The sequence below is a fragment of the Symphodus melops genome, assembly GCF_947650265.1.
Source record: "Symphodus melops genome assembly, chromosome: 2".
Lineage (NCBI taxonomy): Eukaryota > Metazoa > Chordata > Actinopteri > Labriformes > Labridae > Symphodus > Symphodus melops.
The window spans coordinates 10819511-10963689 of NC_136692.1; the positions used below are offsets into that span (position 1 = coordinate 10819511).

Here is a 144179-nt window from a genome sequence, read left to right on the forward strand (position 1 = left end):
ACGGCCTGGTGTAAACACGCTGAGAAAGTTGGCCAGCCATCCTCCAGTCCAAACCCTGTTTATTTTACTCTCTCCTCTTTGGAGAGTGGGTCAATTTCTCTGAGGAAGAATGTCACCTTAACTTAGACCCCAGATATCTGGACGGAATGTGACTGTGTTACATGTGGAGCTGCCCGTGTTTATCTTGGCACTAACTAAATCTTCTCACATGCAGATTTTAGGGTCCAATCATTGAGCCGCTCAGCTCTCCCTCAGAGCACATGCTGTGGCTGCAAATGGCCTTTTTCATTCATCTACCACCATATGAAGCTTTTCACTAAGCGAAGTCAGCTGAGGACATTCTGCTGCTGCTTCTGCTCAACTTTTTGGAGAGTTTCTTTAATGTATTTTGGGGTTTTGGTAGAGACTCACTCACATTGTGTATTCAGATCTTTGCAGATGCTCCAGAGTCATGCCCTCTTTCACCTGCTGCCCCAGCGTTCTCAGCCCCCACAAGGCAGTCCAAGAAGCTGAGTCGACAAAACCGGCCCCTGGCTGTCTACAATCCACAAGCCCTTGACATTCAGAATGGTAAGGCAAATGCACATCTGTATACTCGAGCTCCTCTGTAACATATGGTTGAAATAGATTTTTAAAAACATCTCTCTCACTCATTGACACATCTACTGTAAGTCGCTTTCCTGGTCATAATTTTCATCCAATAAGATTCTCCACGCAATATGTCTCCCTCTAGTTCAGGACCGACAAGTTAGCATTCAGTTATTTATTGTACTTTCTTCTGTTTGAATGTTCCCCCTTTAACAGTTTTGGCTACTCTAAAGCTAATTCTCCTCCTGCTCTCTGCATTTAAAAGACACGAGTAAGAATTCTGCTCACCTTAACATGGAAACTGTAAAAGTTAAGGCTCGTAGCGTTGTGTTATTTTGTCCCTTTCATGTTGTAAGACCTCCGTAGTGTCTCACTGTAGTCACAGTGCTGGAAAAGAAAAACACTGCTGCGTCTTCAATGGCTCATTCTCATGGCTGTATTGTAAAAGGGGATACAGCATTTGAGGCAGAATCCCGTTCATTCCTATGAAAGCTGTTCAAGGACGCATGAGGCAAAACATGTCTGACTTCCAGAAGACGAACAAATTATAAAGACAATGTTAAAGAGTCTCTGGGCCAAATGGCATCAAGTGATGCTGCAGTTACACGTTTAGCTTCTTACTTGTGGAACATGATGCAACAGAACTTGTTATTGATTCTCCCCAATTTAGGACTCTATCCACTGTCTTGTTTCTAAAATAAAGGCATAAAAAGAAAAGTGAAACACAACTGTTTGCTTAAATTACATGATCACTACAGTAAGACTTGTGATGCTACCAGTCTGAGAAAATGATGGAAAATCCTCCAGAATGATCCTACACTTGTATAAACATTCTTATGGAGTTTAAATCTGAACAACTGACGGCATTCATTCACTTTTTGCTTTCTGCATTGTACCTAATAAATTGTTAACGAAGTGTATTCCCCACTGATGACTGCTGATCTGTGAATGTGTTCACTCACTCATGCGTATGGTTGACTGTTGCCTAGTTACCACTAAGAACCATAGCGGTGTGTTAAGTTGACATACTTAACTCAGTCGCCTCGTCTCTCTCAGTAATAATACGTGCACATTTACATTTGTGTCTGTGTTTGCTTTTAGATGCATAATGTGGAGCTCATTTCCTCTGGAAACTGGTCAGCTGAACTTCTGACTCCAACTCCTTTTCTGATCTTTGGCCAGCCAAATCGCTTCCCCTCCACAACACAAAATAAATCTAAATCAGCTTACCAGATTGCCTCTCTTAACCTCCCTCACACCAGCTTTTACCCTGGGGGTATTTTAATATCAGGGATGAAAGCAATAATCCTTTTCTAACCTTTGTTTAAGTCCTACATAATGGTTTCAAAGTACATTGTCTTAGTATGCGGTGGGTTTAAGGATGATCCAATACAAAAGTGTGTCAGCATGATGCCAGTCCTTTTGTGACACTGCATGTGTCAAATCTTCCTGCAGACACGTCAGGCTGAACTTTGTTGCAGGTTCAGGTGATAATTCACTGCAGGTTCATCGTTAAGAGTGATACTGTGAACAGGTTAATAAAATAAATTAACTTAGACTATTATTAAATGCGCGATTGAGTTTAATAGATTGAGTTTAATATTATAGAAGCATTTGATGAATAACAACAAAGTAGGCAGAGGCTTTTTTTCAGTGAATATTTGTGGTGTTTGTGTACAATTAAAGCCAGTTATGATTTGGTTCTAGTCCCAGCACAAATACAAGTCTGTCTTCATTCAATCCCCACAATACCCACATAGTCTGTGCGCGCTGTGCGCCCTCAACGTCGTGGAGTTGCTCCTTCAGACGGCGCGCCCCCTACTCTACTGAGTCTGGTTCTGGAGTGTTTGCAGGGCCGTGAGCAGCTGTAGACACGGGTTTACAAGATCAGAGGAGAGCTACACAATCACACAGGGATACAGAGGAAAAACGTGCAATCAACATGTTGCTGCTCATTCTGTGGCCATTGGGACGTTTATGTCGATAAAGTGATGAAATATATGATCAGAAGTCTGAGTGGTGGAGCAGAGCGGCGTGAGGCTGCTCACCACCTGCAGAGATGAAGCTGTGGGTGCTGTGACGAGTGGAAGCGAATGGCGCCGTAGTGTGCTGCACTGACAAAAAGTGACACGCACAGACTATGTGGAGATTGGGGGTTAGATGTGTTTGATGGAATAATAAAAAAAAGGAGAAATTATTCCAATAAAGTTTAATTTAACATTTGCTTCTGTTCCACTACTATCTCCCTAAAGTATGATCCTTACTTGACGGTAAAACTGAAATAAAAGAGTTTCCCTTGCGTGTCCTAGATTTCTGTCTGTAAGTGAAACAATGTCTTATTATGAACAAAACAAACTTGGTTGTAAGTTTGGCCTGTTTTGACGGCAGTTTGATTTTAAAGTCCTCTGTCTATACCGCATCGCCTTATGTTTTGATGATTTATTCAGCTATTTCATCAAGCGAGCTATCATCAGTAAGCAGGAGCAAGCTGAATCTTTACAGTCGGATATAATCATTGTGAAGAGTTTGTGAAATGAAAGAAACAATGTTTCTTTTTTCTTTTCTTTTTTTCTCTCATCTAAGTGTCAGCAGTTGCAGACGGTTCCAGCCTAGCCACAGACGAGACTTCCATGGGCAGCAACGAGTCCGTATCGTCCCAGTCATCATCGGCCTCGGCCTCAGAGACATCTACAGAAAGGAGTGATCATGCACCCGTTAAATCCGGCCTCAGCTCGGGCAACACCAGGTCAGTGCTTCTCTGTGCTGAAAATCTAATCAGTTACCGTAAATTCCGGACTATAAGCCGCTACTTTTTTCTCACACTTCGAGCACTGCGGCTTCTACTCCGGTGCGGCTAATGCATGGATTTTTTATGGGGGACAATGAGCTTCTGCCGCAAAAACATTTGACTTCGTCACGTCGGATCTTAATATCAGTCATTTTGCGCTTCATGCACGCACCCTCATGATGGAAAACACACGGAGAAATACATATGATGCAGCTTTCAAGTTAAAGGCGATCGACCTGGCTGTCAAAGAAGCTAACAGAGCTGCTGCACGTTAAGATGACACTGACAGCGACAACAGAGACTGAGGAAGTGAGTAATGAAGTCATTCTGAGGCAGTGAATGGATGGACTTTTTCTTGTGAAATATATTACGGTCATCTTTTTCATCAGCCGTGTTACAGACACCGTCGGCTAGGCTTCGTATTGTAACAGTTCATGTTGTAAAGTCAGTAGTTGATAATGTGTTCATAATTCCGATTATGTGGAGAGTCAGTGAATGCACCAGCGAGAACGTGTTGAGTGGCTGTATGAGAGAACGCTGGGGGAGAGTATTTGCGGATGTTACCGGTAGACTACGTCTGTGTAAATAGCTCTTGTTATAGCGTGGACACCTGCGGCTTATAATCAAGTGCGGCTTATATATGTACAAATACATTTATTTACTTATTTTTAGCCGGTGCGGCTTATATCCAGGTGCGCTCAATAGTACGGAATTTACGGTAATATGTGACACTCAAAGCGCAGGTACTGGTCACGAAGCAAGTCCATTTAAAGTTTAGAAAGTAAAAGACAAGACGAGATTAAAAATGAAGATTTCAGGTCTTTTCTCTAACATGAGTTTACAACATTCACAGGTATGCTGTCCGACCAATCACTATTGTTTCCTTTTAGCAGGTTGTCAATAACTGATATCTGCTTTCATCGTTTACCTGATTACAGAATGAGTCTCGGTATCGTTTTTACTTCATTCACTCTTCATATGAATTGCTAAACATGTCCGACATTTGGGCAGCAAGGAAAAAGTTTGGAACTGCAAAGTAACCACTGTGACAAGACAAGAGCATTTTCACTGCACAAGACTTCCTCATAGAGCACAAGAATATTACCCAGAGTCAAGATCTTTTCCATGACTGTTATTAGATATAGGAACCTTTGTGATTTATTTTATTGTTTCGTAGTAATAGTTGTGTACTTTTCATTTTGTTTATTCTACCCTTGTTTGTGACACAATGTTTGTTTTAAGGCTATCTATCAGCCTCACTTACCCTGACTGAAAATCCAATACTCAAGTATCAGTTACATTACTGCCAGTAATGTCTCATATTGCAGCAGAATAAAATGAATCCTTCAGCACTCTCCATTAAGAGTCTGCAAATATTGGTTCTTAAATCTCGCTTTCTCTTTCCCAGGAGATGATTAGATTAGAAATGTAGCTCGCCTTCATAGAGGGCTGACTTGTTGGATACATTTTTTACTCATTGTGACTGATAAGAGAGTATTTACCAAGCGGTAGCCATGACGTCATAGTCCTCGACAGATAAGAAATTTGGTACATTTTAATGCATAGATATACATATCAGGGGAGGCTTTTCAAGCTGTAATACATTCCAGTCTGTATCTTGTTCCAGTAAGGAGCTTCAATGTCGGGATGCTTTGCTTCCCTTTCTGTCTCTTTCAGTCTTCACCCTCTCTTCAAAGTCCTTGGTCGTTTTTTATGTTGTTTCCAGCCCATGCCTCGTCTTGAATGCTGATGTGTGAGGGATGAATTATTGGGTTATATTGCAGATGTTAGACACTCTGCTGTGTCATGTCTCCAGATTCACCTTGAAATAGACTTTCTCCTCATTCACTGTCCCCTTCTCTCTTCTCTGTCAGCTGAAAAGAGCCGTAAAATCAAAACAAATCCACTTCACTACTTGACAGGGGACACTGTGATTCCTCTCCCGCTTTGACCCCTGTGGGTGTGCGCCCACCTGTGTTTGTAGGCATGTTTGTGTCAACCATTTTCTCCAAGTTCCAGGATTGGACAGACAATGCTCTATATTTCTTATGTAACTACCACCGTTCTCCCCCCCCCCCCACTTTGGCTACTTTTTTTTTTTTTTTTTGCCTGCTTTCCCACATATGTGGAATCATGTTGGAGGACGGAAGGAGCAAGCAGGAGGGGGCCATAAATCTCAGCTCTTATTTGTTTGGGAGACAGGTGGCCGAGCGTTGGCTGTGTAAATCGTATTGACATTGGGGAGATATTCATCTTGTTTACCTTTATAGCCGCAGCCGCTGTCCCTTTATGAAGACTTGTGCCATATGTCACAGGGTGTCGCCCTGGCTTTGTTCACTCATAAATCTTAGCATGTGAGATTGGTGGAGACCTGTTAGCACAGCACCTTTGGCCTCGGATTCTGCTTCAGTCCTCGCCAAAAAAAAACAAAAAAGAGGGATGGCGATTGCTGCATTACTTTCAGAAAAGTGCACGGTGGTGAGCCTGAAGTGCACCTGGAAGTGGAAAAACTGCATATTTTAGTCTGTTTCCTCCAGAAAAGCTGCAGCTAAATCTGCCTGGTCATACACAAATGCATCCTGACTCGCACAGTGTCAAGCAATAAGTCTTTGCGGGCTGTGGCATGATTTATCATCTCCGTCATTTTCGATGCCTTGCCTCATTTCTCCTCTTCTCCCAAAATACAGCTTCTCCCCGCGGTTCTGTTGCCCGGAGTCCTTCCCAATGAGGTTACATGTTTCGGCCACTTGTCCCCTCCTCTCCCCCTGCTCGTCCTCCATCTCTCCATGCCTCTCACTCGCGGACAGCTGTGGCTCATAAAATGGTGGATCAGAGTTTATTTCCTGCCCACCCAAACTTGAGGTGGCTGAGCGGGCAGCTTGGCACTTGGTTTAATCCCACTTTTCTCCCAGAAAACACTGAAAAATCTCACGACTGGCCTTCTTTTCTTCAGAGGACAGACAGTTGATACTATAGCTCCAATCGTCTGCGTCTTAGCTCCTCGGCAGGATCTACAAGGCCTGGATGATGCACGGGGAAATTCCTGCAGTAATGAGAAGCAGCAGTCGACTTCTGTTGATGGATTTCTCCCTGCTACTAACCTGGCAGCGTGAGATAATGTGATGATTGTGATAGCTCAAATAATAAACCAAAGCCTCCTGTTGCAGTTCCCTTTTGATATTTAATTTCGCATCATGTTTTGTCTGTAAAAGTTCCACTTTAAATGACTATTCAGGACAACTTTATAGATAAAAACAACATCTGGAGACGGATTTTCAAAAACGCTGCATTTTTACGAGTCCCCATTTACTGTATTTAATCATGTTTAGAGGAGAAGCTTAGCTAGGCCTGTGATGGGTAAAAACAACGGGATGAGTAATTCAAGCTTGATGCTATTTTTGTCCAAGAGAAATGGCAAACGATTTCCCTCGGTTTGGCTTAGCTATAATTGTGAAAGCAATTTTGGGATGAATCAATTTACCTCTGGTACATTTAGCAAGTTTCTAGGGCAGCCATGTGGCTTCTACTGACTCTTCCTATCAGTATTTTCAAGTGTCATTTCAGTGTTTTTATTTTAAAGATAAGTTTTCTCAAATTTATTTGCATGAACAATGATTTTGTTTTTTATTGCTGTGGGTAGTGGGAGGGGGGGGGGGGGGGGGGATTTGGAATGGTTCACCTGCAGTTGGCTATGGTGTTGTGGCTCCTCTGCTCTCCCTTATCTTGGCTGTGACCCAGGCAGACAGTGGTTGTGTCTTGGACCAGGTTAATGAGTGGATTTGCTGCACTGCAGTGCACTGTCCCCCCATGCTGATGTGGAGCAGCTGAGCACCACAGTGGACCAACACTGCTGCAGAGCTATAAATCACCAACAGTCAGGCCAGGCCCCGAACGGAACAACCACGGCTGGGGATGGGACAAGCAAACTGAGACGAGGGCTGGGGAACAAACAGAGGGAGGAAATGATACAGCGTGGGGAATAAAAGCCTGAACATGTTACGGTGAATTCACCTCCATCTACGTATGTCCATATAAGGATCCATACCATGTTCCCGCCTTAAGGCTGCCTTGCGCTTTCTCTTTCATTGGTGCCAACATAACCACTATTCACAACATCCTCTCAACCTCCAGCCCCTCCCCAGCTGCTCCCTCTAATTGCCTTTATTAACGTCTCTATGGGAGCGGCAGCTAGGAGCAATTTGCTCATTATGTACTGTATTAGCACTGGCCCTGGAGCAGGCATGGAACACAGAGGGATGCCTGGCTTAGACTCCTCTCCAATCTACCTTTACCAGGACCCCTGCTTCCATCCCCTAGGTTGCCCATACACTCATTGGTCCTGACACCAACCAGAGTGATACACAGCTACCTCTATTACTGATGAAGCCTCTGGTAAAGGAGTGAAGAGTTATGGTTGTCTTTACAAATATAGATGTATTATACATTACTTTGGGTATTAAACATACATACAAGGGGTGACAAATTAAAGAAAAATCATCATAAAGTGGGTCACCCTAAGCCTCCAGAAGAGATTAATTGCACATTGGCGTCAATTCTACACTGATCTGGAACAAGACCGCTATTAAATCAAAAGATTTTTGCTCATTTAGTGTACTGTGTGGGATGGCGGGGGTTGGTGCTGTCAAATGTGTTGGACCAAAACACACATAGGTGACTCAAGACCATAACATACGTTTCGGCGGTGTCATACTCCTCAAAGTCTTCAATGACCCCGTGCACTGGGTTACCTGAGGCTCAGTTGTTCCCGTCACTTTTTTTTTTTCTCCAGTAGTTCTACACCTGTCTTTCCATAGTTAGACACATTAATGATAATAATGAAGATTAGTGTTTGTCTTTGATCAGTCAGGATAGTTGAACATGTTTTAATTTGACATTCTCTTTACAGTCAGACTTATATTTTACGAATTAATTGGGAGGTTGGAATCACAATTTTATTTTTGGCTGTCCTCTGAACAGAGAAGCAAACAACGGGCAGCATATGAATATTCCTCCAGAATTCATCCTTTATGTTTCATTCATGACTGTTTGCATCCGTCAGTCTGCATCCTCTCCCTATAAAATGAGAATTTGTTAAAAAAAATCTGCCTTGTTTGATTTAGACAAGTTGACAGGTTAGACGAAGAGAATGTGTTAACATTAATATGATAACACTTGTATAAATACTGTTACTATTTGGCTTCAGTATTGGAGCACAAACACCCTCCAAACTATGATACATAAAGGTCAAATAAATGCCTTTTTATGACTTTGAAATTCAGACCTTGAGATAAATAAGTTAAAGTAGCTCTTGATGCTTACCTCTCAGGTTAATACAGGCTACTGTTGAAGAGTCAGTTCTTTTCAAGAGGCTTTCTAGCAGATGGAGTGGAGGGATTATTTGATTTATGGAGCCTGTTGTCCTTGTTATGGGGATAAAAACTGCAGTCTGCACACACTAACAATTCAAAGTCCTTTCTTCTATTACTGCTTTATGATAGGGAGAAAGATAGAATTTTTGTTTACATTCCATAATGTAACTTTAGTGAAGAAGTGCTGCATTTGAATATACACTCAGTATAGTTGAAGACATAAAGATATTTTATTCTATTTTCCTTTATGTAATTTAGATTAGAATACAAATCACTGTTAAAAAGTGACATAACGCATTGGATTAGGCAAGATGTAAAGTCTTGCGTGCTCTCTAAAGTTTTCTAACAATTTCAGGCGGGCCGCCTATTAATCTCAACTCGTCCAGTCTGGCTCCAGAAGCCCGAAATCATTATTCTCCACAATTAACAAACTTCTCATCCGTCTGGGCAACGGTTCCCAATCCTTCACAGCAAAACAAATGCACCTCCTACTTGTCATTCTTCCAAATTAAAAAAGACGCCATCTACAACAACCTGTCCCTTCCTTCTTCCACCTGCCTCACTTAACTTGTAAGGCCCGGTCTCCCCTGCAGTGCTCTTAGACCATGTGATGGGAATGAAAACCTCCACTGGACCCTATCCCATCCAGTCTTGTACAGGCCGGCCTCCCTTCCCACCCTAACCCCACTCCTTATCTCAACAGTTAACTCCTCTCTTTCCACTGGTGCTGTTCCACTATCGCTTAAACTGCTGCTGCTTACCCCCATTTTGAACAAACATGGACTAAATCCCGACAGATCTACCTCCAACTTCTCAGTTCTTTCAAAACTAGTGGAACGTGCTGTCGCTTCTCAACGCAAAATCCACCGCTCTCTGCTAATGACCTTGATGAATCATTCCAATCTGGGTTCCATTCCCACCACAGAACCCTCAACATTCTCTCTCATCCTAGTGGATCCTAAAGCGCAGCATTTGAACACCATCAACCATTCCATCCTTCTCACCGGCCTTGAAACCACTTTCAACATCAGCAGCACTGCTCTCTCCTGGCTCAGTTCACACCTCTCTGACAGATCCCAGTTCACTGCAAATCCCCCACCGCTCCTCTGCTCGTCTTCTTACATACTCCCGCCCCCAAGACCACACCCCCCCCCCCCCCACCCCCCAATCCTTCATAACCTCCATTGGCTCCCCATCCCACAGCGTATCCACTTCAAACTCCTCATCCTCACCTACAGAGCCCTACATAACCTGGCTCCACCTGTTTGAACTCCTCCACCAGCACACTCCCATCCACACTTTTAAATCTCCTGGCTCCCCCTCGCCTTGTCATTTTTATTTTGTTGTTAAATGTTGTCACTCCTTGGTAAAGTTTCTTTGAGTATCAAGAAAAGCACTATATAAGACTAATTTATTATTATTATTATTAGCATTACTAAGTGAAACTGACCTGTTGCTACGGCTCCACCACTTCATGATGGGGTTAACAGTATTTAAAAAAAAGCCACCACTCATCATGATTTTTATGTTTTTGTCTAAAAGTGTCATTGGGGGAAAAACACAATGCTAAAGTATTCTGGGCAAATAAATCCAGTCCAAATCCAGTCCCAGCACCTTGAGATCTTGGTGGACTAACGTGTGTGTGTGTGTGTGTGTGTGTGTGTGTGTGTGTGTGTGATCTTCAGGTCACATGCAGCAGAAGCCTCCTTGTCCTCAGCTGGGGCTCCGGGAGAAAGTCAACCTGCTGCCACCACAGCTGCTTGTGACAAAGAAAAGCTGGAGGAGAGGTAAGAAAAGGGTCCCTCTCTTTGGATTCCTTTCCCTGTTTTTTTATTTCCCTTCTTTCTTTCCTTCTGTTTTCAGACCCATCTATTGGTCAAATGTCGTGCTTTTAGGTGCTTCCACTTATTTGCTCTTTTACTCATTTCTTTGCTTGTCTTATCTTGCCTCTTCACTCAACAGAATTCCCTCGCTCATTTAACAAGTACTCACAGTCCTGCACAAAAAATATTTCTCCTGATGTTTTTTTTTTTTTTGGGGGGGGGGGGGGGGGGGGGGGGTTGTTCACCTTTGAGGGATCTTAATGCAGCAACCTTCTCGCCCTTTTTCAAAGATACACACACAAGTACCGAATGTCACACTGAGACTAAATGATGATGATTTCAGAGCTTTCAGATGTTAGCGAGGAAATTCTAAACAGCTTGGTTATTCTATAGGCCATCCAATTTGTATATACACAATCCTCATTTTTTCCGAATGCAGTATTTGCTGAAGCGCGCTCTCTCGAAATTCTGAATTCAGGAACTCGGCTGAATATTGTTGTATTGACAACTCTGTGGCCACAAACTTTTTTTTTTTTTTTTTTTCATTCAGTTTGTATATCTTCTTTCTCCTCTCTCATCCTACATTGTTGCTGCTCTGCAGAAAGAATATGAAATATTTATCAGGGCATCGTGTGTTGAAGGCACAACTTCTATATGGTTATGTTTCTGGCATTCGAGATAACGCTTTTTGCAATTGTGAGCAAAACAACCTTTCTGTGGAAACAGTTTTTGTGTTTTTTTGGGGGGAACTCGATGGCATAAATACTTCCTTTTCCTCACCTTTGCAGAGCGATGAATACGGTTTCTTTGATAGCACTCTTTTACATCACGCTGATTTAAAATACAGCTTCTGAGCTCACAAATATGAATTTAAAAAGCTGAAGCACGGTGCAGTGGGATTTCTATTCTACCTCTGTTTGTGTGAAAAGCTACTTTAGAGTCCCCCCCGACACTTTTTAATTATCTCACCATAGATGGTTGTGTGCGGAGCAGGACCCGATGTGTGCCTGCCTTTTCGGCTGCACAAAACCTGCTACAAACAGCGCTGCATTTCTTTGTGAGTGCATGCACACGGGAGCATTTGGGCGTGTTTTCAACCGCTCGCTGCTCTGTCTAGACAGAAGATAGTGCAGGACAGGAGGATGTAGTGGCCCCGGCTCGTCTCTTGGTACTTTTTGCTTATTCTTCAGCCTGGCCCATTTCTGCTGTTTCAGGCTAGTGAGTGAATGAACAAGCAGGCCCCGGGCCCAGATTGAACTGTGCGGTAATCCTCCCCAAAGCTCCGCCAGCTCACTGATTGCCTTCATTTTTCAGTGTCACCAGCAGGAAAGCCAAGGCAGTGTACCCATGTGAGGCTGAGCACGACTCTGAGCTCTCCTTCCAGGTCGGTGCAATATTCAACGCCGGTAAGTGTTATCGCCTACACCAGTCGCTCACTCAGAACCAACCCTGGCATATTGGATTTGGAGGAAAACCGAACACCCAATCTGATCTTCAATCGAACAGAGAGATGAGACGAGCAGAGGGAGAATGGGGAAGCGTGGGGAGAGCGTGGTGGAGGGAAGGCAGGCACAGATTTGCTCTTCAGTGAGTCTGGAAGAGGCTCCACTGAGCTTTAATCACTCTCAGAGGAAATGAGGATTTTGTAGTTCCTATTTTTTGTCCAAAACCTTCTTTTGTGAGACACACAGTAGAGAGATACCGTAGTCCTTCCTGGGAATCAGTGGTCATGCCCGTGATAGGATCCATAGATGCATTGTGGATTGTTGGTTGTCATGGCCAGTTTTTTTTTTCTTTGGCCTCTATTTAAAAGGCGAGATAACAAATCGGTTTTTTTATCCATTTTGAAAGCCAGCGGTCTGTTCGGTTTAAGTTAATGCTGTCCCATTAAACATGAAGTGATCAAGAGTTGTGATCTATCCTGTATGACAAAACCAAACAGCTGCCATTGTTGTGGCTCAAATACTTTCTATTTCTTCTTTCTGTACGCATAATGTTTCTTGCTTTGATTTGTGTACATGGAAGCTCGTAAATATGAACTCATCAATCACAATGAAATCAAACAAACACTAACTAGATTGAAGAATCACATATTCAAAAACTAAATGAGCTCAAACAGTAGATCCCTCTCTTTATTCTCAAACTTCACTGTGAGCAGAACTAAGTTTGGTTGGGTGTTGTGTAAGTCTGCTTTCGCTCCTTCAGCTCTTAATCAGGCTTTAAATGAACTGACTGACACTTTACACAGGGAGATTCTCATTTACTAAACATGGACACTAGCTCGAGGACACTTGACAATAATCACTCTTCAGTTATTTTAAATGTATTTGTGATTTTTCTTCTTTTTTTTTTCATTCTCAGCCATGTGCATAACAAAAGGTCAAAAGGTCTGATTGCAGCAGCGTTACATACGGTTAATGTTATGAAAACAAATCACTTGTACAAGTGAAAGATCAACTTTGCATCGCTCTGAATTTTTCTTGAGGCTAAAATCGGAACTTCGTTGACTGTATAGCGTGAAGGTTTCGTTCACAGTCCTGATTTAAAAGTGTTGTTTTTATTCTGCAACACACATTTTATGTTGTATTCTCTGTTATGCATTTACTAAACTAACACACGTCTCTAGTTACATGTCCACAAAGTAAAAAGATGAAGACATTTCAAGTGTCATTAAGAGTACTCGCAGCGTGCTTATTATGAAAAGTTCTTTATGTTTATAGTTCAACAAAAGATTGTCTTTTCGGGGACTAATGAATCAAGATTAATGGAGAAATGAAGAAAAAAAAAATTATTTGGCAATAAACGGTCTAAAAATGTTTTTTTAACCACACAGCAGCTGGGGATTAAAATGAGAGTTTTGTTATTGGACTCATACATATGTATGTGTTGTTTCTCTAAAAATTATTATATGAATTAAAACACAGTTCTTATTCTCATGTATTTCTGTCTCATCCTTCTGGGAAGGAAATGGTGAGAAATAAAAAAAAAAAGAAAACAAGTAGACATTAAAATAGACTTAAGTGCTTTAAGTTGGATGTTAAAGCCATGTTACATCCTCTTCACTGAATATTAGTGATGGGTTTAATCTTTTCCTTTCACTCTTTCAAATCTTTGGCACGAGGAAGATCTCATTGACTGCGTTCAACCTTCCCGGACTTAAAGGGCCCCCTCCCCTCCTGTCTGTGCTCTCTCAAAAGGCCCGTCCCTCACACACATGCATGGTAGAGAACGAGCAGAGAGAGAGCAAAACCTGATTGGTCCATAAAAATCGAAACCGAATACAGACGTTGGTCAAAGTTTTGCTACAGTTGGCAGATTTCTTTTGTTTCTTTTCAGAGCACATTAATTATTCATTTCTGCCTGGATTTAAAGACAATTTCCACCAAAATCTTAAAAAGTATATCTGGAGAAAATTACCAAGGTTTTTCTTTCTTTCTTTTACAAAACTTTAAATGGTGCATTGAATCAGACCCCTGTGTGAACTGCTCATGGTCTTACACTGACCTGCATGCACAAAAGAAGAACAACAAAACATCCCATGCAGCACGGTGTGAAGAGAGATGAATTCATAACAGGATGAACTGATGACACCAAGAACAACAGTGCAAACCTTTACAGTTATGGAGGTCACTTCAGGGTTCACTCTACTTTTTTTTCAGTACTACTATGGTGGTTCTATTGCTAACTGAGTAGATTCTCACCTCATATGTTTGGGATGATTGACCAGTGTCAAAGTCTGTTCACTGACCAATCAGATCTCTTGATGATGGTGAGCTAGTCATGAGAGGAAAGGAGGGAGAGAAACTGACAAACAAACCTTATTAACTGTCATTATCTTTCATTTGAAACATGATGTAATATTATGAATGACTTACAGTTTCCTTACAGCACTGAACTGTTTTCTTTTTTGTAAGCATCCTGACTGATTCCAGTTATCTTTTCATATTCAATTTAAATGAATGTAAGGTGACAAACAGGTTGTTATATTCAGTTCTAATGTGCACTTAGTGATATTATAAGCCTTCATTTGCACTTTCATTGTCACCTTTTTTTCTCAGTTCTTCCTGCATTCCTTGCTGCTGCAGCTGTGTTTTTATTTTGGATTTTGTGTTAAACTTCATATTTTTCAAAATCCCAGTTTGCACTGAGTTTGTGTAATATGACGATCTGCTGAGAGCAGATTTGTCCATGATGGAGAAAGCCTGGATATGTTGAGAACAGTTGGCGTGACATCAAAGTCCATGCATTCTGCCCTGACTCTACAGACTGAGGTCACATTGATCTGACCTGTATAAAACGTGGATTCACATATGAAAGTGGCCAGATGTGATCTGAAAAGATCAGATTCTGAGTGCCTTGTGCTGTTCACTGTCTTAAAATAATTAGATCTAAGTCACAGTGGCAAAAACAAATCTGATTCAAGCCTGCAGTAGTTTTTGAATCTCAGATGCAAGGATAATTATTCAATTTGTAGACAAAAGAAGAATTATGGGAGAATGCTTTGGAAGTTAAAAAAATGGTATGTGCCAAGACATATCTAGGGAAATTAATTCTGAAATGAAATCCAAACACTTGCTTTTTAGTATACCTGCCTTATTTCTTTTGTTTTTCAGACCTGTGCTTTGTTAAAACATGCTCTTTCTCTGCATCCTCTATCTGCCCCTCCACCCCTCACACTCCCTGTGGTGCTGTTCCCCCCTTCTGACGCTGTGTCCTCTCCTGCAGTGACCCCGTCCAGAGAGCCCGGCTGGCTTGAGGGCGAGCTGGAGGGAAAGAGGGGCCTCATCCCTGAAAACTATGTCGAGATGCTGTAGCTCCGAAACAGAAATATCTACGGACAACTTATCACATCTACCAGCAGCGATGGCAATCACAGTCAAGCCTTGTTTCTCAAATCCATGTATTCTCTCAAGCAAGTGACAAAATGTTATCATCTGTGGATTCTTGATTCTCAAGTTTATGCAGTTTTTGGGTTTGGCAAGTCAATTATTTGATGCTCGTTTTAGTTTGGTCAAGAATCCACATGATAATCGGCATTGTAATGAAAAAATGGTTTTGCACTTATAATATTCTGCTGTATACAAAGATGCTGGTGCCTCCAAACATCCATTTCACTGTGTTAGCAGCTCCAGAGGTTGAGCGTCCCTCTGTTAATCAGCCTGACTCTCCTCCCCCAGTTATACATGGTATCCATGAGCTCCCAAGTCAAAGAAGATCCTCAGAAAGTGTAGGGATCAAGGGATGTCAGAACTCGAGCTTGGTTAAAGATGTTTCGTGACAAATCCAGAAGTTTTACGCCCTCTTTGACAATGATGCACAGTTGGTTTCAGCTTTAGAGAGATTAGAGATACTGTACCTACCGTGCCTTAAACCACCAGCAAATGTATGTATGGGTATGTAGGGAAGTGGAGTGTTACTGCTTTAGCTTTTAAAATGTTGCATTTGTTTCTGTTATTTTAAGAATATTTGAATATTCAAAATGAGGCACATGCTATTGTAATTATATTTTATTTAATTGGCACATTGATTGCATGACTTTTATTCATTTTAAATATACTCCTTACAATTTTAGTTTTTTGGTGCACTCCCTCCTTGAAACACAGGAAACGCCTCTTTGATGCCAAATGAAGCTCTCGTGTTAAACACTAGCGTCAGACAAGAGACAGCAGAGGTAAATAAAAAAAATTCTAATAATCCAAACAAGTGTTTATGTTCCTGTGCAATGATCTCTTTTGTTTAAGCGTTTTTCTTTGAAGTTGCTCAATTTGTTCTGAGCAGGGTAATGACACACTCCCACACTGCTGAAATTTGAGTTTCATTTCAATGTTTTTTGTAATAACTGATTTTAAACCAAAGCTGTACCATCAAAGAGACCATGAATGCAGTATTTTCAAGTATTTCAGTTTCACTTTGGTTCATTGTAAATAGACATATTATCCAAAGAGTGATGAGTACCAAGTATGTTCTTCCAAGTCTCCAGTGACCGACAGATTTGAAGTTTTCATTTGAGTTGGTTTAAGTCTGTGCACGTCATTTTACAATTCATTACTCAGCTGTTCAGTCCATGTTTTCATGATATTTGTAAAGGCCCTTGACTATTTTAATATGTATACCTTTGGGTATCCTCTTCATCAACGTCATACAAATAAAGGTGTGTTTTTGTTCTTCACTTCAAGTTTCCTGCCTTCAATAAATGTGATCTATAAAATTCAATATTGAAAATAAATGTTTTGTTTTATGATGGAAAAAAAAAGGTTTCATATATTTTCAGTGAACATATTGGGGAAGAAGATTGGCTTATCAAATGAACACTGACATTTTAATCTCATGAACTAAATAAAATTGAGGAAAGCAATCCACTTTTATGGACACATTTTGTCAGTGCGGATGTATAAATAAATAAATGGGGAATATTTGTCTAGTCATGTTAGAGATGTTCTAATACAAGTTTTTATGTTTCCCAATACTGTTACAAACCAACACTGAGACTCCAGTTTTCACCTTATTGGGTACTTCTCTCATACTAGAGCAAATATAAATGATACAGTTTTATTATTAAACAGCTGTAGGCTAAATGAATAGATCTGTGAGGGGATAATATAATTGCCATCGGTATATGTCTTGGCTCTTCAACCCCCTACTCAGAACCCAAGAACAAGCTAAGCTAACGGTAGCAGCTTCTCAGCATGTGGCCTCTCCTTAAGTTTATGGCTATACTTTAGCAAACTATCAAAGTCAATAAGGCATTCATGTTAATGCTTAGCCAATTTTACTTGAAAAACACAGACATAGTGGGGGGTCGACAGTCACGACCTTCACGTTGCCAGCTTTGCTACTTTGAGGAAAATCCAACAGGAAAGTCTGCAGAAATGCTGACTCATGAAAAGTGCATGATTTGATGTTGTACAGTCCGCATCAGAGGCTTTCCATACCGGATTTGAGAGTGGGACAGTACTCGCATGCTTACTGGGGAATGCATAGCTTAATCTGTGAGTCAGAGGACCATGTCCAGTGTCCAATGTAAGGCCTCATGAGGCCTATATTGACCTGCAATGACCCAACTGAACAAAATCAACAGCGACACAAATTTCTAAAAGTGGTTTATAATCGTACACATTTAAACACGCTGATCCACCTACACCTCTCACCAATTAGCAAAGAGAGACTTACTCTTGTTAATTCTTCGACTACATCTGTGCAATTAACACAACAAATAGCCCCAAGACCCATCTGGCCTCATGTGTAATTACAACCACTCCAACAGAACCTAAACATCTCCAATAGGCAGGCCAATGGACTGTTGAGACGTGTGAACACACGTATGCCTTGAAAATACCTGATTTTGGAGCTTTTATTTCAAGTGTGCCACACGTCTTCTTCTGCACACATAGTGATTACATAATGAAATGAGGCAGAGCTAATGAGACGGGCAAAATATTCCCCCTCAATCAACCCCGCAGGGCTATTCATCATTTTCATCTTCCCTCTGCCTGAATACTGCTGAATCATAAAGACATCCAGCCTGCCTGCCTCTCACTCTCCTTTGGACTGTCTGTCAGAAAGCGTGCCATATGGCTCTATCTGCCATCCTTTCCCTTCTGCATACCTTTTCTGTGTCTCAGGTGCATCCATCTCTCACTGTCTCCCTCTTCCTTGCCCTCCTTTCCCTTTCTTTTCTGCTCATTTTCTATTGCTTCACTAGAACTTTATGTTGATTGTTTATCTTTCCTACTTGATTTAGAAATTAGATAAAATAATTCAGGTAGACCAGAGTCACATTTTAGATACTATAGCTGCCTTAATATGACTTCAGATTCCAGGGTCTCTGCATGCATTATGTATTGACTATTACAATGGATAAGGGTGAACTAGTGTAACTGTCGATTTAAACTCAATATACTGTAGGTGTGATAGGTGGAGAAACGTCCAAATGGGCATTTACATTTTTCATTTGTGAGAGCCCTGGCAGTGTGCCAACTGTCCTCTACCTCCCCATGACGCAGTGTCCTTCAGCCCCAAAACATAGTCCCAAAGCGTGACTTAACTCAGATCAAAGCCTGCACCATTTTACCTCAAATTATGAGGAAATGACACAGCTCAGTGCCGAAGAAATATGTCTACATTCCCAAATTTGCGAACTTAAAACATTCCTGTGTCTTTATCTGGTTCGTTCTGAAGCGAAGCATCAAAAATAAAATCATAACAGAACTTGATGTGTTATTGGGGGTGAAATCTGAGTGGGAAATTGGAGAAAAGTGAATTTCAAACATAGAGGAGAGAGTGTGGAGGGGGAAAAGCTTCAGCTCAGAGAGTGGGCCACAGAAGCTGCCATGTGCGCGGGCGCAGCCGTGAAATCAGCCTGATCCAATAGATTCTGTTTATCTGGCACGACTACAAGTGAAAGCAATTGGAAATCTGGGGGAGATTTGGAGAAGGCTGTGGATTCAGAGAGAGAAAAAAATGAGCAAAAAAAGTAATACTGTCTGCTCTACAGTCTGGCAAAGCAAACGAATTTTCAGAGCAGCTTTTAACAAGGTTAATGGTGATTTTTCTCCACAGGCGCTTTTTTTACTGTAAAAGTCTCATCTTTGCACGGTTTATCTCTGTCTTTTTTACTCTCGTCTCTTTCTGTTTGTCTTTGTTTCCTTCATCTCCTCTCCCCTTGACGGCTCTACCTACTGCTGCTCCACATCATTTCTGTCTTTCCACGCTACCTCTGTGTTTTTTGGCTCATTATCCTCCCCAGCCACCAAATGCAGCTGTTTTGAATTCACGCAGATCAAACAGTCCAATTTTTAGAGCATGGTTCCTAGCTTGAAATTTTTTTTCACACACTCACATACAGCACTTACATTCAGTACATACACAGACTTTACATCATGTTACCGGTTTAACAGTTTTATTAGAATCTTGCAATAGTTTTGCAAACACAAGTATGGCAATATCTGCATCAAGATACAGTAGTAACGGGTTTCAAAGATGTTTCGTAGGTTTATGTTAAAGGATGTCAACTGTTCGTTTGCTGGATAGTTGTTGAGAAATATTGTACAAAGCATCTGAGTAAAAAGTCATTTTTGGAATTGGAAAAAAAAGCATTTGTGTATATTTATATAATAAGAAGAAATGCACTGCCATGGCTGTGGAGATATGGCTTAGTCTACACCCGATTCATTACCGTGAACAGAAAATGGCAATGACGTGACTCCACATATAGTGACGTAATGGTGTACTGTGAACAGCAGTAGAGCACATTCTGAGTCATTCATGCCTGAAGGGAGCCCATTTAAAGTGGGACAGCTTTGAAGATAACATTGCTATCTTTCCAAAATCATATTTTAGGAGTTTTCATCAGGTGGTTATGACCAAAAAGTATAGTTCACTTTGTCTAACATTGTAGTTATCACATACCTTTTTTCAGGGGCAACATCAAAAGACTGACTAACCCTTTCATGTCTGTAATGGAAATATAAAGTTACAGCCGGGGTATAGTTAGCTTAGCTTGGCTTTAAGGCTAATAGCGGGCGTAACTGCTAGCCTGGTTCCATCCAAATGAAAAAATGTGTGTACCGTTATGGCTTATACCAATAAGCATATTTAATCTTATGTTCTTACAAAAGCAGAGATAAAACTGGCAAGTTGGGGTTTTATGATGTGTATAATGTGCTTAACAATTTCTTGGTCTTGTACTGTGACTAGTGATGATAAGAAAATGGACTGACAACCCCAACAAAACTCCTACCTCAAACTTTGGTGGTTTTTATGGGTTTATTTAACAGATTCAGCTTTCAAGGTGCTTCTATTTGTTTAACCTTTTGAACACAACAGTGGTCACTTGTTCTGATCTTTAAGTTTAGCTAGGCTAGGCTAAGCTAAACTAAACAATATGTCTCCTGGCTGTAGCTTTGAATTGACCAAACAGAAATGACAGCAGTATCAAATCCCATTTTCCTCTCGCCAAGGACTGCACTGACAAAAGTCAAAGCACATTTTTTTCTGGAGTGCAAATTGGCGAGTGGCTTGACAATGCTGTTTATTACATTTTTATTATGATCAGGACTTTAAAATGTATACACTTATACTTTGTAAATAACCAGTCTTCTGTGATTGATAATTATTTTTGGCAGTTAGTGCAATATATCCAGTTTATAACTGGTAAAAAAATGTTTTTTCTGTGATTTCGTTTCGTTTTCTGTGCATAAGCTTTCCAAAACAAAAAAAAACTTGTAGGTATCCCAGTTTCAATAGTTTGTGAAATTTATAGTGGTGCTCATCAACAAAACCCCCATGGGGTAGGATATCATATCAACAGCAACAACTCATAGGATCCATCACTTGATACATTTTGTAACAAAATAAGAAATACTTTTTTGATTATTATCATTTTTTAGTTTGAGCCACTTGAACAATGATGCAAAAACAATTAAATAAAAAAAGGTGCAAAATAAAAGAACTTTACTTAATAAGAAGATAATAATTGTACTCTTTCTAACATTCAGGTAGCAAGTTCAATAAGTCTCTCACAATGTATGATACATTCAGTTCACTATTTGGCCCTTTCTGGCACCCTTACTGTAAATTCTTTCTCTGTGAAACAACACACAGAACATGGCGAGTGGGAAACACATTTTTCCAAATTTCCAACAAGATGGTTAAAAGTAGAAATGTTTTATACTATACTCAACATAAGGACTTGCTGTATTATTTACAATATATACTGTAAAATTGTAAATCAGGTGAGATAAAAAGGCACAAGTTTCCCTTTTTTAAATACAATGTAAACATCTCATCAAAAAGCATGCATTAACATTTCATTTTACAAAAAGGATATCATTTTTAACAAAGTACTTAAATATTGTTTTCCAGCAAAATATAATTCTCTCAAAAATACTTTCCCATTCATCCTATGAACCTTTTAGACATTTTTTATTCCTTAAAAAGGACAAAAAGGGGAGGAAAAGAAAACAGTGAGAGATTAGCTTTAGGGTCCTTCAAAAGTTGGAGGCATGTCTGATAAGGGACGGTATGAAAATTAGTCAGCATTTATATTTTACATCTCATAATATTTCAAAATATCATATTCATAGCAAACTTAAATTAAGTAAAGAAACAACTAATCTTCTTTTAATTCTACTTTACTTTTTTTAACATTGATTTGTTAAGTCTAGAAAAGCCTCTGAATAAATGCATCAGGCCCAGATGTCATCTGTCCTGACAGCTATTTATGTTTTTACCCTTGAAAGGATAAAAAATATATAATTCATGGAAGAAATGAGGTTCAAAAGCCCTCTTATTCTCCTCCATCAAATATAGACAACCTTACTATATTTTAAAAATAAAAAAAAATCACATGGCATTTCTGACCCTTCTGAATAATTTTCATACAATCCCTTAACACTGTTGCGATCATGCCACTCTCACATCTAGTTGTATGCCAATCATTGCACAATTAACACCACAGAAGAGACCTCATTATTAGCACAGCATCATCATTTCACTGCACTGTAGCCACAAATACAGTTCACCAGCACCCTGCTGAGCTAGTGATGTCATGTTGTCTAACTTTAGGCTGGGTGACCATGCAGAAACTCTTTTCCCGCATCATCACAGTTGCTTATCAAAACAGACAATTCCCCGCTAGCTGCACTAATGCCTCATTTCACATTGTATCTCCTCTGTGAAAATCTAAATGTGGAAATAGGATACAGCTAATCCTATAACATGAATGCATAAAACCCACACTGAAAGAGCAGATCAATGCACTCGCCAGGAAAAAACAGACACACACACACACACACTTATGCTCCATTCACACATGTAAATACACGCTCACAGGGCAGAAAAAAAAATAATAATCACATGCCTCCATTGTTTTTCTTCCCCAGCGGCTCTATCACTTTTCAGTAGCATCATAGTAGCGTTACCCAACCACTTGGGAAACCATTGGGGTGTGAGATAACTTAATGGTCCAAATGACTGGGCCTACTTTTTTTCTTAAGAAAAGTAGAACTTAGCCCAAAGAAATTAGGAGAGGTGAACAAAGCAACAGTTCTCCATCAAGCATTCATCAACATGTACCCCAAAACATCATCTGTACAACAGCTGAAGAGAATGTGTGTAAGAAGTTGTTAATACCTGTACACATTTGCCTGGTTTTGATACATTAGCCGTTTGCTGTAAGCACTGCGGAGTAATGCTCAATTCGGGATTATATCAACTTTACAGAGTATGTGTGTTTAAACTGTGCGTCCGTATACACAACGTATCGTAAGGACGGTCTACAAGTCACTGTACATGTTATGTTTTGCCTGTTTGTTTTTTTTGTAGAAATGAAGCACCTTAAGTAAAATGACTGTCTTGTCAAAAACTAAACCTTTGCAACACACTTTTATAAAATTCTTTTTTATTATTTCTGGGAAGAGTAGATAAGTGTTGGTGCACAAAGGGCTGGTTTCGCTTCATTGTGAGTAAAAACAGACATTTGGACAGCTGCTCTGGAGATAACACAAAACACAATTACTATGGATGCACCTCAGTCAAATCCATTACCAGCTGACTCTAGTGAAATTGTTTCCATAAAAATATGATGTTTTCCAATCCTGCAGCACCCCAGACCATTTTGCACAAAGGTTACCCATCAATGTTGTGTTAATTCTACACCACAATGTCTAAAATAGTGACTTTATGACATGGGAGCTTCACGTGCAAGCTTTCTTTACACAAGAGAGACATTTTTTTAATGTCAAAACAGCTCAAGCTTTGGACTTTTGCATATTAGTTTTGATTGTTTAACTACATAATTGAATTAAAAAAGTCAGCATGTAAATGTTAATGATAGCTATAATGACGCTGATTGAAATTCAAACTTGGACTTGTTAGCTTTATGCACATTCTCAGCTTATGATGACACTTGTATAGCCCTTTAAATATATATTCAAATAGACCTCCTGCCTTAGGTCTTGTATTTCTGTGCCTGCTCTTTATATTCTTTGCCCTGTAGTCTTGTAGTATGTTGCTACACTGCAAAGCTAATTCTAAGTACTGGCATAATGTTATATATTTTTAGAGTGCTATTATTACGAAAAACTGCATAAGCCACAGTTAATATTTTCAAAGACTTTTTTTTCTCTAGATTAGAAAGGGAATCGGATTTTAGTGCATGTGGAGTGCATCTGTGCGTTTGTGGACAGCATGTGTGTCAATTTCCCACTATGTTTGAGTTTCCCTCGATGTTGGATCGTGTGTGTGTGTGTGTGTGTGTTTGTGTTTGTGTGTGTGTGTGTGTGAGAGAATGTGTGTGTTTGCAGTGAATGTATCTAGCGCATCCTAAGAAATGTATGGCTTTATCTCCATAGAAAATACTGTTATCATCTTTGGGGGCATGGGCAAGGGGTCTCAGGGAGGGTTACTTCGGGACGCTTTGTCACATTTGTCTTAAGTCCTTCCTCAGCCATGTCGTGCTCTTTTTTCAACCATCGTTTACAGCTTTGACCTGCTCTTAGTGTCTGCAGGGTGAAATCCATCACTCCTTTTTTACTTTTGTCACCACGCAGCTTAACTCCCATCCTAGACGACAGTGCTGGCTTACTGGGCGACAGGGTGCAGGCCGACTGTTCAGGCCTCCTCGCACATTTCTTCCTCTAGTCTTGAAAACTTTTTTTTTCTTCTTCTCTTCCAGTTCTTAATGCCCTTTCTGTCCAAAGGGTTATGTAAGTCACTTCTTGTGGAAGTAGATTGTGTGAGTGAGGCCTGACTCCACCTTTGGTATCTGGTCACTGATGATCTCCACCAACATTTCAGGGAACTCTACCTTCAGGGCCTGGGACTCACGAAAGGTGTAGAAACAGAAGTCCAACAGGTTCCCCACCAGCTGCACAACACAGAGACACAACATTACGAAAAACATACTGTAGTCACAGCCTACGATAAGACATAAGATATGAGATCAAATATTACTGATTTTAAAAGTACAATTTATTCTTTAATTTGATTTATTTATGAATTTTATTTTTCCCACACTACATAATAAAAGTCATTGCCAACTCAAATTAGACAAGAAAGAAAAAATACTTTGAGGCCAAAACGTCCTGGGAGAGAGCCTCCAGACCCCCCTGTTCCCCTTTAAAAAATCTTTGTAGCCTCTTCAATATGGGAAAACCTTTGCCGTGTAAGTTGGTTGCCATGCTGTTGGGGCACATTCCACACCAGCTATATTCATCTCATCACTAGGAGGCAGTACTGATTTTTTTTCAGCACAGCCCTACTTCAAACAAGGGTCATCCTTTTAGCAATGACCCCACTCCCTCAGTCGTGAGGGTTATTGGATTTTGGCAATTTATCGTTCTGGCCTGTCGCTTACTGACTGTCACTTCTTGCAGCTTTAACTACACTGTGGTCAAGCTACATACTGGTTAACCTGTGCATAACTTAAGAGCAGTGATTAAGCACATTTGCTGCAGTGACCACTGTGCTGCTCCCATTGATCCCCTTCTGTTCCATTCACCGATACAGGCTGGTCAACCCCTCTTCCAAAATAACTTCCCCCTCAGGGACTGATTAGGTTGCACTAATCCTTATTCCAAGCCCTAGTAACATTGAACTACCAAGTACATGCATTATCCAAATCCACTATCCTGCCAAATGTTCCAAAACATTCCAGTGATTGTAGAAATGCCACATAAAAATGGACACCACTAAGTCAGTGTGAAGGCATGGCATGCAGACAGGCTGCAGGGGGAAGCCTGCCTGTGTACTGTAGGAGACTGGGCATAGCAGGCATACAGGGTGACGGGACTTACATCATGCATGGCATCCAGTAGTTTGGTGAGCTGGAAGAAGCGCTGCCAGGTCTGCCCAGAGTTGTTGGTTGCTTTTCCCACCGAACGTCGGAGCTCCTTGATGTAATTAACCCTCATCTCCTCAAATGCTGCCTGGTTCTTCAGACCCTCTTTGGGAACTAGAAAACCAAGAAACAGAAACACTTGTGTTATTAAGTGGATTTCACAAACAAACAGCAACATGGAATTACATTGTGCTCATTTCAAATACATTTTAACCTTTTACAGATTACTGAAGCTTGATGCCCATTGATATTATAGGCTGGAACAGTAGATATAATGCACCAAATATTAGCTAAGACTTAGTTACAACTGTTGTGTATTTCAATATTCAACCACAATAGCTATGCATGTTTTGTGTGCTTAATGTTACTAAGCATCTTAAACAAAAAGAGATTTCTTCATGACTTTAGGATCCAAGTCAACACTTGGATATGCAGAAAATGATGTACTGTATAATAATAAGTATGTGTTACTAGCATTCCTATATTATAATATGTTTCACTTTAATGAAGAACTATGAACAACTTTCCTACCAGGTAAAAGAATCAATTAATAGAGTTTTTAATTGTTTTTCATTCTATAGCCTTTGTCTCATTAATGCCACAATTTCTATTTAGACTGTCTGCGAAATAGCCTCATATTTGACTATTATTGACGAAATCCCTTATTTTCAATCATGTTTTTTTCTGGTTCGCTCTCTCTCTCTCTCTCTCCCTCCCTCTCCCTCTCTCTCTCTCTCTCTCTCTCTCTCTCTCACTTTAAAATCTCATTCTTGTTGTGTATATTGAATTTATTCAAAGTAATTACACTAATCGTTTTTGCTTTTTGGCAAGAAGAAAAACGGGGAGGATGAAAACAAACAAAGAGGAAAACACACTGCTGATACACAAACAAAGAGGCACTTTTTTTTAATTCAGTTCATTGTTTTTGAATAACGTTTCTCAAACATACATACATTCATTCATACATGAGATGAAAGAATAAAAACTAGCAGCAACGTGGTATGTATTCATGTATTTACGATACACTTTAGAGAATGGCAGGCAGCTGCACTTGAAACACCATTCACAGATAATGGGCTGAGCCTGGCAAATTCACCGGTATGTTCCTTAAATGCAGAAATGTGTAACTGTGCGTAGGATAATTAAAGGTGCTCAGTGAATTACACTCTCCCTCCCACACAGCAGCCTTTTTTTGGACCTTTTTTTTTCCCTGTGTTGTCGGCCTGAGCCCATTTAGCAACTCGTTAAAACCACTTTCCCCATTTCAAGAGGTAATTAGTTTTCACGTGCAGCCGCTGATTCATGAAAGACCACTGATATACTGAGAGGCATTAATTCAAAGTTAGCCAGGAAACTACGGCAACAGAATAGGGAACAACAGTGTATTAAAAAGCGTGTTTTAAAGCGAGATTTTCCTCACTCTCTCTGTCCCTGACTGCGGAGGGGAACAAAGTCACAGATATGGAAGTTTGCCAGAGCTCTTAAATGACATTCAGCTGCTGGCTTCCCCATTAAGAAACACATCACTTCTCACAAAGTGCAGCTCAAATCAGTTTGAGGAAACTCCTCCACTTCACCTTCAGCCAAAAGATATGACAGGCTACATACCATGGCACCATTTGACTTTGTCAGCCGTCAGAGGTGTGCATACCAAGGAAGCTTTGCCTTTTACACCTGAGGGCATATTAGGTCATTTGAGGTAAAAATGACAATGATCAGGAAAGGCTTGGTGCGACAGGAGTTGAGCATTTAATTTGGTACAGTACTGCTGCTTCATTTTTTAGGGATTATTTTGTTGGATTAATCAGAAACAGACAATTACTCCTCACTATTTCATCAAAAGATGTTTCCAAGGAGCTGTTTACCCATCCAACTATCTCTTAGGTGTAAGTAAGTAGGTGCAGAGGACATCAAACTGTCACACTGAAAAGAAAGAAATCCTGCACACTACTCTTATTTAGCATCAATAATTTATTATAATTCTCATAAATTGGTGGTGCTTAGCAAGACTATGGAGTGGGATTTTTTCTTTTCTAATATGACACTTGTTTTAAAATTTCTTTTCCGAACAATTGACTGTATCCCCAACATTGATCCATGTCACCCTCTCATCCTCGGGTGTGAATTATTATTGAGGGGGAAAGATAGCATATCATACAAGCATTTGCTCCTACTGTAATGTGGATTTTATTATCAGTTGATCCATACATGTTTTTAATTTCCTTTGTCTTATCAACAGTCACTGAAATTCTATTAACAGTTGGACATTGTTTCACGTGGTCACAGGTTCGACTCCTCATCCTGAGGATATCTGGTACATGTACAGTAGTTCTCTACTCTCTCTCCCCTTATTTCCTGTCTGTTAAGCTGTCCTGTCCTTAAAACTCCTAAAAGTAAAACAAGGAAACAACTGGATGTTTTTGATAAAAAACAAAAACAACAAAAAAAAGTCTGTCTTCACTTGAGAAGCTTAAAAAAGAACATATTTGGTATTTTTGCTTTAAAAAATCTTTATTTGATTTGATTTATTTATTTAATGAGTTGGACCAGCTGTATTGTCCTCTTTTATTTCCAAAACTGTACAGCAAAAGCCTAACCAACCGACAACACATACAAAAATCCACATCTGAGTCTTTCAGAAATAATTGCCATGAGCAAAAGTCTACTTCTTGTTTGGGACTGCATTTCTTCGTGAACAGGTAAGTGCAGGTCAAGAATTCTCCTCTCTCTTTCTTTGTATTGCCCATTGTTGCACAATTACCCTCGAATATATGAGGCCGTACTGGACTGACTAAAGCAGATATTAAAAACGTATTGGACCACGGTTCAGAGGCCAGGATTTCCATGCTGTAATTCATCAACTGCATGATGAGAATGTGCAAATACCCTGGACCTCATTTGGACTTTGTTTTTCTCCTACTGACCCATATTTACCCTGATTAGAAAGTGACCTTTCATTTAGGAGCAGTAATCATCAACTCCCCCTGAAAATAGGGCATTTATGAAAGCATAACAGGTGTCACAGAAACCTTTTGCTGCAGGTAGAGCCTTTATTTTGGCTGCATTTGTATGCTACCAAAGACCAGAAAAGTGTGTATATAAAGAGGCAGACATTGCTAATGTAGCGTGAAGATGTCTGCTTGTTTTTTTGAAAGACATGCAGCTTCCTGCTCTGAGTTGTCAGTACATACCTCACTGACAGGACTGGTCCCACTTTAGATTTAAAACCTGTTACTATTCATTCAACAACTCACCCTGAACATGATTACAGCAACATCTAAAACCTTATGGGCTTGTCAAGCAGGAAATTCAAATCTAAACACAAACCAAAAACACCAATGACGCTATGAAAATCACAGCAGTATTTTTAGAAACAGCAATTATCAAGCTAATGCTTAACCTTACTGTAAAATATGTCACAAAAAATACACCCAATTCCTGACATGGGTGTACACACTCGCATCATCAAGATCAAGGCCAAACACAAAAGACAGTTTGGTAGGAAGGGAAACGAACAGGATAATTTGTCAATATTATCTGAGTTTGCTTTGAGGTGAGGAGTGTAACTGGTTTGTGCAGGCCGCTGCTCCCGTACCACATCTAAACCGGGTCATAAGACACCGCAGGCTCAGTGAAACCTTAGCCAAGGTCAGAGAGAGAGAGAGAGAGAGAGAGAGAGAGAGAGAGAGAGAGAGAGAGAGAGAATAAGCACTTCTCTCTCCTTTTCACCCGTTCACCCCGAACACACACACACAGATGAACACACTTTTTTTTCAAACCAGCCCAAAGGCACACACACACACACACACACACACACACACACACACACACACACACACACACACACACACACACACACACACACACACACACACACACACACACACACACACACACACACACACACACACACACACACACACACACACACACACACACACACTCTGTAGTATTTGCTTCATTGACAAGTTCTGACAACTCCTCTGTAAACATTTCTGCCACTGCTGCTTCCAGGCCTTAGCTTTTGCGCTGAACGACTGTAACCAAGAATAAGCTTTCCATAGGGCTTCTAGAAAACTCCTGTGATGTACAAGATGCATTATTTAATCTAACTAATACTCTCTTAGTATTTTCCTGATAATAATTGTAATAATAATAATCGTTATTCACTCTTCCAGATACCATGTAAACTAAATGAAATCAGTAAAATAAAAGAAAGCGGTCATAGAATTACCATGTGTTTACCATATAAAGTTACATCAGAAACTAAGATATAATATTTCTTGAAAAAAACAAAAACAAACTGCTGAACCAGGAAGTTGCTCTTTCACATGAACTTTTTTATGGAAATGTACAGAAACTTTTCAGCTGCATAGGAGAAACCTGGCACTTTATTTACATTTTTCATATAAACATTTTAATGTCTGAATCTAATAAATCGAAGCAGATTAGTTCAGATCCTTTAATTCCCTGTTTAGGTCCTGTGTACTTTTATCCACACTCTCTCCTCTCAAAATTCCAGCCCGGGTTTGAAGGAAGTGGAGAAAAATAGCAGGTCTTGGAGCGCTGCCTGGCCCTTGACTGGCCTTTATTAAGTACAGCAGGACGTTCTGGAAAACCTCCAGAGGACCAGCAAGGAAGAGGAGAGGGAGGCCACAGCAACAGAAGGACCAGATCTGCCAACCACCCCCCACCTCCTTTGTCTATTCTTTCTTTCTTTCTCCCTATAGCTATGCACCTGTCCCTGCCTCACCAACACCAGCTCTCAATGTCAACATTTGTCTGATTTCACTTCTTAAATCCCCTTTTCTCCCTCTTGGTTTCTCTCTTTATTCTCTCTCCCTTTTTCAACCCTCCCAAACATTCACAAGCTGAGGTCCAGCCGGAGCCCCCCTGCTTCCAGATGACTCAACAACAGAGTTTATATCTGGCAATTGTGTTCACACAGCGGCTCTCCCATATGTCACTATACTATGAAGCCAAACCAAACATATACCATAAGCCAGGGAGAAACTGTATATTTAGAACTGTACTTACAGAATGTTTTAAAATACTATAATAAATATGAACAATATATGTCTCTATATCTGTTGTAATATTTTAAGTTTTTAATTATCAATAAAGAACAAATCATTCAAAATAAATAATTCTTTTTTAACTGCAGCCAGGAAGAAACTGTGGTCTGGCAAATTGGACTTCAGCTTTAAGACTTTTTTATACTCTGGCTCATAAACAGCAAGGCTGCATTTGAAGTCTGTCTTTTTTTATTTTTTTATTTTTTTTAACTTCATTGCCAAAATGGAAACGAATTGTGTCTAGGATAACAAAATAAGAGGAAAAATTACTGGGAGAATAAAAATCTTTAGTAATGTTGAAGCCATTGTAGCTTGGTTTGAATGATGTCATTGTTAGAGTAAAGTCACTGAAATATCTGAGTCAATATCCTACAAATTGATGTTAATGATGCAAAACTATAAGCTTGTTCCTTGGTTGCACTCAGTATAACCCCCTTTGGATTATGCTGTCAGTTAATTGGCCAAAATGTAAATGTTTAATGGATGAGCTTGTGGCGCAAGGATGATGTAACACTTACAAAGGATGAGCTAAGTCCAGCATTTACATGTCACTTTCATAAGCTTCACTAACTGAAAAATAAATACTTGGCAAATGAATATTTCCACTGATTGGCAGTGATGCTGAAGTTCAAAGAGACTGAAGTCTGGCCAGCATGCAAGCTCTTCAGATATCTCCCTTAAAAACTCTCCCTCACCCACCTTATCCAAACTCTCCCTAATCATTCCACATCTTTTGACACACTGTAAAATGAACACAAACGAGGCACCGCAGAGACAAATTTGAAACTAAGGCAGATCTTTTTTTTTTTTTTTTTTTAAGACTGTCTGATCAAATTTGAGTGTGCCTGTGTGGATGTTTGATTTATGACACACCTGCCATCATGGAATCTGAAACTGTTACTACTGAACTGACAGCAGCAGCTCAAAAAGGGTGTTGAGTTGGTGGGAAAAATATTTGTTTCTAAATGAGTAACTTGGTCCAATGCATCCTCTCTGTGAGGCTGCAGTACCTGTGGGCGAAGTCTGACAACATGGTGCGACACTATTTAGTGACTGATAGATGTGTTCTGTTTATAAAAAGAATAAAGTACTACAAAATAGAATAGCCTCAATTTAGAGAAGAAAATTGAAACACAGCTATTTATATGGATAAACTGTGTGTTTCAGGTGCATGAATCATCAAGTATAAAATCACTTGTTTTGCATGTAAACAGATGACCAATTATGATAATCTAACAGACTTTGAAAAGGGAATGATTGTGGGTTTCAGAAGGCAGAAATGAGCTCTGTGTGAACTCAATGTGTTTTCCATGTGAAAGGAAGTCTTTGGGTTAATAAATGGTAGAGATTGTAGGTGCTATAAGCCACACTACAGTATGGCAGTTGAAAACACAATACCACTATAAAAAGAATTGCTAAATTTCATCACAAAAATGATTGTATGTAGCATAAAATCATTCGGACTAAGACGAGCCTAACCCTTCCAAAATGAGACACAGATTATGATTGGACAAAAAAAGGCACCTTTTGTTTTTATGATTCCTGTTTACGACTGCTCCACCACGACGGCTCAGGTATTACCTTGCATCATCCTTGTAGTTTAATTTTATGAAGATTTTTTAATTATTCATTTTCCATCCCATACTTAAACACTATTGGACTGTACCGTAGGCCAGTCAGTGGAAGAATGCCAACATCACAATTGCAACATGAATTGTAGCTAAGGTTAGCATTCTACTAATAAGCAATACGTGGATTCATCTATTAACCTGGATCAGTCCAGATGATCACTTGTCTTGATAGTAGGTGTTGAAATTCCCTATCTTGAACAATTTCTAACATGAGCATTTTAGCTTTCCACCCTGAGCGTGACATCAGAGAAAAATGTCCACTGTGTGATTATTTCCAGGGTGGCAGCTTATATCGAACTGAACAGCAGCCTGAACTTCACCTCTAAGCATTGTCAAGTTCAAGCTTTTTACATTTACACATTGAATATTGCTGTGATTATAGACTGGCATGAAATTTCCACAAACGTTGTCTTTGGAATCGACTTTGACGACACGGTATATTTTAAGCAATGATTTCTAAATGACAATTCTTTTCACAGCCATTCATTTCTACCTGTGGGGGAGTTTGGGAAACGATTCAGTCATTGTCATAAACAGAGAGCAGGTAGGTATTCATCGTGAATACATAAGGAAGTCCCCTTCTGCAGGCATGTAGCTCAGAGCCTACCTGTGCTGAGGAGCAGAAGGACCTTCATGGAGAGGAACTCATCGTAGGTTAGCTGCAGTCGGACAAACTCCTGGCTCACCTGCCTCATGCCCAGACATAGGTCGTACATGGCCGACTGCTGCATGCGCTCCCTGAGGACAGATGAAGGATGAACATTTTAAATGTCTCTTATTTTTTAAACAGGCTATCCCATGCATATACTGTACTTATCTATTTGCTTACCCATCTTATCTGACTTTATATCATAGCTGAATCAATCATTTACTTTCCATCACCATTCCTATCACGCTAGTTCAGTCCAGTGAAACTACATTTCCACCCAGTGCAGAGAGCATCCTGCAAGTCTGGGCTGAGAGCAGAATACCAAATCCCTCCAGATTGCAGAATGTGTGTACAGTATCACAGCGCTGATGCACCACTATAGCAGACTAGACCTCATATATACAGTAACCCCAGTCAGTGTAAAACGCTTTTAAGAAGGACCTTTTCCACCATGCTTCTGTTGACAGAAAGTGCATGCATCTTAACATATGTCAGCTTCTCGGTCATGTAAATGATTACTGAACAGTTTCATTCAAATCCATGTGTTAAAAAATACACCGCTACGAAAATTGTAAACTGCCTATGATTACAGTGCACATGACTCAAGTTTGGTCCCTCCTGTTTTCTTGCGCAGACATTTTATCACCAGAATAATCTTGGTTACATCACAGAATTCACAAAAACAGGAAAGAAACATTAGAAAGGATCAAGCACGAGCCAATCAGAAATGTGTTCTGCAGATGCCACAGATTCACGGGAATCTCTGGCTTCTGATGGCGATTCTCTCTGCTATAAATCACCATCATATCTAGACTACAGTAATTAAATGCAAGTGCTGAGGCTTGACATGAAAGAGGCTGCAGTTTTTATCCCCAATACAGTGGATTTGCATCATTACACAGGCGGTGAGGGAGGAGATTTCGCTCTGATAACAACTACACTATTTTGGGAAGGGGATGGATTAGAAATAAGTGCATAATGTTCCCATTACAGCACAAAGTAGAATAATACTTTACAGTATATGGATGTGTCTGTCGGTCTAAATAACTGATAAAATGTGACAACGTCTGGGAGAGGAGCAGACCTGTCTCCCCTCTGAGCAGCAGCGTGTATGTGAGCAGTTTTGCAAAGTGCAGCAGAGCTTCATTTGAAACAACTTTGGGCTGGAGTTTCTAAAGTCTCCACACGTTTTCTCTCCCTCCACTCTCGCACTCTCTTCCTGAAATCAATTTTTGCTGAATCACTGCCCAAAATGAGGTGCTGGTTTTTGGGGATGACGGATTGAGAAAAAAAAAAAAAAAAAAAAAAAAACTGGCAGCCTGGCATGTCTCTCCTTTCCTCCCTCTATCTGACTTTTCCTCGTCTCTCTTTGTCTCTGTCTTGCCATGACTCTGTTTCTCTGTCTGTCTCTGTCTTGAAATTGCTCCTTTCTTTCTGTTCTATGGTAAAATGAGGAAGCGCTGAGGCTAACGGAAACTTCAGGCCCACCTTCTTACTGCAAGATTCCAAAAAAGTTTGTTAATGAAACTATGTCCAGAGCAATACTTAAAGTAATCAGAAATGATCCTTTATATAGTCTTAAAGCCTCTGTGTGGGTGGGACAGAGTGTGTTTGATTGACAGCTGAGCTTGCAGAACAGTGACACAATTTTAATCATCTGGATCCAGTGTTTCACAAACCAAGGACAGACCGAATTTTGTAAAATATTGACAATTAAGACATCATAGCATATGAACTAATTGACATTTGCAAGTCAAATCCTATTGGCTCCATGTGCTGAAAAGCTAATTAAATATTTAGTCTTAAAACTAACATTAAAAGGGCTCTTCTCAATCGCTTTTACGGTCTTTCTATCTGTACAATGATAGAGCGTTAGCACACTCCTGCGTGTGACTGTAACTAATTTAAGAAAAAAAGTCATAGAATTCTGTATTTGCCCCGTGATAATAGCTTACTGTCCAACAGAACTTCAAGGGAAGTTGCTTTTTGTTTTTAACTAAATGATAGTTATTATGCAGGCTAACTCTGTGTTTAATATCAAGTGCACATTTGTTTTGCATTTTTTATTCTCAATCAATGACAGTTTTTGCTCTTATAGTAGGAAGAGAAAATACTGTTCAATAAATGCCTGAATGCCCTATAGGTTTAAGTAGCTCTAGAAACAAGTGCACACCGTCAAACCCCTAAAGAGACTGGCAGGACTAAGTTCTGGAGTTCCTTATTTTTTTTACAGAATTATTGATAAGGTAAAAAAAAATAAACTACAGACGTTTGTATAATAAAAGGTTTGATTCAATTTTCAATAAGTAAAAGATCCTATCATCCTCTGTGCTGTTCAACTACTACAACTGTACTACAACTCAGGCTCACAGAGTTGGACATTGTGTTGCACAACAGCATGCGTCGCTGCTTTCGTTTGTTTATTTATGTAAATAGAACAAACCGAACTACTGACACAGACTTACATAAGCTAATGATTGGTGCCTTTAAACCTGTCCCTGATTGAACCTGCTCCTCTGCAGCACAATGCCAACAGGGGTTGCTGTTTATTGTTCAATTCATCACCTGCCATGCTCTACACTTCAAACTAGAAGGGCTAGAATATACCTCCTTTCCCCTTTCTCTCCTTTTCAAACATATTAACACAGATAAAGTGGGCCATTGACTTGCTTGTTATGCTTTGATTGTCCATGCCTGAAGCAATTTGGAAACAAAAAAAATTTCCCTGTAAAGTGTCAGAAAGTCTACGACCTTGATTTAGTTACCTTTGGCCTTAAAGCAACATCACAGCAAAAAAAAAAAAAAAAAAGTGGCCTCACAATAAATAGTTTTCAGGTATGTTAATGGCATCCTTAAAATAGTACAGCAAGAGAATACACTCCTTACTCTTCAAATTCCACTGGCAAATAGATGTTTATGCATAAATTTGCATGTGATGAGTTGCTGAAAATAGCAGATGCTACCAAGCACTAATAGTCAAAGGCTGACTGTTCAACCAATTATTGTATTCCTTAATTATATTCTTTGGAAAAAACAAACTACTCCCTCTCACATTTGTAATACATTATGTTTGTGTGTTGGGAATCACAGAGGACATAAGACAACACACTTATTTTAAGACTGCATTTACACTCGTAAAAATAGGAATGAATAGGAATGCTTGAAGAAACAGCCAGAATTTACATGTGTTTAACCACTATAATATGTCAGGACAAAGAGAATTCAATAACATCTGTGTCATGTGTCTGCTGTACTGCAGATAGGAAAGTGTAGACCTACTCGTTGAAGATGAGGTCAGGGGCAAAGTAGAGCATCTGTCCGTTGGTGTGTTTATAGGAGCGCCAGCTGAGGCAGAAGGAGGACAGACACATCCATGAGTATTGGATCAGGGTGATTTGGTCCTCAATCGGCAGGCCCCGAAAACCTAACAAACACAAAAAACAGAGTAGAGACAGATGCAGTGTTAATGTAGCAGCACTGATAAAAGCATTTCTAGTGAGCACCAACTTGAGAGGCATGTGTGTACCTGTTTGTTTGTTCATGTGTGTACAAACTTACTGTGTATCTTTGCTACTGTGTGCTTTTCTGTGCCAATATTTGTGTAGGCATGATAACCACTGAGAGGTAGTCACCCATTTTTGCTTTATGCAAATCCCGAAGGGCCTCCAGTTATTGGCGTGTTGTCTATTGAGCTCCAAAAATAGAGCCGAATAGGAAATATGCCAAAATCTCCATCAAACTCTGGCAAGAAACTCCTCCTCATGTAAAATAGGGGCCAACTGAGGACACGCAAGTCACTTATCAAGGTTTAGTGACTATGTTGGTTAATATGCAAGATACAATCATGTAGAAAGAAACTGTGAAATAGGTATATCAAATGCTTGAGCACAGGATGGGCTGATAATTGTTTCAATGATTGATAAAATGTGAACTTAGTATAGAGTTAGATTTCTTGGTTTGATGTTAACGGAGGAATTCAGGGGTAAGCTGTATTAATGAAGATGTTGCTGATAAGGTAACACCAAAAAAAGAGTCTGACTTTCTTAAGCAGGTATGGCTGGCACTGATGACAATATTCCATTTTCACTGCATTTCAGCCCTCCAAATCCAAAGAGAATCTGAATGCATGCAGTGGCATATCTGAAAGTCGAAGGTACTCATTTTGACCCTTCTGTCTGGCTCCCCTTCTATTTATATGTCCGGATATGGCAAGCAGACACCATGGACGTATCAAATATTTGCAATACAGCAAATTAAACAGCCTCAAAGAGCTACCTGTGAGGCATCTTTCAAAATGTCTCCACTTGACGGGCATTTAAGGGGAACTTGTTTATCCCCTTTCAAACATGTTATTCCTTCCTTTTCTGTGGTTTAGAGGTAAAATATTAATGAGATAGACATTTGATCTTGTGTTTAACTCAAAATCTTACGAGGGTAATGTAAATGAGTTCTGTTTGGGAGTCTTAATCTTGATTCAGTGGAATGTTATAATAGGATTCCCTGTTTAATCCTGTTGAAGCTTTACATGACAATTTCCTGACCCAATATTTTAAATTAAAATCAAGCACTCCTGAATAATCTAACAGTGTTGTATTTCTAAAATGAAGAGATCAAAAGTGAAGATGTAAGCAAGTGATCTTCATTAGTTTCCGAAATAATAATTACAGTATAGCCACCCTGGAGCCGTCTGATTTCTTGTTATTATATCTTTACTCTTAGCATTTTTGTAATCACCCATGAATACAATTGACTCCATTTATTTGTACGATTACACGATATGACTGTAAACATCAAATAAAATGGCTCAAATGCACTTGTTAAATACATTGTGTTGAGCTAAAAATATACAATTTAAAAACCACTGAATTCATTTCGACTCAGACCTATGAATCCTGCACCGAATTTTACATTGACAAAAAGGAAATTTGACCAGCAAAATGACTAGAACATACTGCAACCATATCCATTATATAAAGCCTTTAAATATATAATTTACACAAGTATTGTTTATACATTTCTGTAAGGTAACAGTCTCAACTACTTTCCTATATGGTCTTCAAAAAATAACTTAAACAGCATTTAGACGCTCTAATGGTCACCAACCTGGAAGTACTTTGGCCCACTTCACCATGCGTACCATCTGCTTTCCGGCCAGGCGGTTGAGGCTGGACAGCAGGTGGTCGGTGGTGTCAGGCTGCGTGTTGTCATAGCCCGAGTACACCTCTTCAGGCTCAATCAGCTCCAACACACTGCAGATGGAGGGCGGCAGAAAAGGTGTGACCACACCGGGCCCATGGGGCACCAGGGCATTGGCAGCGCTGGCATTCAGCTCCTTCTCTGAGGAAAGGTAACTGCCTCCAACACCACTTGTGGCAGTTTGGCCATCCTTAGAGCCCTGCAGGTCTTCGTTGACTCCCTTTAGCTTCCCTAACTTCTTGGACTTTCGTGCTGTGGGGAACACAATGGTCCTCATTAACACATTGTTGATGGTGGCGTTTATACATTCACAGTCTGAGGTTATAATTACAGTTTGACACATATGGCCTAGTTTAGATTAAATTAATTGAAAAATGTGTTTTTTATTATATATAGTAGGTATATATGGGTGAAAAATTCCAACTGTTAATAAATTGTTTGAATCAAAAGTTGGAAAGGGTCCTGTTAAATCCCAAGCAAATAATAATTCAATATTCCCTGTCTATCAGGGATGATACACACGTGAGTGGAAGAAAGCATAGGATCTCAGCTAAATTCAAAATACTGTTCATCCATACAGTTCATGAAGTTAAACCTCTCAGATTGCTCAGAAAATCAGCAGCCTACCAGGGCATGCTGCTGCACTCAGCTGTGACACTCACACATAGACACTTTGTACATTAATATTCACACCCTCTGTGCAGTAAGGCTGTTCTCTTGAGGTAAATGAAATGATTAGCCAGTTCTGCTACTGCTACAATGCTTTATTAAATCTGTTCTGGTTTATCAGAATGCTGCTAATGATGTAGCATTTCTATACCAAGCTAACATGTCACCATGTGCATTTAGGCCTTACATGGCCGGCTGAAAAAGTCTGCTAATCTTAGTTGCTGCTTCACTTAAACAAATTGCCAAAAATGTATCACTGTGTTCTCGGGCACAAAGGAAGGACCGTTTTCTCCCAGTCTCTACGTGTTCTTGACAGCTTTTATACTGTATACAATGATCCTTGATGAAGTGTTTCATCATCATTCTTTTGCAATATTCAAATAACACAGATATAGCTTCCCAACACCTTACAATCTCAGTGAACAAAGGATCTGGGAACTCTGGTTTGTTGTGCTGTCTTTCTATTTGGTGTTACAGATTATTTTTTATTACTTTGGGGAACATTCATTTTTCCCCTACAAATCTTGGCATTTAGCGAGTACTATGGAAACCTTTTTCTTTTTAAATTTGACTTTCACAATCTGACAACTTTCTTTTCTTAATAGAATTATTAAGCTTTGCTCCTAAGATCTGCTGCTCATAAACATACAGCCACACTCGTTGGCAACTTTAAGCTTTTATTTATGACTCATGATCATCTGCGGTTTTTCAACGGTAGGCTACAACACATTTTACTAGACTGAGATGTTTACTCAGAGCCATGTTTTGTTCTTGTATTAGAATCAGGTTTATGATCATCTTCTTCTAAACCTGACTTGGCAGCATTATCTGGCAGCATGATTCTGATTCACACATACTGGACTATTGGCTTTAAATGCATTTCACATCAGTTGTTTTTTATGAATTCTCCCCATAAACCTATTGCTTTGAGACTGTGGTCTGAGTTTGATGTACATTTTCGAGGAGTTACAGTGTTTCACATGAGTGATTGAGCGACATGGGGTGGTCTATTTAAGATGTTGTGCTTAGCTGCTGCTGCACTCTTCCTTTAACCCCTTCTCTACACTTCACCAAACGCCATTTCTACACAGTTCCTTCTGCCATTAAGTATTTCTTGAGCAAATTGTTATCCAAAAGGCTGCAAGTGAGTTTATTAATGTCTCTCCCCAGTTGCCTTAATGTGTGAACACTGTGTATGCTTGTGTACAGTGATGGGATCCGTGAAAAACCTGTATTTACTCCATTATACATTTCACACACGTACATTTTGTCAACATAATACAGTACAAGCAATTCAAATCAGTCATAGAATATAACTATTAATAAATTAACAGTGCAGAAAATTATTAATAGTGTGCTTTCATAGAATTGAATTTGCCTTTCAATATCCATTCATCCATTTTCTGAAGGAGGTTTCATTTAATTCCAAGGTAAAAATGTTTGTGAAGTCTTGTAAAGACTAATATTCAAAGCAAAAGGCTTTGAATTAAATATTGTCACGAGAATTCTTGCCACAGATATTGTAGTACTAAATCCTGTTTGACTCATTGTGAGTACTTCTTTTTTAAATGACTACACTCTAAGATGAGTTATTCATACTGTATGGCTGTTGACACAAACCAACCCTTCTTTCTGTAGAGTCGTCTCTCTCTTATTTGCTATTGTGGTCCTGATTGGAAAGCACCAATTTCATCCATGTTTTACATCTTGAATATCAAAGTAATCAAAATCATCTTTTCAGCCCTGATGAGATTGATAGCAACCCAGAATGATTGGGAATAGCTTGGGTAACCCTTCAAAAATGAAATACTGACTGAGGTCCAGTTTATTTTTACCCTCAAATTGCTGTGAAGGTTTACTCAATTAATCCAAGACTCTTGTTACGTTTACAGTCATAACGTCTATGAGTTTGGCTTTAAGCCCTCACTCTGCCCACAGTTCCAAATGATCCATAAAGATTTAAATTATTCTATGTTCACTGCTTTGACACCTTCATGACACCAGTATGTTAAATTGACTGTTTTTATAAAAAATTAAATAAAATGAAGTGATGATCATAAAGGAAGGAAAGAGCTTTGAGCATTTTTCCATTACTGTTCATTAGGGTCTTCTCGCACTGCCACAGAAAATCTCATTCCAAAATGCAAAGATTTCATTCTGTTATTGTTATCTCATAAAAACGTGTAAAGCTAACAAGCAGGGTTACCTCTGTGTGTGTGTGTGTGTGTGTGTGTGTGTGTGTGTGTGTGTCATCATGTTTCTTTAGTCACTCTTGCTTACTTAAATTATTTAAAGGCATTTACAGTTTTCTAATTTATACTTTTTCTACACATTTAAAGTCAAATTCAAAACATGCTGTGTAAATTCAGATAACTTGAGGGTATATAAATGAAAATAATAATTATATAATAAAGTAATTTCAATAACTCTAGTCTGAAATCCAACAGTCTAATGCTTTTAGCCTCATGTTTGCAACAGCGACCCTGAATCTGAATAAGCCGAAGGCAATAAAGGAATACATTACCACAGCCCTCACAACTACAGCGTCTTTCCTAAAAACACAACACTGTAACTTGTCTGCAGGCTCTGTCAGCTGACATTGTTTAGAGTACAGTAGATCTACACCTTCTGTGGATGCATTATGCATATTGTGCCCAGATATAGCATATCCCCACACACATACACACAAACATCTTATGACTCAGCATCCTCGGGCCTCCTGTGACTACAACAAGACCCACTTTTCATCTCGATCGTTTCTTCTGAGCAGAGCGAGGCTGACTCAAATGTCACATCTGAGATATGTGACAGGGCAAATCTGTAATGAGTTTGCGGCTCCTCACCTCCAAGGTTCATGCCGGCCTGGAGACACTTCCGTACGCGGCACGCCGGACAGTTTTTCCTGCGGATCTTGTCGATGATGCAGTCGTTTCTTCCGGCACACAGGTAGTTGTGCTGACCTAAAGAAAGACAAGTCACAGAGTCAGTATGCAAGTTAACCATATGTGTAGTTTGGCGTTAAACAGTAGAATAATTTACACAAGGATGGAGCTTAGAGAAAAGGTTTTGGTCTACCAAAGCTTTTTTCAATACAGAATACATTTGATTCAACTGTAGAATATTTATCCTATTATCATGCAGGTCAACATAGAAAAAACATCTGGTAAAAATCCGACATCTACAGTACATTACATGATCATCTCATAAACCTGATTGAAAACGAGATTTTTTTCACTCTCGTATTCTACAACACATAACTAATGGTGTATTTTACAGTATGTGGCACGGGGGTATTAATATTCGCCAGAACCAGGACACTGGCTGCAGCTCGACTATTACTGACATTGATGCTAACATGGCGAGAATCCCTCCTGCCTCCTGCCTAGCCCTTAGCTAAACCCAATGATCTCCCATTTCAGAGCGCTTCCTTCCGCTCCACTAATTCTTCACTGTACAGCTCCTCTCCTCCTCCTCCACTCTCTCTCTCTCTCTCTCTCCGTCTTCTCTACGCCTGCATCTCCATCCCTCCTTTTTCCCTTTTTCCACACGTCCGCCAGCCTCAGAGCGCCATACGCCCACACACAGGCGCACACGTACAGTCATTTACGCTCTTTTTCTCTATCACACACAAACACACACACATTCACACAAACTCTCACACAGCCAAGGCTGCTCCACTTGGCTATTTGAAAAAAAAAAAAAAAAAAGGAAAAAAAAAAAACTGCAAATCTTCTATCTGCTTCATGAATTAATACACACATGAAACTTACCACTCAACCCAACCCAGATGGAGTGGTATAGTGTGGTTAACTGACCCCAGTGACCTCAGCACATGGCTTGGCTCCATAAAACTGTGTGTTCATGTCAGACTGTATATAAGGATGTATTCATGTGCGTGTTTGCATTTTCCTGCATCTTGTATCGTTTACTTTAGAGTTTTCTGGCTCATGCTTCAGCATGAAAAGCCTGAGCCTTGTTTACATGCAGTGTGCTCAAACATGTACATTCTGTGCATTGCCTTTGTTGCGTCCTCAGTACATTATTTGTGTTTGTGTGTAGGACTGAGCAGAAGTTGTTTTCCGAGTGAGCAGGACTTGAGCGCAGTGTGTCTGTCTGGCTGCTGCCAAAAGCCAAGGAACCGAGCTGCAGGAGGAGAGGCAGCAGCTGTAGCCCCACCACTATTTCTGGCTAAATCACATGACCGTTACATAAGCCCATTTTTCTTGCTCTAAAAAACAGTAAACTGCGACACAGGAAACACAACGCAGCCATCCCCCATCCCCAACCCCCCCCCCCCCTTGTTCACGCATCCACACTTGAATATGCACACATACACACTCTCACTTGGATAGGCTGGACCAAATGGCAATTCTGCAAACTATGGAGCCTTCATGTCAAATGCTATGCTCATTCCTGTGAATTTTGTTAACAATTGTTGGAGTGAAATACACTTCATGAGACAGGCAAAGTCGTGAAATGATCGTGTATGTGTTCTGTGTGTTCATCTTAATAGGGGAGAATTGTTTTTATCACTCATGCCCTTGCACAGCATGTGTATCTCTGCATATGTGCATTTTGCTTCTTATCCCTGCATGTTGCAGGCTGCTGCTTTTTCACTGGTAACTATAAGGAAATCTACATCTTCTGCTTCAACAGCAGACACGTTGAGTTACTCCAAATCCAAGATATTTTTTATTAAAGAAAAAACTAAAGACAAGTAGATAAAGATGCTCAGATTCATCATCACTCTCAAAACACCCATCTTTTGGTACAATACACTCTGTCAGCATTGATCATTTAATGGAGTCCACTCAAGTCTACTTTTAGAAAATGAAGTCACAATCTGGAAACAACCCTCATAGTAGTCTCTGTTGTCTGTCAGCTTCAGCATATTAATTAGTGAGGACTTTCTTTTGTAAAGGAAACACAGTTTCTGCTTAGCAAGAGCTATCTGCCCTGCAGTGCAGTTTCACTGTCACCTGCACAGATACCCTACAGCTGATCATCCAACAAAAAAAAAAGTTAAATGCTGCCTTTGACCTAGCAGTGTTAAATGGCCACCAGACACATGGAGTAATACACATTTTCAAAAAAGCCTCTCAGATATAGTGTTTGACCCACATCAATAATACTACTGTGAGTCCACTGTGAGTGGAATTCAGACGGGCTTCAGGTTTCTTGTCGTTGGAAGCTGATACTGCAAACACAAGATGATGTATGACTAAAAGCATCCTCGGGGGCTTTGAAAAGTTACAAACAAACTAGTGCCAAAAGTGCAGGTCCTGAAAGAGCCACGAGAGGCCGGTTCAAAAAGTGCATAAAAAAAAGTAGATAATGGACCCAAACATTTAAATGCCAAATTTTACAGCTGAAGTAATCTTACTACAGGATTTGCACACCAAAAAAAAAAAATCATTTCAGCCCCACAGATTATTCTAATTTAATAATCCCCTCACAAAGCATTTGGTCAATTATGCTGCGGTGTTTAGGAAAACCTTAATTACAGAGCTGCAAAAATACCAAAAACCAAAAAACAGGCTTCCCAGAGACATAATTTTTTGTTACCACAGAACCAATGGTATGCAAATCACTGCCTTACAACAGTTCTGCTGCTTCAGTTTTTTTGGACAACACACAAACAGCTTTGCTTGGATGGGGCTCTACACAATTAAGTTTTCCTGTCTGGATCATTGCAAAGAGGGTGCCGGAGCTCAATATGCAGTGAAAAGATGCTTTTTTTTTTGGTTTACTCATAGTTAGACTTCCATAATACTATATCACAAACTATTTTCCTGTGCATTTCCTTCAAACAGAAATATTCCTATTATATATAATTATCCTGTAATTATTTGGCAAGAATATGAAATCTGGAGGTCTCATTTTCAGAATCGGACCGTTCTCTAATCTGTAATGCATTATACATTTATATTCTAGCAATAGGCACTGAGTACATTCACATATTCATTGGTACAAAGTTATGCGTAGTCTTACAATTTTTATTTTTATTTCTTTCATATGGAAAAATAAAAGAGGGCTACCTGCTAACTATAAGCTTAGAACATCAGAGCTGTTTTGGATAATCCTTTTTTTGCTACCACTGTACTTTGTGTGGATTACGCGTATTGTCATTTACAATAAAAAAAAAAAAAAAAGTATGTAGTGTAACGATCAATATTGGCATCGTATTGCATCTTCTTTTGTACTGTGTACTTAATAAATCTCCAGTGAACATACACAGATAAACCCCATCAGATAGTAGCGGCTTATTTGGTTGACCACAACAGGTGTGACCCTCTGGCTGCACTGAAGCCTTTTTGCATTAATGTCAAAGAACAAAGGTTTCACTTGGAGCAGGAAAAGATGGAGGTCAGATTATGTCCTCTGCAGAGCAAGCAGCTTGCAAGTCAGCCTGGGTCAGGGGAAATATAAGGGCAGGAGGAAGTAGTTTGTGCATACATGAGAGAGTTATATCATCATACATGCACAAAACATACAAAGCTCTTTTTAAAAAAAAAAAAATTTACAACACAAGCGGAATAAATGTGTCAAATTAGCTTCTGGAGGAGTATAAGGGATGCTTATTTTTATTTTTATGTTGCAGTTCTGATATATTTTAGCCCATTTATTTATTTCTAAGTTGTAAAGGAATAATAAACAGACTGTAAAAGTAAATGTATCTAGGTTGCATTAGAGACCCTCCTCAGGCTGCAGCCTAACTGCATTAGCAATGTAGGTCACACATACAGTATACACTACTTACAGTAAGCAGTACAGATTAAAGTTGTACCTGAAGTTGTACACCTCACTAACCCTTCTACTTAAGAAGAAAAGAAAAATACATGTGCACATTTGCATGCAAAGTGTGTCCCTGTTAACATATGTGCATGTAGTTTTAGATCAGAGAAGCTCTTATGTTAGGCATGTGTTTGGGAACCAAGATCAGAACAACACTGCCTGCTAAATGGCTTCACTCCAGCCGTTGTTACATGAGCTGCACAGACACACACACACACATGCACAGCACACACGCAAACACACACACACACACACACACACAAACACAACCTGCAGCATTCACTGTGGAAGGAGGCCTTTATTCTCTCTGCCGGGGCTGGAGAGACATGATTGGACAGCTGAACTGCCAGTCAAAGCAGAAACTCTGCAAGCTGTGTCCTTAGGTGAACTCTCCCACAGAGGCGGTACCAAAGAATAGGTTCTTAGATTGACACCAGCGCCATGGAAACCACGACCCAGTCACATTGCAGAACTCAGTGAGGCCATAACAAGGATGACTTACGTCTCTGAAAACCTCCCAGTTCAATAAGAGAACAGGAAAAACAACAAGCAAGCTAAAAGTAGGGCCTAGTATTATTACAAAGCCCAGACATGCCAAGCCAGTGATGACATGTGAATAATAAGGGCTGCCTTCAAGTCTTCAAATGTGCTCCACATGGAGCCGATTATTAGGTGCAGCTGGCTTATATCAACAAACTGCTCTTTAGTGAAGTGAATTTCAGGAGGGCAGCACATATGAATGTGTTCAGCTATTTCCACATTTCATTAGTGATATAATTCATATTAACAGCCTGTTGTTTAGTGTCAGAAAGCATTTTTTTCCCCCAGAGATTGACATTATTTGTTCTGAAGAATTCTTTCATTTCAATAGAGCCTGAAAACTGGGAGCAAGTTTGCATGAGAAAGTTGAGTCAACAGTAGCAAAACAGCTGCAAAACGTGTTCGCTTCATCTAAGTTTAAACTTCTTTCGAAGTTGTATTACAGCTGCAATACTGTGGAAAGTAAACTTTGGGATTGAAGAGGTAATGATTCTTTTATGAAATAAGCACGTGAATGCTATAAGAATGAACTGAGGCCAGCATGTTAAAGCTCACAGCCAAGCGTACACTGTGCATAATTTAATACTTCTATATGTTTCCAGGGACCATGATTAGACACTGCATCATGTACAGTTGCCGCTGCCTTCTGGTGGATAAGACAGAAATTAAGCTGAGTGAATATATGTCCTCTTGAGGTGGACTGTAAGAGGCCCTTGTGGCCACTGAATATTTCAAACAGATGGTCCAAATGTAAACCTAAAACACAGACTTCAAAGAATCGCTTTGCCAAGCTGCAGTGACAAAAGAAAAAAAACAAAAACACAATATCTTGTGTGACTCGTATAAAGGTGAAAGATGACCCTCCACAGTTTAAAATGATTTGTTGGTGACTCTACAATGTTAACTAGCTCTGTATTAAGAGTGAGTTAGTCTTCTAATGAGCCACAGACGACCAAAAAAAGTTGTGTCCCCCAGAGGCAGGCAGTGCCAAAAGAAATTAAGCACAGGCTGGATTATTCCCCTCACACTGATGCCCACTCTCTGCAGTCTTCTTTTCTATCTTACACGCCTAGCCTAAGCTTTTAACTCTGAGAGGAAAGAGGAGGAGAAGGAGGAGGAAATACTGGGACTGGGGAGGAGTGAAACGTCTCCTCACGTCCAAACTTACACCTCTCTGGTGCTGGCTGCTGACACATCGCTTTCCACCCTTCTCCCTGATTCTTCCTCTCTCTCTCAGCTCCTCCTCTCTTTATCTCTGTCTGCGTCTGACTTTTTCTTTGTCCTTCCTCTCCCCCTGTCCCCCCCCGTCCCCCGTCCCCCGCCCTGGATGTATCTGTTTCACTGTCCTCTATCGTTCTTCACTTTGCAAAATCCTTCTCTCAGTTTTTTTTCACCCTTTGCCTACCTCTACCTTATAACTCTCTCTTTCTGGTTCCACCTCAGCAGCAGCTGTGGAGGGGTCAAGTAAGGTAACAGCTATCTTTGCACTTCACAAGGGCGTACACACAACCTTGATGACATCACAGGCCTGTGTGGGCGGCCCTTACACAGTTGCAGCCGTTCAGCGGGGCAGAATAAAGGGGAAATCAGAAACTGAGAGAGGCTTGTGAAGAGATAGCTGCATTCAATTTAAAGGGCATCACACAATCAATGAGTTGGTTTCAGAATAATTGTGTTCTACACAAGAGACAAATAGGGGTTGAGGAGTTTAATCAAAGAGCCCATCGAGATCTGAACTCTTCAAAGCCTAACCTGACCTGCCCACTCCTACAAAGTCAGATTATAAGGATCTGCTAAAGGCTCTCTATTGGCCTAGCTTGAAGCAAGAACAAGCCATGCCTGATTCGATAACCCCAGACACATAATCTGGTTTCAGGTCTCTGTAATGACGCTGCCTAAATATCATCAAATTAAGGCATGATTTGATTGAGAATGAGAGCAATTCCTCCAATGGTCAGGAAAACACCTAGAGGGCCCGATGGCTGGCAGTCAGACATGTTTGCTTTTCTCCCCTGCTCCTCGATCTGTGAGCGGCTGTTTTGCATTCAGACACTCATCTTAATGAGTTAGGCCAACGCCTCAGGCAACAGGCACAGAATGAAAAGGACATTATGGCGGCTGCTGATTTTCCCCTAGCTAAATATAACATAAAGGGCCTGCTGCAGGAGAATTACACACTCAATGTTTTCATTTCACTCAATGTGCCACTAAAGTCTATGAATATACACATAATATTGTGGAAAGTCCACAGAGATTTAACAAGTTTGTTTGATAAACCAGTTAAGTGAGATTAAACTTAATGGCACAAGATATTAATTAATCCTTCTTAGAAGAATTACTGCTTTTCATGGTGTGAACAAAATACTTTCCACCATGTTTCTGACCTTTGAGATCCACAGCTTTAATTCTAGTGGGAAATAAATGATCATTTGGAAACATGTAAAAAGGACTGATGGCAGTTTAGTTTTTTTGTAAACATTTTCTCCCTTCCAACTTTGTTGAGGTAAATTTATCTCTACTATCTATTGTCAGTAAATTGAACAAAACATCTGCCAATAATTCTGCAGGCCAAGACCGTCAGTGATATTGTTTGAAAATAATATGATGTTCACTGCGACACTTTTTGGCTCACTGACTACAATTGAAATACACTAAATAACAGAATAAATCTGGCACAGCAGCTTATTCCTCTTACAGTTACACAAATATTAGTTTGAGACTTAAGCGTTTAAACCACTTATGCCACTCGTCTCAAAGCAATAACAGTAAGACATGGATTTTCTCCGTTTTTTTTTTTTTTGTAAATCCCTAGCGTGAGAAAAGTACAATAGCCATTAGCGCTTCAACCAAAAACATCCGAACCTCTAAGTTTGCATTTTTAAACAGCTTGCAAATAAAACTCAACCACTTCGAGTGACACATTCACCACATGCAGAAATGTGTTTCAAATATGGAAAAAATACAAGCAGATGCAGAGAGACTGTATTTTCAAAAGAATATCAAGTCATTATTCGCAATGAATTCTGTTCACTTTCATCCAAAGTTGTTGTTTGAATATGAGCTACAGCTGTACCTTCTACTGCTCTTTTGAAGAAGACTTTGCAGCTCCCACACGTCACCACACCGTAGTGGCACCCTGACGCCTCGTCTCCACAGACCAGACATACTTTGGCCGTTGAGGACGGTTGTCTCAGCGGGGAGCTGTAAGACACAAACACACGTTTTCAGACAGGTAATATAAATGAAGAAAAAACTTTTAAAAGAGGTAACATCAAAACACAACAAAGACCATCTCCTCCCTGCTGCAAACCGTGAGACATTCTGGATTTTACAACAGTGCAGAAGCAAAGCAATGAAGCTGGCCATAAATATGTCTGCCAGCCAAGAGCAGGGGGGCTTTGCACTTTGCTATGATTTATAGCATCACATGGCTTACAGAGATGACAGTGACAGATTTATAGAGGAGATTATTTAAATTCAATAAGTGGAGAGACACAGAGAAGGATGTCAAATTTAAGTCGGATCCAAAACACGTGTCCCCCTCTCTGGCAAAAAGGGAGGCACAGGAAAAGAATGGAATTTAATCCCTGATCGAGCCAAAAGTTTGCTGTGTGATAGTTTAAACTGAGGTCCCAGGCAAATGCCAGAGTGGTGGATTAATATTTGCTTGAATATCTGCCTGTAAGTGGCATGACATTTTGTTGTTATTTACCCTGCAGCCACAGCCAATAGGAAAAACAACTGATCTGAACTGAATTGATGAGTCTGCTGCAGTTCTACTTGATCCTAGGCATCGTTTACTTTGGCATCAAACACTGCTCTGACTACTGACGGATCGCACTGTAATTACATGACCATTAAAGCTCAGGATGTGCAGCCTGTTCTCACTGATGCATATCTAAATGTGTCAATAAGTTAACAGTTACAGTAGGTGCCAAATGTAGTGAATGGTATCCAGCAGTTAATCTGCCATCAATAGGCAGCTAAAAGCAGGTTACACCTGAGGCTAAACAATTTGACTTTCAAATTATTCAAAGGTCAGATTTGCTTTGAACATCATACATTATAATTCCTTTTTTTATAACTATTGCTTTTTTGTCAGGTTGAAGTTATTGTACTTCTGCTTCGTTTGTCCTGTTTTTACAATAGACCTGTTTATATACAGTAGGCCTGGTGGAAGATATCGGGTTGTTGTTTAGTGATTAAATTCCTGCTTAAAAGCCGCTGACTGTGGCAGTTTAGTGAGTTCATTAATACTACAACAACTGTAACATGATTATATTAAGGTTTACATGGCGTTAATAAAGTCAAAAAAGGCGTTAATTTTGTCCCTAAAGATCGAGAAAGCAACATAAGTGTCAGTGTTTCAGTCTGGCAGCTACATCTGCTCACCAGTGTTAACATACTATAGACATACTGTGTGTACATGTCGTTCTAGAAACAGACACAATTTAGAAACGCTGTCAATACTACATAGTTTGGTATTTGTATCTCAGTCGTAATGGTTTATTACCAAATTTAATTGTCGCCTATCAAAAAATGTTTCTTACCTCTGCAAGAAGGTCTTTCAAAATTGAGTATAAATGGAGCTCTAGTTATTATCTATAGTATGCAGATTTGATGCCAACCTATAAATTCATCTGTTTCAGCATTTATATTTAATGCATTAAGACTTAATCTGTTTCTAAAACTAAGCTCTGCTAAATGCAGATGATGAAGATTAGAGATGGATCCGGGGTGACAGGTGGATTTGACAACATAACCGGCTTCTAAGAAACATAGCTATGAATGATTCAAAATATCATTTACTTTATTTAGTATTCTAAAAAATAGTTAAGCATTTCAGTTATTAATTTAGCAGAATTATGAGGCATTTTATGTCTCTAGCCTCTTCAATATAAAAATTGGCTACTTTCTTTCAGTCTTTTATAATAAAAAAAATTAGAAATCTGTTATGTATTTTTTTTTTTAATATTTTCTTCCTTATTAGACAAAATGATTTTTTGAGAATAAAATCAGCAGATTAATTGATAACACTGTTTTGTCACAGCCCTAAAATGGAATGGTTTTGTTGTTGCAGTTAGGATATACAGTATAATTTATTTTATACATAACAGGAACACACACACAAATACACACAAAATAAACCCAAATATGTAGATGGGTACAAAGACAGAACACCTTGTATCAAAACATTTAAAGTGGCCTCAGCTTCCCCTTCTTTTCTGTGCTAATTACCTCTCTCCCAACTCAATCAATAACATGCAAGGTGATTGTCTGGTTAACATTCTCCTTACATCCTTCATCAAACCAGCTGCCAGGCTCTCTTTCTCTCCTCTTCCGTCCCTCTCCCTCTCTCTCTCTCACGCACACACATTTCCTCCAGAGGGACTTGCTGGAAAGGGGTACAGCAACAGCACACTCAGATACAATCAGGACCACTGATCTAATTCCCTCTTGTCCATCTACACACACATTCAATTTGTTAGGACGCTTAGAGGAGTCTCTGGTGAGGTGTTTGTCTGACTGGATCTTTCTGGCGTCGGGCCGTGGTTTCAGCTAATGCGAGAGTGTGTGTGGGTGTGTGTGTGTGCAAATCTAATCCATGTCAAGGTTTGTTTTCCAGCAGGTTATCCACCAACTATTCCACATACAGCTTCTTTTTCACACGATTGCTAAACAATATATGTATATACATTCTCAGTATATAGCATCAATTCATAACAAAAGTTTTCCAAAGAAAGAAAGAGCAGGGAAAGAGGGTATTCTTTATTATTTCAAGAAACCTCGTGTTATTTTTCCACAGAGCAAACATTCAGCAACAGTGGCAAAAAAACAGGCAGAACCTCGAGCAGAACCAGACTCATTGATGTCAGATACAGGGAGGGAGGCGGCCAGACAGTCGGAGAGACAGACAGGCAGACAGGAAGACAAGTAGACTGATACAAAGCTCGACATGCAGACACACAGCGCACACACTGGTAGACGGGAAATCACACGCACACACACAGGGAGACACAGGGACACAAGGAGTCAGAACTGGAAAAGGACAGACACACAGACTGGAGGACTAGAAGTCAAACAGGGTGGAAGACAGAACAACAGGGAGACAAAGCCGAGAAGATAGACAAGGAGACGTGCTGGCACAAAGACAGAAAGACAGACAGGGAGGACGACAGGGACACAGAAGAGATTACATGAGATGTACGCAGCAACACAATTAACAACATATAATTAGACTGATGGTATCAAAACCAACAAAATGAATTGTGTTAATGTTACTAACTTTAACTATAACTATGGCAATGATAATCAATGCTGTTGTACTGTGAAGAAGAAGACAATCCACACCAAAAAAGACAACAGTTTTGCTGAAAGCACACCAGCAGCACATGAGAAGTCCCTCTAAAGTAAGATTTTGACATCTACTCAGCGCTCAACCCTTTCAATATCACCCCACATTAAAACCTTGTCGCTGCCTGCCAGCCTGCCCGCCTGCCCGCTCGTCCACCAACAAGGTGACTTCCCCTCCCTCAGAGAACTATATAGGTCATTCTCCCTCTCTCTCTCTCTCTGCTTATGAAACCGGAGCAGACAGGCCAGGCTGCAGTGACTGTGCATCCAACTCTGCCAGTAGCCCCGAAACTAAACACATGAGCCACCAGACATTCCTAACATGAGTCTATTTCTGCAGAGGAGCTAACCCGGCGTTTGTCAGCTTTCAGTACGGGCAGGGATTATCACTGAAATAAGTACGAATGAGATGAGAGAAGAAAGGAAGGAACCTGCACCAAAGGTCTTCCAAATCGGAGCGTTGTGATTAAATGCTAAGCGTCCTTTTAACCACCAGGGCAAGTAGACCAGCCAAATAAATCACCTCCTTGTCTAGCTTGTCAAGTTCTCAGCTTCAAATATACTGAGGTTTCAATTTCTGTCCGTTACAATGAAAGTTGAAATTATTTTTTGCCACTGTAAGTTAAAACGTGTGAAGACTGGTAGTTCAAGCAGGTACAACATTTTTAACTATTTATCTATTGTTTTAAAGGTAAAGCTAGAGTGCAGAAAAACTGGCTTTTTAATGACAGTGTGAGCGATTTCATTTTTAGAACTGATGCAAACAATCTCATACAGACAATTATTACTACTCAACCTAATAGATTTTTTGTTGAAAAAACCTTCTAAATGCAAGTTACCTCTGTGCAATACCTCTAAAAATGGGGTGCAGGTTCCCACAAAAAGATCTAAAGATGTGTGCAGTTTACTTCTATGTTCCACACTTTTAACTTTTCATTGACCCCATGTGTTCTCTATTTCTGGTACAATCTCAGACTTACTCAATGCGGGACTGTGCATGGATCAAAGGTCTCTTTCTTACCTCTAGTTGTTGCTTTTTTTCTGTTCCTATGAAACCCCGGGCAGTGGTTTCATTGTGTTCAGTGTCCTTTCTTCTTTAAAGATAACACACAAAGCTAACTACTGATTTAGTTGCTGTTTAGTTTTCATGAGGATACAGATAAGTCAAGTACACAAGTTTCTTCCCACCGCAGATAAATTTGTTTCTCTTGCTGCCCTCTTTGCTGCTCAGGAAAATCATTAATACAAATGACAGAAAAAAGAGAAATCCTAGAATACATCCAGAAGAAGCCAACTGTGCCCACCAAAATGTGAGGAAGCTACCGCAGGACAGATGTTTGGGCTCAGACTGGCCTGACGCTTTTCTACTATTAATTCGACTGTCGTACTGGGAGCATTCTCCAAATGGTTTAAATATTTCCGCCCTCAGCTGTGGAGGGAATGTTTAATCTGCGAGCGTAAAACCCAGAGAAGACGGCCAAAGATTTATCAGAATCTGGGAAGAGTTAAGTTTGTTTGTCTCACACACAATTACAACACATGTAATGAGAACTCTCTACTGCATGGTGTTGCCTTATGGCAACAATGACTTTATCTCAGTTTTACTGAAGGCAGTCAAATGAAATCCATGTTTACTGTCTTTTTTTATTTAATAGAAATAAGCATCATTTTTATTTTGTAAACTCAGACATTTTTAACTGTATCATCTAGATCAGGGGTTCCCAAACTTTTCAGCCCGTGATCCCCAAAGTAAAGGTGCCAGACAACTTTTTGTTTATCATCTTAAAATAATCGGGTGAAATATTGAATTTTAAAGCATCTCGTAACAATCTCCGATGCTCCACTTTGGGAACCACTGACTTTCACATCCCAACCAAACTCCACTTATATTTACATTACTAGTCAATACACTGAATAAAGCCATTTCTGTTCATTAAACCTATCGAGTTTTAACACAATAAAGACTTCTAACACATATTTTCTTCCAAAAATACAATTATATAGATCGTTTCCAGGTTGTGAGCACAGTGACATGAATATATTAATACTGTTTAGATAACGCTGTTTTAGGCATTGCAGCAGGCAGCATTTAGAAAAGAAAAAAAATAGCCAATAGTATGCTACTTTCATCGAAAGAATGTTCAAGAGAGCTTCTTTTTAGAGAGAGGTAAAATGAAAAGCAGAGAGTTTGACTCTTCTACCAGAGGACAGGCGTTTAGTTCAGTCAGAGGGGGCAATGTCATGTAAAATGGTTTCACATTTACTTCTTTATTTTTCAGTAGTAAATCAATGAAAATTCATCCGAACTGAAAATTATTAAATGCAATTGAACAAGAACTAACTGTGTTTTTGTTCAACTACGTTATATCCCTGTGTCTTTGAATATCACATTATAATGCCCCTATTATCATACATTCCAATAAACAATTGAAGTCATCAAAATTGAGCTCTGTAGATAGTTGTTAATACCTAATATTTTCTGCTAATGTGGGTTTTAATGTGGGTGAGTGTTGCTTTACCAATTCTGCAGCTGTAATTGTGCACTTAATATTCACAGCAGTCATTTAAAGCAGCCAACTGTTTCTTTTCTTTTTACATCTATTTTGTGACTTTATTCTTAGGTCTCCATTAACTATAAACAGGTCAATATGGGGCACAAGAAAAGGCCAGAGGTCCTCTGAGCATAGCATAACTAGAACAATTAGTTGCCATGGAAACGGAGCATGAAGTCGAAGGGAACAGCCAAATTAGAGATGTCGAGGAAGTCAACGGGTGCTGTAGTTATTCTGAGGTTATCAAGATAACATCATTACGGCTGAATAATGGGCTGAGAGATGGCTGTATGATGGAGGACAGCAGTGGGCACACCACGTGGTCCGATTGAACCCAGTGACCCACTGAAGTACACTAGCATGACTGAGTATGTGTCTGTAAACAAGCAGCTGAACCACAGGGAGACTTCTGTTGTATGGAAAAACAATGGCTGCGTCATGCATGTTACGCTGTCTGCAACAAACACAAACACATGCTTATTGTCCTGTATTTACAGAGCAATCCGCCCACTGTAAAGACAAATATGTGTGTGTGTGTCAGAGTGTGTTTGAGAGTAGGCACACTGACTCGCTCTTTCTAGAGGCTGTTAACACAGTGATAGTTCAGTACAAGTACCACAGCCTTCCTTAACCTGCACCTCATGAAAGAGACGAATCCTTGACCCTGCAAAAACAAGAAAAAAAGAAAACACAGCTTCCCTAGTACAGTACTTCGCTATGCTCTGCCCTAAAATATTTATGTAACAAACACCTTAGCATGCTGAAAAACCTTAAGCTAGACCAGCTCAAAGAATATTTATGTAACACACACAACTTGGCCTGTTGGAGAGGTAAAGGTAGATTAGTTTAAACAAGCGGAGGGAGATGTAGAGGAAGAGAAAGAGGACAAAAATGGCTTACATAACCATGAGCAGACAGTATAAACATTAGGATGACACCCACTCACCGCCTCTCAAAGAGGAGAGAGGTCTTATGGGTAGTGTGAGAGAGCCACCAGGGATTTATTTTTCCTGGTGAAGGTGACCCTGGCATTGGGAAGAGTACCTGAGCATACAGAAATATGAGATTTCCTCTTTAGCAGGCTTGTGTTACACTTGTGTTAAGGTTACAGTATAATCTACTCCGACTGGCAGCTTCTTAAGATACGAAAACAAATTCAACCTTAAAATGTTTTGCATGAGAGTTCTGTGCAACCATTAAATGGAATGAATAAAGTTCATTCCAAATACAGGAATTTTGAAAAGACGGCCTTTGCTCAGTAGAGTTGGTCCACTCTCATCCAAATGTAGGGGGTTCAGCACATTGAAGTGACAGCGCCATGTGAGTGTCTTTCAATGTGATAAGTTAATAATGATGGGCACGAACAGACATAGCACATGCTGTACTGTACTTTGCAGCCTCTGCCATCAGCGTGTGAATCTGGTGTGAAAATAGTCAGAAGATTAAAAGAGCACTGTACAAACTCAAGTCCAATGCAAATTGAACATTAAAAAAAAAAAATCATCTGATAATGATGTGCAAGAATATCTGGAACTTACAGTGTTCAAAACATGGCCAGCTTTTGTGTGCACTGTGTGTATGGTATACTTTCTGTGAACAAACAAAACATGCAATAATTGTTTAACTCCATAAGTGTATAGCTAATTTGTATGCATCACATTATTTTTATTTTCCTTTTTTTGCCATTTCTTTTTCACATTTCTACTGCTAAACTAAGGTGCATCTTATATTATTCAGATTTGGAGGATGAGTCATTTTCTCTTTTAAATTCGTGGATATTTCAGTTCAAATAAAATAGATAAAATACAGGACAAATGAGGCCATCTCGCCATCAAATAAAATAAAGTTCACTCCAAATATGGCACATTTGCTTTCTGATAGAATCTGGTATCCCAGCTGCGATTGCATTCCTTGTTTTAAATTCCAATCTGTTGTGTTGTCTCCCCTCCAAGGCTTATGCCTGCAAACTCTTAGTGACCTTCCCCATAACAGCGAATTATGTTTATCTTTCTGCTATAAATCCACTGTTTTGAGTGTAAACAAAAAAATGAGACAAGACACAGACGTGCATTTACACACACACACACACACACACACACGCACGCATGCACGCACACACTTAGAGCTTTCTTTGGGGTTTTGAAAGAGGCTCGGTTTTATTGGCAGAAACAGACAACAATATCATTCTGATCTACACTCTGGATCCAGATTTTTCCTCGACATGTCTGAAGCCGTAGCTGCCTTTGACTCAGAAATACATAAACCAACTCTTTGCAACCGCAGCTTCATGAAAAAAAAAAAATATTACGGACATAACTTTTAAGACAGCATGAGTGTTACACAGGTCATTTTGAACCAAGATCACTCACTGTCACACATAATGAATGAAATGAATCACCTGAGATACTGTGGCTAAGTGGTAAAGCATGCAAGCCTGAGTCTCAGGGAGCGGTGGCAGGGTGTTATTATCTGGTAAGGAGAATTATCGTGGCTGGAAACTCCCGTAATTCATGCCTGTCAAGTGCAACAAGGGTCTGAACACATCCTTACAGTATAAAATTAGGGTTGGGAAGCCAGTGCTTGCTGATAGCCTCAGTCATAGTTTCTGTGTAGCACGACATAATTAAATGCTGATGTGCTGTTAACGAACACATGGGTCAACTTCCAACAAAAAAAAGAAGAAAAAGAAAAAAAATTACCGAACTTAACAAGTCAACTCTTAAACTTTTGCACAGTCTTATTTAAATTCTGCTGTTTTACAACCCTGTAATAAGAAACATAGTCAGTTCCTATACCATATATGAGGTCAACACACCCACTCGTTCATCTCTGACCCAATACAGTCCATTCAGAGATCATCTGAACACAAGGCATGAACCAGGCCAAACACCTCCAATGTGGCAGGGAACTCAATTTAAATGGATCTTGCATCTGAGCTTTGGATGTAATGTATGTGTGCAAGACTTTCTGAGTGTCTATCAAAAACTTTAGTAAAGTAACCCTCCAACTTTCTCCTCTAAGAAAGACTGTTTTATTGCTAGAGCTGCACTATGCCTCATTCAGATGAAAAGAACCTTAACATTCATCATGAGCCTGCCTTGACTAACTTCTTGTAAAGTCATGTGTCACTGTTTTGATGTGTTAAACTGTGACAAAAGTGAAGTTGGGGTTGCATGTTCTCCTCGTGTTGATCTATTAATAATCTATTAAAACATGCTGGACGCTCCCTAGAAATTGTGCCACAAAAGAAAAGAAAAAAGAGAAGATATAGCTGGAGACAGTTCAGCACACTAGTCGAGAAAATCATTGTTGGGCATCAGGTGATATTTTGGGCATGGGAAAAGCGAGAAGTAATGCAAACAAGAGGCTGGTGATAAACAAGACGTTGAACACGTAGCGGAACATGAAACACGAAAATTGACTTCCCCTCTCAACCTAAATCTTTGTGATAACAACAAAAATAAGCACGATAGTTTCTTTAAAGCTAACTAAATACACACAATGAAGCGAGTTTTATACCACCTTTGAGAAACTTGGCTCAAAGATGTACTCTGATCCAGCTTTCTGCCATGAATATAAACACAAATGGACCACTTCAAAGTGTAGCTGCTAAAACTGGTTTTGTTATAGCGCTTAATCCTTTTGATTTCAGTGGCATGGATGAACTCTAGACCCTCCCGCCCTTGGTCTTCATATTCAGCTCTATTCACTGCTGATTCTGCTTTCCTCTCCCATCTCTGCACATTTCCTGCACAGCCCCTTTCAAATGCATCTAATAGGAAGGTTTAGGTCTGTTGCCTGTACAACAGGTGACCTCCACACTCAGCTTATAGGCCTGGGGACAAATAAGAAAAACAAATCCCTGGAGAGGGAGATTATCTTTAAGGGATCAGCCTTGACCTGAGCCACCTCCACGTCTCGTACTCCTTACCTCTGTTCTCCCCTTTCTAGACACAGCCAGCTTGTATAGCTCACCTCATAGCAAAATAAGGATCCAGTCAATTGGAGTAGGGCACACTATAAGCTAAACATTGGCATTTTCAAGTCTGAAACCCTAAAAACCCAAAGAACTTGCTGGTGATTCCAGAGAAATGAAATGTGCCAGGTAATATATTATTCAAAAGGCGACCTTTTCCATTCCCAAGTGATTCAAAAAGGCCTCAATCTGAATGTAGGTTAATGTACACTGGCGCTGACACATGTTGCCAGCAACCCTACGCATTAGCTGTCACATGTGATCATCCTCAAACACCCACCAGTCATTTACAATTCAGCGGGGAAGAACCGGGAAAGAGCAGGCAGGAAGTCCAGCAAGAGCAGAAAGGAAATGCTGCTCGCCCAAAACAGTCATGATCTTACATACACAGGAGGAAATAAAGTTAGCAATAAGGCTGTATGTGGACCTGCCTATCTGGGGTGTTTATTGTATGTATAGTTTATAGTCTGGCAGTTCCCTGAAGTCACGCAGTATGAAACCATGACCTCAAGCAGTGGGCTGGCACAGGAGCCAAAGACAGGACTCTGGTGGGCTCGGATCCAAGTGGTTAGCACTACAGCAACACATTCTGCATGTTAGCAAAAGGAGTACTGACAACGGCTATCCAGTCAGCCTCTCCAGAGTGTTTGACAGGTTTAACAGCTGGCAGACAGTCAGACGTGCAGCTACCGTAGGGGTCATGCCTCAGCGCAGCCACATTGTGAAAAAGTTTACCCCCAGAATCTCATTGGGGCATATTAGGTACAAAATAATGCCCATGAAATATCAACTACACAACTACAGCTCAACATATTCATTACAAGTTTTAAATCTTGTATTACTGGTTGCTGTACAATTACTTTGCAGATATGTATTTAAAATAAGCACAACATATCCCATCTTTAAAATCAGTCCATATTTTCTGGACTCTAGGAAAACAGTTTGACAATTTTAGCTTTCAGTACACATTTCCTGTAAAAGTAGAAAGCAAGGGAGAACCTGTCATAAAAATGGAGTAGCATTTACAGTGGCCAATAATGCTGACACGTAATACAGATTTCAAATGTAAATGTGTAGTTTGAAATGTATCAGGAGCATTAAAAATCCAGGAGAAAAGCAGGGAGGAGAGTATAATCAAAAGGTTTAGCAAACATTAAATGCTAACCAGCTAGCTGGTTCATAGGTTCTGTAATAAGGCAAATAAATTGTCATGGAGGGACAAAAAAAGCCCTCATAACACTTGATTGGACAATGAGGGGTAAATAACCTATAGCTTCTAGGTTTTTCAGGAAATTGCAAACTCTAAAATAGCATTTATAATTTATAATCATCAACATACAAGTGAGAATAACTGCAAGCACAAGTTTAAGACCAATTTAAACATCTATTTAGACTTTATGAGAATTTTTACGAGTATAAAACCAGAGCCAATACAAAGAACAGTCCAACGTAATTACTATGAGTACAGTTTGTCCTGAACCATGGTTCACGACTGCTCATTGTAAAGCTCAACATTATCTTCCAAAAAGGTCATCTTTCAATTTCTGACCTCCAAAGTACAAAAGGTCCCACACATGTGGTACAAAATGCAAAAGAAAAAGAAGGTTAGAGGGCAAAGACACACACACACTCAAACAATGTCTGTGCAATGACCTTTTTCAAATTCAATGTGTTCACCTCTGAAGGATTACAGGCCCAGATGGCCACTGGATGAACAATGCAACACCTGCTGAGGGACACAGCACAATTAGGGTCTCACAAAAAAAAAAAAAAAACTACTGCAAAGCAAAAAAGCTCAGTTAACACAGTGACCTCTCAGAGGTACACATGTGTACAGTATGTGCTGACTGATCTAACTGCTGGCTAATCTATCTTTAACCACATCCAGAGTATAATCCAGTCATTAGCTCCTCTTCATCGCCATTTAACCTCCGTTCCTACTATGGTTTATCGTGAAGTTAGTAGTGAGCCCATTGCAGTGGTGTGGTTGAAATGCATGAATGATAAAAACCTAATTCTGGGTTTGAATCCTTCCAGTGTGGGGTTTGCATGTTCTTTCCCGTACTCCTGCTTCCCACCAGATTCCAAAGAGGAACTTGCTTAAATAACAGGTGACTATAAATTGTCCGCAGATTTGAGTGTGTGTGTGTGTGTGTGTGTGTGTGTGTGTGTGTGTGTGTGTGTGTGTGTGTGTGTGTGTGTGGATGGTTGTCAGTCTGATTATTGACAGGCTACACATCCAGGATGTATCCTGCCTCTCTCCCAATGACAGCTAACACTTAACGGTGTAGAGGTGTAGATAATGGATAGATGTTTGTGAATGTTTACTTAGTTTAAATTAACAATGAAAAAAAATCAACAGTTAAACTGTACTGACCCATTTCCTTTTATTTGAATAGGTGCAGATCTGTATAGTCAAATCTTGTACTAGATAGGTTTTACAGATAAAACACCACTTCTGAATGATTTCAGTTAATACCACTAACATAGAAGAATGTTTTTTGGTTTCTGCAAATAATCCCAATTGCTAACATCTTGGATGTCATTTCCCTCTCTTTGCAGTTCTTTTTTCTGTATCTCTATAATATATAGTGTATGTTGGACATCATCTCTGATTGTTCAGAGTTTTACTAACACCAAAGCTTTTTTACGTAGCACAGGAGAGCACATAAATGCTGTTTTTACCAACTGTTGTCTCCTCTCATTATGGCTGTTTGTGACACATATTGTCGCCCCAAACTCAATTTCCTGTTCAAAACAAGAGGTTAAAAATAACATCAGTCACTGTAACCTTGGCTCAGGTGAGCGCTCCCTCGCAGGTATGGCTGACTATTGATGTATATTTAATAAGGTGAAAGATTTGCAGTGGTGCATGTGGCTGCCCTTTCAGAGCGGGCGCCCATGTCACCTTTTTTTTGGCCAGCCAATTCCAGGGATGTCTGTGATGGCGAGGAAAACCAGAGGAGAGCAGAGAGCAGGAAGATAAAGGCCGGAGTGAGACAGGGCAGACAGGAGGCAAGAGAAGATATTTAAATTGGGTTCTTCTTTCCACACATACTGGTTTATTCATCTAATGATTCTAACAAGATTACAAATGTTCACTGATTAGGCCCTATTGCGACAAGAAATTTGTATTTCTCTTTGATTCCATTTATCACAACATTTCAAATGCAGACAAAAAGGGAACTGGGAGTAACAACAACTCTTTTAGATGAATTAAACAACATATAACACTCACAGCCTTTGACTTCTTATGTTTCTTAGAATTGTACTCAAAGTAGTACAAATGAATATCACTGAAACCATTATTTAATTTTTAATTGATATTTTCAGCAAATGGGTTTACAACTATTTTGACAACAAAATATTTTCATTGGCAGAAATACCAAACCTTATCTTGTTTCTGCACTTTAATTGGACGTGTGTTCTGCGTTTCTTCTTGTATGAATTAAAGGTTGAAGTGTTGAATTAAAAACACACACAAAAATTGTTTGGCTTTCGGGAATATAAGATGTGAGTAACTGAGATTGTCTCTATTTTGCTGTATTGTATTTGTAAACTTGATTCACTTGATGTAGAAACAATTGACAGTGCAAGTGATCATATCAGCCATACTGGCACATTTCCTCAAAGGCCATCTCACATTACTGCTTTTACATATAGTGAGACAGTCGAACAAATGAAAAATTATTCGTTATTTACTCGTCATCATTTCACTGGTCTGTCCTCTCCTCCTCCTTCAGGCTTGAAGTTCCATGCACACAAATGTATTCACTATCATACACTTACACCCACACATATAAATACCGTTACCCACCGTGTTTGAATTTCCTTTCCTTTATTCATCATAACATCAGCCTTTGCCACTGTGACGCACTGTTGAAATAAAACGTTTCCTCAAATTGAACACCTCTGGGGCTCTGAATATCTCCCACCTTTTCAGAGGACAATGGTCCTTTCAACGTCTTCTATCTTTCCAATCTTTGTATACACTGCTTCACTTTGTTTGAGGTAAATGAAAATGAAAACGTGCCTTAGAACATGACTCGTTTAGCGTATTCCATAATTGTTTTATAGCACCAATACACCAGGACAACTTCCTTGTATGTAAATGTAATTGGCAATAAAAAATGATTCTGATTCTGAAGTGAGAAGTGATGACCGGTTTTTAGGTGGAGAGAGGAGGTAAAACTGTGAAAATGTATTTTGAACATGTGAATGATCATACAAAGAGGGTAAAGACGATGACATTTACACAATTAAAAAGCATAAAGACAAACGCTGATGATTTGGTTTACAAACTGGACACACTTATTAAATCCCTGCTCTTGTCCATAACTCATTCATAGTTATAAACCCAGCTTCCATGCTGAACCTATACAGTCATTTTCTCAAACTTGTTCAAATACATGATGTGAATTACCAGAAATCTTTTAAGGGTAAGGTAAGAAAAGTTCAGTGAAGGGGTTTTTACAATGGCTTTTAAAGAGATGGATCTTTGTCTGAAAGACGACCAAACACGGCCCAACCTGTGTAGATTTATAAAAATATTGTAATTACTTTTTAGTGAAAAGGAGTTTAGTCTCAAGTGACACACTCAGCTTTTAAACGGGAGGCCGTGGGGATTTGCACAGTGAACAAAGGATTCCCTATTGAAACACAGGCTTTGTGCAGCAGAAAAGCAGCTTGTAGCTCTACATTTGCTATCTATTCACTGTTCTGCTTCATGTTGCGAAACCCGTCAGCGCTAATGAGTAGCTTTATAAGGGGAAATAGAGCGTAATTGGCATTTTTCTCAGAGTTATACAAAGACAGGGGGTCTCAATCAGGATTGATGCCTGTCAATCTCACAGTGAGCGGACTGGCATCCTGCGTCCACATTTCTGACACCATATACTGTGCAGCATGTTGACGGCTTCTCAATGTGCCACTGACTCGTCTTTATGTGCTCTGCCCCCGGGGTCTGTCTGTCCACAGAGGCTTTATATGAGAAGGGCTGTCATAACAAGAGCCATGTATGAGCATGAGGCATGCCCTGATTCTGGCCAAAGCACACAAACGGTGGTTACTGTAAATGCAGAACAAGTGCCAGGCTGCTCTGAACAGATCTGTCACCACCAAATCCCCCAAGGGAAACAGAGGTCGCAACTTTTGTTTAACACCTACGCTCCTACACATACGTGCAAGGTTTACAGCTATAAAATCGAAGACGTGTATTTTTGTGTGGTTTATAGCTTGAAATAATGAAGCCTTATGAAGGTAAAAAAAGGCCCAAACCAGAAGGCCTGATTGCTGAGCTGCACATGATGAGGGATTCACTGCTGTTTTCAATAAATCAACAACTTTCCAGCCTTTTCTGCGTCCCTGTCTGTCCTTAGTATCCAACTGCCGCAAAACAAAATCGTTTCCCCGTCCCAAAAAAATCTTCAAGTTTGAGTTTTGTGCAACAATCGTTCAAATTTTCCACACAAGATTTAAGAGTTAAATCTTTTCAGTTTCCAAAAGTCTGCAAAGTTGTGGGGCTTTCTAAAAGCTATATTCAAACCTTTGTCTCACTAGATTTAACTGTGTAGTTCTGCAGTTTTAACTATTTAGTGTCAAATCTTGTTGAACCACTTTGTCAGTGATTAAACCCTTTTTCAAACCTTTCTGAGGATTTTATTGAACCATCTCTTGTGCCTCCTCTTTCTTGCAGTATGCTGCTGAAAGGTCTTTACCCCAGCTGCTGCCTCCGTAAACACTCGTGCTCTCACTCTCTCCATCTCCCTGAGCTTCTCTTCTCCTTCATATCCTTTATCTTTTCCCGAAACACAAACTCGCACACACATTCTGCGTACAATATCCCCTGTAATCTTTCCCTCCTGCCGAGCAACTTCTCCTAATTTACGTGGATTAAAGCCATTTGTTGCAGAAGGCAAAGTGTGCTGCAGCCGAGCCAAACGTCAACATGAGCCTCATGCTGGAGTTTTGCATCTTCTATGGGAAGCATATAACGAAATCCATATATTTAGCTGCACTGTACCCTACAGCCCTTTGTGATAGACACACAAGCGGTTATTCAGGATTGTTTTTGTTGTGATAGCATCAGTTGTTGTTAACCTAAGCAAATGCTGCGTAAATTAATCTGTCTGCGATTCTCGCCTTTAGCCATCAATACAAAAGAACGGCTCACTGCTGATTTAATTTGGTCAGAATGGCTGACATGGTGTACAACAAAATGCTAAGATGCGACATGTCGTTAAGAAACAATTTGTCTGCAGGGCTAATTATATAACATCCTTTTTTACTTTCCCTTAATCAAGACCTGTTGCACAGGTAACAGAAAAACGGTGAAGGAGTTCAGCCTTCTACTGCAGCAACAATTCATAAAGTTCCTTCAGAAGCCTCAAGGGAGCCATTCTACTTCCACCGAATCTATCCTGAGAGACAACAGTGGACCAACAGTAAGCATAACTTCACTTTAGGCCTGTGTGTGCAGCATTAGCATACAGTACATTCCCTTGGTCTTCAGCAAGGGTAAAATAGATTCAATTTCTCCGGTTTCTGGTCCAGTGAAATCAATTGGAGCCGTTAGGAACAGCCTAGTGTGAGCGATACACACTAATTCTCCTGGAGAGCAAGGTTAATGTGAAGTGCACAAGGTCAGTGCATTTATAAAAGGTTACTTTAGCACTGCCTGTGACTTTCTCTTCTGTTTTCTCCCCTCCTGCTCTGTCTTATTCCGTCTCTCACTTGTACACACAAGCAGCTTTCGAGTCTCTCGGTGGTTCCTTTTCCCCCTCACTCGTTCGCTCTCTTGTTCTACCTTTTTAGTCTGAGTCGCTTTCTTCTTACACCTCACAGGGGCCAAGAGAAAGCTGTACTGCAATAATTGGATTATTGAGCAATCGGCTAACAAACATAAGACACAAAGTGTAGGATAAATCTGAGTGCTTACATCGTGGTCTGAAACAATTCAAGTGTGAGTGGTAAATTAAGCCATCACACCACTAGCTGCTGCTCAGGATTAGAGAATTCAAGGAGGAACCTGTCGATTACCCCCTTTTAGACATCAAAGGAATCTTTCCTCCGGCAGGCCCTCCCCGTCCTGCTCAGTGAGAGTTTGGATGGATGGATTGATGTCGCCAGGCTTAAAATGAGCCCAGCAGTGAACAACACAGTCTGTCTGTGGCCACTCAGTGAAATAGCTCTGGCTTTCTATTGTGTATTAATGTCCAGATGGACAATGGTGGCGTAATCTGCTCCACTTCCTGTTTACAGCCAGGTAGTGCTGTAAACTGTCTAAATATAACAGAGAAACAGCATTTGGAAACTGGAAAAAGCACTATTGCATTACTAACATCTATTCTCTACAGGAGCCAAAGATGGCAATAAAGTCCACTTCCTATAATTAAAAAATAACAACAAATAATATTTTTCCTCTACCTTTAAGCTGTTTCTTTCCACAAAATACTCCATTTGAACGTCTCTTAAACTAAGATATTCGAAATGGAGATCTCCCATTCTACCTTTTTGTCACAGGCTTGCACATAAAAGCAACACCAATAATAATGTGCACAAAACTCCTGAAAATCTCTTGAACTAAGACCAGGTGCCTTATTTTTTAACGTGAGAATGTGTGAACGCACTTTGGTCTTGAAAATTCCCGACAAGTGAGCAGGATGGAGTGACGGCGTTAAAATCACGCGCCTGGTGTGCGACGGGTGTGATATTCATCCACATAACAAAGCTACTTCAGACTCTTGATTACACAAAGCATTGATATAAAGACAAAAACCATGGTCCTTATACAATCATTGTATTGTTTCGTCCGCCATTTTGGATTTCCAGTCTTTTTTTACAGCATGTTTTGCCTCCTCTTTTTTAAGCCAATACTCAGAATTCCAAAAAATATTTTTTATTGAAAAGAAACTCAGATGATTAATTTATTATTAGATGTTTTTTGTTGGTTAATATTCAGCAAATCCACAAATGCATGTTTGACTGCGTTAATGAGCCTTTTTAGCATCAATTTTATTAATCACTTTTTCTTTAAGAACCATCATGATGCCAGCACACTGCCTGATGTACCGAAGAAGCCTACAAGCCTAAAAACTAATCTAACCCCTCCGGAGATGCGCTAAACCAACAGCATATCAAGCAGTAAATAGCTCAGACAGTACACTGCGCCTCCACACACTGTATACAGCTACACTACAAAATCAAAAATGACTTGTGAATCCGGAATATGTGCACAGATATACCAAGAGCTTTTTCTAGGTCAAGTGTATAAACATTGCCAGTCTTGCATACTTCCCTCCGCGAGAGGCAACGGGATAAAAAAAAAAGAGAGAAAGTTTGCCAAGGGAACCTGTTTCACTAACCCCAAACTTCTGGTGTGGAACGTGAAAGTTGAGCTCCTGCCCGCCTGTCAGGTTGTGGCGAGGCGGGTGTCGATAAAAATGTTACATCTGAATTGACATGCTGGCAGACTTTCGAACAAAAGCCCTGCACTGTCATTCTGCTTTACTGTCTGTCTGTCTGAGACCCTCTCACTGGTTTCTTTCTTCTGCTTCCTCACCCCTCCTCCACCCCCCACCCCCCCTCCCTGTGTCTCCCTCCCTCCCCCTCACTCTCTTTCTCCCTCTCTCTAAAACCCTTATAACATCCTCTGGATTTAAGAGCTTAAATGTCAGTCCCATGGTATCAGTGCCATTCAGATTAAGCGCATTAAATACGATGTAAATGTATAAATGTAGGCCAATGAGTGGGCACCGTTCAATCCAATTAGCCATAATGAAGGCAGTCTCAAGGAATCTTTCAAGCCATAATTTCTAATAATTTTCTGTGGCTTATTGACTGTTGTGCTCCACACACAGACAGCTTAATATATCCTATCTTCATATAGAATTGGCCAGTTTCCTTTGTTTATTGCATGTGAATAGAATAATTTCAAAAGAGGGCCAGAGAGCGCTTCCGGCATTTAACAAAGTTTCATTTTAAATATGTTGTCTCGAAACTCACGCACATTTGTATGGAAAAAGAATTCAGTCAGTGTAGTACTGGTAGAGTTACTGGTGTATCAGATTTGAATTAAACAGAATTTCGGGTGATAATAGACAGATCACTCAGATCTTCTCACCGAAAAGACATATGAAAATGCTTCAACTGTCGTCTTACACATCGGGGGCGTGCGCCGTTGCCTCACAGCAAGAAGGTTCCTGGTACGAATCCAAATTGGATCTGATCACTTGCAAAAAGTAGCGCAAGTGAGTCAGTGTTTAAGATACATGATTGACAAATGAGCACTCACACATCTTTACATATATCATGTGCCTTGAGAGATAGTTTAATCCAAACCTCTACAGGAAGAAAAGGACTTCATGCATTTGTTAGAGCAGGTTGCAGTTATTCTGAATAAGATTCCTTCTAATCTATTCTTGTAACACTTCAAGGAAAGGTGTTGTAGTTGGCAAGTGGCATGTCAAAAACATGACTGTTTTTGTTCTACTACTGTACCATTATCGTCAAAGCTGCTTTTTACCCAAATGTGAACTTCGACATGTTTAGTTTCAACTAAGTTTGAATTTGTTCTAAAAGTGGTTTCAACATCCATTCACCAAGGACACATTTATGCATACACCTGTGTGTACTCTATCTATACAGCAGTGTTTGCTGTTGGTGTGTGTGTGTGTGTGTGTGTGTGTGTGTGTGTGTGTGTGTGTGTGTGTGTGTGTGTGTGTGTGTGTGTGTGTGTGTGTGTTTGTGTGTGTGTGTGAGAAAGAGAGAAAACAATCAAGTGTGTGCACGACGTGTTTGCCAGTGGAGGCTTCAATTTTTGGAGAATCAAATATTAGTAGGCTGCATTGATTTTGGAACAAACCACTACGTTCTTGTGTGAGCTCAGTCATGCTGCCAAGTTTGTCTGGTCTGTCTGCTCACTCTTCCTTTCCAAGCAGCAGAGTCACCTTTGCTGCTGCGAGTGGAGAAGCAACCGCCCTGTGTATCTGCTTTCTTTCTTTAATCCTTCTGATGAAACTAGAAAAGCTAAAAAAAAAATTAAAAAAAGTGAAAAACCTTGGGCCTGTGTTTTTCCACTTGCATTGTCATGGTCTTGACACTCAACTTAAAAACGTCAAAGTGAAACTGAATCCGGGCATGCAGTGCTTTGGCTGAAGTGGCAGTCGTTCAGCTAAAACATGTTCAAGATCCCAGACTAAAGCATACAGTTAGTGGCAATGTCTCCCAAGTGACTGGCAACCAGCCAACAGTTCGAGATGACAGGAAGGACTAGAGACGTTGTTTGCGTGCCTCAATCCCTGCAGGCATCCACTGTAAAGGGTATTTCCCCTCACTGTTTAGAATAAACAGCATACTGCACATAACTAAGTGCCTTTTGATTAGTGCCACACATGCAATCCTAAAACAAATCAACGATTGATTCAGACTGTTTGGATAGCTCCTTTAAACAACTGCACTCCTGCACAGAAATATAAAAATGTAGCTTGAATTGTTCATTTTTATGATTATTATCACACCCTTGATGATTTTCTTTCTATAATTAAAAAGACAATACATTCAATGAGGTGTGGCTTGATGTGTGGGAATTAATTACGGTCATGTGGCTCTGTATTTAAACGTTTCCCTCCAGATTATGTCATCTGATTTGAACAATATAGAATAAATTGAAAGGGGACTTAGACATGCCCTCTCTTTCTCTGCCCTTTTGTTCCTCCACCTGTTTATCTCAGATCATCATCTTTCCCGCTCCGTCCAATCCAGCCCCTTGTGACACTCTTTATCTGTTTCTGTCTCTCCTCTCTCTGTTCTGCTCAATTTCCTTTTTAGTGTAAATCCCACATTCTCACACGGACATCGACACAAACCAAACGTAACATTGTTCTTGGAGTTATTTCGGTTCTTCATTTGTATCTTCCTTCAGCAAAAAAAAATTACCAAAAAAAAAAAGACATAATTTACATTTAGGGAGATGAATGAGCTGAGATGGTACTAAGTGTATACTTAGCCAAATGTCAAGAATCTCAACAATGTTATGATTGAGATCCTTGTATTACTCTTTTGACTAAGAACGTCTAGATTAATGAAATATGTGGTCTCCGTATGTTCCTTTTTGCTCATTAAAATTTTCGACTGTGAAAATGTGTGAGATATGTGAAATGACTTTGTGTTGGATTAAAAAAAAAATCAGAAGCCCAAGCTTTCTCGTTGTTATAATGCACACATGTATGACAAAGGACACTTCATTCAGTAAAATATACATTTATGATATTGGAAAATTGCCATTGTCATTTTTCGATCATGTTTGGGTGCAAACAGGAACTTTTCTTTTTCAAAGAATAGCAATGTTTTAAAGAAACTAAATATCAATACAAACAAGCTACACCAATATTAACAGTGTGTTGGATGTAGGTTTAAAGGTGAACCACTTTTTTACATAGCATGATTAAATACAAAGCTTTCTCTCAAAAGTGAGATTCCATCTCTCCAACAAAAAGATTTTTTTTGTTATTGGTAATTGCATCAACAGATTTTTAACACACGTAAAAATAACACCCATGAAAATAATTGATCGGGGAAAAGTCAAAAATTCACTTTATATCTTTAGTCTGAGCACATAAATAATATGTTTTTCAAAGCTGTTAATATAAACCTTACTTGTGCATTTCAGTTTTCCTTAGACGTTTTTTGGAGGATCTTGCCATAGTCACAATGATCTTTGGAATATGCATTCAGTCATATCACTTTGAAGGATGTAAAATTTAAGAAGATCATTAGTAAACTAATTTAGCTACTGAAGTGCTCATGTTCTAGAACTGTTAGATACACGACAAGCATGTACAGTATACACTTAGGACGATCACAGAGAACCATTTTACTCGTCAATGTGATCTTAGACACAATGACACACACATTTGTTTTTTTATATGCCAAAGAATCTCCAAAGACGATACAGTATCAAAGTGGTATCAAAGCTAAAGGACATGCATCTTTATGATTCTGCATTTTCCTTCTTGTGCTGGAGTAAGAAGGTGAAGTGCTGTTACACGTGAACATGCTGTAACCCTCCCCTTGGCACACTTCTCTATACGAGAGCCTAATCTGATTTTAATACACTGCAGGGTTAACAGCTGCGGGAAGCAGAGCGAGCTCAACTCTGTGAGGACAGATCCGATCAATTACCCGATCCATCTAGAGGTAGCGAGTAGAAACTACCCTGTGCTGCCCCATGAATTTATTCTCTTTTAATCAGAGTCACCACGACCTTTCATCAATGCCATCTTCCCTAGGACCAATGAGGTGTGAAGAGAGAGGAGTTGACGGGTTTGAATGTCCTTCAGTGTATGTCCTGTATCATTACCCATCTCTCAAAATAGATTGAAGCCATCTAAAAAAAGAAATCCGTTGTCATGCATTCGCTGTGCTCGCCGGAGCTTTGAGCCCTCTGACCAAATCTCATGCAAGTTGTAGGTTTTGGAAATATTTGTAAAGCTAGCCCCTCCCTGGCAGCCACAAATTTTAGATTTGATCTATTTGAAGACTCTTAAAAAGTATTCATCAAATATATTCATCAAACATTCATCACCTTCAAATTTTCAAAAATCTTTTTTTAAGTAATGTTGGAAAAATTCCATTTTATTACAAATTATTGAGAAAAAATTAATTTAATCTACCCCTCACTAATATTATGGTACAATACACTCCTTTAGATTAACCTTAAGAGCGTTGACTGCTCCTGTGTACACTAAGTCTATTTTTTAAAGGCTGGTACTGTATGTCTCCACGATACCTTAATGAAAGATACCATACTGAAAACTAAGCCAAAACCTCTATGAACTATTAATGTGTCAATTTAAAAACTGTGTAACTTTGTCACAGTGCATGTATGCGCACAATTTTACATTTATAAAACTAGGGATGCATCAGCCCACGGTTAAATAGACACATTGATTTTTTAGACGATTCTGTATGATTCTGACAGCCTGGCCCTTACAGGATTCTTATGAGTCACGTAGACCCACTCTACAAATAGGAAGACATTTTAGTCTGTTAAGATATGTACTTTTTTCCACAGGCTTTGACAAAGAAACGGATTGTATATTTCATTGCGTACAGCAACTTTGTGCTGCTTTGACTTTTCTCCATTCACTCTTATTCCATCTGCATCATGCATATATCAGCTGGTGTCTGAGTGTGGCAACAATTAGCAGTTTCGTGTGTTTAAGTACAGTAATTTTTTTGTTTTGTTTACCAATTTCTCTTCCTTGACATTATACTCAATGTTGAAAGAGATATGTCCCAACACCACTGATTTGAAGCGTCTGGACTCACTGGCAAACAAAAACCGAGCCCATTCTGAGAGAAATACAATGAACGCATAAACAAGAATACTGCAATTCACAAGCGCGTATTGGACCGTTGATGCTGTACCACAAGCAGTTCAATGTCATTGAATTGTATATTGAAAATTGTTACATCCCTAGTATTAACACCCCAAAGGGAAGAAGAATCAAAGGGAGCCCACTGATGGGGGAAAAGCAGATCCTGCAGCCCACACATGTTGGTCTTCAGTCCCTCTTTTCTGGCTTATTGTGGTATTTAACTGTCAGATTGTCGTGTGGACGTGGTTTTCTGTCTGACCAGAGGAGAGTATGAAATAGACAAATGTGGAACTAAATCTTTGAATCCACGTCAGCCTGTCTGCATGTAAACTAAACAACAGGAGGAGTATAAACCCTGCACAAAGAAATACTTGGCATGCTAACACTTATGAAAGTCACGGAGAAAAGTTTAGTGAGATCCAGCTCCACTCAGAGATAAAGGGTCACAACCTGACATTAATTGATTGAAGAAGTTTTTTGAAGTGTTTCATTTTGAAGTAGTGAATAAAAGGTGAAGTTGTCAGAAGTGCTTTTGTAGTTAATTAAGTCTTTGAATGAGTGTGTCCTCATAAAAGCTATTTTTGATTTTTTTTCTTCCAGATGAATAATTATGCAAACCTTTTTCTTTCAGGAAGATATGTCATGTTGAGAGTTTTAAAACACCGCTCTTTACAGTGGTCAAACCGTCAGGCGGCCTCTGCTGATGCCACCGCCTCCACCATCTTGTCCACACATGACATGACCTCATTTTAAACAGCATTATTCTTTTGGGGGGAGAGAGGATGGATGAATAGACTGATGTTTGACTCAGCGTTTTGTCCTGCCATTCATCTTGGGACTGTGTAAATGGTGTGTGTCATTGCTTCACATCATGTTCAGGTGAAGAGCTAAAGTAACAGGATGTTGCACTTCCTCACCCTCCTCACACCCCCAATGAAACATAGCACCCACAAAAGATTTGATGCACCAAAGGTTTTTCGGTAGAATGATTGTAGTGCTTGTAAGAAATAAAAACATAATGGAGACTGGACTTCTAGCCAAGAGTGAGCCTGTTTAAGTTTTGTTGAACAACAGCCACAAATTCAAGACAACATGAGATGAAATTATCTACAATGTTTTTGACCAGCAACCAGCAAGTAAACACCAAAGGTGTCATGTAGTGACATTGAGTTTTTCCTATTCTGAAAGTCAGAGTGTATTTGTGACTACAAAAGTGCATCAAGAGTATCCCCCTCCAAAAATATCTGTCAACTTAACATTCGCCACTTACAGTACTGTACCCCAAATAAGTAAGCTGAATGTCCCAAATTATTAATTTTTAGTTTTTAATTGTGTGTGACTTTAAATCAATGTGTGGAGAAACCTCAAAGCTTTAACATTTATAGATCAGCCATTAGCTTACTTCTCGGTTGAGCTTTTCTTAAGTTGTATTGGTGAGTCAGGGTTTTGTTTTAAACAGGGAATATAAAACAAATGACCGGAGGGAAAAAAAACAACAACTTTTTACATTAAAATCAAATTATTTCTTCAAGATTTAAGAAAAAACATTCAACTGCTTTTAAAATATGCTTCACTATTTTTGAGCTATAAGACAGCGCTTGATTTGTAGTATTATCAGTAAACACTCCTTAAAAGTGTTATGAATAATGTGACATTTCTCCTTCGCTTAAGTGTCACGGCGACTCTGTTTTAAGATACAGTACCGTAAACTATCAACAACCCCACACACACATGCACACACTTGGTGTAGTACCTTTTAACAGATTTTGTCACTCTCTCTACAGTATGGTTGTTCCGTTTCTGGCCCCTCTCCAGTTTAATCGCTGAGGGGAAATCACCCCTTGAAACACTTGTGACTGTTTGGCCCTGATTTAATATTGCATGATATGAGCGTGCTACTTTGTTATCAGAAACAAAACAAAAAAACATACCTTCACAGCAGAGCTGGTCTAATACAGTCCACACATGGGAGCTCTAAAAGACAATGCCAGACCCAAGAGAATAAAACTTAAGAACGTGGGACATGTACCATATCTCATATCTGGTATTCTACTGAGTTTTCATATTCCACTTTGGGGCAGTATCCAACACTCTTGTCCCCCAGACTAATAAAAAATAACAGCTTGAGTCTTTGGCCCCAAGATTCTAAGTTATCATCTCGATACAACTCTACAACCAGGGGCAGATGCAGGGGTTAACCAGAGGGGGCCCTGGCCAGCCTTGAAATCAACAACGCTCGAAACCTCCCTCAAAAATCCTTATAAGACTGGCTATTTGTCAAATGTTAAATAAAACGATATGGACTGAGTTGCAACAGGTGCTCCTAAATAAATGGCTTTGCATTCCAGTAAAGCGCGTTTTCTGTATTCAGTTCTTTAAATTGTGATGTTATAAAAATATATTATATGATAATGTTTAGATGCTGAAAAGATACAAAAAAAGCAGTTTTACACCTGAGGGTTTACTGTCAAGTAAGGCAGTCAAGTTAGTGATGCTATATAGCAAAATCCAGCAGCTGATGAATGTTGTCTCACGGCAACATTAAAAAAAAAAAGAAAAGTTTTATCTTTCAATCAAATTACAAAACCGCTCGACCTGTCAAAAAGGCAATCCTAAAAGCTGTTGGAGCAGTATCCGCATTACACCTGAATAAGAAGCTTCTCCGTGGTGGTCCTGAAATACCACAAGGCACATGTGTCACCACAGCGAGTGGGTGTAATCATACTAGAATGAATCAAGAATTTAAGGCATGTCAGCTACATTCACAATAAGCAGGATAACATCCTCCTCCAGCAGTAACCTGAAACAAACCCAATGCAGGAGGCAGCTTCTCCTCACAGGTCGCAAAGAAAAAAATGTTCAAAACTACACAGTTTATGAAACTGAAACAGGAAACCTTTTGCTATATCAGAAAAAGACATACTGTAGAATAGAGGTGTACAAAGATGGCAGGTGAGACCTTTCACTAATACTCTCATGGCGGCCAGTTTCCTGCTGTTGGAAGCTGAAATGCTGTTATTACAGGGATAATGTTTAACTGCTTTGTTCCTGTTTTTTCATCCAATAAACATTTGGATTCTGACACATAACGATTATGTCACGCTTTCTCTTCATCAGACAGAAAACACAAAAGTGGAAAGTGAAAATCCGTGAGGCGTTGGACCATGTTTCAAGATATAACTGCAATTCTTTTGACACAATTGCTACCTGCCCTTGCCAAGAGGCAGCAACCTCCAGTAATGCCTATCACCATTGTTGGAATGTATCCATCAAGGTGACCTGCATCTACAGTAAGTCAGAATTAGGAAAGTTGGTTTAATGTTATAGCAATGTGGTACTTCAATGCATGCTTCAATACATTTTGACCATTCCTTACATTTGTTGTGGTTTATGGAAAGATAAGAGGGAAATTAGACACATTTATTTGAAAGACAATGAAATGCTTTAAGATTTTAGGATTCTCTCGTAAGCTTCAGAACCAATAATTAAGAGGAGGAATTATTTTTAAAAACCCAGATTTGGGCATTATTTTTTCCTGATTAAATTGTCACATTTCAAGCGACATCTGTTTCGATATGATTAATGTGAATGAGCCTGTGGGACCTGGTGCTTGTATGGTTTTCCTGTTGTTGTTGTTTTTTATTATTGTGTTACAGTTGTATTGTTTAATGCCTTACATACATGAACGGTTTAAAGGACCAATATGTAAGATATCTGATGAATGAAATCATAAAAGGGCCTTACTATACGATCAGACATTACTCATTTGAAACACTGCGTGACAGAATTACATATTGCTCTGTTAAGAAGTTTAATAAAGTTCATGTCATGAAACAAAAAATTAAGAGAGCCTGCTTGATTTGAATTATGTAATTCATACTGATTTAGCATCAAAATAAGTAAGATTGAGCTTTACCAGTGATTTTAGTAGACAGCGAGGGTGATGGATAAAATAAATAATTCATTCCGCGTAGTAGCACTTGAAAAAATGCTTCAAGTGCAGGAATAGATGAGAAGTTAATGCAGTGTCTTCCTTTAGTGTTCACATGGCAGGAGAGCATTGTATTGGAGCAGACTCTTTTTTCAAGTTCAAGTTTAACAAGTGCAATATACGTAGTGAAAATGTAAGCTCTGATCTATTGTATTAGTACCCTACATGACTTTTATCCTAGTGTAAGATTACACAGATAATTGAATCAGTACAACAATGACAATTGACAACAAGAACTGACCGGATAAACCTGAATCATGACCTACATTACATTTTCCTGCTGCCCTTCCTTTGTTACCTTAATGTCAGCATCATTACAACAAACTGCAACGAAACCAAAAAAGTTGTCTGTGAGCACACCTGTGTGTCGTTTGACAAACAACAGATTCATTATTGTGTGGTTATGTAATAACTTGTCAGAACAACATGACAGTACGTTGTTTTTTCAGTTTCTTTCACGTTCTCCGTAAAGCAGGTCCAGCATCTGAGTTTGGTTGTGAATAAAAGACTACTGCTACGTACTGCTGAAGAGTCAGAACCCCCCCCAAAAGCTCCAGACTGTCTCCCTTTCAGAGTAGAGTTAATCAGGCAGCTACAGTCAAGTCAGAGGAAGGCAAAGAAACAAAAAGCAGACAGTGAACAGTGGAATGTGTGCTTGTGCCAGGTACAGTAAACTCTGCAGGCAGAACAGTCAGAGTACTTTGCATCGAGTACTTAGTTCATGAAATCATATCCCATCAACTTGTTTCTGTAAAGGCCAGGTTCCATTACTCTTAATCATATGCATAGTCATATGACCAACAACCCACCCGCAATTCATTTGAAGAAGAAAAAAATGGCTGCCACACTCCATCTCTGTAGTCATCTCAAAAATGATGTTTTGTAGACATTTCTTTGGACAGTTAAGTCAATTGACAAAATCTATGGAAAAATCTGTTCTAGTGTGACTATTGGCAAGAGAAATGCAACAAATCTTGGACCACTTGTCAACCAAGAAATAATAATAATCAGCTTTTTGGAGGATCGATTCCTGTTTGTGAACAATTTTTGATAAAAGAAAAGTCCTAATTGTCTGATTCCAGTTTCTCAGACGAGAACATTTTCTGCGTTCTTTGCTCAGCGATGACGGTAAACTTGTTATCATTTGATGTTATTAGAACAAGGGAGACATTTGGGATTGCCAGCACAGGCCATGGAGATACTGTGACATTTTTTAGACAGACAAAGCAAACAACATACTTTCATTGAAAAAAAAGAATTGACAAGTTAATCAGGAATAAAAAAAGAAATCTATCGCAGTCCTGATGCGGATAATTAAAAATGAGATTACATTATTTAATTGTTAAAAGCTGTCTGAACACAAGCCGTCCTTCAAGAAAAGTGCCAGGAGAAAATGTTCAGTAATTGGGATACGTTTTTGAAAAACACAAATGCTTTATAATTACAGACTCTTACAGATTTCACAGACCCAATCGTGTTGGTTAATATATATCTAATTCTTGATATTTCTACAAGTCAGTATATATTTATACAGTATATGTATGTTCAGAATCAAACATTGTCTGTCCTCAAGATTTTCAATTCCTGTTCCAACAGAGCAGAGTAAAACAAAGGTTCCCCTCTATATAAATGAATCTACTCAAAACACAGCCAACAGTTTTCCTCTGGAGCGTAAAAGTATTTTAAGGGCTGTTCATGGTGATTATACTGAGTAACAGAGATATCAGTTGGACATCCTAACTCCACAAACAACATTTCTTTCATTTCCATTGTATTGGAGTCAGAAGTCTGAGATAGACATCTCAAAACCTTGACAAGAAAAGGCAAAACTAACTGCACGACGAGACACAACCTGAGGGAAGTAACAAAAACATTTTTCTGTTTCTGTGTGTTTGTGTGTGTGTGTGTGTGTGTGTGTGTGTGTGTGTGTGTGTGTGTGTGTGTGTGTGTAATATGAGTAAGCTGACCTTCCCATCAATTATTATTTTTCTTCTCTCTTTTGCTGAAAACAGAAAACACATTACACTTCCTGACAAACACCTTTACCCCTCTTCAGCGTCATTGAAAGATCTGATCCCTACAAACAGGTCCAGGATGAAAAACTATATTTTTCTTTGAGCTGTCACCTGCTCATTGATGCCTCCTTTCACGTGCTGGGTCAGTGTGTCATGGGCTACTGTTACGATACAAACATGGTCTGACTGACAGGGCCTCTATGTTACCATCATTTAAGGATTACAATAAATGCTTGCATATGAAAACTTTGGTTTCTCTGAGCAAAAAATGGGGAGATGGCCATTCAAACAAAATTGGTCACAAGATATATTTTGCAATTTTGAAAAACAAAAAAAAAACGTTGGCGAGGATCTGATCATATATGTACAGAGTTATAGTACATACTATACAAAAAGCAGCTGATAAAAAGATGGACTTTATGATGGAACGCACTGCAAACTGTATAACTTGTGTAAGCTGTGTCTGAGTATTTAATAGAGAACAGTTTGTTGTGCTTCCCATGCTCTTGAAAGAAGAGTTGATTTAAAAGCAAAATCAATTTAGATAAAGCTAAATATTAATGTATTTGCATATTCAATAATTAAAAATACTATCTATGAAACAACATCAACTGCGAGCAGCAGAGCAAATAGTGTAGATGCATTAAGCAAACAAACAAAAACAATCTAATTACTTCAAAAATATCAATCAGGGTCACTGAAGTTAAACGCACAAATAAGAAAAAGTGGAATTGATTCTTTCCTTCTTTTACATGAAGCTCATCTCACCGGTTTTGTAAAGAAGTGTTGAACAAAGCGATGAATGTTTTGCGTCATGACTCAGGACAGCGTTTTTCTAAATCTCGGGTCCTGCTGACATGTTTCTGGATGCACGCTGAATCTGTGTGTGTTTGTGTGTTTGTGAGAGAATTAAAGTGTTACGTAAAAGGACCCCGAACAACCCCCCTCTTTCCAACACACACACACACACACACGCGCGCGCACGCGCGTGCACGTAACTTTATTTTAGCCAACTATGCATGACCTACTTTGGAAACCTTTCATGCTTAACAATTAACATTTTTTGAAGCGTCTTCCTTTATGGCATCCCTTCCATGGAGGAAGCAAAAAGACAAACACTGGGTTTTAAACGTAAGCACTTTGGCGCGAACACTTAGGCAAGCTCTAATTAAACATGAATGATAAAGACATGGCTTGTTTGCTCAGTCAAGTATATCAGGATACAAGAGGAAGACGATCATTTGTCGAGAGAGCCAGGATTGGCTTCTCTCTGCATCATCCTAACCAAATAATAAAAAATAGATCTCATTGACTTTTTATAGCTCTGGATGAATAATGTCCAACTAATAAATTAGACATCTGCCTGCATTTAGCTCAACAAACACTTCTTTTTTTATTTATGCCCAGAGTGATGTAGGCTCTTATGATTAGTTTATCTCTGTAATTTGTCTTTTAATATGAACATAATTCTTTGTAGTCACTCTGTATTACTGGTACCAGCATGTTGCTTTTTTATCTCAGATGACTTTGCAAATCCTCCACACAAAAACTTAGCAACAAAACAATGACTCATGGCATTTTTAAAATCACTTGTGAGAGATCGTTAAGACTATTTTCATACTTGTAAAACTAAGTGGTCCGTAATACAAAAGCCTGCAATTCAGCTACAGTATGTCACATGACAGCATGCTACAAAAATCAGGGCATTCATTCTTGAACATAAGCTACTATACTGTACAATGCTTTTTGTTTTCTGCTTCCTTTTCTACCTATTTTCTAATGACCTCAACAACAGAAGGGAATGTCAGCAGTAGGTAGAAGCTAGTAGCTCTGCAGCTGTAGCTCCGGCCTGGTGGAAATCTGGCCCTCTGTCACCAGACTGCGCTTCAGAAGGAAAGTTCAAATGAGGACAAACAAGCATTCAAATCCCAGAAGTCCAGGCCGGTAGTAACCACACTTTTTATTGGGGTGTCAAGTCCGGCCTAGAATGTGTGCTGTTGTTGTTACTGTTGGCGGCCGGGTTGTGTGTATGTGCGTATGTGTATGGTTGTGTGGCTCTGCGTAGGAGGAGTAGAGTGGAGACTTTAAATGCTTTTTTTTTCTTCCGATCATTGTGCCACACAGTATCATCTTGGCTCCTTTAAAAAGCTCACATCCACTGCAGGCATTTACTCCCACACTGTAGTAGCACAAGGTAAGAAACATCCATTCATAAAGCTTGAGAAGAAAGCTGGCTCTCACTGTGCCCTTGTGGCTCAACATGATATGATAACATTGTTGGATATTTAGATGGACTGTCACCTTTTAGCTAAATGTCAAGAAAAACCCACTGGAAAATAATATTTGAGTTTTGGTGGTATTTAACAGAGCTACTGAAGCGAAACCAAAATTGCCCCAAAAACCAAAATCATGGTAGTGAGACTTTTCTTTAGCACTTAAGCAGTGACCTTTACTTTTCAGAATAGTTCTTGTGGTCAGTGGAACATCCAGTTAACACATAACTGTGATATTATCACCTCATTCTAAGTTATTGTGGTGACTTTGTTTGCTGAAATTGCTTTTTTTTTTTACAATGGTTTTAGCTCGGTTTTGCTCTCTACCACCTTCCACCTAAGGGAACTATTTAGTTTAAATATCTTGAAAATATTTTTGATTCTATGCTCCACAGTGTTTAGTATCATATAATTTAATTCATCCATGTTTGATGGAATGCGGGTACAGTTAGCTGTTTTTTTAAAGGCTGTTAACAAAGATGAGTTTATATTGATCAGAAAACCACAATTATAAAACATAAACATGCAGACGTAGGGATACACAGTATGAAGTTGGGTTTTTTCTTACATGTAGTGAATTAAAAGTATATTTTCCCATTCTTTGGTTGTGGAACTGGCTCACGGCAGTAGACTCTTTTGAGTATATTTGAGTGTTCACCAAAACTGGCAACCCTTCATTAAAACAGTTGTTAAATGAGTCTGCCATTAACAGGGACACAAGTCCAGTCAATGATTCTGTGTTCAAGTTGAGGATGTCAATGGCATAATTAACCATTATCTGGGAAGCTTCTCAAGATGAAAATGAGATGTATTAGACTGTAAAAAGTTGTTTGCAGTGTCAAATCAATCAGATCAACTAAACAGTATATGCACAATCTAAACATGATAACACCCTCTAACTTAAAGAAGAAAAAAAACATCAGCACCATAAATGTCATTCTCTGCAACAGTACCAAGTCTTCACCTTGCAGCCGAGGTCTAAAACACCTCACATGGAGCTTCATCTTCCCCTGGCATGTGTAGTTTGAAGGATAAATTCTGATATTTTAAGAATAACAGACTGTGGAAATTCAGCCTCTCTTACACAGCCTCAGCCTCCAATACACCCACACCACCGAGTAACTGGCTGCCCAGAAGACAGAAAAGAACTGGATCCTTGTGGGATCTATGTATTAATATTTTCTTTTCCATTCACTAGTTTTAATCATTTTTCTGTAGATGTTAATCTGTTTACATGCATTCAGAACTACCAGCCTGTTTTAAAGAAAAGGTTTAAGAAAGTGCTATTGTGATTAAAATGTGTTTTCAAAGCTCAAAACTGTCTCTATGGTCCAGAGTGTCAGATTTCTTTCTTTCTTTTTTTTTAAACTGATTCATGGTTTTGAATGCTATGACTATCACACTGACTTTTTTTTATTCTTGGGCTCAATGTTAGAACATGACTGATTTCTGCATTAAGGAACAAGCCAATTTATTTCTCTAAATGTTAGACTGGACTGCTGCACTGAAAGACATGTTTGAAATGCCTGTAGGAGCCCACTGACACCAGATTTAAGATATTCTCACTATATTTCAGAGCATGTAGATTTCCATATACTGTAAAAAAAAAAGTTACTCTTTGAACATTTTAACATTTAACGTTTTCTATTCTATTTTCTATCAATTTTAATGCCCAATTCTATGATTAAAATAATGCTTGCTATAGATTTTAATCCATCAGCTGCTGGGTATTTACACATTTAGGGTGCACTCACACCAGACAAAGTTGTCCTGCACAGTGCTGAAGCACGATTGCCCCCCTGTGTGAGCGCGTCCTTAGGCAGTGATTCCCAAAAGGAGATGGGAAGGAGGGGGCCTGGCTAGGCTTAAAATAACAATGCACAGTTTTTCACTGCTAGCAACGCACATTTTATGAGAGGACTTGAAGGTTAACGTAACAATGAATCCTGAATCCATGAATTCCTCTTTAAAAAGCTCCTTGTTACTTTGTTGTCACACACTAAAGTTGCTTTTCTCTACTTTTGGCAGTGATTGTTTGTGAAGACGAATTCTGAAAATATAGACGTTTGTATGCAAAGAGCGTGACTGAGTGTGATTAGTGAACATTAGTATATGTTGATATGTATGGTGAGGGTATAATAAGGCAACTTCCCTGTGTACTTCTCTTTAAATGTATTCTTTTTTTTTTTTCATTGATTCTTGGCTGAGATCAACTTTTCTGAGAAGCCTTCAATGGACTGTCAATTCTCTTAAAGGGTTTTTAATCACTGTGAAAAGCATGACCTTTTTCACCCTATGTCCTCTCAAACCAGCACACTGGTCTGGATTAATGAAAAAAGCTCTTTTGAAACACATATTGAAATGAAATGAAAAAAAATCCAATAAATACATATTTTCTTTATAAACGTGGTTAGCGTTCTGCACTTAAAAATGTAAAAAATGTCCTCTATGTTGAAAACATGACAACTTCAACCCTCAACCGGTTGACCCCAATTTATTCATTAAGTGTGGATAAGTCACAACCTATAAGCAGCATTATTTTTATCAATGTACAGTATAATTAAATAAAAGAAAAAAAATGATTCATTGCATTTGCAAAATATTAAAAGGTTAACTCTTTTTGTACATTGCTTAAGATAAATGGTAATTCTCAATCGTTCCTGCATAAGTGAGTCAGTTTAAAATACTTACAAAGGGAGCTTACAAAAAAATTATTTAATTTTTAAGCAAATAATTCTATATGAAAAGAGTAAAATAATAAAAATACTTGTTACTATAATGTGGCCCCTACTGGGCACAATTAAACTTTATTTAATTTAAACTCTACAGTATATGCAAAAATGCAAAGAATGAATACACATGCTTAAGGTATAAAATCACTTCTCTGTCAGATTATTTTGTCTGCTGTGTAGACTGCTGAACCCCACCATTCCCCAACACCTTCACCTTTATTATCCTTTCACAACCCAAACACAAGCTGCTGCCCGCTTCTCAGTCAGGAACCCATAATGCACTGGGAGCCCCTGTGCGTGCCTGGTGTTGGGCTTTAATTGGATATTAGTATCCAGCAGTGTCTGAATTAATCAAATCATTTCCATCCATTAATTTAGTGGAGGAACATACAATTAAAGCCTTATTAGTGTGCTCTCAGGAGTATGCCTTTTCATCCCTCTGTAGAACATTGAGAGTTGGCCAGAGTCCAGTCTAAAGCTTTCTGCCCGCTCCAATCTGGACCTTCCTCATGAAGGGCACACTGTGGTGTGGATCTGCAGAAACTGGCTGCAGGGAAAAAGGTCAGACTATATACTTGGGTGCCACTTCTCTAGAAACTATAAATATAGCAAAAAAATTTAATGACAAAATTTCTAAATGGAAAAAAAAACATTGTTGTTTTTAATGTTTTAAGCCTGTACCATTTGTCAGATTATAATTATTAGGTCAGGGAGCTGACAAGTTTTAGAGTAATTCTATTGGTTTAACATGAATGAGAAAAACCAGCAGGAAAATGCCCAGAATAGGATGAAAAGAGATTCTCAGATTTAGGCAGTCAGCAAGCATAATCCAGCACACTAATGTAGGTCATTTGATCAAAATTTCCATATTTATATTTTTCATACAAAGCACATTTGGTTAATATAAAACCACCGTGAAAATCTTTTCAAATGTTCTTCAGAAGAGATAATAGTGCACTACTTGTAGTAAAAAAAAAAAAAAATTAAAAAAAAGTAAGAAACTTGAAACAATCTTGAAGAATCCTAATTAGATCACATACAATGCTCCATTCTGGACACAGAGTTAGTCAAAGTATTCAGTTTAAATCACATCATATACATACAACAATTATAGTTAGTTTTCTTCTCCCTCCTCTCTTGCCGATTTGAGCGAGAACGTTTTTGCGCAAAGTAATCCAGACTGCTCAGATGAGCAGCCATTTTTAATTAAAACCATTTACAGAGGAAACCAATGTGAGAAAAAAAAAGAGCCGAGGGATTTTACACTCTGTCATCCAAGGCTTCAGCGGATCAAAGAGTTCTAGTTGTGCTTTTTAATGGTTACGTAACATTTTTTGCCATGAAATATTGGGCCCTGGTACAATGTAGTCGGTCCATAGCTCCAAAGTGCCACAGATTTCCTGCAGTGCATTTTCAGATTTCAGCCAGGATATAATATTCCTGTTCATATACTGTATCTTAGTATGGATGCCGAACAATACAATACAACTAGTGCAAGAGGACAGTAAAAATAGGCACCCCTAATTAAATGTAGAATTCTTGGGTTCTTCCTAAAACTGTGTGTGTGTGTGTGTGTGTGTGTGTGTGTGTGTGTGTGTGTGTGTGTGTGTGTGTGTGTGTGTGTGTGTGTGTGTGTGTGTGTGTGTGTGTGCGTGTGCGTGTGAGAAAGAGACAGCATGTGTGCATTAGTTTTATGTATGTTTGTGTTTTTCTGCCTTCCTTGCTGCTTGGCTAGCTGCCTTGTGGCCCACCTCTTACTGTCATCCTGTCTGACATTAGGGCTAAGCTGGATCTCATTAGGACCAAGGTGGCAGTGATCCCGTCAACATCGCTTTGGCTCCTGCCATATGGGTCGCCTCCAAGGTAACGGGGCTGTATCAGTCTCCTCAAGCCTTGCTCTAGCGCGCACACACATAGACAGGACACACAGATGGAGTACACACTCTCTAGATGAGTGTGTAGTGTTACGTAAAAAACTGTATGAACATGTCAAACAGAAAAGATATCAAATATACTGATGATAAGACAATCAGGTCAGGACGACACACACACACACTGACTCACTGTCCTTTATGTGTTTCTTTTTGATATACAAAATGACTTTAGATGGATTGTGTTTTTAATATAATTAGGTAAAAAAGTGAGTGATCATATCAGACGACCTACGCTATAGTAACAAATGAATGGATATCAATTTTAAGTGCATCTTTTAATAATGAAGTTAATATTGACGCAAAAAAAAACCTTATCAATGTGTATGTTTTGTATTGTACTTATTTATAATATAAATAAAATGTTTGCGGTCATGTGAATATACAATAATATTACTGAACTTTTTATACCTTCATACTTGTCCATGAAAACTTAAAAATGAAAAAAAAAAAAAGAAAGAAAATTCTTGAGCAACAAGTGAAAATCTTCAAAAGTTAGTTATGACAAATTCAATCAAAAAGTTACAATCGAATGCAACGGTAAAAGTAAATCAACATACCAGCAGCAGCTCAAACAACTCTCACGGCCATTAAAGTAACAGGAAGTCCTATAAGGCTTTTTTTTTAATACCTCTTTGTACCAGTTTATAAACCCCTCTTTTGTTACCTGCATTTAATACTTCTGTTTTTAACAATGGTACCAAGTGTTTCCTGGTCAATATAATGACATTTTTATTTTCTCTTATTAATCGTGCTGTTGATAATTTACTTCCCTCAGCTTCACATACCACTAGGACACCAGAATACAGTGGACATGAAACAACTGTGTCAAAGTTGCACTTTTCCAGATTGGCAGCTATTTTAGATTTTCACCTCTTAAGCGTGTTTGTTTAGTCTCAGCCCCCAAACTCACAAAGCAACTGTTTATTTCATCAGTTTGGCAACAAAAGCATGTGATCAATCATTCATAATTTATGACGCTGCCAATGGCTCATGGCCCATAAAAACAGATATTTTCATTACACAAGGTCTTCACCAGACCTCCTGATAACAGACCATTACATTTAGTTGTTGTACATACACACAGGAGTATGATAAGAGGTAAACTTTGCCTCTGTGTTACAGTAGAGCACAGGGCAATGCTAGCAGATAGATGTTGTGATCACATGCTACTATAACAATGACCTGGACAGCGTTCTTTAATTCCTGTTACCCCGGCCAGCATCCCGCTGCCTCTCCCAAGCCCTGCTGTTGTTTTTATTTTTGTACCATTCAAAGCAAACGCCCTAAATCCCTTGTGAAATATGAGACTCACTGAAAAAAAAAAACGACCCTTTACCTATCTGATCCAGTAGACAGACACAACATTATAGAAGCGGAGTGACATTTGTTGGGAAAAAAAAAAAACATAATTTGAGAAAAATAAAAATGTCCTGTCATTTTAGAGTTACGGTTCATTATGTTACTTTGAAAAAAAAAAAGAAAACATTCAAAGCCAGCTATCTGAAGGAGAATCACTGGAACACACTCAGGTTTAAGAGAAATGTTAACTCTTCTTACCTTGACATGCCGTCTGTGATGCAGTTCTGCCCTGGGTATCCTTCACCTCTGCCTGACAGAGACCCCTGTGACATGCCCGGCCGAGTTTTCCATGACTCCATTAATGCTGTTACAGGCGAAATAAGATTCAACAAAGGGTTGGACTGGTCCCTCACATCATGACGTGTGAAAGCCATTGTTCCTTGCGCTCCAATCTGGTAATGGAATGAATGTCCACCAGAATTAACTCCAACAATGGCTGATGTGGGCATGCTTTCTTGGTAATAGCTGCCATCAGTGGTCTCCTGCTTAACCCCTTTGGATAGGACGTTGTTGGAGAACACTTCGGGCTCATAGGACCCATTCATGGAGGAGACAGGTGGTCCTAAGATACCAGAAAGGCTGTACTCGTCAATGTTATTCCTCAGAGACAAATAGGTGGTCTCAGATGCAGGAAAGAGACCAAGGGATGGTGACTGCTCGCCGTACGGTTGTTGGTTCATACATCCCTCATTATGGTCTGGCTCACTCTTAATCTGTGTGATAAAAGGTGTGCTACTTGAGTTACATTTAGAGCTGCCCAAACACATGCTCCTAAAGTCAGTTCCTGGCTCATTCTTTATATACTTAACCATGCCCATCTGGTCTAAGCCCACATTGAACACCTCCCCGTCTACCATCTCTACTTTAGGGAATTCAAAATGTTTGAAGTCTGTGTCTCTGGTCAGACTGGCTGCTTCAGGGCTGTTGGTGTCATTCTGCACCAAACCAAGCCCACTAGCAGGACTGGATACTGGAAACCCAGCAGAGGAGGGGTTCTGAGGGCTGCTGACCGCCATGTTGCTTCCTGTAGCCGGACTGGAGATGGACGGCCTTACTGGGTTACAGCTGTTTGCTGTACTGGTGCAGCCACCGCCTGTTGGGCTTGAGACGGAGGACCTGATGTTACAAGTGGTGCTGCAGGACGGAGGTGATCGCACGCTACTCATGCTCTGAGGGCTGGACATGGGTGACCTCATGACATTGAGTGGGCTAGTAAGCGGTGGTGAACCCACTGTGCTAGACTCTACAGGGCTACATGTTGCTGAATTCCTGCGCTTGATGTTGGCAAGAGTTGCGGCACAGGACGTCTGGCTTACAGGACTATTAACGGACGAGCACACTGGTCCAAAACATGTAGGGGGGCTGGTGGTTGATGACACCAAGTTGTTGCCAGGGCTAGAGATTGAACTGGAGGTCTGGGGGCTGCAGGAGAGAGATGAAGCCAGCAATGACACTGAACTAATCTGAGTTCCAGTGGGGCATTCTCTAGGAGTGGTGTTTGGCTGTGGAAAACCAAAAGGCTTTAACTTGGGGCTCTTTGTGGAACCACACTGGGTCTCTTCTAGAGGCCGTCCACATGCTGGATACATCTTTCCAGGGCTAGTGCCACCCCCGTGCTGGCTAAAGGCAAAGTCCGCCTCCCTGGCTGCATTCATATACAGGCCCATTGACTCAGCCACAGTCTTGGAAAGCTCCTTGGAGTCCATTTCCTGCTTATGACCATGGAGAGAGTTGTTGAAGTGTGGGAGAACAAATGGCTGGTTCTGGCTGAGCCGGAGCATTGGCTGCTCCTGTTTTTTTATGTTGTTGTCTTTGCAGTCAGTAGCTGGACTTCCAGCAGGGCAGCTCACATTGACTATGTCCATCAAGATGTCGCTGCTGGTCAAACCTGAATCCTCTGTGTTGCAGCAGTGCTCCATACTGCCAGGGACCTGTGACCATTTGTTCTCTGTGTCGCTTCCCTCAAAGAAACTTTGGTATCTCTTGGTCTCCATTGCTGGCTCATCGAGTCACCTGGATATAAAAGGAAAATAAATTTTAAAAAACAAAAATTAAAAAAATTACATTCTGGCAAAGATTATAGGTTTCATGCAAGACTAAATGATTTATTAGGGAATATGCAAATAAGCCTAAAATCCTGAATGTAAATAAAGTATCTGATTTTCAATACAAAACCAGTATGTTCTGTTATGTGGCTAAAAAACCTGATGAGGCAAAGGAAAAGGGTTTGTGAAGAAGTAGAGAAATTGTATCAAGTAACACAGATTTGAACTGTTTTAATTTTGATTAAAGTAGCCCATAATGACCTACTTACACATAGCGCCAAAACAAACGTACATTATTCTGTGGTAACACTATGTTTAATCTGGGAAAAATTCCAAAGTCAGTCTGTGCAGTATTTCCTCTCTCAGTCATACAGATGATATAGGGCTCCTTATCTCTGCACGACATTAGATGTACAGTCTGATAACTTTGAGGAAAACGGCACTGCAAGGGTTAAGGTATCTACGTGACGTCGTCTGGGTTTAGATTCCCACCTCTGCTGTGCTTCTATTGGACAGTACAGCCAGAAATCCACCAGCTTTCCATAGATTGGTCGAAAAACTGTCACTTAATAGTTATTGCTCTTGCAGCCACAACATAGCTGCGACACAACTTGAAATGTTGATTGAATAGCAGTCTCGGCCGTGTTATGAGCAACAGCATTACTGGCAGTTAATCAACATTTGATAATGTTTATTATAGGCTATCAATAATGCATCGCTTTAGGTGCTGTTTAAATATTTGCTTTGCATGCACCGCTGCACTCTTTAAAGAGCTCGCAGCTCTGAAGATGCAAACATAAACACTTAAAGTTATTTTGTGTTGCTTGCAGAACATGTTGTGCTAATTTATGTGCAGATTTTAAAACATAAAACTAGAAAATTAAAGTCAGCTTTTTACTTGACTCTCGCTCCTGCCGTGATTGTCCTGTCATGTAGGCTACACCATGCAACTCCCTCTCCATTTTGCGTTTGCGCAGAATAAATTCAAAAAGACGATTTTTGCTGTATTGTTGCTGTTGGAACTTATTTTGCTGTGTTAAAGTCGTCTCACTGACGGCTTTCTAGTTGCGAGGCAAGAGCAAGTGCAGAAGGAAGAACATTTTAAGAATCAAAGTCAACATTTTTAGGAGAAATTTGACAGTTCTATCTACTCACGAGCACTTCTTGACAGGTGCGGTAGGCTTTAACAGTTCAATCTGTAAAGAAGTGTTGTGGCAGTTTTTGACCCCACAAAAAAAAAGACAAACTTTACGGCGACATTCACGACGCAGCTAACGGTCCCAATTGAAAGTTCTTGTATTCCCCACAGCAAATGTGGGGAAAGCGGGTGCGAGCTTGCATGCACATTAATGTGACTGAACAGTGAAGAGTTTCATTATGATCCCAGAGCCAGCGCCAAATTAAAATGTGCAGCCGAACAGCCTGCTCCGTGCTCTCCTTACCTTAATTACGACATTCAGAGTTGTCAGGTGGCCGTGTTGCTGGGCAGCGAAATAATCCAGAGGGCAAAAAAAAAAAAGACACGTCAAGCAAAGTGAATAAATGTCAACAAATGTGTTCCGTCTACTCTTCCCAGTACATAGTTTTCAGTTTGACAGCTAGACACAGCGGAGAATTGCGTATTAATCCTCTACAGCGAGCCGCTGCTCCTGACAGGACGAACCACAGCGGTGGGTCGGACGAAAGCCTCAGATCATCTCACATTATGGCCGCAATTTTGCAGATTACCGATTCAGGGCCCCGGATAAAAAGAGTATTAAAAAACAAACGAAGGAGTCGTTAGGACTTCAAGTCAGGGCGACGTCACTCTGTGCACATGGACCCTCCTACTGCAACGAGTGCAACACAAACTCCGAGGAGGGGGGGGGGAGGAGGAGGAGGAGAGGCAGAGGGGAGAGAGGGGAGGGGCTCAGCGCAGGTAGACGGAGCCGCCTGGAAATAGGGCACCGCGCTCAGTGCGATGTTGTTTGTATGAACTCACAAGATAACTGCGCGAGGCAGTTTTCCTTTCATTCAGTCTAATTTAACTATTCCCTGAATATTTTCTCGAACACTTTTTCTTGTTCGACTCCAATCATCTTTCGTCTTCCCATTATCATGTTGTTATGTTTTTCTTCTTTAGTCTTTTCTTTGAATTTCCCTCAGGATCAATAAAGTATGTATCTATCTCATCCATCTATCTTTTCTCATCCCTAATACTCTTTTATAAAAGGAGCTCGTGTTCATTAACCCGTACGCACGCGCACTGACGATTTTGATAAGAAGACTTGTAGGGGAACAGCCTCCCAAGCCTTTCTTGACAGTTGCCATGGACCTTTAAAACTCTTCAAATGTTGAAGTAGGGGTCACTGTACTTTAAATCAAGCCTGGCTGTTGTCATGTGTAAAACTAACTACTGCCTCCACTAGGTGGAGCAATATTTCTATTGCTGCGTCTTGAGTGGTCACTCTGCCACTTAATTCATCTCATGTCAAAACTATGACAGAGGTCCTCTTTTTGTGCCTCTTTAAAGGAAAGATTGACAAGCTACAACTCTAATTTTCTTTACTTTCTTTTGGATGTCAACCCCCATCGTATGTAAGAGAATCAAGGGAATACTATAGCCAAAGCCAAATCAGGAGTTTTGTATTTTTTAATCAAGCAAAAGACTTACATTTATTATGAATGTATAAGAAGTCATTTTAATACTTAATGGTTATGTTTCAAAGCCAGCTTAATAAAGAATGGATATAATTAATAGGTGTCCACTTTGCAGATATTTTTATTTTTATTTACTTCTAAATATATGCCATGACATTGATGTGGATGTATACTTGAATTTGACAGCTGCAACATCCAGTAATCAAGTTAATCTCTGTAGTTGTCACTCAGTCAACTCACTTTCTGTAGCTCTTCAGATGGCTGTGTAATGTAAGATTTTTTTGGATTGGAGCTCAATACAGTAGTTGGGATGTTTCTCCTCATTGTTTGTCTGCATTCTGCAAGCCAGCCTGTAGCCATTACTTGAGTGAGGCAGCAGCAGTTAGATTAGTAAAAAGCATCCAAGCAACACTGCCCACCTCCCTGATCTGCCTGTTAATCACCCATGAATGGGGACCAGCTTCAGATAAAAACAGCAGAATTGAGCTATAAACCAATGTTTCCCACCCCCATGCAGGCAGCTCCCACTTGTCCATTACACATAATGGCTGCCAGTCAAACACATCAGGAGCAGATCTAATTTAGCTCTGCATCACATCACATCATTTTTCCACAATGACAGAGGAATAAAACATTTCTGACTGACAGAAAAACACAGCTAACATTGGTAAGAATACAAAATTAAAGCTTCATTGAATCCCACTGAGTTCTAAAGCAGCCAGATCAGTGATAATCCCACTCACTGAAAACTCTGAATATATAGACTACAAGTACATGTTTATTCTGTACTGTGGACATATGGGAGCTAAGAATAGCTGTATTTAGAAAGGGGGATGGGTATCCTTTCGAATGAGTGATTGCTCTGATTAGGAGCAGACGTCCAGTCCAGTTTAGACACATAGCAGACAACTTTGAGGAGCTGACAGGGCCAAAAGGCAGTGCAGAGAGGTGCATGCTCTGCCTCATGGGGACAGGTGAATTGGAGCATGTTAACTTTAAAACAAAACACTTGTCAACTCAGCAGAAGATCCTGTCCCTATCATGAGTGGTAAGTACTGGACCAGTTTTAATCAGGGAAGAAGTCCGTCAGCTCCATCCTCCATTCAGTTGTTCATTGCTTCATTTAAGCAGTTTTTCTTGAGCCCTGTTAGCATCTACATTGCAAATCAGCATTTAAATGTCATATTTAACAGTGGACATAAACATGGTTTTGGGACAAGAAAAAATAATAATAATAACATATATATGTTATTAAGTTTAGGTGTTAACTAGAGCACAGACTTATGCTTGGATTGTAAAGTATATGCCTAATTCTAACTCTTCTACGACTCAAACCTATTAGCAAAAAAAAGATCTCTTCTGACTCCAAAGAAAAATGATGGCTACAACCAAAATGTGAAAACGTAACTCACTTACTAGTCAGTGTCAACATGGTACATAAGTCAAGTTCTGTTACATAATCTACAGCAAATTAATTTATTCCTCAAAGTCAAATTTTTGTATAAGGCACTGTTAACAGGCTGTATGCAGGTAGTCATTGCAGCTTTAGTTTATATTTGAACTTGCTGGCAAACTTTATGCAGTCAATAGACAGAGAAATTTGAGCTATCATTGGGGGTTTTAATTTGTGCCACCTAATGAATTCATGGGTCGGATTAAATCTCCACAAACTCAAAGGAGTAACGGCTTTCCTAATAGCTGCTAATCCTTTTCCCCCAGTGGTTTATGGGTTTTTTTGGGTTTTATTTTTTTAAATATGTTATTTTGTACTGTTCAGCGTGGGATCCATTCATAGAGATTCCCAACAGAAAAAGAAGACTGATGTGACTTTGAACAACACTGTAATGAGCAAGAAAAGGGAAACCAAACTGTGAAATTCGGAGCTGAAAACCAAAACAATGCGCTCAAAAAAACTAAAAAGCTATTGAGTCATGAGGTGAATGAAAGATTCAATGCAGCAGTGCATTCAGCCATTTATTCAAACTCGGCAATACATTTATTTAACAAAAACATAATTTTTAAACCCATCTTGATTCACCATTTCATTTATTTAATCTGAAGCCTTTTTTAACCTTTATCAGTTTTTATCAATCAAGCCTTGCTGGGTAAGATATGAACGTCACCACCAACCCTCTACCACTCCAATACCACATAGTACTACTGCATGTAGTACACTTAAAGACAACATTTTACAACATGGTGCCCAAGTATCACATGACTTTTTTTAAATGTGCCTATTTAACAAATCACCCATTGTGAGAGTCTTGCCATTATTATTGAGTATAGTCCTTACATACTGATGTGTATGAATAATCTTACAGTTGAATGACAAGTCTCTTCCTTATGAAGGTCAGGGACTGGAATATATGCTATTGAATATTTGTGTTGCTATGGAAACTAGCATGTTCAAAGAAGCCTGCATCCATGGTCAGTGTTGAGAGCCTTAGGCTATAGAAAGGTTTAATAAAAACATAAAAAGTATGTAATACAATGTCAATATTCAGTTTTAAATATACAGGGAATTAACTTGATACTGAGAACTTAATACCTGTGTCTTCAGTACACAGTTTTCTAAAATCATGTTAATGAACTTAAAATTTAGATTACACTCACCTGCTTCAATGTAATCTGTCAGTGAAGTACCTGAGACATTAGAAATAAACTTAATGGTTCAAAGCAGTGATGTAAGGGTAGCATATTGGAAGAGTTACACAACCAACGATAGAGATTTCAATTCGTTTACACAGAAGCCAATTACTGACGGCATCACTCATGTGTGACTGTGTGAATATTTACACATTTTAAATAAAGGAAAATAGTTTCCAATCAGGCACGAATTATACCAGGGAAGAACTGCATCATGATGTGAAGGTTAATAGTTACATTTAATATCTTTTTAGATATTTCTGCAATGTTTAAATTGATGAATTGATTCTGAGTTAAATAGAAAATAAAGAAGATGACATAGTCCTCATGTGCGTTTAGTGCTACTCAGACAACAGAAATAAGGCGGCCTTGTCTCTCATCTTTGACACAGATCTCAGTTCACCTTAAATTGCTCTACTGCACGGATCACACGTATCTTTTAAACGCTGGATGATATGCATTCAGACTGCCTCCCTTTAGAAAAAAAAGTCTCTCATACTATGTGTACACCACCTGGGGTTTGTTCATCCTACTTAAGCAATGACGATTGAAAACATGTTGATGATTAAATAACATGTTTATCCTTCGCACAGTCAGAAATACATATTCAGTGGGAACACGGCGTATAAGCTACAGCCTGGCTTCAGATCAGATTATTAACATGCAGGGAATTATCACTAAATAATGTGTTGTTCAACCAAACTGTGTCAAGTACATTATGAATTGATATTCCTGGTGCCTGCTTGTAGATGCCAAGGTAGTGTGAGCTTCAGATTGCATTTTGTACATTTATGCTTTGGTGTTGAAATATTAATGCATAATATTTTGTTACACCAGAAATTTGGAACTGCTTTCGTGAATGTTTTTCAGGTTATTTGGCAATATTTATAAAACAACTTCTGTCAACCCGTCCTGCTCAGATTGTTGAAAGTGATCGTTTTAAATTAAAGGTAGTCTGATAAAGTTGTTCAACTTCGCTTGGTTTAAGTTTAGGGGGGCTATGCTCAGGTAGATACGTAGATAAAAAAATTAAAATCATTGCAGATGTTTTTTTTTCCTTGTTTGTCTGTTTTTTGTTGTTGTTAACATTGCTTTTGTAACTGCATTCATTGGTTTATTTTCCACTTAACAGTGTAAAAGGGGCAAAAAAGTTAAACATTTGGACACTCGACCTTGTGAGTAAAAAGTTCCTCTGTAAGCTGAAAGGCTTTTTTCCCACACAAAAGAAATTAAGAGTGGTCTGTGTTTCATTTTTATGTTACGTTATTTGGATAAACATGTTTTTGCAAGCCCAAGTTGGGATATAAATGATACTATGGATATTATGAATTATCAATTTTGGTAAAACAAGCTTGTGCTAGTGTTGGTGCCCCCTTTACATCTTTTGTCTAAAAATGGCCACTTGTCTTTTGAAGAAAAAAAATTAAAAAACAAGATGAGGGATGACCTTTGGTACAAACCACAGGGTGACATCATCTCCACTTCCTAAGAACGGTCTATGCTCTGAGCAGCGAGCAGCTCCCATCAACCTAGTGCAACATTTATGGGTGGGTAAGAGAAAACACTGTGAAACCTTAAACTGATCAGAAAGACAAAAAACAACTTACAGAGATGAGTGAAACTGCAGAGCTGATTGACAATTCCCTGTGGGTTGCTATAAGCAAGCAAGCGCTTTATTACTTCAAAAAGTGTTTAAAAGACAATGTTTTATTAAAAATTATTAGCTACATTACAATCTACATTACAATCATGATTCTTTCTTGTTGATGAGTATAATATATATAAATTCTGACCTAGGAGGAAGGCAGGTGTAGCCTGTAAACAAACTAAGCTAATGTTCAGCAGTAAAGACCAGACAACAGGAGGGGGGAAGATTAGGAGAGCCACCTTTTCTCGGATACACTGTTTGTGTGTCTTTAGAAAAGGTTACCTTCTGCCCCTGTTTGCCACAGACGGTACACACATTATTGTGCACGTACAGAAACTTTCTCTGGAGATAACAATGGATTTTCTTTTCTTTTTTGAACAAATAGCAGCAGTGTACAGTCGAAAGATAAGCATTTTGGGCTGTGCATATGGAAACAACTGTATACAGCATTGGCTCTCCTGTGACACACTCAGTGTTGTATGTTTTTTGTGTTATGTGCAGTGTTTGCTCATGTTGGTCTATGCTGATCATTTCATGAAAAAAATACTCAGTTTAAAGTCTTGTCTTTTGCGTTAAAAAAACTTGCTCTGATTATCTTATGTCTCGATTGGAGACATGAGCTTTTTCTTTTTTTAAAAATTATGGATAAGCATGATTCACAATAAGGCGCATAGATGACCTGATTGACAGGCAGGGATGATGAAACAGTATGTCAAGAGATTAAAAACCTTCCTTAGCTCCAGCTGTTAGCTTGTTGTTAGGTTGACTAAAAGTTAGCATTTCCAGCATAGCAATTGCTATCGATGGGACTCCAAAGCCCCCTGCTGTAACAGATGAGTGACGACAGATAGGCTTCGACCATTGATATTTACACTCTATGGTAGTGGCAGTCTAAGCTAGACTTACACAAAGCCAAATGGGGAAAAAGTTTATTGCTGTTATTTAAGGTTCACTCTCAACAAGTGGTAGCTGCCTGCGTGGGGGTGGGAAACATTGGTTTATAGCTCAATTCCGCTGTTTTTTATCACAATAAAGAAAGGGCAGGTCATTTCTGCTAAACACTAAATCCTATTCTTTCTTGAATAAATAGTTACAACATATCGTGCAGACATATTAAACCTAACAGGTTTGACTCATCTTGGCTGGGTGATGCCAACAGCACCATGTAATTTGATGGTAACATTGTCTATAAACAGTAGACAGCTAAACACTTCCATGCAATCTATTTAGAAATATTAATTTTTGAAGGACCTCTAGTTCCATTACTTTGTTGAATTGTAATATAATTTGTGTTTCTGTCAGGTCTGTTCCTTTGTATTTCATTGATACTGTTGCCCTAGTTAGGCATTGTTCTCTATCATTTATTGTACAAAGACTTTTGGTCAGAAAAGTAATATCTGACAATTAGTAAAAAGAATAATAATTGCAATCAACATAATTGCCAAAGTAAAAAAAAAATATTGTAAACATTATTGGCATGATAATAATAGCAGGGATATTTCTATTTGCAGTTCTTTAAAAACAGGTTGCAAAGAGGTATAGTTTCATGAGAGGTAAACAACATCTGATTTTAACAAAAGAAAAAAAAAAAAAAAATCTTGCATCTTGTCCCACGCTGCTTAGCTTGTGATCATTTGCCGCTGAAGCAGTAAAAACTCTCTGGAAATAAGCAAGCAGCTCTGGTAGAGGTTTGTGCACTGATGAGCTGCATGTCACATTAATTATGCTAGATACGGGCAGGCTGCGTTTCTGGAGTCTCACTTCATCTATTTGTAATAATAAAGTAACAGCAAGGTTTTTTTCTTTCGCTAGCTGAAAAGCAACTGTTTATGTTATGCATGACTGGGCATACTGTAAGCGCTTTCCAGTACAATGCTATGCTATGATTTATAAATAGCACAGAAGCCCTGCAGAAGCTTCTGTGGACACACAGCTGCAGAGAATTTGAATAGAAGTAGATCCTTTTTACATAGGAACTCTTGCATCATTTTCCATTTAGTCTAGTCCAATTTCTTAAAAGAAAAAACTCAAAATACCCTCATACCAATAGCAAATATTTAGTCAGAAACTCTGCAACAACTTTTCCTCCTCTTATCTGTACTCTGTGGCACCTGTCACTGTGTTTTTTTAAAGGTGTCGAGTTATTATTAAGACATCAATGTCAGTGTCTAATCGGTGTTTGGTGTGCATTTGTTTTATTAATTACATTGGCCGGTAAAAACTCAAAGCAACTTGGCAAAAAAAAAAAGTCAAAATCTGACGCTTGTGTCATGATTAATTTCACAGTGAACAGTCTCCTCGATGTCAGTGGTAATTAGGCATCACCCATTGCATAACACACCATGTGTCAGGGTGGGTGGCATGTCTGTGTGTGTGTAAATGTGCGTATGAGTGAGAGAAGGAGAGAGAAGGAGAGAAAGGGAGGGGGTAAAGGGTGAAGAAAATGAGGAAGTTTTTAAGGTTATAGAGCACCATAACACAAATATGCATTTAGCATTCAGAGAGCATACAGAATATTTTTCGATACTTTCGATACTGCCTGGCTATTTTGCAGGATAATTACTTTTCCTTCTATAATTAGTGTAATTTGTAAGCTCAGAATGTCTTCTTAAAACCTACAAACATTGTGACATTTAATGAGGGTTTGCATAAAAAAACACATAAACTTCAATGGCAGCCCATGGCGGTCCAAATGTTTCCACCAGGTGGTTGAAAAAAAAAAACACAACACAACCACTTTAATCTGCACAGCGTGATTACTGGCCTACATAGTAGTCTGTTTTATTTATTAAAATGTTCCACTTAAGCATCCACTTCATTTTCTGAAAGTCTATCATTGTCTTGAAGCTATATGAAATCTTTATACTGCCAAGTTAGACACATCTAAATTTCAGCAGTAACCAGCAGTGTACCTGGAACGTCTACAGAAACTTTGCTTCAAACTTGAACTACAAAAGGGATTTATTAATCCTGAGAGTGAGCCTTTTTCCCCCTCCATTTCCGTTTTTTTCCCCCCCTCTAAATTAAACAATGGCCCTTAACAGTCAAATTAACACAGATTGGGATTTGATGTGCTGTGCAGCCAGATGGCTCGCTCACTCTCTCTCTGGCGGGCTGGCAGTGCAGCTGAGGACGAAGGCACTTCCAGAGCGGATTTGAAAGAATCTAGGCCAGAGAGAGTGGGGCTGCTCTCGGAGACTAGCCGCCAGAGCTGTCATGTTTTAGTGCACATTTTTCTATTTGAGGAAGAAGCCGCTACATAGAGAGATGTGCGGTGTGTGTGTTTGTGCTTGTGTGTGCAGTGACTGGAAGTGGAGGAATGCCTTTATAAAAATGAAGGAGGAGAGGACTCATCTTAGAGCTGTGTAAACAAGCTTGTGGAAGAAAATAAATTCCATCCTGTATTTTTCTCCTGTCCACCTACACTCTACAGTTTTTTGCATTGACGTAGATTTTACACAGTGATGCCTCAGAAATATTCAATTAAGTTGAATCGAATTGGAATGGTAACATAAACACTAAATACATTTGAAAAAATACAGATGTAATGACTAAAGTCCATAATGAAAGACATCTCAGTGTGCTAAAAATCGATGCCTCAGGCAGCATACTGTACTGTATGAACAGTATGCCTCAATGTGGCAATGTGCAGTGACTCCAGCACCATTGTAGGTCAGCACTTTTGTAAACACCACAGCTCAGACATTCAAATGCAACTTTTTCGAGCAAGTCATTATTCAAAAGCCCAGCCTCCATCTGGAAAGTGGCAAAGTTGGCTGTTTTCCTGGTGTTGCTGTGGAGGAAAAAAAACTGGGTCTGTGTGAAAATTGCAGGACTCATGATACTTTGCTAAGGTGTAAATTTGTCTGGCTTTGATGATCACTTTCTTCACAGGCTCACTTTAGCCAGCAGTGAAGGGTTAAGGTTTATGAAAGACTTCGAAACTTTTAAGGTTGTGAACACTGTAGGTTTCGGCAAGTGATCTTTAAAGACTGAACAGAAGGAACATGTAAAATGAGAGGACAGTAATGTCATACTGGTTCTACAAACTGCAGACTGCAACGTAACAATTTGGGCTGTTTGACCATCACACATTTCCTGATATTAAATAAGATGATTATAGAAAAAGCAACCATGTGTAGCTTGAAATTTCCTGAAGAATTTCTCCAAGACTTTTGATAGCAGAGAGCCAGAATATAGTTTCCACTAAACACCAGTAGGAAAGATAATCCTGGTCTGTTATCAATAATTCTGCAGCTGAATTGAAGTATCAATCACTTACACTCTTGATTTATAACTTCACGACTGTGAAAAATTCCCCTTTTTTTTTCAGAGACCTGGAAAGATATTCAGTTAAGGCTAACATTAGGATTAAAAAAAAACCTGTTGTGTTTTTGCATACTGATATCAAAAATACTTTAAAGTTGGATCAATTAAGTACTAAATTGTCATACCTTTTTCCGCTTTACTACCATTGGAAGACATTTACAGTCCTAAACCAGACACTTGAAAATCAATGCTAAGATAATAAAGCTGTGGTATTAATGAAGTTGAGCTCTGTGTATTTATATATTTCTTAAACGGGAGAAAAAATACTAATTATAGTCTTTAAAATGGTAAATATCTTATTTTTCCAGTTCAAAAAGTCATTCTTGCCCCTTTTTCATCCACAGAGAATATTTCTCATCAAACATGTCAAAATGGCTCTCAAGACAAAGAACGGAGCACATTAGGCTCAACAGCAGATTCACATTAATTACAAACTGGCAAAGTTGTTAATATAACTCAGCACTCAAAGCCAGGAGTCTGTGTGAATGGCCTGAAGTGCCAGACAACACCTTCTGTTTCCATCGATGGCCATCAGCATGCAAACACACACTTACACATTCAGACTGCTCTGCTCCATACACACAATACCACACACACACACACACACGCGCGCACGCACACACACACACACACCTATACACACACACACACACACACACACACACACACACACACACACACACACACACACACACACACACACACACACACACAGACCAGTCTCTACTGCCTGAGAGGAATCTCCTCTTACAAACTAACTTTTCCTTCTTTTTCCTTTCTTTATTCTTTAGCAACCTCATTATCCCTGCTTGTGTGCAGGGCCGCAGATGTGCTTACAGCATCTCAGAGGAGTTTAGTTTATTTTTAAGATTAGAATTAAGACAAAGCAAAAGGGAAATTCTCCAGAACAAAGTCTAAGAAGCAAGCTTGTTTGTGTCTGTTTGCTTTTGAAGCAAATAAAATAAAATGTGCGTTGTAGAGAGTAAATTAGGAACACTAGTGTGTTCTGACAGGAGGGATATAACAAAAGATTAAATTGGGTTATCTGTAATCAGTAAACACATTTACCCTACAGTGCTTTACTTTGCAGTGTGTGTGTGTGTGTGGGGGGGGGGGGGGATTATATATAAAAAAAACTAGACATTAGGTTATAAAAGGGTTTATCTGCTTGAATTATCAAGATATTTTCAGGTATATTGCATATGTGAAAACAGCTTTAGAAAGTTCAGGTTCCGTTTTTAAGGGGAAAAGCCAAACTGGGGGCTCAATGACTTACTGGGAATCCATAGCATAATCCTGCCCCCCTAATATATAACATTATAAAAATCATTGAGCACATTAATTATGAGTTACTACCAATGTTACCAGCCATGGTGGCGGAGTAATAAATTGTCCAAGGAAGGGATTTGGGACCGATTGAAAGCCAGTCTTCTGCTTGTTCCTTTCTCACCCAGGTGGACCATCATGCTCAAGTGCCCAAGGCCACCGCCTCTGCTTGTTGTCAGAGTGGGTGTAAATGTATACAATGATAGGTTATGACCTGTTAGCTCAGTTTGACTTTAGTGAACACACACTCTCCTCAAACAAATGACTGTCACAACTCTCTTCATAAACAACTAAAGCGTAACGCAGCTCCACTGTTTTTTAGCCTTTGTTCTTATAAATTACATCTGCAACCAGTAATATTGGTCTCCCAGTGTTTGGGCTCACATTGCAGGAGCTTCACATATACACACTATCAGAAATACACACACAGTACTGTACTGAACAGAAATTGAACAGAAACAAGTCATCTGGTCACTGTCACATTTCCAGGCAAGTAGCCTTTTAGTTACTTTCTGACAAAACCAGGCCTCGCTGTTACCCCTTGTTGGAAGTGTTAATGCTAATCTAAGTTAACTGGTTGGTGTTGGTTCATGTATACTCCACAGGCTTGGATCATCTAATTCTTAGAGATGTCGTTCAGACTTTTGATGTTTGTCTATATTATACGTGTGGATTTAGCTACTGCATTGAAAACTAAAATAATCTGCGTCACACACAAATCCTCCTCTTTTTAAAAGTGAAAGTCTTGTTATCTGAGTGGTTAGTGTACATAATGACTGAGCTGCTATGCTAATACTGTGTTATCTTGGGGTTAGAAAACTGCTCTTATTATTACGTATTTTATTAAAGCCTCAGAACAGTGTGCTTTGTTTGATTAGATACTTAAAATGTGTTCCCTTAAACCAAAAATTTAGAGATTTAGCATGGATGACGAGTACCGATATCTTGTGTGCATTGGACAAGCATTTCTTATGGGCTACTTGAATGAAAAACGAATTTAAGTTTAGCCATCTTGTTTGCAGACTTTGTGGATTACAAAAGAAGGAAACGTCAGGAAAATGGTAAACTGACATGTGTGTCTATTAACTGACATAATTCACAGACTGAGGACCAAAGTAATCCCAGTAGGGAACACTTGTTGTGATTTGTACAGTGAGTTTGGTAGAGATGGATTAAAGAGACTCATCAGTGATATTCAGCACTAAATTAGTTATCTAATTCATTTAATTACAAGAGCAGGCCCTGTAATGTTACTGGATGGTTAAGGGGTTATTTCACTTAAAATTACCACAAAGGAAACACAGACTTGGTTTTCACTTCCTTTGTTTTTGGCAGAGTTCAAAATGTTTACTGCATTAAAAGGGAATCCTTGGCTTACAAGAATATCTCTTTTAGCTGTTTGTGTATTGAATGTCGCAACTTCTATTCTTCCTCTAATCATCATCATTTATTAATCCTTATTTTGAGACATTTCTCTGTACCTACCTTTATCCCATGAAAACAATCATGGCATCACATTATTTATTTATTTTTTTAAAGGTTTATTTTTGGCCTTTTTGCCTTTATTGATAGGACAGTGGATAGAGTCGGAAACAGGGAGAGAGTGGGGAGAGACATGCGGGAAAGTGGCCACAGGTCGGACGCGAACCCGGGCCGCCCGCGCGAGGAGCAAAGCCTCGCAACATGGTGCGCACGCTGCCGCTGCGCTATCGGCGCCACCGGCATCACATTATTTGATTGTATTTTTCTTTAATATTGTCCCAATTATTCCTGATAATCTTCGTGCCTCCACATCAGTATTTACACTGTAAACAAGATCTAGAAATGGGAAGTGGGAATTTTCTTTTGTTAGAGTTATAGTGAACTGATTCTTTCAGTTACTACTCCACCAGAAATTGGCTGTAAGAACATCTCTATCTCTCTCTCTTTTTTTTTTTTATTATTTGCTAAAAGCTGCAGCACTTATTGGTTCAGTCTTAGCTATAGGGATATTGGCCTCATTAGGGATTTTAAAAGTGTTATATTTTCAATCAAAGATTTGCATTTTTACAACATATCCCCTCTTATGCTTCATCAAAACATCTGCGTGTTCTATATTTCGAGCGTCTTCAGTCCTATTCTGACCTGCAGAAGAATATTGCTACATGAATTATCTCTTTGATTGCCTGTGTAGGAGTAACACTTACAGTAACGAGGAACCTGGGAACAGGATTTACTGTTCCATATGCCCCCCAATGACATTACTTCAAGTGATGATGATGAGAGTCATAAATTGGTCCTGATGGCCCACAGCAGATGAAGACCTGCATGGGATTTGTTTAGGCACACTGTTGGCCAACCCTGGCTTCCCTAACATACCGTTTCATCATTTCCAATTAGACCGTTGCTATGTGACTTCTGTGATGAAATATTGCAACAAATTGCATCTAAAGCCTCAAATGCTGATTATGCTTCCAGTGTAAGCTCTTCCATGTTCACTAAATATTTTGAGGGAATATTCATGGGAATATCCCCCGCTCCACTATGTTGTGTTCGACCTGTCACTCTCCATTTCCATCAGAAGCATCATTCCTCATCTACACTGTCATCCCAGCACATGTTCCATTTAGTGTGCATTAATCTCACTCAGCTTCACATCATTCTCTCTTGTCTTACCCCTTGGTATGCATTGACAGAAAAAAACATGCCCACTTGCCAAAATGTGCCACGACGTTGACACTAAATGGGAACTAATGGCAGCAATCAACATTTTTGCATCACTAAACAAGTGAGTGTTAAAAATTGAGGGTGTTAAAATATAACACAAGTTGAAAGTTGCAGTGTCCCAGTATGGCCTTCATAAAATCTTGTCAATGCTCCTTTGCTAACCTTTTGATAAGCCCTGGAGACGGTCTAAATTAAAGGTATTAAATCATGATTTGGTGGAGACTGAGGGCGCTCATGGAGACATCCCCTTCACAGTCTACTGGTCAGGTTGGAGTTGTTGCAGTGGTCAGTGCAGACAGGTCATCCCGAAGTAGTGACGGATGGCTTTCATCAAGGGGCCTGCGGGCTCACTGGGGAAATGTACATGGAGAGTGCAGCAAGAACAGTTGATATTTATCTAGTAGCTGTCCTGCTAGCCAGGACAAGGGACAAAAAAGGAGCAAAGCCTGAAAGTTTGGAGAAGAAAGGAGCATTTGTTCTTTGCCATCAATAAACTCCTGCATGTATTTTGCAAATGAGTTGGTAGGTTGTCGCATGGAAAGGTTGGGAGTTACCAGTTGGCTTCTGCAATGTGTTAGTAAGAGAGAAATGATGGCCCAGCACTGGGACTCTTTTTGTGTTTCACCATGATTTGTTCAGATAAATCCAAAGTAAAATCCAAACTCCATGTTGTAGAACTGCAAAATAGTAAAAAAAAAATATATATATAAAAAAGAAAGAATTCTAATCACATATAAAGGCTAAGCATACTTGTTAAATGCATTGTAAAACAGATCAGTTAATGAAAACAATATATTAATAGTTTGATGCAAACATTACAACTTGGTAATTAAAGATAAACATTTAATATAGGCACCTCTCTGTCAACATCACTTTGAACTGAAAGATCAACAGGTTGAAAGCAACTGTTAAAAAACAGCATTCCATTCCCTCAACCGATGAGGCCAACATGGCAACAGAGGCATCATTAAAAGTGGCATACATCCTGAAAAAGTGCAAGAAGCCACTTTCCAAGGGTGGGATAATGAACAAAACGATGGACACAATGGCTTAGACATCATTCCGGAACCATTACAGTAAGACTATTACTTATTAGAGTATTTCAGCTCTGAAACATATATTCCTCCAACATTCTTTACAGCAGCTTTCGCTACTCTAATTCAATAGAAAATGGAGACATCCATAGACAAAAATTAAGCAAATTAACATGAACGCGGCAGATTTTAATGCAGTGATTAAGGTAGTCATGCCAGTCTGGTTCTAGTATCTATTCCCCTAATGGAAAACCTGCTTCAGTCAGGGCTGCCATTAATATCCCATGAGGCATTGGGCACACTCTTGGCTAGCAGCCAGATTCACAGTTATTAACCATTTTTGCAGGCTATTTCAGGAAGAGGGGATCTTACTGGTGATGCCTCTTTGAGGTGTAACGGTAACTGCCAAGTTCATCTTCAACATAACATGCAGTGTGGCAAGGTGACCAAGGATCCAAAGCAAGTTTTGAATATTGTTTTTGGACTTTGACATCAAACTAAACTTATGACAGAACCTTCATACATTATCACTAGCCAGCAAATGAAAGAAAAAAATAGTTACTTATTTGTATTTTCTAATTTGAGCTCTTAGCAGGAATTAAACCAGGTCGGGCTCTCGTTCAAGGTCCATATTCTTCAGCTAAAAACTGCTAATGAAAGTATTCAACAGCAAGTCTGTTAAAATAGAATTGAATGGTCCTTAGAAGAGAAGTTTGCATGTATAGCTCTAATTTATTTTTTCTTTTCTTAAGAAATGCTTATCTCTGTTACTGCTCCTAAATATAGGCTCTCTTAATCCTTGATAAGTGTGTAATTGTTGCAGGATTGGAATTGCACGGAGTCCTGTATAGAAATGCACATGAATACTGTGATGTTAATGAGTGGCACTCAGGTTAATAAGAGTTCTCATGCAGCACAGCCCACAGTAGTTTAAAACTTAGAGGAGACTGAGACTAGCTGATATTAAACACTTAATTTGTATTACTGCCTTCTGTAATTATATAACGTCTTTTTAACTGTGTCATAAAGTTGTAAGTTACAGTCCTTCCTGACGGATTGACAATAATATTGGAATTGGTCAGCAGGCTCCCCGAGAGGAAATACATAATTAAATGCTACCCAACGATCTTCATACCTTCAGCTGTAATGTTTCCCATATACATTTGCACAACCAATTGTAGAAAATGTGATGCATCTAGCAGCTGGTGCTGTATAGCAAAGCAACATACAACAACAATAACAAGATGTAGAGCACTGTTGCCCATGCTGCAGTCGGATAAGTGTTAAGCTCAATATAACAGCATGGAGCTGCGAGTGTGTTTGAAGAACCAGTTTTTTTGTATTTTCAACAAAGGCCTATGACATGTTGGAAATTCTGGGTTTTGGAAGTTGGAAAAATTAACACAACCAGAAATTGCATTGTGCATGATTTAAAAAATACCTCAACTTAACTCTACTATTTTGTCAAATGTTGACTACTTGGATGTGAACCTTTTGTAGACTGTTATTCTGTGTCATTGCAGTTGATTTTTCATAATTTAAACCCTTGCTGCTTTAATATTTTTCAGGAACCAACTCTGTGGCCACTTTGGACATCTCATGCTGCTTTGGAAGTGGCAATTCTCAGAACTCATTTAAAGCTGTCATTTTTTTGCTGAATGGCATTTTAAAATTACACACAGTGTTGTAGCTGACTATATCAGGTTATTTGCTGTTCATAATGAAGCTCCCGTAAATGTTTCTTGACAATAAAATGAAGACACAAATTACTCAAATGTAACTCATGGCAAAAAAATAAATTTATATCGACTTCAAGAGGAAAAGCATTCTTTTTATGTTGGCTTTTAGATTGACTGAACATGCAGACAGGCGTTAGATCATTTCACTTTGATATTATGAACTTTGCTTATACCTGAGGCATTGCTTACAGCCACATATGTTCTACACTTTTTTCTGCAATCAGTGTGAAAAGTTACACCTTAAAGCTTTTAAAGTGAATATGTCACTAATTAGCTTCCAGCAAATCACAACCTGTGTGCTAACAAAGTTCAGTACTTCTGTTTAAACAGCAGATACATTACTTTAAAAAACATATATTTAAAAAAAAACATTGTGAACTAATTTAAAAGAACTAGAAGAGCTGTACTCTGTAAAGAACATACATTAGCTTTACTTATTGAGAGTTCAATTTCACTCCATAGAGTTAACTTAAGCCTGGCTCACAATTTAGGATTTTTCCCCGATTGTATAAAAGTCAGGGTGGCATGTCAGTTCGACTGAATTGTTTTGTACCAGACCTTGCGATTTAGGTGCTCACACTGTACCACTCACAGGGGGCTGACAAGACGACAAATGTACAGTTTTGCATTCCAGAGAGAGAATTATAGGTTATATATATTTATTATATTTGCCAGATGCGTTCATTATATAACCATAAAGATTTTAGATCCTAAGTATCAAACATGTTTAAAATAAATTGTGGGAAACTTGATGCAACTCATACTACCAGAGTATCTGGGCAGATAATCGGTTCTGAGCAGCCTGGAGTTTGATCACATTGTGATTCGAGAAGTAAGAATCGGACCTCAAATCAGCCCTGATCATTCTGCAGTGTGAGCTAGACTTTAGATATGTCTTAAATTCATAATCATAGCAATTTTACAATAGTAATTTGACAAATAAAGCAACTTGTGTTTCTGGTGTTGTTTGGTTGTTTTCTTTGTCCATGTCTCTTTAAGTGTGCCAGAAGAGTAACAGTTGCGTACATGCACCAAAAAAGAATGTAAGTCCACATTCAGGCTTTAGTCAGAACCTAGCTGTTGTGTACAGGAGCATAACCAATTCTCAAAAAACACATTACTAGATGAGTCAACACACAAAGAAATGTAATGGAGCAGATTTGTCTTCGTAATAAAAAGCAGATGACCACGTTTTGCAACAATTCTACATTTCTGCAACATATTCAAAAATGTAGTTATAAATTATATGGTCAGGACCTGCATACAATATTGTAAATGTGCCTTTGTTGTTATTTGCCCTGTCAGTGCCCCTCTTTTATTTTAGAAATCATTGCACTGGTTAGACAGCATAGCAAAAGTATTTACTCAGTTTAAATTTACAATAGGCTTCACAAACTTCTCATTAGTATGCCAATGTAATATGAAAAGTGACAAGTGAGTGCAGATTAAACAAAAAAAAATATGCATGGTTTTTGTACTACAAAGATTTTAAGGATCACCAAAATAGTCCCATTTTCCGCTTATGAGAGACAAATCGTGTGGCTTCTACGCCCTTAGGAGAATTACCATTAATGCAAATGTAATGTGATGATGAATATTGTATATCAAAGTCTTATAAAACCAAAATGAAGTGCAAAGATGCTCACAGTGCCAAGATTTCTGAGCCCAGTTTAAAAGACAGGGCATGAAAAGAAGGCTGAATTCACTTTCCAGCTCAAAAACTGAGCTCCAGCAGCCCACACATGCAGAGAGAGTTGTAGACATGAAAACACACATACACACAACTACAGAACAGATAGCTATATAGATAGAGAGACTGACAAATATGGGCATTTGTGAGAAACTGCAAATAAATGCAAAAAAAAGTTAACCTTAATTTATAACTTAGAGGATTTGTTTTCAAAAAGGGAAGAAAAAAATCCAATCTGCATTTATTTAATTTTTTTTGGATTTAGTTTAAAGTCTTTTGGGTCAAATGACATCATCTTGCTGTGTATGGATGTTAAGTCAATACATTGTTCTCAAAAGAATTCTAGTATAGGGTTTGTGTGTTTATGATTGTGTGTGTTGTGCCTATGTGTTGGCTGGTGTGTGTATCGTTTGCGTCCATGCTGGTGGGCGGTAGAATTCTGCAGAGCCACAGAGTCTGCTCTCCCACTAACATGATCACTTGACAGGACATGCAAATGTTGTCTTCAAAGGGATGTTAAGATCCTCAGAATCTCCATTAACTTGAGTTTTTCTTCCCTAATTATTTTGTCAGTGCCAAAATGGTAAGAGCCCATGTTCAGTCTGACTCCTAAAAGACTGGAGGTTGGAAACACAGAAAACTTTTTTTTACACAAAGAAGACTGTGGATTTATAATTTTGTTTCAATCATGGTAACATAATTAAACACAGTTACACAGGTCAAATAGACATGAACAAAAAGAAAGAGTAAGATGTAAAGATCCCAACAGCTCTTTTAGTAATACGGAAGTTACCTATTTATCTGCCATGACGTTTGACAAAATTTGATTTTTCCTAATTAGATTTTGTCTTTACATTTTCTTATTGCAATCAAGTTTGGTTCTGTTTTTAATCAATTTTTAATTGATTCTTTATTTTTTCCTTGTAAAAAAAAGCTTGTCATTATGTATTAGTAATGTCATGTTTTAATTAATGTTAATTTGTAACTTTAGCCTAGCATAGCTGCATTCATAGATAAGTCATATATTTTTTTATTTATTTCAAGTTTATTTGATGTGGACATAGCAATTACATTGGACAAACCAAATGCATTGATTTGGGTGTTTTTGCACATGTGTTAATTTGCAACACTTGTCCACAGGCGGCTTTTGAAAGGATAAAACAAGTAAAATAGAAGGAAAGGAAAGAGAATATTTTTTACAATTGACCGTACTCAAATGAAGGACTTGTTATCAATGTACAAGATCTTGGTGACAGAGCCAGGTTTCTGTTTGCAGTCTGAGTTGTAACATCAGCTGGTTTTTTAGCATGGCTGCAAACAATCAACGCATAGAAAATAAATTGTTGGCTATAAGTCCTTACAGCAAGCTGGCAGTTTCCACATGATCCATGAGCAAAGCATCTGTCTCTGCCAAGGTTTTTTGAGGTGTTGCTCCTCTTGCTGTTAGTTTCTGTAGATCACAAACTTTGGGAAGTGGAAAGTGGCACGATGCCACTTACAGGCCCCATTATGTGCATACACAACATTTATGAATGAGATCTATTTATTTTGTTTCTGTCAAACTCATTATGACTTAGAAAAGATCAATGTTGTGTAAATGTAACCATTACATATGTATTGGAATGATTTTTTTTCCTGTAAAACAATTAATCTGAAGACATTGAAGGTTAGAGGCATTTGTCAAACATGAAAAGCTTCAGCAGTATATTATTCCAAAGTCTCTGTAACTTTCATACACATCTCTGATCATTTTATTATTGACTCTCACATGTTACCCCTTGCTGACTGCATGAGACCTTGAACCATCTCGCCCAATAACAGGACACCATCTTCATAATTGCTGTACAGAGAGAGAGGACCTGCGATGCCTCAAACTCCCAGCCCTCAGATTGTTAAAGCGCATATGTCAGCTGTCGAATTTGACTCCGATCCAAGGCTTGTCTGTAATGAAACAGGGGGATGAGGGGTGAGTCAGCCACTGGCCTTTGTTAATTGCATGTCTCACATCGTCCTGGCTGGGACAGTTAATTGGAAAAGATCAAGGGGATTTGCAGTGTTAATGAGCTTCCTGTGAACCAAAGTCATACTTTGGATACCAGAGGAGACTTTACTATCTCCCACACTCACCGACCCCTCTGTTAGAGCAAAACTTTTCATTTCTGGAGCGATGCGGTCGTGGCTGAGTACTTCCTTATCTCTTGTGTTTGGTAGCATTGGCTCAGAGGGGAATAGATCTATTATAAGAACAGAGCTGTTTAAGTAGAAGTAATCACTTCGTCATTTTCTATCTAACTGTCCCTTAGCGTTCAACATGTATAATTTTATATTCTAAGGTTCTATACGGCTTTGATAAGAGAATATTCACCCATACTTTTTCTGCGTATAAATAAAAACAACAGAATTTATCATGTATAGTTTTTGTAATTTAATATCAGAAACAAAACTGTACACATTTCGCGTCCAGTAAAAGCTAGCTTCGATTTGGTTGTTATTCATAATATTTTGGAATATCTTATGTCTTTGTTTAGTCATGTAATTTATCCATATTAAGATGTTCTGTTGTCATTTCCATTATACTGTATATTTGAGTGGTTTACCCAAGTGGCAACTACTATTGTTGCAAATGAAGCCATGTGGATGTGCAAAAAACTACAACTCCTTGAGTATGAGCTAGAGGGCTGCATTGGAAGAAAGATCCCGGGGCATCAAATGTAAATCTTGCGTGTGTGTGTGTGTGTGTGTGTGTGTGTGTGTGTGTGTGTGTGTGTGTGTGAGATAAACTAAAAATTAAATGTGGCTATATTGATGAAATCTACAAAGAGTGGTGGAGTGGTGCCTGGAAATCATTTAACACATGGATTAAAGCATATTACAGGAACAGCTAGCAACACACTATTTTAAACCAATCAATTACTGATGTGATATTTTGCAGGGTAGTTGAAGTTAAATATTACTTAGATAAAACATTGGGAAATGTCATTGTTTCTTCTGAGACTGCCTGCCTCAGCTCCACCTCTGCCTTTTTCTAGATTGACCGAAAGTTAAATGGAGAAAACCCTTCTGTGCAGGTTTGTTTTTCAAACTTTGCAACCTGTCTATTCAACTCCATTAGGGTCCTCGCCCTTTGCGAATTTATAAAACATGATAGTAACAAAAAATAGGCGAGGAGGTAGGGAAAAGGGTAGGCAGGTCCAGGCTAGAACATGAATAAAAACAATTCAAGATAGCAAAACATAAAGCTACACAACAACTAGGTAAAGTAATGTATGATAACCAGGCAACTAAACAAAGCAAAAACTCTAGGCACCACCTTGAATAATGAACAAATCTTGTCAGAGACTGATAAAGAAACAGAGAGGAAAGACCTGTACTTTCCAGGTAGTTAATTTCTAATTGCGGTTTTTAAATTAAAAAAAAAAAAATAATTACAAGAATTCTTAATTAATGTTGCCACTTTACTTTCCAAATTCAGTGGGTTTTCTATTAAGCAGCACAAAAAAACTAATGGAGCGATTTGACTAGACCCATTTTAAAAATGTGTCTTCAGTAAACAACATGATATTCATTAGTTTTTCCAATAAAAAAAAACCAACTTAAATATTAACACACACAAACAGAACCATTACAGTTTATATATCCCATCAGAATGGCAGATTTTCAGTATATCCAGGTTTTAGAGTATCTAAACTCCCTTGAGACAGCGACAGTTGGCTCTGTAAATCATGCAGTGCTCTGACTGAAGAATCAATCAACAGCTCGCTGTTACCTCAAGCTATCACCTTCTTCCTTCTGCATGGGAAGACACTTAGAAAAAGTGAGAGTGAAAGTTCTTCTTTGTGACAATCTGCAATTCAAATAACTACATCAAGAAATTCAATTGGAAATGTTTACAGTGCAATCAAAAGGTTTTATCCGTAGGAAATTCTGATAATAGCAACAGCTAATGATTTGACCAATATACAGACAATACAGTTGAAAACAAGAAAAATAAAAAACAAGTATTAAAAGACACAATATACGTTAAAGAAATCGAATATGTGCACAATGTATATGACAACATTAGATATAAAAAATAAAATATATCATTTCAGTGGCCCTGTGATTGACTGGCGAACAGTCCAGGGTGTATTCTGCCTCTCGCCCAATGACAGCTATATATTATGGAAACAATGATTTAAAAGACAAACATCAACCACAACAACACCTTTAAGTCTCCAGATGTAGCCTCAGTGAAGAAAACCTTCATATTGTGAAAGCCCAGCTTTGGTGATGACGTGTGGACTGGCTTTAAAGGCTGCTGCAGATAAGTCCTTGGTGCAAATTGCTCCAAGCAAGATGTGGAACCTTTCTCTTACACTCCAAAATAAGAATAGTAAAAATCTGGCAGCACCTTTACAAAGTTGAACATAAATCTGTCAAACACAAACATTTGTTCAGCAGTGTCAAACCTACTCATAAAAACTCTCTAACTCAATTTGCTTTGCATTTCAAAATGCTGACATCCGACAACAAGAAAATAACTTCTTCCCTGAAGAATGTCCTTATTAAACATGGTCAAATTAAGTTTACAGGCTACATGATAAAGGAGACTGTGTTGTGTTGTCAGTTTTTCTTCAGAATGGAGTGTCTGGGCCTCACAGGTTGTACAGTGGACTGCTGTCTGACTTGTTGTAACCTTCAGCTCTGCCAATAAAAGAATACTGGCAATTGTGTTCACAGAAAATCTGGTTCCATTGTTCTTTTTTTCTTTTTTTTTTGAATAGAAAACCTAAGTTTAGGTTGGTGGATGGAGATGTTGGAGAACACAGCCCGGGTGATTTACATTGCAGAAACGTTAAACCCAAACTCCAGACCTCTAGTGGCCATGATAGGATTGACAGAAGCTCAGACAGACGTCAGGTGACGAATAGTATACGAGTGATTTAGTTAAACTTATGCAGAGGTCAGGATAGGTGGATGGGTCTAACACAAGACTACTAAGGATGCAGAATGTTATCTCTTAACTTAAAGTGAACTTTAACTTATTTAGCTTGTGTTGGTTAATGCTTTTTTCAGCCACCATATTGATCTAAACTATGAGGACTAAGCACCGCTTTGCCTCAAAGCCTTTTATTTTACAAGATCATAATTAAAAAATAAATAAATAAATCCTCCCTCTTATGAAGTACCACACAATGCAGTCGTCCTTTAGATTAACCACTGCCTTGCTGAACGGTGACATACAGTATCTTAAAGATAATTTCTCTGTTAGCCTGCCTATGACAAATCAGAGAGAGGATGTAAACAACAGCTGAATAGTCCACCAGGAGGAAAACCCTGTGGGCAGAGAATGCCAGGACAATACTGTACTCAGCCTAGTGCCACCGCCCTGGGGACAGTTGTAGTTAAGAACAGCACTAATGGAAAACAGCACACAGTGCACAGTCATACAGTACAGCCTCTCTGCTTTGAAATATTCAAGCCTGAGCGCTTGCTTGTCTGTTAATATTTATTTCAACAAGCTCAACAGCTTGCACATGTGCTATCGGGAGGCATATGACTTTTACCTCAATGGCTCATCATGGCCAGAAATCAAGATAAGATAAGATACTCCTTTATTCCTCCCACAACGGGGGAAAACAATAGGATAAAACCTAAATTACTTATTTAAATAATGCATCGGCTTTGTGGACAGATAACACATTTTAACACATAGAGTTAACATATAAATATATTTGATTTATTATTTGGAATTGACTGTAAAGTCTCCATAAAGGTACTGTCGTTTGATTCGCACCCACACATAATTATTTATTAAATACTTCATTAATCCTCAAGGAGATTTCAATAGCAGACAAACGGGGATCAATATTTTCAATCAAGGAAGTGAGTTTGGTAATGCACGTGACATTGATTTGCAGAAAAACTCTTGTAAAAGGACAAAGTTGCATGGTAGTGCATAAACCATGATGATTCTTTAAACTTGTGTTCAATTGAGTAATTTAGACATCACAATATTCAAGAAGGGCTGACAGTCTTCTTTCAGTTCCAAAATGTCATGGGGTTTTTTTGTACTTTCTGTGTATGATGATAAATAGTGAGACAACACGATTGATCTGATTTGCTAAAAAATCACGGTAATTTAGGTTTGAGCTGTTTTAATTTAACCACAGTGGAAAATGGAGGCTGCGGGTAACCTGGCAGCATTTTGGACTGCCTCTCTCACTCCCATTATGCTGACATGGGTGACAGATGCCAACTCTGCTGCCAAGACCACATCACTTCTTGCAACCCCACTCCGATACACGCCATCCAGCCATTACTGCTGCCGAAAATTCAGCGAACATGAATCATACCGCAGCTGTCACAGCTCCCTGGCCTCAACGTAATTAAACAATTAGGACCTTTAGTTTACAGTCAGTCATCATCGTAGGACAAATCAAGGCTAAACAGAATGTTGCGCTCAGAGGTGCAGAGTGAAGGGAAGTCTGTGTGCATAATATAAGTCCTCGAAAATCAGGTATATTATTGAACAATCTCATGTTGTGACTGGCATGTTTCTGATGGAAAACAGAAAACAGGATTGTCACATCATGTGCTAAAAAAACTCAAACAATTGAATGTGGTAAGGTCAATGTAATCACAATTTCCCTGACAAAGAAATATCCAGAATTTTAAGAAACTAGTATGCAGATAAAAGAGAAAAACAATGTAATAATTACATTTCTGAATACTTTCCATCGTAAGTATAATGTACAGTATGTATGTAATTTACGCCATATTTGAAAACATAATCCATGAATCACATTTTTTCATCTTTGCTCACAAAAAAACACACATAGACGAACAATGTCTATGAAAAGGGCAGGTCTCCACCACTGCAGAATCTCCAAAATCCAATTATAATGCCTGAGTTAATATTGCACCTTATAAAGGAAATGTTCGCTTGGTTTGAAGGTCACCAAAATCAATAGTTTGTTTTTTCTTATAGCTTCAATGTGAATGTAAAATATTGGACCAACTGAGCCCAAAGTTGTAGAAATATCTTTGTCACAGTCCAGTGCCTTTTGACATACAAAAAAAACTGTTCACAATGACTTGGTGTGACTTCAGATCAACACGGTTATGAGGTTTCTAACCAGACTGAACAACACAGACTTAAACTCAGTGACCCGTGTTTCCCTGTGTGTCGGTCATTAGAGGGAGAGAGTGGGAGAGAACAAGAGTGAGGAGTGAGGCAGAGAGGCAAACACTGATAGTGTGGGAGGGCGAGAGAAGGAGAGAGAGAGGAGAGACCATCAGAGAGAGAGAGAGACAGAGAGAGAGAAAGAGAGAGAGAGAGAGAGGTTTTTACTGCAAACCGGCCTGGGGGATTTAATCACAGTAAAACACTGAACTCTTATTGGGGATATCAAAACATTTTATGGGAGCAGCTGTGCCAAACGGTAGCATCACAACAGTGTCCTGGTCCAAAATAAATCAGCAGAAGTCCTCCAAATCACCTTATGTGCTTCATTTAAACTCAAACTACTGTGCAACTGCAAAGAAATATTTATTAGACTTTGATTACAAATTCCACAAAACAAAACAGTGACAACATTAGACCTCAGGGGGTTAAATGGACTTTGAGCCCCACAATATTGTTCTTTTGGGAACCAGATATGCCCACATTTACACCATAGTAGCTACTTGTCAGTAAAGGTGGCAACATTGTCAATCAAATCTTGGATTAATTGGATTGTTTTTAAACATGTATATTCTATAAATTTGCAGGTTTTGTATTTTGTAAATGTTCTTTATTTAATTTCTTCTTTTGGGTGTCTAAGTTTGCTCTAAAAGTATATAATAACAACATCTTGGGAACCAGAAGTGACCATATTTACCCCATGGTATAGCTACTTGTCAGTCACAATGTGGTAATTTCCTAAATCAAAACCCAATGATCTATTTAACTCTAAATTGGACATTTTTTTTAAACATCATGCCCTTTTTAAGAAGACTTGACACTTGTAATTACTCAGGTAATTAGTTAAGTGATAAGTAGTTTTTTTTTCTCATATCATTGATCAGACCTGTAGTCTCTCCCTAATTGACCATTAAAAGAAAATCAGGTTTAAAGCACATCATTGTTGACTTCAATTGATGCAGCATGTTATGCTCGTCATATTTAGATTATCAATGATGATGGAGGTAAACCTGTCAAAAAAGATCCCTGTGGGAAAGTTATGTAACCAGTTGAGGAGGGCTCTCTTTTCTAGGTTAGATGGATAGATGTACAATGTAAAAGCAACAATATGAAAAACAGACTATGATAAATTAGCAAAGCCAATACAATAACAAATATTGAATGCAAACATGAAGAACATTGATTCAGGAGGATGTGGAGCAAATTCCAGGTGGGGCAAAACAGATAGGCCATGAGCCATTACATCTCCTCCTTAAGGAAGACATTAATAAAGAACAGGATGTAGTAACAAATAAGAGGAAAAAACTCAGGGTCACCATTCATACAGACAAGGACACTATCCTTGGATGCTAAGGGAGATAAATACAAAGGAGTGTGCCTGGATCCCTTGGAGGACTGAGATCCAGATGCATCCATCTACAGTAGAAAGAGGAATTTCTCAGCATGGGACAAAGGTTCTCGTGGCAGCTTACTTGGAAAATTAGAAATTTAAAACCTCAGGCAGCAACATCTCTTTGCAGAAATATTTGTTCTGACTGTGGATAATCCGCAGACTTCATTGTCAGCTATTGTCATTTTATACTATCTGTGGAAGATGAGAAATATGTTTTTGTAGTTTGGGTAAACTTACCCCTTTAATGTTTTTTTGTGTGGGAAATTCTTGTGCCATTTATCAATGTGAAATCTTGTGGCATAACTTCCTTAATAAACAGGTGGCATTGCTTTAAATTCTGTTATTTGGCCAATCCCATTTGAAATGAATAAATGAATATTTCTATCACTAACCCAATGCTTCCAAACATGCAGGGTTTCAGGGCCAAACTCAGACGGACAGATATGAAATGAGCAACAGATGGCTAGAATTGATGAGGAGAGGAAAACGACACTACTGAGCAGAGCTGGAGAGGCCATCATGATACACCATTCAATTTACCAGTCAGAGGAGAGCACTCTCAAAAAACAAGAGCCAGTATCTGCTCATCACAGACAAATTTATTGCAGAAAATATATGCTTAAACACACACTTATTCTCAAATACACTACAGACAGGTGTTCTAATGACTGCATTTATTTTCTGGATGAACAACACATACATTTTGTCTTCAACAGTAAACCACTTTTAATGCACAGTATGTAAATTTCTGAAGATTGGGGTTTCTCAATTTAAGCATGATAAAGTGATTGTTTAATGACTTTAATGACAGCCACCAGCGCCAATAAAAACCTGTTCATCTTTACTCAGTAGAAATCCTGATCATTGATAAAGAAATATACTGATGTAATAACATTCCAATTAAATAGCTGCTAGTAACTCCTTCCTATATCTCTGATGTGATATCTAATACTTCATGGAAGACGGCCAACCAAAGTAAAAAAAAAATCACTCGTGGTGATGAACTTAATTAAATGTGATTTGCAGCAGTTCCGCTGCTTCTTTTTTTCTGTAAGTCCATTGATTTTATTCATTAGACTCTAAAGTGTTTAAGGGTTTCTTTTCAACAAACACACTATTACCTTGATTTCATTCAGTATGATGGTTCAACATATTTAAGCTTTCTCAAGGGTTGAACATTGTTGAAACATTTGGGATAACTTAAGTTGAAAACACAAACAATACCAAAGGTTTTATGGTTATATTTAAGTTTAACCCAAACTCTTTAAAATGGCTGTATTATTGTCCAGGTTTAGTACTTACCATGTAAAAGGCCATATAGTTACAACCATTAATTTAAAACTATGTCGATCACGTCCCATTGATCCAATAGCAGTGATGGGAAAGTTAGTCAACTCTTACAATTTCTAGTTTCTACTATCCAAAATTAACTGAGTCACAAACTAAGTTACTGTTTTAGAAAAGTAACAAATGACTTGGAAAAGTAACTTTAGCGTTTTTGTTGCTTTGTACTCATTAAAATAATTAAAAACATCGTAACTATTTTCAGTATGTATTAGTGGTACCATTCTAGCCGGAGGAAAAAGGCTTTCTCTCTGCAGAAAGACTTCAACTCATCACTAAATTCTCGTCCTTTAACTTGAGCAGGTACCTCTACGGTGGGAGGAACACTTGGAAATATACTTTCAGCGACCAAAGGAGGGATCTAGCTTTGCTGAAAACTAGAAACCTCTTCCTCTGACATGTGTTAGCTTTGATTGCTCTATTTACTTGCATATTGACAGTTTTTATTGTAGTTGTACTTAATGGAATAGCACTAACTTTTCATGTATAAGTGAGGCATCACTGATTATGTTAAAACATTCAGTAAAACAAAATAATGACCTTGTTTTTCCCTTTCTTGTGACAATGCTATAAGCAGCATTATTTACCACAAGGGCCTTATTCCTTAGTCCAGTCATATGTCATATATGAAAATGAACACCTTTTGGGGCAATTTCCCTTTAATACAAGCCTGTTCCTGTTCTGTTCCACACACACACACACACACACACACACACACACACACACACACACACACACATACACACATACCCACTGTCCTATATGAAATGTAGGAAGTGATTCACTGGGCGAACCTTGCGGAAGCTCACAGCAGAGACAATGAGGAGATCCGTTACCTAGCAACCACTGATTGTCTAATGCTCCAGGTGTAACTTCCATGCAGAAGGTAGCCCCGTGTGAACCAAGTGGGTGCCATACAGTATTTGAAATTGTTATTTTTGAAAACAGTGAAGAAAAACAAGACACTGAACATATGCGCATTTTCAGGCCCCACACTGCACTCTTAGGTAATCTTATTTGTTACTGTAAATGTAAAGACAGCCTGCTTTGCAACAAAGGAACAGTCTATCAATTGCAGGTGGGTCCACAATGTAGACAGGCACGCGTGGAGAGAAATACAGCTCAAAAGGGTTGTTAATTTATCTCAATGCACAGCTCAAAGTTGTCTAAAACATCAGTATAGATGACTAGACAAAACAAGAAAACAAACTCAAAACTGTCAGATTGCAAATTGTTCATTTAGACAGATAATATGGTCACAAAATAAACCATAATTATATCAATTTCACATACTTTACTGCTCTTTCCTTTTTATGTTCAATATTGTATTTAAGAATTGTGTTTTTTTAGAGAGGATATAGTGGAAAACTAAACAATTTATTTTGGGTGTTTGCTTTACATTAAAAACAATTTGCAAAAGCAAACCCATTTAAGAAATGAGTAGAAAACTTCAGAAATCCCTTAAACCCTCGATATCCAGGAAGTTGACAATTTCTGTTATAATCAATGTTAAAGTTTGGTCAAAAAACATCTGCATGGATTTTTCAATAAAAATAATGTACAATTCACACTTATGACATGTAATTAAAAATAAAGCTTGTTTGTTTCCTTAGGACTTGTTAAATGTGGTTTTTGATGAGATGTTGTTTGATCAACATACAACTGTCATGGAATCGGAACATCACAAGCATTTTACAACCAAAGCACAACACACTTTAAACCAGCTAAAGGGCACGAATGAAAGAAGAAATCAAAATTGGTAAACTTCAAAAGACCATTGTACTTGTAGTAAGAAGCTATTAAAGCAATAAGGTTTTAAGGGCCTTAATTATTATTTCCTCTTTCGTCCTAGTTCTTACTTTTCTAAACTTACTTTTGAGTGTCATCACAACAAAGAAAGTGTATACCATACAGTACAGCTGGCAGTGAATACAGTATGTGGTTTGAATGCTGACAGTGAAAACCAATCAAAGGTAAGAGCTGTAGACTCACTGCACCTTACCAAACACTGCATATCATAGACTGTATATATAAAGTATTTTCAATATATTATAAAGCATAGAATGTACCTTTGTTTTTATTAATATGTAAACCATGTCCTTACTTTAAGTCTTTGGCTATAAATGTGCCTCCAACCTTATTTTTTACAGTTTGTCTTTTTTGTGACCATCACTCTCTATCTCATCCCAAATCCTAATATTAGTCATTTTAGATACAATATGTGCAGCGATGTTTGATCCCCTATTTTCCCTTTACTGATAATGGCTTCAGCCAACATCAGTCAAAAGTCTGTTCAACATTTTAGAGAAGTTGGATCTGGACAAGCAGCTATGGGCTCCCAAGAGAGAAGGCAAAAAGAGACAGAGCGATGTGAAGTACTAACTGAAGAGGACGGCCAAGGCCTGGGAAACAGTGCCACCCATTGACTCTGACCACCTAATACTGCAGCCACGTGTGCTTGTGGTTTAGCACTACATACAGTATATGAATGTCTGCAAAAGCTTAACAGAGGTATTGCTGTCTTTTACCTGCACATTTTCTCTTTGGCAAGAGATTTGTTCAATCTTTTTTTCGTCAACGTTCAACAAAAACAGTAATGCATGTTTGGTGCACCTATGTATCATTAATGTGACAACATTCGAGACACATGGGTTTTTCTTTACTTTACAACTAATTTGCTTTAACTTCCCTTGTTTAACATTTATAAACACTTTATGACTATTTTATTTTGTTTATGACATGTTTGCACATTTATATGCAGACATAACATCATCAAGATATTTCACTTAGCTATAACGGATCCCAAATTAGTTTGTAGCTCAAATTCTGTAGGCCTCAAGTTTGAAAGATGAAACAGTTCTTTGATTTAAAAATTTGATGAGGTTGAAATTTCCAAAATTACTTCAATAATATTAGATGAATAAAGAATATTTAGCTTGATATTAGAGATAAACAATGTGTCATCAAACACAATGAAGGGAATGAATTTTAAATGAGATGTTTAACTTAACAGTTAACTACTTCTCTCACATCAATTGGGAAACTCAGTCCTGCACTTTTATACAGACCATCAGACACACTATCTTAATTTACAGACTAGCTGTGACATCACAGAGGTCTGTAGGAGGGTTTGACAGGATTAGATGAGAAAGGACTTAATCACTGACACCTTGGTTGATATTCACAGTGAAAGACAACCGTCAATGCCCAACTGCTCACGATGCTAATTTCTGACACATCTCTGTTAATTTTGATGCCAAATCTGTGCTGACATGAAGTGACCGGTGTTACTGTGCATCACAGTCTGCATCGGCTAAGGTGGCAGCAGCACAGTTGATACTTGCAAAAGAGTCATCACACAGTTCTCTCCACACATACAGCTCAATGTGCTACATGTATTTATAGTTTATATTGGAAGTTTTTTTTTTTTAAACCTTCACTTCTGATTATGTCGCCATCCAGTAATAAATCACCGAACGAGCTACTGTTGCTCAGTTTTGAAACATCCATGTTAGCCATTGTCTATATCAAGAGTTTATTTAGCTCCTGAAAAAGAAGAATTATTTTTGCTATGGAAAAGAAATACAAATAAAAGTTTTTACCGGATCACGATACCATAACTTTATAATATAGAAGTGGTTTTAAAGACCCTCTCGGGTCCACAACGCACCTTTGATTATATAGAACTTAGTTGAATTATAAAAACCCTTTATCTAGTGACCTATTACCGCTTACAACTTTGTGTTCATTTATAGATCGATTACTAACATTTGTAACTGTGTTATTGATGACAGAGCATTACTAAAATATGTGTAAACCATGAACACACTTTTCTGTGTTCACTATGATATAATCCCCGGTTGCCTTATGAGACAGTGGAATTTTCTTATTTTCAATATTTTCCATTGAAACACAGTGTCCTTCAATTTACTTGATTGCAATCAGAGTAGTATTATTGTTTCTCACTTATGTCAAAACATGTTGATCCAATATTTGAATATAGCCCCTTGATGAATGTGTTCATTCACAGTTATTAAATTGTTTACTTATGCCTCATTAAAGAGTAATGATCTACAGTACTAGTAACAACAACTGTGAGTTTGCAAAGTTGTTAAAGGAAATGACAGCCCTTTGATATTTCTGATAAACTCTGTGTAAAGGATGTCTCACTGAAATGTTTTTAAAACGTTTTTTTTTTCATATCACAGTGGTTTACGTACTAGCACAAAATACCACATTTCCCATCATCACAAACCTTGTGACAGCTTTAGATCAATACCCATGTGTGCACCATGTGTGCATTCATGCCTGTGATGGTTTGCTTCATGAAGCTCACAGAAGGCCAGAGACTCTTTGAGGAGGAGGAGGAGCAGGATGTCTTGGGTGAGATTAGGCTTGAGTGATGCCTCACTCTGACATGTGTCACCCTCTATTAGTTCTGACTGTTCATTGTGATGACCTCTCCAACTGTAATCTACCAGTGACAGATTAACACCACTATAAATGTGTCAATGTTTGTTTGTTTTTTGTGCTTGCTGATATGTTATCGATCAGATATGTTTTCTCTTCTGTCAAATCCATTCAATGGGAGAGGTGTGCTTTGTGTCAGATCAGAGCCAAAAGGTGTAGTGGGTGGGCGGTTTGATAGAATCTTGTGTGAGTGAATATACACAGGAACATGTGCAATACATGTCTAGCTGCTATATTATATTCATTAGAACTCCCTTGCTCTGCTACATTAATTTCTTATTTTAAATTCCTCTACTTTTTGGTTCCAGCTCTCTCTGCCCCGCAGTTCTGTACAGACTCCTATCTTCTCCGTCCAGGACTTTTCCCTGATGGTACAGAAGTATTTTTCCTCTCCAGTTGCTCTCTTCTTTCTCCTGGAGTTTGGAAACTCTTCCCTTTAAGAAATACCTGTCATCCTTGCCTCACTAAATCATATCCTCTTTCTCCACACTTTGCCATCTTCCTCCTGGAGCCTCTTAGGTTTTGTTCCTCTTCTCTCTTGTTGCTTTTATTTTATTACTATTCTGATGGCTTCTCTCCTTAATGTAATATTCTTAGGACATAGATAAGGAAAATGTTGCTCTGAATCAAACTCGTCCTCTTAAAGAGGAAATAAGTGATGTGTTGCTCATAATGCAGATTAATCCATTTAAATCCCCTCAATGAACATAGTCAAACCCCGAAATAAAACTTCTAATATTTTAATGGCAGATTTTTCTGCAAAGAAAAAGGAGAAAAAAAAAAAGATTTAAGTGAAAAGCGCAGCTGCAGTGTAAAGTAAAGAGCCCCATCTTGTGGTCAGATATGGAAAGTGAAAGTAGACCAAAGTAAAAGAATCGTAACAATACTGCAATTAAAATATCAACTTGTTCTTTGAAATTGATTTTTCAAATCCTTATTTGGTGTTTAGTGAGATTTTCAACATTAAAATCTTCCTCTTTCCTCTTTTAAACAACAGTAGACAGCCTTATTACAGATTTTATCTGGAACAAAAAAACGGCCAGGTTGCCACTTCAGATCCTACAGGGGCCCAAAGAGTGAGTTGGAATGGCTCTACCAAACGTTTTATTCTATTATTGGGCAGCAAACATAAGGAACTTAAACTACCGGCATTGCTATGAGAATATTGAGAGTCCTTCATTATGTCTGGTTGTCTAAGCAAATTCTGCCCTTCTGAGGAAATTGAAATCCTTACTATACTCACCTCTTTTATCTTCCACTTCCCCTCATTCAAATGATGCTTTTGTTGCCTCTTGCCTCAAAATTTGGACCCAATTTAGGCACTTCTTTGGGCTACAAATGTTTTTTGTCTGGGCTCCAGTCTCAGTCTCCTCCATCCCTGATAGACAGTACATTTTCTTTGTGGGCTAAGCTGGACATAAACATTTTTGAAGATCTTTATAGATTCAACATTTGTGTCTTTTCATCAGCTGGTTGAAAATGTACTGTAATGTTCATTACCTTAAAGACACTTTTTTAGATACCTCCAGGTTCGTAATTTTGTTCGTACTTTGAAATTTCCCTTTTCAAACTTGGATATTTTCCTGTTGCCTCTTTCTTCATTGAACTGTGCAATATCTGTCATTTATTCTAATATTCATAAACTCAGTTCAAGCTTCTTTAAATTCCTCTTGGGAGACTGATGCAAACTCATCTATTTGTGCTGAACACAGTTTTAATCAGTGAAGTAATTTACATCGAGCCCACTACACTAAAGTGAGGCTGTCCACAATATTAAATTCAATTTCCTCTCTTTGTGATAGGTGCGAACAAGCTACGGCTGATTACATACATACGTATGGATTATGTCATCTGTGCCACTCAAGGACATTTTCATTCAAACCTTAAATCGGTTCCCAGATTGTGGAGCTGAAGACATGACTAAGGTAAAATTGTGTCCTCTATATGTTTATTCCTCCTCTGCTGTCAATTCCTAACATCAAAACATAGTTTAAAATAAAAATAGATAATGTTTATTTGCAAGCTTTAAATAAGCCACATCCACATTCCTCCCTCTCACAACTGTGGCCTCACAAGGTTGCACAGCCTCTGTTCACTTACAGCATCATGCAAGCTGACCTGGCACCAAAGCTCTATGTTTTACAGAATGTGAGAGAATTGGGTCAATGCGGGGAAAAATGGGCCCTCAGAGTCAATACTGCCAAATGGTGTAAAACCTGAAGTGACCTTCTATAATTCAGTTAGTCTTGGTTGTAGATGGAATGCTAGTATTTGGCCCCTATTGTCTGATGCATGGATACACTTGCATTTTCTATACCAGTAAATATTAAAGGTGGCATTTAATTTCATTCCTAGAAAATGTTTATCTTCCCTGTGGTCAGTGTACTTGGTACAGATCCTCTTGGGTCCACAGCATATATTTTTTGTACCGCAGCAGTGTGGGACTTACTAATTTTTATAGGCATGTATGTTTCCATGAGTCATGGTGGAAACAGTTGTTTAAGTTAACTTTGTGGTTGTAGCACACTTACTGCACTTTAGTCAAAAGAAAGACATTAGCATTTTTCTTCATCATTCATTAACATTTGTTCAATTACTGTATATTCCAAGCAGCCTACATTTATATGCTGCTTATTGCCTTTTATCCTTTTAGTTTAGACCTTATTATAGTAAAGGGGTTTCCATTACCCTGTCCTCCTGGGGCCTGTGTTGTCAGAGACAATAGCTCTGTGTAGAAAATTGGTCCCAGGTGAAGTCCCAGAATACAAGAACAGTAGCCTCAGCTTTGCCAGGACATTGGCTTATATACTCTGGCATCATGGTGGTTGTTGTTTGGGACCTCAGAAATCATGAACAAAAATGACGACAATTGGATTAAAATGATGGCAATAAACTTGCCTGATCTGAGTATGAGTGTGCTTTTAATTGTGGGACTTCTGGGCTAGTCATAGATCATTAGATCATTTAGTCTTTGTCGTAATTTTACCCACCCCCGAAGAATTTCACATGTATTACTTTACAGTTGGGAACATGGAGTCTCAGTGGTACATGTTGGTTCTACAGTACATTGTGGAAGCAGTTGCCAGGAGTTGTGGCCAGAAGACTGTGCCGAGAGGCACCTGGCTGCAGGCCTTCTCTGTGAAGTCGCTTCTGGTGCAGGCTCCACTGTCAGGAAGACCTCTTGTCTGTGCCTGTCATTGCAGCAACCTAAGAATTTGCTGGTGGACACCAGCTATAAAGCTGTCAGGCTGAAGAAGGAGGCCATTCTTGCTAGGCTTGCCCAGGTGTCTCCAGAAGCAGCTGACAGGTTACAGGTGGCTCGGAGGATTGTGTCTTCGGCAGATGTGGAAGCAACAAGCCAGGTGTGAGAGGAGTTTGGAGAAGGACTTCAGGTTGGACTTCAAGTTTGTTGTGGCAAACCATCAGAAGACTTGGAAAGGGAAAGCAGGAATTGGCTCAAGCTGTTCTCAGCAGGATAGAACAAAGGGTTGAGATCCTTTTCTCTGTCTGTATTCTCATGTTTTGTGTTCTTTTGGTTGTCTTGGATGTTTTGGGGTGGGGAGCGGCTGTATTTCCTCCAGCCAATGACAGCATGCAGGTGAATTTAGGAGTGGATCCAATTCAGCAATTGGATGGGATTCAAACTTGCAAAAATGATGGATATGGATGTAGAGGGAAGGCAAAATATGATAACAGTTAGGCGAAACGCCAAGTGAATAATGCTGATTTTGAAACAAGGGCAGAACCTTCACTTGGCTTCTACACCTGTTGGACAGAAAGGTACCAAACACTCTTGGTTAGCTTGTGCTAGTGTGATAAACTATCGCTATTGGCAATTGGAACATCTTTACTGACTCTGCCTTTAAGTGCCATAGGGTCAATGGTAACAGTCAGCCAGTTTTGAACAACTGGAATACAAGCTTTGCCATTGGCATCGGCCTCAGTACAGCCCAGAGTTGTGCTTAGTTTGTCCATTTTTTGATTTTATGAACAGAGTCTCAAGGGACAGAAGAAGGCTGAGAGTCAGGTGACCTCTGGGTTGCATTCCTGCTTTTTGCCAGTGTAGTTCTGCTGGCTTTAAGCACTGGGGCAGTTTAGAGCCAAGTGGGAAGTAGCTGATAACAGAGTTTGTGCCCTGCCAGTCTGAGGCCTTGATACTTTGACATGCTCCTTCGATAAAATCCAAGTTCAATTCCCACATGATAGCATTTACAGTCAATACATGACAGTAGACATGGTTTAGAAAAGTAAAGTGAAATATTTAGAGTGTTGAAACTTTTATCTTTATCTACTTTTACATAAAGGCTTATCGTCATGTTGTATTGCTTATATTGATTATTGTATTTGTTAACACATGTAGTTACCATTTCCATCAGAAATGCTTATTAAATGACCAGAATTAAGTTTTCTTTTATTGCACTTTCTTATCACATTGCTCATGACATGATTTTTTTTAATACGCTGATAAGTTGCAGCCAGCCTTTGTCCCAGAAAAACAACTTTACCTTTTAGTTGCAGTATTGAAAACTACTTCCACAAAATTTGCATTTAAAAAGAACTGATACAAGTATCTAAGAGTAAAACACATGTTGTCGCAATCGTTTTCATTTGGTATTCATGGTGAACACCACTAGAGGGCATCATAGCTTTTTTCTGTCAACTTCACCATATCATACAAACTCATAACTCATAAATTTTACCTTGGTCTAATTAGAACCTAAACAATCATTTATAGATTTAGATACTTATTTATGTATGTAATAACTAAACCTTAACACACTTTTTTCAGACTTTATCTGAAATGTTTACACACAAACTGGGGTTCTGTTCCCTGCAGCTACAGGATGGCTGTGATGGCCCACTCAGTGCTTTTAAAAGCAATACATTTTATTTGGTCTCCGTATGCCTGTTGTCTTCTTGCAATAAGATGGTATTTATTTTTAAGGAACTCTCCACATGCATTTTTACAATACTACAATGAGTACCAAATAAGGTTGTTTCATTTTATTGTTTCATTTGAGGTTAGAGAAATCTAAAATGAGAATCATGGTGTATTATTATGACATTATGATAAAGGTCTGAAAAAAGCAGAGCTTTGGCAACTGATCACATGTTTCGCATTGTGTACTTAAAAAGTGGATTGTATAGCTAAGTGATTTTCCTACAAATGCCTGAAGGGAAGAATTCCCAAATCCCCATTTGAACAGCATATGATTAGCAGCTTACCAAAAGAACCAGAAAAAAAAAGTCGGGGGAAGCTTAAATCCTTACCACCAGCCTGATTGTTATTTTTATTTAAGAGGGGGATTCTTGTCAATGAGGGATTTTCTGCTTTGTCATTCTGTACAGGATTTCCCTCCTCTTGGGGAAATGTGCTCATATTTGCTTTCTGCTAAGAAACTTCCTCCTTCAAAGGCTGCTCAAACAATACATGCACACAGCTGGCTTTCAATTTGAGGAATTCCTAAGCTGTGGCAGGAAACTCTTTGGCGGTATTTCTATAGAAGTGAATCAAATGAGTAAAAACAAAAAGATGAATTAAGCATTTGCAAATATGAGGTCATCTTCCCTGCGCACGAAACATTTTCTAAATGTACCTTAAATTCCTTTGATTTGCAAAAAAATGCCGGATTCCACAACAAAAAATATTTGAATTTGCCTGAATTTAGAAGCATGATCAGTGCAGATGATGATGTTTCCTTTATTCAACTTTTTTTTACATTACATAAAGAATCGTTTCATAGGCTATACGATACATCATCTTCGAGTTTGATTTTAAAAAACACTGATTGACCTTTAAAAACTAGCATATTCCTAATAAGTGTTTCTAAGTGTGACAATGATAGACCTATTAGGGTCTTATGCAGTTGCTTCAGGAATTAGGCTACTCTAGTTAAAAACTGGGTTATCCATCCCAAGTCTGCACATACTCCTGCTTGCCCTCTTTTTAGACAAGCTGCAGTGACAGAGTGGCTCAGGTCTCTGCTCTCCTATAATGCCGGTAAGTAAGCCTGGCAGGCAATCATGGTGAGGAACCCTCTGGTGAGTAAATCTGGCACAGCCCGGTAAACCAAGTCCAATTATGTGGCAAACATCGAGTCAAGTTAGCTTCTACTACAAGTTAGCTATACTAGTAGACATGTTTTAACTGCAACAGAAACAGCTTGAAGTCCTTCATTTTTGCGACAAAGAGATAATGTGTCATATGTTCTAAGAGCCAAACTTTTCGATATGTATCAAAATATTGTATTATAAATTGTAACATATCTTATCTAACCTATCTGTATGTTCCATGGTTTTAAAAAAAACATAATCTCTTCCATTGTATATAAGTGAGGTTAGTGTTGGGATTTTTTAAATTGTTCTTTGTATTGTGAATATAACTAACTAACAATTGGTCCATGTTACTATCTGACAGCAAACACTGCTGGGAGTTTATTTGTGTTGTGCTGTGTTCTTTGTGTTGAGCTGTATGTGACTTTCTCTTGTGTCCAAAGCAAATTTCTCCTAAGGGAGACAATAAATGCAACCAACTAACTAACTAACTACTAACTAACTAACTACTAACTAGTTAACTAACTAACTAACTACTAACTAGCTAGCTAACTAACTAACTAACTAACTAACTTAAACATTAGCCTACTTGCTAACAGATAGGCCTTACTGTCAGTCCACCAGGCTGAGAGCTGGAGCTAAAACTCAGCTAAAAAATCAGGTACACGTGGGCCTTCATTGTGCTGGTCAGTCAGGCTGGCCCCAGTTTTATTATCAATAATCCCCCTTCATCTGTGCTAAAACAACAACAACAACAAAAACAAACAAACATGAATGCGTGTGTACGTGTCTTCCGTGTCTTCCGCAGCCATCCCCAAGTGAACATTCCTGGAACTGCAGTTTTTTGCATTCCCTTTTTCTTCCTGATTTTTGGCTTCATTTTTCAACATCGGAGGTTGCCATTTGTGAAACTTGTTCTTTTTGCAGTAATATTGATGTTCGGCAACATCTTGGTCTTTACCTTTTTCAGCTGTAGCAGCATCATAGTGCATAACATCTAAAATAAAATAATATTGGCATTATATGCTATATTAAATGTATACAAGCCATTTGCTAAATGTGACATCAAAGTAAAATAAATAATATATTATTTGTTCTTTTAAAATCTTGTAAAGTTTTACAACTTAGTTTACACAATGAGCCATTTTTGTCGACCCAATAATTTACAGACCAAGTATAGGCCTATCTAACCTAATCTGCTGTTTGAATGCCTTTTAGGTCACTGAGGCTCTTGTTTTCAGCCTCTACATGAATACATTAGGGGAACAATAGAGAGCATTAGGACCCTGAGGCGGACAAGGCTTCCTCCTCTCTCATTATCCATCGATTTGACAGTTTGAGCGAGCGACCAGCCAGAGAGAGGATGTGATGTGGAGAAGGAGGCGGTTTATTGCGGGATTATTTTGCGTTACACCGAAGTTTTTTTTTGTTGAAAATTCTCAGTTGTTTGAAAGCCAGTGACAAGTCCACTGCAATGTCTGCCAAACATAGCTGCTCATTATTGGACACATTTTCAATCGGGTAATCCAGAGTTTGCGTTTGGATTACTATACACTTCTGCTCCTGCTGTGTTTTGAAGCTTGACAAATCTATTCAAAGTATCTCAGAGGACCGGATCACTTGCTGTGGACTTAATGGTTGCTTCTCGATTTGGTCCTTATTTGGGAGCTTGTTTGACTGGCCGGTGAATTAAGTCTAACTGTGAAGACTGGAGACGCACACGTGTTATTATCCCACTTTGTCCGTTTGGGAAAACATTGATTCTTCAGCACTCTCCGGATAAAAGTTTTTTACTTTCACTGTTAGAGATTTGATACACACAGAGACAAGGTAGAAACATGTCGCTAAGCAGAAGTATTGAATTTGAACACTTCGAGGAACGAGAGAAACCGCACCGGACTCCGAGGACCAACTCTGGCTCCGGGTCCCACTCCGGCAGCAGAGGCAACGGTTTGGTCCCCAGCCCTGCGCACAGTGCGCATTGTAGTTTCTACCGAACACGCACTCTGCAGTCACTCACCTCCGAGAAAAAAGCCAAAAAAGTTCGCTTTTATCGCAATGGGGACAGATATTTTAAAGGCCTGGTGTATGCTGTGTCTCACGATCGGTTCAGGTCTCTGGATGCTCTGCTCATGGAGCTCACAAGGTCTCTGTCCGACAATGTCAGTCTTCCTCAGGGAGTTCGCATGCTATACACGCTGGATGGATGCAGGAAAATCGCCAGTCTGGATGAGTTAGTAGAGGGTAAGATTGATGATGGATGTAGCAAGAACTTTATGTAACCAGAAATCATGAAATAATGTCAATATTGGTTTATATTGATGATGGTTAATGTGCATTGACTCGGACATCTATTGATTTCATACAAGCTAGAGTTACTTCGATATTTGGCTAAATACCTCATGTAGATTCACAATACCAAAGCCTTAGGCAAAAGTTTAAGAGGTCAAAGCAATTCCACATTTAATGGCTGGCACCCAATGGTTCTTAAAATGCTGTGTAGCCTACATTGTTATAACGTGTTGCCAATCAAAAAAAGTTTTCTCTGCCAGACAAAAGATTAGATATGGATCATTTCACCTTTTAGTTAGCCCACTGTCTTTATACCCCAAGAAAATGTACAGTAGCCTATAACTGATGCAATGCAGATCATCATCTGGCATCATTCACATTATCTTCCTCACTGACATAACTGTTCTGACATGTTTGACCCATAAGAGGACCCCTCTCAGTGCAGCCTTTGCTTTAAACATGCTCCTGCTAATGTGCCTCAGCATGCATTGATTTCACTCTCTTTTCACTCCCTCCCCTCTGAAGCATGTATTAGTGGGCTGCGTTTGTGTGGGTCTTAAATTACCTCGTGTACCTCTTTAAGTGTGATTCTGCGTGGGACTGAATGTGTGATGAATGTGTGTGTTGTTGAAGGGTCGATTGGCTGTTAAAGTCTTTTTAAATGATATCACCCCTGGGCTTTAGGGATGGGAGTTTCCATCCCCCATCCGCTATCTGTGCATCACTTAAAGTATTATGGGGGAAATAATGGGGTTTAACACAGGAAATTGTTTTATAATTTGGAAACTATATAGCCAACATTTATGTGCTAAGAATTACATTTTCTGATGATATCTGCCACATGGTTCATTTATAGTTTTTTTTTTTGGTAAATCACTAACTGACTTCTTTTGACCTCCTTGCATGACTCTTTAAACAAGAGGCTTAGTGCTCTGCCACAAAACAAACCAGAATCACTGACCTCTTTTTGCAGTCATTATTCACAGATACTGCTCTATTTTCATCTTGCGTCCTCCTAAAACTTTAGAAATGCTCCACTCTTTTCCCCTGCCCTTCTCCCTCGAGTGACAGGGGATATTTAGGCCAGAGTGAGATCTAAATTGTGTAGCATCATGAGAGAAGCAAAATGTACAGAAGTTGTTTTGGTCCACTGGATGTAGTACACAGGGCATTCTCTCAGCCCTGACATGTACAGACATTTTTTGATGCTGAGTTCAGCATTCAATATAAACTAATAATAAGTACTCCCTGTAGCAACAGTGGTGCTTTACAATTATTGAAGTTTATACCAGCTTTCGTAGTCATGAACATGGGAACCTGTCAGTGCGTTTTTTCAGACTGTTTTAGGCATGAAGAATTCAAGGTTGTTTCCCAAAGACTATGTCCCAGATGCTCGGTTCACTGAACTTACTGTGGATATTTATTTGCAATTTTTGTCTCCACTATTATTAGTCATCATCTCACATATGCACATTTATGGGTCATCCTTGGTAACATGGATTTAATCTTTGGCTGTCATATTTAGATTTCATAGTGAGTAAACCTTTTTGTACCTTGAGCTTCTCTGTTGAAATTACGTTTGAACCGTTCGTTTGGTGGCTGTGTTTCAATGGCAGGTGTCTTACCCCTTGAAGTTGTAATGCATAGTGCCAGGAACTGTGTCTTGTCCCTCTTTACTCACCCATCTACAGTAATGGAAAGAGCAAGGGCGCATTACTGCATAGCTCAGCAGTCTCCCTCCATTGATTGAGACCTGCTGGGGCTCTTTTGTGTGGAAACCCAATAAGCACCTCTCACATGTGTGCCTCATATGGCTGAATGGGATTACTGAACAAACCAGTCTACGTGTATCTTTTAACCATGGGGTGGGGGGCAGAGTCGCCATGATGTTAACAGCTGTGAGTTGCAAGTGTTCTGCTTGTTATTCTACGAAGAGAAGTTCTTTATCTTTACGCCGAGTTGTGATATAATTAGTCACAAAACAAAGTTCCTGCCCTTTTTGGTTCATCATGGATTTGAATGTTGTGTCTGCCTTTAAATCATAAACATCAAATACAGCAGTATATGTCAGTTTCTGTTTGATAAGACCTCTTGTGTTTTGGAAAAAAACACAGGCAAAAGGCATTTAAAACTTATAAAGTTGAGTGCCTTGGCCTTTTCCATTCTTTTTTTTTTAAGATTTGTTTATGCCCTCTTCCCAAGAGCACTGAATTCTTTGTACTATTACTATTCCAAAATACTTTCCTGTTCTTAGACTTGTTTTCTTTGAAAAAAATGAAAACAAAAAGTTCAGGTAGTGAAGCTCTCCCTTCTCAATTATAACAACTCTTATAGCCTCATTATAAAGAAAGCAGTATTGTCTTGGGTTGTTCATTGTAGGGTATTGTTGAATACACACTGTACTCAGAAAGCAATTTGTAATGAATCTTGGTTGGCTGATCTAGGAATGGCAAAATACTTGTCAAGCTGATGTCTCATAGTGGTAGACTATTAAAGTATGAACTCATTCTTAAAAGAGTAAATGTTTTGAGGGTTATCTGGAGAGACAAAACAGTTGAATACCTGAATGTCTAATTAGTTGAGGTAAAAGGGGAATGGCTCCAGGATAACATTGAGCTTCTTTATGAATATGCTCATCCATCTTGGTTGGACTTGTAGTTTTGATTTTTTTAACCACTCTGTGTTCACTCAATACATTTTAAAGTTAAGGCTGTGTTAATGGGATGCGCTAAAATGATCGTATGCTGGTCGTACTGTGTAAATGTCTTAATGGTAGATGTACTGTCATGAAAAAAGAAGATTGTAATGCTGAGAGTTTGCAACTATTTTATGTTGATTATTTACTTTCATTACTTGGCCTTTGCTGACAGCTGTGCCACCACTGCAGTAAAAGCAGACAGACTGGTTAGACAGCTCTGTTAGTGTTGACCTCATCTGTCGTCCACATGAGGACAGCGGGTGGCTGGGTGATTGGGGCTCCCCCAAAACACAGACGAATGTTGCACCTGAGATCCCTGCGCCTCAGGGAATTGACTTGTCACCAGTCACCATCTGAGGGCATTTCAGTGTTCTGGCTTAGTTCCCCCCCCCCCCCCCCCCCCCCCCCCCCCAGATAAATGACTGACCCAGTTGTATTTTGTTTCGAATGCAGGCATCTCTTAGTCCCCCCCAGCTGTCGCCGAGCCTTTTAATTAGCCTCTGGTTAATTGCAGGCTTAATAAAGCCAGTTATCATGGGATATGCTGTCGCATATGGCCTTCTTACTCTGCAGCTCCTTTCGTTTGTCTTGAACTTGTTATATAAAAAAGGATACTGAGAGATGTTTTTTCCTCAGCCTCTTAACTATCCAGAAAGAAAAATGAAATTTGCTAGAAAAGAAGTTAGAGTAAAGGAGCTAATGTTTTGTCAGGTGTCTTGTGCACACTTAAATACCTCTGTGATATATAAAGTATATTGTTTGATAGGAATGTAACCAACACTACACTTTTACTCACTTTTAAATGTTGTCATCCAACATTCAACCTCCAAAACAATCCACAGACATTTTTGCCGTGGTTTTCATTTACCAGCCCAGCCCATAGGCTTGTCACATGATTCTCTTTCTTGGGGAAACATTTGCGTGTTAACTGTTTAGAAAGGAATGCTGACAGATAAAACAAAAGCTTTGCCTTGGGAGGACGGCCAATGCAGCAGCTCAACAGCTGAAAAAGGGAGAGAGGAAAGTGTAACGCTGGCCTGGCCTTTCAATGTTTCTTTTTGTTGCGGCTGAGGAATTTTAACTCTTTCTGGCATTTGGATGCAGTATTTCATGGTACATAAACTATGTGAGGAGGATTATTGTGAAGCAGATGTTTACAATATTTTAGTTCAGTCTTTTTAGAGACACAGTTAGGAACAGAGGCATATTTGGACTGATCTCTTGACTCTGATCTCTAATCTACAGGTGAAAGCTACGTGTGTGCCTCAAACGAATCTTTTCGTCGTGTGGACTATACCAAGAATGTCCACCCCAACTGGGCAGTGGGCAGCAAGACCGGCACATCCCGCTCCCTGTCCTCTCTCTTCCCACTGAAGAATGAGCTGCTGCGTGAGTCCAAGGAGTACATCAAACCCAAACTGGTCACAGTCATCCGCAGTGGTGTCAAACCTCGTAAGGCAGTGCGGATACTTCTCAACAAGAAGACGGCGCACTCCTTTGACCAGGTGCTCACTGACATCACAGATGCAATCAAGTTGGACTCTGGAGCTGTGAGGAGACTGTACACTTTGGAGGGCAAGCAGGTGAGTCTATCATAATGCATGCATTACAAATCATTATGCATTATGCAAAACAACTTTTTATTTTTTCCGCCAAAATACTGTGTGTGAACTAATTGACTAAAATAAATTGAGATGACAATTACCAGCTGGAATTAATATTACTTTTCTCAGTCTCAGTGAGATTTGATTATTTGAATATAAAAAACAGATGGATCTGCTGTGCTGAGCTTTTTACACAAAGTTCATATAAGTTCCAAAACTGCTGTCATTTAGGCTTCAGCTGTGTCAGCAGTTGGGGTAATTACATCCAGTTTAATCATCCGTACTTAATTACACACCACGATTATTTCAACAAGACACTAATGAATACATTTAAGGGTTCAGGCCTTTTGTTGAACCTAACAGTATGGTTTCCTCCCTACCACTTCCACCCTTATAAAGCCAAGTTAGGCTGTTGTTCTTGAATTCCATCCATCTGGGACACATAAACATTTACATTTTCATCGAAAAATCCCCTGGTGTTATGAGATGAGCTGAGCTCAAACACATGGTGCCCCTAATCAAGAAGATTTATATGTTGTCTCATCTGGAGGAGTCTACACAATAATTATCATGAATTATCATGGCTGATTTGTCCATTTACTGAAGCAGTTGAAGCACATGATAATGGCATAAACCAGGGGACATAAATAGGGTTATTGTGGAAATTCATACATTTACAATTTTGATTAACAAATCGATTATTTACAGTGTTAAACAGTCACAAAAAAGCCAATGTAGAAGCCAATGAAAATGTCAGTCATTGTCTTGACTGTCAAAAGGCTTCAGTAAAATCAAACGTACGTGTTTCTGTCACATATATGTGGTTTCCATGAAGGCAGAGTGTATACCGTACTTCCAGCACAGCTGAAATAGCACAGATAAGGTTGTGTTTACTCTTAAAACAAACAAATAAGTCTGCAAGAAAGAACTTTTTAGAAATGGAATACAATATGACCTTTGTCTTTCTATTTGAGTTGAAGTATGGTACATTTTTTAGTGGGATGAACTTTGCACGTCTTAAGACACAGGTTTAAATTACCCCCAACTTCATAATTAATAATCACTTTTGGGCTTTGGTTTAATCTAATCCAAATCCACACCAAAAAAGAATTCCCTGAGTAACACTTACACTTGAAATAAGTTAACAATGTGGGAAAGATTCTTTAAGAACCTCCTGTCTTGTGAGAATCTACCAAACTGGCTGATGTTTTTTCCCTGTTCGTCGGCAGGAGTTTTTCTAGGACGAACAGTCGAGACAAGTGACTCATGAAAACAGTAATAACCTCTGACAGGCACTCTAGCCAAGCACCCATCCTGTCAAACCAGTAAAGTACAGTATGGCACACTTCTAATTTTAAGGATTATAAAGTTGTGTCAAGTGTTGTATTAAGTATTTTGTTAGGATTTACATGATAAGTCATGTAGACCAGCTCTTTTTGGGGTCGCATTTTACTCTCTGTGTTACCATAGTTAATGTAGACATTAAGGGGGTTGGTTGAAACATGTCATATATGTTGGAATGTGTGCTGGCTTTGTAGTTTTTACAAATGCTGATAATTGCAGCATTTTTAAGAATTTCTAGTAGCCATTTATCCACACATGATTTCATCCATCTATCAATGAATCTGTCTATGATCCAATCTATTAATTTATGCATCTATTAATGCATGATTACATCTATGATTCTATCTGTGATTCTATCCATGATTCTATCCATGATTCCATCTATGATTCCATTCATGATTCTATCTAGAATTCCATCTATGATTCCATTCATGATTCTATCTAGAATTCCATCCATGAGTCTATCCTTCCATGATTCCCTTTTTGATTCTATTCCATACATAATTCCATCAATGATTTGATCTGTTTTTCTATCCCATCATGATCCCATCAATGATTTTTCCCATCAATGATTCCATCTATGATCCAATCTATCCATCTCTCCAGCAGTCCACCATCAGATGATGAATGTCTACAGTAATGTAATGGTCATTGTTGTAAAGTGTCCTACATGGTGTCAATAAATGCTTACGTATTTTACAGTAATATCGTTTGGATTAGATTCAAGAGGTTCCATTTTGATAATGAAAATAGAGGTTGTTTATAGAAGTCACCTGTTGACTAAAACAACAATGTCAGCAAAGATAATAATGTAAGACCCTTTTACTGTATTAATTCAATACAGAGAGCACATAGTGTCACATGTTCAACCTTTATTGAACAAGGAAGTCACATTGATACTCAAATCTGTTTCACAAGTGATAAATAGCCAGAACAGGGTCAAAAATTTAAAATAAATGTAGAAATATTTTGAATATCTTTATATTTTGTTTCCATTTTTTTGGTGGTTAGTAAATCCTTTCTTTTGCTTTCCTTAATAAAACGTTATAAAAAATAAAGCTTTATGGCAACCTTTTCAGTAGTGTTCAACTAGTCAACATATAAATGAGCAACTTCATTATAATAAAAATATGCATGCCAAAATTCAATTTCGAAATTCAGTGTTGAAACAAAGAAGCACTATTTATTTATTTCAAGTATAGCGCTTCAGATGAAAAAGTACATGTTTAACTATATGAAGCCCTAAGCTTAACTGACATTGACACTTATTCCAACAACATCCTGTTCCTTAATGGTGACCTTTAAGACAATAAAATGCTTTTTTGAAAACCCAGACCATAACGCTCTTAAATTAAAGATTTATCAATATTTTAGATAATATAATCTGGATTTGTTTGTTTCGCTCTCATATAAGAGAGTTACTAGATTCACAATCTCTCTTTGTTTATGGTTAATACCTTTTATTATAAGTGGTTGTAATTATCTTCAGTTTCTGTAAAAAATGCACCTATAAAAATGTCAGTTCCATCTGCCAATAGAACAATGTAGACAAAGCAGACAATGTCAGATTCATTCTTATTGTTTCACCGTCTTGTCTTCAACAGGCCCGTTAAAGGATTGAACTTAGAGTTTAATTTGATAAACTCATTAAGCTGGTAACCATTGAGCCTGCAACAGAGCAGGATCTAACAATATCCTGTCAAAGTAGGCAGTAATCTTTTTTATTGAATTGATATATGAAATCAAATAATCTTCATATCTTCATTACTTTTAGAGTTAAATAAAACCATTATAGCACTAATTCTTTCACTTTCTCCTGTCCTCCAAACAAAAATCTTGCTCTAACCTTTCTGAATGGAGTCCTAAGTAGAACCAGGTAATTGATACCAATTTCATAAAATGCACAATAAAATAAACATGTGGTACTGTAGATTGGAGGTGAGGAAAAGAACACAACCTGTCCCTCGCACCAACACCTTGCTATCATCAATTTAAATTTTTTTACATTTCATCAGTAAGAAACAACCCAAAAACAGACCCTTGTGTAAATCTGAGTCACCAACCTTTGATTTCAATTTGTTTAAAGGTCGCATATTATGATTTTACTGGTTTTAAAATTAGTCTTTAATCTATTTGAAAAAAATCAAAGTCTGTTGAAATGTGGTTTCTTCTTCGTCCTATGATTTCACTGATCCAAGCCCATTGGCTCGTTGTAGCAAGCACAAGCTCCCCTTGGAATGACTGTAGTATTCCATATGGTAAAGGGGGCGGGACGTATCCAAGAACAAAGCCAACAACTGACCAATTACGAGAGAGCAGATCAGCTGACCAATCAGATTAGACTTGGCACACCTGGGGACCTTGCCCATTATTATTATTATTATTATTATTTATTTTTTTTTCTCTTTTTGGGGGATTCTAAGCCTTAGAAATACAGGCAGATGGGAGAGCCTGCATGGAGCATCAGTGCATGAAAACAGAGACTTTTCTCGAACATTAGCAATCGTGAACGTGCTTTAGTAGAAACATAAAATGGTTTATGAACCCCCAAAAGGGTATAATAGGGGACCTTTAAATGCTAGGTTTAGGAACTAGTGTTTTGATTTAAATATTGTCAAGATGACAATATTTCATTACAGTCGCATCAAATTGTAACACAACCGTTTAAACAAAGACCCCTAGATTCTTCAAAAGGCTTCACACCTAAAAAAGTAAAGCCCCTTCTCAGTCACTCATACACCCATAAACACACACAAACACACACTTCCCAAATGCCTTCCAGCAGCATCCTGCCATCTGCTCCTCCAAAATCCAATCACAGGTCCCAGCCACCCAGTCTGCAGGCGCTTCGGCCCCCTCCAAATGATGCACTCACACACACACAAACAACATTGCACACACGCACTAAGAGGCCCCTCCTGCGGGGCCCTTGCCACCACCGGATAATTAGACCTAAAGGCTGGAAGGAAGGGTTATAGTACAGCTGTCAGGTGTGTGTTTGTGTGTGTTTGTATTCAAGGACGTGCACGTGTGAGTGAGTGTGCTTACAAAATACGTCTCTGTCCACTCTCTCTTTCCTCAAATCAAAGCTGCTCTTCAGACTGAATGTTAATTGTAGCTGTTGGTATCAAGGCCAGCAGAATCAGCTGCTGCTTTTCAGCGAAAGCCCTGTTTTACATCTCAAAGCTGACTGGGCAGGCGGAAAATTAGATCTCCCTATTTTTATTGTTTAATCAATGCATTCATTAGTTTGGGAAACACTTTGCAGCCCAGTACTCGCTAAGCTGTCTTATTTATTTAGAAATCATTTGGAAAAGATTTAGGGATCCTGTAGTGAAGAAGATCAATTTATTGTAAAACAAAAGTACTGATTTATAGGGAGGAGAGGAGTTTAGCACCGGTTATTTTCTTATCTTAACAAAGCTGGCCACTCAGGAATGGATTTTCAAGTTTCAGCGTGTAAAGATTTTTATTATCCCACTGTACATAGCTGCTGGCAACAACTCCTGTCAACAGTTACTACAGATAAAATGCATTTTACATTTAAGGTCAAAGTCATCTTTATTGTCCATTTTTCAACATGTGCTGGACATATAGACTGAAACCACGATGTAAACACACAGCACTACAGGACAGGTTTGAAATATTAAGAAATTCAGTGTCTGCTCCATCAAGAGAAAGTCTATCGTCTATTGCTATTATTTTACCCTATGGAGCCCTTACTGCCCTCTGACCCTGACATCTGATAAGTAAAAAAAGTCAGTCAGTGTGAGATATGTTCTGCTATTTACATATTAATGATCGATGTGTTAAACAGAGATAAGAGGAAATCCCATTTTCCATGGATAAATCAGTTGGTGGTGTGAGAAAAATATGTTATTATCTATAACACTTTGATTTAAAATGATTTTTTAAGCCTCCCAAACTTAGTCATCAACTTGAGTTTCTTCCAATCCCTTGTATTTTTACTTCAGTGACTTCAGTTTAAAAATATTTTTGTTTCTAAAAGATATTAAAAGTATTCTAACTCAGCAACATTGTCATCAGTTTTACATATTTATCATTTGCAGGACAGCATTGGTTCTAACAATAAAAAAAAAAGCCTTTTGAACTTGGTTCTTTGCTCTGAGAACATGACGGCTCATAACTTAAATAAATGAAATATTGCTTTTCTCGATCTCTCTCTATAGAATCCTCTCCTATATTTTTCTGAAAAATGTTTGTGTTTCACAATCCATGTCACTTGGTGATGTTATTGTGATGACAGTCATTCTGCTTGTTAACCAGGGGCTGAAAACAGACAGTTACCATGCAAACTGCTGAGTAGAAAGGGTTGAAATACCTTGATCTCTAAAGACCTTCTCCATACACAGCGAGCTGAGGAATGAGGGAGGAAATGAGACTCTGCACTGATAATTGGACAGTTTGCTCAAATGTAATGTTTTGTTTATGTCTTTGTAGTAATTTATTGGATGTGCTCTACCCTCCATAATGAATAGGCAACACAGTTGCAGCATATCTTAAAGAAACCTGCATAAACAATATTAGTATAGACAACAAAGTTATGCATTTTCAGTTATATAAAACTAAATAATGGCTACATGCACTGTGCAAAGAAAAAAATGAAGGTCACTTTGAGGTCTCCACACAGCAGCCGGGCATGAAGAATTTCATGTCATGCTGTGGAGAGACAGCAGGCAGGCAGACTGGAAATACTCCTATAAACTCTGCTTAAAAGTGTTCTGAAGAGATAAACTCTGGATATGGAAAATTCTGACATTCCTGTATTATTTCTTCCTTTTTTCTCCATGATCAGTTTGGTTACATTTTACAACACATTAAATTATTATTATTATTTTTTAATATAGAGAGCCTTATTTTTACTTTCTGTCAATCTTCTATTCCAGTGCAATGTATGTGGCTTTTTTTGCGAGGAACTGATAGAACTACAGTGGAGTAGCTTGCCTCTGTTTGGAGCCCATAGGCCTTTGATCACCAAAATGGTATTAAGATAACAGCTACAGGAGCTAGTTGATACTGGGTGGATTTTGGGTTTTGGGGGCATACACATGCTTATGTGAGGATGGCAGATTTTAGTTTCGGATGACACTAAAGCACTTTGGCATAATTTCACACGACATGCTCCAATACTCTAAACTGGTCTAACGATGTAGGCTACATGTGTTAGCACAGGCTTGCTGTACTGGTCTTGTCAGCGGTTAAAGAGTTAACATACATCAAAATGTCTTAACCTGTATCTGTTGCCATATTGATAGGGATGATATGTTGTAATTTGTATACCCTCCTGGCAGGATTGAGCCAAATGCTGGAAGTTACACACAGATTGATACAGCTTTCAGTCTATTTGACTAGCTGGGGTCAGTACTACATGAACGCCCCATCAGATTTTCAGACATGAGCTGTGTTTAGGGCCAAGTCTGGATTAACAACCACCATTTAGGTCAACAGCTATCACATTTGAATGGGCATCTATTGTTCTGTTCCTTCATTAGCATACTGCACCATCTGACAGCACACAATAGTGAAGTGACACAATTCAACTAGGAATAATCCTGGCTAGATTGCAGTGATATGTTTTTATTTACCCAGGGATCTTGATGATTTACTCCTTTACTTTCTCAATTTCAGATAGTTTTACTTAAGATAAATAAAACAACTAATACTACTGATACTTATATTCCTTGTATACATAGGACACGTATACTCTGTGTTCTGCTATATCCTATATCCCTGAAGTGTTTCCTCTTTATTCAGGGTTCAAGGAGAAGAACATGGAGTATCATACATTATACAATACTGTATAAAGCCCTCATAGGGAGCCTATGGAGTTTGGAGATATACACAGACAATTCCTATTTCTACTAACAGAGGGCTTTTAGGGGATCTTGCTTCCTACAGTACCAATCTTGATGTGCAATTTTTTTTAAGTGCCTGTTTCACATTTCATCAGTGTTGGCATGATGCTCATCATTGACAAAGAGAAAAACAAAAAGCCGGCGGATGACAGAGAGCAGGCGGGTGTTAGGGGAGGACAAGGGGCTGTCGGCTGTGCAGAACGTGTAGAGGCCACAGACAGGGAGGTCATCCATTGTATCCTGTGTGATCTCAACCTCTTGTTTTGTTGTCTTTGTCCAAGACTGGCGCTCATTCATTCTTTTCAGCAGGCCTTTGGCTGACATCACACCATGGGTAGCCAGCGTTCAAACCTCAGCCCACACCCTATTGTTTCTCTATACTTGGGTTTAATCATCCTTACAAGCCCAGATTGCCTCAGCAAGTTTTGGCAGATTGATTGGATGACTGTTTTTGCACAGGGCGGATTGTGAGCTGTTTGTCAAAGTGATTGTAACAACTGTAGCATGTATCTGGTGCTGATACTGGAGTTTCATTTGCACATCAAACAGTATTTATATTCTTTGGTTGTCTTAAGGGCAGAACTCTTGCTGACTGACTTTAAAGTGTTGATGTATATGCTAGTTGACAGCTATTATTTATTTTCCTTTTTGTTATAGTTCAATCATGAAACAGGGAGTTGTAACATTATAGGAAATATGAATGTTTACCTTTGAAGAATTCTACTGAAAACGTCCTTTATAATGTTTAAGGCTTTATTGCAAAGTAGCCGCTTTAGTGTATGTGAGTAATATTTTTGTAGTTTTTTTATTTAAAACATAGCATTATTGCAGTTGGAAACAAAACACAACATTTTATGCTTCTCCAGAGGGATCTTTCTGCACCTCTGCAGCTCAGCATGTCTCCCGCTCTAAATGAACTGGGTATTCTGCTGAGGCTCATTTAGGCTTACAGATGTGTGTGCATGTTCAGGCTTATTCTCTCACCATCTTCATTCCGTCGCGTACAATTCAATTTGGGTGTAAGAGCTCTGTGCTCAATAACATTGAGGCACCCTGAGGTTACATACTTCAATTACTCTTTTTCTCTATGTCAGGATGACTTGGGAGGAGATTAAGAGAAGAAGACTACTGTTTTACTGGCTGGTGTGTTACAGTTTACTTTGCAATAAATGGAATTAGCCTAAATGGAAATACAAATGTACGAACATTTCCAGATTGGAAATTATGCTTCCTTGGTTATTAAGTCATTAGTATTTGGTGTTTAAATGTTCCTCATCAACAAGGAAATGTGGTTAGGTTTATCATAATCCTTCAGGACCTTCAGTAGAAATTCTATTTATTGTTTTTTTTTTAAATTTATGCTTGATTGCAACTGAAATTGTAAGTATTTAGTAATGAGTGTTTAATACAGCTAATGTAGTGAGTTAATAATGTGTTTGAAATTTTCTTTGCACGTTTTCATTCTGCTGCCACTTCGTCTATGCTGATCCACGTGCCTAAGAATTACTGCTGTGATCCTGAGGAATTAAAAGCCTCTTCAAGTAGCTTGGGTCTGTGAGGGAGAGAGTTCAAACACAGTTAACAACCTCGCTGGCTTTATTCTAAGCAT

The 144179-nt window shown here is 38.8% G+C and overlaps 3 protein-coding genes across 8 annotated transcripts in view; 2 read left to right on the forward strand and 1 right to left on the reverse strand.

Annotated features, from left to right (window-relative positions):
• Positions 1–16737, forward strand: part of arhgap10 (Rho GTPase activating protein 10) — a 46402-nt gene extending 29665 nt beyond the window's left edge. The window contains 5 exon segments of the mRNA XM_079337700.1: positions 429–570; positions 3172–3334; positions 10431–10532; positions 11883–11974; positions 15294–16737. Coding sequence (XP_079193826.1) covers positions 429–570; positions 3172–3334; positions 10431–10532; positions 11883–11974; positions 15294–15382 — 588 coding nt within the window. The 3' untranslated portion in view covers positions 15383–16737.
• A 4067-nt stretch (positions 16738–20804) lies between these two features.
• Positions 20805–90420, reverse strand: nr3c2 (nuclear receptor subfamily 3, group C, member 2). 2 transcript variants are annotated; one of them, XM_079338236.1, is made up of 9 exons: positions 90015–90420; positions 86726–88540; positions 49036–49163; positions 41471–41587; positions 37866–38210; positions 36042–36186; positions 32721–32851; positions 25364–25521; positions 20805–24435 (listed from the first exon to the last, which is right to left on the reverse strand). In XM_079338236.1, the coding sequence occupies exons 2-9, from the start codon at positions 88519–88521 to the stop codon at positions 24280–24282; spliced, it is 2976 nt and encodes a 991-aa protein (XP_079194362.1). In that variant the 5' UTR covers positions 88522–88540; positions 90015–90420; the 3' UTR covers positions 20805–24279. The 2 variants fall into 2 exon arrangements, with proteins under 2 accessions (XP_079194362.1, XP_079194363.1); XM_079338237.1 differs by lacking the exon at positions 90015–90420 and adding an exon at positions 89728–89971.
• Positions 90421–130068: 39648 nt separating this feature from the next.
• Positions 130069–144179, forward strand: part of dclk2a (doublecortin-like kinase 2a) — a 37627-nt gene continuing 23516 nt past the window's right edge. For 3 of the 5 annotated variants that reach the window (XM_079337032.1, XM_079337034.1, XM_079337033.1), the window contains exons 1-2: positions 130070–131000; positions 134992–135329. In XM_079337032.1, coding sequence (XP_079193158.1) covers positions 130595–131000; positions 134992–135329 — 744 coding nt within the window. In that variant the 5' untranslated portion in view covers positions 130070–130594. Of the gene's footprint in view, positions 131001–134991; positions 135330–144179 lie in introns of all 5 variants that reach the window. The other 2 variants (XM_079337035.1, XM_079337036.1) reach the window with 1 other exon arrangement.

Excerpts from the sequence above, each read along its gene's own strand:
- nr3c2 (XM_079338236.1), bottom strand. The coding sequence starts at position 88,521 with ATGGAGACCAAGAGATACCAAAGTTTCTTTGAGGGAAGCGACACAGAG. Across the intron at positions 32,852-36,041 it reads CCTGACCTCATCTTCAACGA|GGAGCGCATGCAGCAGTCGG; the intron begins GTAGGTCTACAC and ends ATCTGTCCTCAG. Across the intron at positions 24,436-25,363 it reads TACTGGATGCCATGCATGAT|CTGGTGGGGAACCTGTTGGA; the intron begins GTAAGTCCCGTC and ends TGTGTTGTGCAG.